The sequence below is a fragment of the Hoplias malabaricus genome, chromosome 5 (assembly GCF_029633855.1).
Source record: "Hoplias malabaricus isolate fHopMal1 chromosome 5, fHopMal1.hap1, whole genome shotgun sequence".
Classification (NCBI taxonomy): Eukaryota; Metazoa; Chordata; class Actinopteri; order Characiformes; family Erythrinidae; genus Hoplias; species Hoplias malabaricus.
Window position 1 is genome coordinate 50,010,975 of NC_089804.1, and position 139,976 is coordinate 50,150,950.

The 139,976-nt window shown below is 39.4% G+C and overlaps 9 protein-coding genes across 16 annotated transcripts; 2 read left to right on the forward strand and 7 right to left on the reverse strand.

Moving 5' to 3' along the window:
* Positions 1 to 12,449: 12,449 nt before the first annotated feature.
* Positions 12,450 to 26,442, forward strand: tmco4 (transmembrane and coiled-coil domains 4). 3 transcript variants are annotated; one of them, XM_066671340.1, is made up of 14 exons: positions 12,450 to 12,580; positions 13,921 to 14,071; positions 15,441 to 15,615; positions 15,708 to 15,735; positions 17,260 to 17,389; positions 18,502 to 18,599; positions 19,374 to 19,517; positions 19,714 to 19,833; positions 20,812 to 20,976; positions 21,429 to 21,565; positions 22,632 to 22,716; positions 22,930 to 23,047; positions 23,116 to 23,233; positions 25,099 to 26,442. In XM_066671340.1, the coding sequence occupies exons 1-14, from the start codon at positions 12,532 to 12,534 to the stop codon at positions 25,735 to 25,737; spliced, it is 2,157 nt and encodes a 718-aa protein (XP_066527437.1). In that variant the 5' UTR covers positions 12,450 to 12,531; the 3' UTR covers positions 25,738 to 26,442. The 3 variants fall into 3 exon arrangements, with proteins under 3 accessions (XP_066527437.1, XP_066527438.1, XP_066527439.1); XM_066671341.1 differs by having other exon boundaries at positions 15,445 to 15,615; positions 25,099 to 26,439; XM_066671342.1 differs by lacking the exon at positions 23,116 to 23,233 and having other exon boundaries at positions 25,106 to 25,424.
* A 472-nt stretch (positions 26,443 to 26,914) lies between these two features.
* On the reverse strand, positions 26,915 to 29,646 carry htr6 (5-hydroxytryptamine (serotonin) receptor 6). Its single transcript, XM_066673143.1, has 3 exons — positions 28,592 to 29,646; positions 27,887 to 28,021; positions 26,915 to 27,271 (listed from the first exon to the last, which is right to left on the reverse strand). The coding sequence occupies exons 1-3, from the start codon at positions 29,513 to 29,515 to the stop codon at positions 26,915 to 26,917; spliced, it is 1,416 nt and encodes a 471-aa protein (XP_066529240.1). The 5' UTR covers positions 29,516 to 29,646.
* A 1,939-nt stretch (positions 29,647 to 31,585) lies between these two features.
* Positions 31,586 to 34,667, reverse strand: micos10 (mitochondrial contact site and cristae organizing system subunit 10). Of its 2 annotated transcripts, none has more exons than XM_066672748.1 (4): positions 34,483 to 34,667; positions 32,500 to 32,547; positions 32,300 to 32,409; positions 31,586 to 31,812 (listed from the first exon to the last, which is right to left on the reverse strand). In XM_066672748.1, exons 1-4 carry the CDS (start codon positions 34,544 to 34,546, stop codon positions 31,810 to 31,812), a joined length of 225 nt encoding a protein of 74 aa, XP_066528845.1. In that variant the 5' UTR covers positions 34,547 to 34,667; the 3' UTR covers positions 31,586 to 31,809. The 2 variants fall into 2 exon arrangements, with proteins under 2 accessions (XP_066528845.1, XP_066528844.1); XM_066672747.1 differs by having other exon boundaries at positions 31,588 to 31,818; positions 34,483 to 34,665.
* A 928-nt stretch (positions 34,668 to 35,595) lies between these two features.
* On the reverse strand, positions 35,596 to 39,198 carry sike1 (suppressor of IKBKE 1). Its single transcript, XM_066672051.1, has 5 exons — positions 38,774 to 39,198; positions 37,777 to 37,882; positions 37,540 to 37,682; positions 37,344 to 37,457; positions 35,596 to 36,956 (listed from the first exon to the last, which is right to left on the reverse strand). The coding sequence occupies exons 1-5, from the start codon at positions 38,930 to 38,932 to the stop codon at positions 36,837 to 36,839; spliced, it is 642 nt and encodes a 213-aa protein (XP_066528148.1). The 5' UTR covers positions 38,933 to 39,198; the 3' UTR covers positions 35,596 to 36,836.
* A 1,314-nt stretch (positions 39,199 to 40,512) lies between these two features.
* Positions 40,513 to 59,480, reverse strand: si:ch211-197l9.2 (microtubule cross-linking factor 2). 2 transcript variants are annotated; one of them, XM_066670148.1, is made up of 13 exons: positions 59,384 to 59,456; positions 58,717 to 58,911; positions 56,885 to 57,109; positions 53,847 to 54,005; positions 48,691 to 48,759; positions 46,883 to 48,007; positions 46,574 to 46,684; positions 44,861 to 45,022; positions 44,352 to 44,588; positions 43,060 to 43,103; positions 42,392 to 42,753; positions 41,334 to 42,199; positions 40,513 to 41,046 (listed from the first exon to the last, which is right to left on the reverse strand). In XM_066670148.1, exons 1-13 carry the CDS (start codon positions 59,384 to 59,386, stop codon positions 40,894 to 40,896), a joined length of 3,711 nt encoding a protein of 1,236 aa, XP_066526245.1. In that variant the 5' UTR covers positions 59,387 to 59,456; the 3' UTR covers positions 40,513 to 40,893. The 2 variants fall into 2 exon arrangements, with proteins under 2 accessions (XP_066526245.1, XP_066526244.1); XM_066670147.1 differs by having other exon boundaries at positions 41,334 to 42,753; positions 59,384 to 59,480.
* Positions 59,481 to 62,537: 3,057 nt separating this feature from the next.
* osbpl2a (oxysterol binding protein-like 2a) lies at positions 62,538 to 75,809 on the forward strand. 4 transcript variants are annotated; one of them, XR_010802560.1, is made up of 15 exons: positions 62,538 to 62,653; positions 67,243 to 67,349; positions 67,458 to 67,569; positions 67,715 to 67,790; positions 67,991 to 68,125; positions 68,211 to 68,308; positions 68,689 to 68,871; positions 69,040 to 69,147; positions 69,336 to 69,425; positions 69,624 to 69,747; positions 71,064 to 71,189; positions 71,386 to 71,509; positions 71,931 to 72,021; positions 72,104 to 73,370; positions 75,703 to 75,809. XR_010802560.1 is itself a non-coding variant. In XM_066670150.1 (14 exons), the coding sequence occupies exons 2-14, from the start codon at positions 67,313 to 67,315 to the stop codon at positions 72,204 to 72,206; spliced, it is 1,407 nt and encodes a 468-aa protein (XP_066526247.1). In that variant the 5' UTR covers positions 62,538 to 62,653; positions 67,243 to 67,312; the 3' UTR covers positions 72,207 to 75,533. The 4 variants fall into 4 exon arrangements, 3 of the variants coding, with proteins under 3 accessions (XP_066526247.1, XP_066526248.1, XP_066526249.1); XM_066670150.1 differs by lacking the exon at positions 75,703 to 75,809 and having other exon boundaries at positions 72,104 to 75,533; XM_066670151.1 differs by lacking the exon at positions 75,703 to 75,809 and having other exon boundaries at positions 62,547 to 62,666; positions 72,104 to 75,533.
* On the reverse strand, positions 75,631 to 89,772 carry cables2a (Cdk5 and Abl enzyme substrate 2a). The gene is made up of 9 exons (XM_066670149.1): positions 89,207 to 89,772; positions 87,446 to 87,535; positions 85,021 to 85,098; positions 84,238 to 84,340; positions 83,476 to 83,644; positions 81,892 to 81,989; positions 81,473 to 81,579; positions 80,829 to 81,033; positions 75,631 to 78,809 (listed from the first exon to the last, which is right to left on the reverse strand). Exons 1-9 carry the CDS (start codon positions 89,770 to 89,772, stop codon positions 78,669 to 78,671), a joined length of 1,557 nt encoding a protein of 518 aa, XP_066526246.1. The 3' UTR covers positions 75,631 to 78,668.
* A 7,212-nt stretch (positions 89,773 to 96,984) lies between these two features.
* xkr7a (XK related 7a) lies at positions 96,985 to 118,674 on the reverse strand. Its single transcript, XM_066672209.1, has 3 exons — positions 118,187 to 118,674; positions 102,976 to 103,163; positions 96,985 to 97,960 (listed from the first exon to the last, which is right to left on the reverse strand). The coding sequence occupies exons 1-3, from the start codon at positions 118,672 to 118,674 to the stop codon at positions 96,993 to 96,995; spliced, it is 1,644 nt and encodes a 547-aa protein (XP_066528306.1). The 3' UTR covers positions 96,985 to 96,992.
* Positions 118,675 to 130,521: 11,847 nt separating this feature from the next.
* On the reverse strand, positions 130,522 to 136,391 carry LOC136696746 (nociceptin receptor). The gene is made up of 3 exons (XM_066671401.1): positions 136,199 to 136,391; positions 131,337 to 131,692; positions 130,522 to 131,102 (listed from the first exon to the last, which is right to left on the reverse strand). The coding sequence occupies exons 1-3, from the start codon at positions 136,213 to 136,215 to the stop codon at positions 130,522 to 130,524; spliced, it is 954 nt and encodes a 317-aa protein (XP_066527498.1). The 5' UTR covers positions 136,216 to 136,391.
* Between the last annotated feature and the right edge of the window lie 3,585 nt (positions 136,392 to 139,976).

Genomic DNA, 139,976 nt, shown 5'->3' on the forward strand with positions numbered 1-139,976 from the left:
GGAGGCAGCCAAACCCAGCTCAGTTTTCTTGGTGTGTATGAATGGAAGTACACCGTAATCGTCAGAGAATGGATAAACCCAAAAGCTCTTTCAGAAGTTCGGACAGTTGTAGAGCGTTTTCAGAAGTATTGCATTGCTTTTAGAAAGATTTGCTCTAAATCCAAAGCACAGGCAATCAGTAAACACTGATAAATATATGTTTATTAATGACTGAATATTGTTTTAGTGCCAAATGAATAAAGGAGGGAGAGAACACGGGGATGACATTCTGTGTGTCCACAGCATCACTGTCCACAACTAAAATAACACTAAAATGTAGACTTTCCTCCATTCATCAGTCGGACTGGTCAGGCCCTTCTGCAATGTCAGAATGAAATATTACATCATATCGCAATGGGTCAGCATCACTAATTTAGAGGGCTGGAGCCTGTTTTCACTGCTGTTAATCCTTGAATTTCTATTTGTAAATCATTTTTTAAACACCCGAAAAGTCTAGAGTGGAATTTAAAAATGCTCTTCTCTGGCTTCAGGGGCTTTCCTTGACCAGTGTGATAATGAGTGGGAGACAGAATCCATAAATAATTGCCTTCAACCTAAAACCAAAAATACTCTGGCATCTCAAACCAAATTTCCATCCTTCCATCCTGTATTTGTTGTGAATCGTACAAGTGCCCTCTACCTTCCTGGCCTTGAGTATGACTCTTTAGCACCTGCGTCACTGTAACTTCCCTCTCACAGTCTTTTTCTCTGTCCTGACTTCCACTCCTCTATGTGCTCAAGGTTTGTTGTGAGCACTCTTTCTGACAGCTATATTTTATGAATTCCCATCTGGGCCCCATATGCTGGTATGCAGGTTGCAAAATAAAGAGGCTGTTTATGGGGTTTTACTTATCATTTAATGTGCACTTGGTTAGATATATATTTTTACACTTCTTAGTGCCATTCTAGACTCCCAAGGATGTTTTACAATCAACACTGCTCAGAATGGCATTACATTCACGCACCTTGGTGAGAAGCAGAGGCCAAATGACCAGGAATGACCGTCAACATACAGGACTGCATCGGGCACTAGGGGGTTCACCCAACATGTGTGTCAATCCATACATGGGCATACACACCTATTTATTCACATACACACTTGCGTACAGTCATGTGAAAAAGTTAGGCCACCCCATGAAAGCCTTTGTCTTTTTGGGTACAATAACACAAGTCTGGCGCAAACCAAAAGAGCATTTGAGCACAAGAACTCCATATCAGCAGTCAAGCACAACGATGGAAATGTCATGGTTTGGGGCTGCATCGCTTCACCAGGGCCTGGCAAGCTCTCCATCAAATAATCTGCTATGAAGTCTTCACTGTATCAGAGGGTGCTTGAGGAAAATGTGAGAGCATCTGTCCAAAAATTGAAGCTGAAGTGGACATGGACAATGCAACATGACAATGGCCCAAATCATTCTAGTAAATTCACAAGTAATGGCTCAAAAGTGAGAAATGGAGAGTTCTGGAACGGCCAAATCAGAGCCTGGATCTTAATCCTACTCAGATGCTGTGGGGTGATCTGTGCATTCAAGAAACCCCTCAAATATCACACAGCTGAAAGAATGAAGAATGAAGTGAAGAATGTGTGTGGAGGAATGGGAAAATCTCTCCCCCAGTCAATGCTGGAGACTGGTAGATGGTTACAGGAAACATCTAATTGAGGTTTTTATGGGGTGTCCTAATTTTTTCACATGACTATACTCACATCAGGACAGTATTTTAGAGTAGCCACATCAACTAACCTCCACGTTTTTGGACTGTTAAATAACTGGAGACCCTAGTGGAAACCCACACAGACACTGAGAGCACATGGAAAATCTATAATGGTGGAAATCAGTTCTAAAAGGTTAATATGAAAACCAACAAGCCACCATGCCACCCCAGATACATACAGTGGATTTCACTAAATCTGTAGTATAATGCTCATTTACATGTACTTGAGAATTAACCCTGAAATTCTTAAGGCCTATGTGTGGACCTACACTTCAGTTTCTCATAATGTAGTAGTTGTTTTAAAGTATGGTTTGATTAGTGAGTAATATTTTTAAGATCAACAAATGAATAGTAAATATAGACCTCAATGGGGTTAAAATGTGTGTTAAAAGCTAAACATCAGGATATCCTAGTTGTGATATGTGGAAGGCAAAGGTCATCACACAGATTACACACTGGAAGCAATCAGTCATTAAGTCTCTAGAAGAGCACGTTCTACAGTAATGGCATCTGTTAAGTTTATTTTTTAGAGAATCATTATTTATATCCTAGCTCTATGTGGTCATTAAAAACAACATGCGATGAGTGTTAAAACATAGAAAAATCTATAGTGTTATTTACCTCTTAATAGTTCTATTGTGTTTGTTATCTCCATATTAGTTGTAGTCGAATTTTAAGTCAAAGTAAAAATTTTAATACAGAATCTGTTGTTTATTAATGTTACACTTCTAATGTAATGCTTTTGTTTTTTTGTTTTTTTTGCTGGCTTGGTAATGTAGATTTCATAATGTAGAGTTCTAATAGCAGCATAATAATGCTGTAAAACATTTCATTGGTTTGAATTTCATAGTCTCACCCTTAAATACAGCCATTGAAAATTTACAACAGGCATTAAAGTGACAATATTTTATTTAATTTGTTATATTTATTATACTTAAGATGTTGAATTGTGTAAAGGTTTAAACGTGTGGCTGTAAAATGTCTCTGAAAGTCTTTGGGCTGAGTTATATCAAATGCATGTGTATATCAAACTGCAGCTGTGATAGTAACATTATAACGTCTGCTGGAGTGAGTGTGGTTATCTGCATGGAGCAGGATGTTTGGTTGATCAAGCTGCCGTTTATAGAATCACTCTCTTTAGAAGTAAAATGCACTGAGATGTTAGAAAGATGGCAGATTTGTTGATGTGAAACAGGTAACATTTGTGTGATCTGGTAAGGAAATTGCTACTTTGTTTGTAAAATGTCCACTTTAACTTTTTATTTCTGTATAATTTACTGTACTGCTTCACATCCAAACTAAGGACTTTATGTAGTGGTCTTACAACCTGAATCATTTCAGTGGTCTTGTCTGTCATCAGCTGAAGAGAGAGTACAGCTGTTTCATTATTGTAGTGTTGATAGTTTTCCAGTTCTGAGAGACCAGAACTCACTTTATAGATTTTCCAGAGATTTCTGGCAACTGAAATGAAGCTTCACAGAGTTTTCCACCAAACATTCCTTCCAAAAGTCAGCATCGTGATTATACTGTTTTGGACCTTTGTGTGTATTTTACTTTGTGAATGAACATCTGAAGTTTTTATGGCATTCCAAAGACAAGGGGTGGATTTCACATGTGAACGGAATTCCTAAGCAGATTTTATGGCTGAGCAAAATGACAACTGGGACAAAGAAGTTTGTTTTGGGGTGATCAGTGCATGATCCTGATGATCTGCATGGAAACAGTAAACTAGGCCTATTTCTTTATTTACTTTTACATTCAATTATCACCTCTCAACCTCATGAAGAGGGAGCGGTGTGTTAAAGTTAGAAACTCTGTTTAGTTTGTGAGTAAAGCATTCTGAATGTCACGGTTGGGTCCGTGTGTAACAGGCTGTTATTCCCCTCTGGAGAATCCAGAGAAATGCTCCCATGGTAAATCAAACCCACTGAAACAAGAAAGCAAGTTCCCCTTCGTACTAGCTCTTTAAATGCTGTTTATATGTGTTTTGGCATCGCAAGAATTCTTCAAAGGCCTCCCTTTCCTTTTAATCATCTGCCCTTTCTTATATATCTTTTTGAAATGTATCTTTCATTTTATGACTTTTATCATGGGTGCACTTTTAGCATCTTATTTTATTGCCTCACAGTCTTAAATATAAAATGTCTTTAATGTTTTTAAAATATATGAAGGTACTTTAAAATTTAAAAGCTTTTTCACAACCTCACTTCTCATTTGAAGCACTGATGAGTCAAGTAAGCTACCTGCCAGTTCTAGGAGATGCTTTGCAAAATGTTTTATTATATTATTACAGTGTTTTTGTCACAACACCTAAAAGTATCAAATACAATGTTACAGGTGCTGTGTAAAACAATTCTCTTTCTTGTGTGGGACCAACACTCTCCATATTCCCATGCCTGTTTCTCCTCTACCACACATCTTCATTCTGTTCTTCACATACTTAGCACTTGACCTTCTTTCTTTTAATCTCTCTTTCATTCATCATCATGTCCTTGGATTCCTGTTGTGTTATTTTTTGTTGCCTGCTTGACTTGGCTACAGTCTAATACAGCTGCACTCTCCTTTGGTTTCGCCCCCAGTCAAATCATGACCTATCCACATAGCCACCCACCCGCTCCATTCCCTCAAGTTTACAGCTGACTTTGACCCATGGTAACTTACATACACATGCAGTACACACTCAAGAACAGCTCCCAGCACATGCACAGTAAATCCACAGGAATAAGCAGATAAGTCCGTTTTATTAAGTTAGTTTTTATTGAGTCAGTTTCCTCTATCATTTTTAAATCTAAATCATAGACCTTGCAAAGCCAGTTTAACTTTAAATTTGTAACCCAGGCTTTTTAAATTGCAATATATAAAATATTATCAAGGTGTATAGAATAAATACCAGCAAAATGCATCCAGATGTAACATAAAACCTGCAGATAACGTTTATTAACTCCATTTCTGTATCTGCTTCATCTTATTCAGCATCACTGATTGTTTGGAGCCTACACAGTTCCTTCACAGGACAGCACACACTCACCCAGTCACTCACACACTCACACCACCTACAGTGCCACCTAACATGTAGATGACGTAATAAATTAAATATTTAAAGGAACACTAAGTAAGATTTAGGTATTTGGCTCATGGGGCTCCCCCTAATGTAATTTGTTTGTACAGCACTGTACTGAAATCAATGAGGAGGCAGAGGGAGGTGGAACTGTTTCTTACCCTGCTCCAAAAGCTACATAATGTCCACAGTGCTGAGTCTGGAGTAGCAACCACAAAAGTGCTGTTCTCCCTGAATCATCGCAATGATTTTGAAGCTGTAATTTTAAGGTAAAAATATTACATAGAGTTCCTTTAAGATAACTGGATAATATCATATGGTATGAAATAGAAAACAAACAATAAACCTCCACTGTAAATTCTGTAAATGAATATGTTACTAAATAAAAAGTATCCAAATGAGGAATTGATTTGATAATACTTCAAGTTAAAAGCCTTATTGACTGGACACAGAAGTATTTTGAAAAAAGAGTAGGTGGGGGAATATTGTTTTTACCACTTAGGGGAATCCACATTAGATCTTGTGGCTAAATTTGTACAAGAGTGTGTTTGCAGGGAATTAGCTTCTTGAGTGTTTACTTTAACTGAATTGGCGGATGTGAGAAGGGTGTGTTTGTTTTACACTGCCTTTGATAGGGTGCCAAAAGATTTCAGAGAATGCCCCCTTCGTTCAGACCTGTCTCAACATATTCGGGTGCGGATGCACTTGGGAAAACACACTTCTCGGTTTCAGCTGACTTACATTCAGAACAATAGCTGAGGTGGTTATTAGTGTGAGTCACCTTTTATGTGTGTGTGGGTTTGTTCACATGCTTTGGTAAAGCAGGGAGGCAGGCCTACTCCTCACCTCTCACCCGGTCTTGTGATGACAAGCTGATGACAGTGTCTCATTGCACCTTTGATGTTTGCAGACACACTTGTTACTCATTTGCTTCCCTCTTTCTCCTGGCTTTCCCTTCTCCTCTCCCTCATCTTCAGTGCCCCAGGCTCGCTTTTTGGAGAGTCTGTCTGGTCTGTTTGATAAGCCTCTTGTCAGAATGACAGAAGAGAGATGGAAACGGGTGAGAGGAGTCATTGTCTGTCAGTGATCCCTACCCTCGAGGAACAGTTCAGCCACTCAGCCCAAGCGGTTCTATCTATAAATCTGAGCATTGTGAGGAACTATCGTTCCAGCTAAACACACAATATTGCAGCATTCCCCAAAAGGTCAAACACAGAATGAGACAGTGATGGAGCATGGCTGCTGACATGAAGAGGATGGGAGAACTCCTTTCAACAGTCCAGCTGTTCTCACTATGACATTATGTAACGTAATGGACCCGGTGTACTGCTGCAGAAAAAAAGATGGGTTGCACAAACTACCTGTAGCTCATATGTCACAGTATCAGTCGTGGAAAACATGGCAGCTATTATTTCCATTAAATATCTGAAAGGTGATCAGAGTGCATTTTTATTGTGCATCAGTCCGTATCAGATAAAGTCAAGCCCAGGAGGGCTAGCAGATGTTCTGGACGTTGTTGATACATGGAGTCCATGCTGCATATGTGTAATATATCCATACAGTCTTAAACTGCAATTTTGGATGCGGCTGCAAACATTGTTTTTTGACAACTATTTATGAACGAATTCTTGAGCCCATGTGTTATTGCCTTTTTAGGTAGGATCAAAGGTATGCACTGCCCTTTTGTATTTTTTAATGCGTTTCAAATTCTGTTCCAATTTTTGGAACTGAGGTTATGGAATATGTTGACAATAAATAACATTCTAGAGAAGAAATCTGAGAAAGTACTGTGAGTTCTGTACAAATCTGTTCCACACAGACAATAGAGCTGTAGTATTCAACAAGAGCTGTAGTATCTTCTGGTATGCTGACCTTCTCCATGAATTCTATGGCAAGACTTCAACATGTCTGCCTATCACAATTTCCCAACCAATTCATCACCACTCTTTATGAAGGAATGGGCAAATATTGCTTCATCACAATGTACAGTGTTTATACGCTTATCCAGAAAGCCTACAGATGTCATAGCTACTAGAACAATGTATACTGACAAAGGGGAATAAATACCTTGGGGCTGAATCACACACATGCCTCCATAATATATAAGTATTGTCAGTTTTCTTGATTTAAAATGTTTATTTAAAATTTCTATGACTGAATATTAAAGGGCGCTTTATACAATTCTTTTATATTTTTCCACATCCATACATTATGACACAATATTGACTTAAGACATGAAACGTCATAGGGTGGTTTTATGCAGCAATAACTATTACATTTTACACGACCATTCTTCAAACTCTATCCTAGTGGTTCTCAATCCAGGTCCTGTTGGGACTGTACATTTTAGAGTCCTCTGCTCCCAGCACATTTCCAAAGTTGTAGAGCGTGTGATGGAGTCAGGAGAAAACTACAACTTGTAAAGCAGTGCTCCACCAGGACCAGGACTGAGAACCTCTGTTCTCTAGTATTTAACAGGCTGTTTTTATTACTGATTCTTTAAAAAATGTCTGTTTTGATTGGTTGCCCTGTACAAAAGAGTAGATATTGAATAGTTTGTCTTTGTAGCTTAGTTTCCATATACTGATTTTATGGAAAAAGAATGAGTGAAACACTGAAGTATTTTATTAAAAATAAAGTAAAATAAAAAAATAAAAAACAGAACAAAAAGGAAATTTCAGTGATATATGTGCCTCTGATACTGTATTTTCACTGTTCAGTGTTCTAAATGTTTTGTAACAACTAAAACATTGTTATTTACATGTCATTACTATTATTATTGTTATTATTATTTTTTTATTATTAGTTGTATATTAATATATATTTTTAAACTCAAGCTATGAGTGTGGGGTTATTACATTCATTGACATCTTCATCTTATTAGCTGTTATCTTCATATTTTTTATATATATATATATTCATTTATTCATTCATTATCTGTAAGCGCTTATCCAGTTCAGGGTCACGGTGGGTCTGGAGCCTACCTGGAATCATTGGGCGCAAGGCAGGAATACACCCTGGAGGGGGCGCCAGTCCTTCACAGGGCAACACACACATTCACTCACACCTACGGACACTTTTGAGTCGCCAATCCACCTACCAACGTGTGTTTTTGGACTGTGGGAGGAAACCGGAGCACCTGGAGGAAACCCACGTGGACATGGAGAACACACAAACTCCTCACAGTCACCCATATATATATATATATATATATATATATATATGTTTTTTTTTCAAACTATGTATAAGGTATATGTTTTCAAACTGCTGCTAACAGTGCTATTGGACAATTTATTATGTTTGTATGAGAACACTAAAATGCCAGATGTGTTGTTAGCTAACAGAAACATACATTGTCTAGCACTGTGTAAATAATCAGGGAAGAGTTAGGTCCATCCAACCCACCCCGAGAAAGTGATGTCAGTAGTGTTTTCTTCGACTTGTGACTTCAGATGTCTGAGTCATCACTAAGGATCAGCCCCACTCTCCTAATAATAGGACTAATGCTTAGACAGTTGTGTCATTAACTAGCCCTGTTTCATTACCTAAAATATACTTCTAAAAATCTGTGTGCTTGATAAGTAATGGTTGACTTACCACTATTTTGCCATTATGAATACTGCACAGTGAAATCTCAGAAGATGCATACAGGTCATGGGTTAGTTTACTGAGTAAATACAGTGACTATATTTGTTAGTTCCTGTGGTTAGCAAAAAAGACCTGTTTAATATCAAACTTGTATACAAACATGTATACATTTCAGTTATGTAAAAAGAACAATACACTAGGACTTTTGGTGCACCATGACTTCACAGAGATAGCAAGAAATTCAGCCGATTTTCTTGTAGTAGTTTAATGGTATAATTTTCAAAAACGAGACAAGGCATTTAGCATCAACTTGTTGAAAATAGCAATGTCTATTTTAGCTTATGATGACTCAATATCATTCTGTATTCCTGTTTGAACGAGAACATATCCATGTAAGCACATTATTTGACGTGGGAGGATAGTATCTCTCTCTCTAAAAAATACCAAGATGTTAACTGTGGATATATGCTTCTATTACTAATTAGCAATGTTATTTACACAGCCTCAGAGCAAAACTAAAGAAGCAGAACCAAATGTGAAGTTTGCCTAAAAGATGGTATTTTGTACATTACATTTTTGGCTTATCTAGCTGTGGTAAGATAGAAGAGCTTGATATTAACATAGTAACAAATATTTGCAAATAAAATGACTTTTTATATCACCATTAGATCAGCTTGTAACTTGTCAACATGATTTCTTGTAGCTTTGAAAACAGATTGAGTCTACAGGACTCATCTTGGTGCTGGTCTTGTTTTCATTTCTGTGTTGTAAAGTGTCACCACATAAATGTGCTACAACTTAAATTTAAAATTAAAATTCTGTGGGTGAGTTAGAAAAGACACGAGAGAAACAGGAACTATTAAGAGAGAAAGGATTTACAACATAGAAGTGAATTTTAAATATTTTGTAAGAAGGGGATTATTTTATGGCCTTCATTTCCTTTTTTCTGCATTAAATTACCAGCTGTACACAGGGTGCATGCAAGCTCCAAGCAATCTAAGTAAGTTACACTTCCCCAGTGGCTCATGTTTCATCACTCATGATGAGTTTTAAACAGAATGACACACTGCATATCTGTACCCTGTGTATCTGCACCATTCAGTTCAGTCTGGTACAGCTTCATGTCTCGAGGTGTTAAAGACAGAAAAATATTCCATTTAACTGCGTAAATAAACAAAATAAATGAGTTGAAGCTACCATGCAAGTTTTGAGCTCTTATTATAATCAAACACAAGATAAGATGTAAAATTTTCTATGCCAATCAATTACAGCTTCACATAGGGCCCACATCACTCTTTTCCTACTGGCAGCCAAACAATTTCTATTGTTCCAATCCTACAGCTACACCCTAAGTTTGCTGTGGCCGTTTATGATCCGATCAGCAACAAGCTACCCTTAACTTCTATGGTTACTCATTAAGCCCAGCCCATGAGTACCTTCTTCACAGGGGTCATCAGGTGGGCACCTACCCTCATCAGTGTTTTGCTAAATTAAGCCCACAACACCTCCAGAAGGCGCAACAGTAAAGTCTGGCGTCCCAGACCCACCCCCTCCAAGCCAGCTTTCCAGTCCTACCTTACCCTTAAGCATCAACAACCGAAATCCACACAGGCATCCCTAGTGACTAGGGCTTACCTAGCCCCACTGGCATGGTTAATATATGCTCAGTGCCACCAGTTCCATGTGATCTTTGCGTGCTACATCACCAACCACCACAGTTTGCTATCCAACAAAAATGCTAAAACCCTTAGCTCCTGATTATGTCTCCATGTATACCTCCCCTGTGACAAACTAAACTTACAAGCTGATAGAATATGTTTCAGCGTGCTAACCCCTATATAATATACTAGAGTCTTCACCTACCCACTGTCCAGGGTTTTGTGGAGTTGGAAGGGCATCATAAGTTGCTTCAAGCAAAAACTTAATATGACTTACCTGCATCGGCCACAATTCTTGCCAAATGATCTTCCACATCTCTAGATTCTCCCAGCGAAGCCACTGGCCTTGTTTTGCCTATGACCCTGCTGTTACTCTCGTGGGTTCCACTTGCTTCCTGCTTTTCTGACGGGTGCTGCTGCTTTAACCACTGCATCCTTCAATACTGACAAAATCATCTCGCGACTCACCTTTGCGCATTTAAATTCCTCAACTAAACTTGTGAGTGGTAGCCACTTCCTTATAGCCTTGTTCATAACCCATTCCGTCCTCTCTACTTATGTGATCGAAATATCATAAACTGTCAGTGGCCATCTAATACAAAACAGTAAACCGAACTACAGACAACACAGTTTCAACTTCCCTGGCAGACATGATCTATCAATGCTATTAATAGCCTTTACCAATTCAGACTTTATTCCCACAACTTGCTCAGCATCATTTAGCGCTGCACTACACCATCTACCTAAACTCTTCTTGGGACTCTCCATTACTGTAGGAATCATTTCTCCTTTCATCCATAAATTTTCCTATTCAAGTTTTCCTTTGACAATCAACAGACTTCTAGACTTGCTTGGTTTAACTTTCTGCTTAGCCAACCTTAGATTATCATTTACCTTCTCCAGCAACGGCTGTGTGCAAAGGCACAGTAGTCATCATGTCATCCATATAAGCCCCGATTGGCGAAACCAAGTACCATCATGCAACCTCTCCCAGCCTACGACCCACTTAGAGGCCCTGGTTACTACCTCCATTGCCATTGTAAATGCTAATGGTGAAATTGTACATCCAGGCATTATACCTATTTCTAACCGCTGCCATGATGTAACAAATTCCCCTGTACAAAAGCAAAACTGAATGTCCTCGAAATATGCTTTAACAAGCCTAGAAACCTTATCTGGCACCTGGAAAAATTCAAAAGCTTTCCACATAAGTTTATGTGGCACTGAGCCAAAAGCATTCACTAAAACTAGGAAAACAACATATAGATATCTACCGTCCTTCAGTGCTGTCTGAATCTGATGTCAGATCATGTTGCTATGTTCCAAACATCCTGCAAAGCCAGAAAACCCTGTCTTTTTACTGACATATCAATTAATTTTCTAAAATAGCTAGAATAAAATGTTACGCTCAAACCGTTGATCAAACAGATAGATTAAATGTCTTACTGAATACTGATGACTGTGATTTTTATACTTTATAAAAAAAGTCTAGGGTGGCATGGTGGTGCAGCAGGTAGTGTCGCAGTCACACAGCTCCAGGGACCTCGGGGTTGTGGGTTCAATTCCCGCTCCGGGTGACTGTCTGTGAGGAGTTTGATGTGTTCTCCCCGTGGGTGTGCTTCGGTTTCTTACCACAGTCCAAAAAACACACGTTGGTAGGTGGATTGGCGACTCAAAAGTGTGCGTGTGTGTGTGTGTTGCCCTGTGAAGGACTGGCGCCCCCTCCAGGGTGTATTCCCGCATTGCGCCCAATGATTCCAGGTAGGCTCTGGACCCACCGTGACCCTGAAATGGATAAATGATTACAGAGAATGAATGAAAGAAAAATCTACTTTTAAAAAAGGCTAAATGGCAGATAGCTTCACACGAATGAGGTTATCTATAACCAACTAAGGAAACGATGCATGACCTAAATTTTCAAGTAGAGTAGTAAACCAGTGTCTTTGACTAAATGCATCATACTTAATTCCATCATGCGAATAGACTAGAGAGCAAGCAAATAGTGAGAAAAATATCCCTGAATTTGATAAAAGGTGTGTGTGTGTGTGTGTGTTATGTGTGTGTGTGTTTAAACACAACCGTGAACTACTCTTTTAATTGTGTAAAACACATTTCGTTATTGTTTCTTTACAGGGAAGCAGCGGGCGAGTCGTTACTGCCCTCTTCTGATCATTGACGGTAAACGCAGTTTGTTTTGTTTGTGGGGATTTCCTTGACGTCTGAGGCTATTTGTAACTTAATGTGAGAACTGTTTACAACAACAGAAGGAATGTAAAAAATATTTTAGTACTGTAAATATAATAATAATAAAGCTCATTCTTCAGAGAAGTTTAAATTATTAAGTGGGCTTTAATGGCGTCATTCCCCAGAGGGGGGTGGACACGTAGAGGGAGGAGAAAACACAAAGCTGAACTTTCATCTGACTGAGCGATAACTTTGCTCCAACGTAGAGCGAAAGAGAACGAATTATTATTAATGTTATGGAGTAAAACAGCCTGTGGGAGCATGGACTCTACAGGAGGAGGTAATTAGTTGAGAGTTCACTAAAGGCTACGTGGTAGAAACTTTTAACGTCTGAATTTTCCGGTCCACCTTAACTGGGTCAGCGGTTCCAATGCAGCTGCTTCCCCGCTTAAGGTGGAATCGAGGTCAAGTCTTATACTAACACTGATATATAAATGTAAGCTTCATCAGTGTATCGTTACCAGCTGTTTTTAAGATCCAGTTGTTTATAATATTTTATATTGTCTCGGTATAGGTTACAGATGTGTTACAATATTACTAACTAAATACTGCTACGTGTACCGTCCTTCATTCTACGAATGCTTATAGATGTGTCCCAATAATGGGTCTTTTTGAAATGATGCGTTATTTCTATAAGGGGTTTATACCAGTCTCCCAAAATATCCACTGAGTGTAATATAAAAAATATGTCCCTAAGTTCTAATTGCAACATGGTGCCGAAAGTGTCCATATGTTGAAGGCATTCATATATTGAGTGAACCCAGGCATATTGAGGCAACCACTGTGGGCACAGATGTTCCAGTTTGCAAACACAACATGTATAATCCCCACAGAAACACACAAAATGGAATCTTGCTCTAAATCATCTGCACACAAGCCTAAGGTCACCAAGCCCCAATTCCAAGCATGGGCCGACACTGGTGGTGTTTGTGATCCAGAACTGTTTCAACATCCAACATGACCTCATCTAATGTCACTAAAGTTTGTGTCTGTTTACCTTCAAATTTTCCCAGTATTTGTCTACGTTTTCCAGATGAGTAGCTGGTGTAAAGAAGCTGTTATTCTTCATGATGAATATTGGGATGTTTTATAGGCTACGTGAAAATGCCTTTATATTTTGTGATATAACATTTTGGACATCCCTAACTTAAAAGTAGTTTTCAGATGCACCAAGTATTGTATCCTGGCTCCAGATTGTTCAGTACATTTATTACAGGAGTAATTGATTATATATTAATACATACATGATTATATATTAGTGTATATTGCACAGATCAAACAGTATAATGCATACGTATTCTTGTGTAGGGAGCCTTTATAAACCTTACTAGAATGTACATCTGCTTTCTCTAGATGTGCATTACACAGCCTGCCCTTGACATTAAAAGATGGCTAAATTGAAAACATTCCAAGATTAAGCATAAGGAAGTGACGTAGCCAAGGCTGTATTATCAGCTTATCTACTGTTTCAGACTTTCTGGACCCTAACTAAGCCTGTGTTGCCAAAATGAGAAAGTTGTGGGCTTGTCTTTACTATTTTGTCTAAACATCACTTAACCTCAATGTTCTTTGTTAGTTGTAGTACATCACCTTTTATTAATTCATTCATTTATGTTTAAGACCCAGGTCCGAAAGAACCCAAACAGAAATGTCAAGTTAAGTCTGCACCAGAGGCAGCTGTTGGACGACACCTAAGTGAACCAGGAAGATTTGCTTATGCTGGCTTGGGTGCTGTGTCTCTTGGGCAGTTGTTTCCAGGACCTGAACAAAGGTAGATGGTTAAAATAAATTAAAGCATCCTTTAATTTAATGTCTTTTGTTTTGTGTAGTGTAATGAATAACCCTACTGCATTCAACATGGGAGACAGAATTTCCTGTATGAGCAGGACCATGCTTTTCCAATAAGTGTCTAAATCAGTGGTCCCCAAACCAGTTGATCGTGATTGACAGATCGATCTCCAAGACCATGAAAATCAATGGTTTGATGTTAAACAGGTCTTTGCCCACTTTTTCACTGTGCAGTATTCATAATGGTAAAATAGTGTTACCCCGTACCAATCAAGCACACAGATTTTCAGAAGTATCAACGATATATCATGGCTGCTTAAGTCATCATGTTTAAGATACTATAGCTGATTCATTCTGTATCCTCTGTGGTTCGCTGGCTTATAAAGCAGACTTATAAAAGCATGGTCACACAGGGTTTGTGTCTGCAAATTATGACACACGAATTCACGTCTCTGACAAATAGTGCTCCTTCTCTGTACTGTCTACTGTCTTTGCTCTGTCTGAGTCAGCATGGCTGCGGCGCCGGTGTTTCAAAACGGGAGATATTATACAAATATTTAATTCAGATTACAATTTATAACACAAGCGAGAGTCACAGTATTACCCTGGTGTTTTGTCAAGTTATGCTGCTTTGTCAAAATGTGTTACCATAGTGTATTTTTATAATTACAGGTGCCTACATAAAACTGTAAGAAACATATCAGAAAACCAACAGAAGTATACAAATGCACAATGTAAATCCCTGCAAAATTATGTAATTAATGGTAATTACAGTTATAATAAATTGTTTATAAATGTTTCATTTATCTTTTTTTTTGATTCAGCATGTACACTTCAGGAACGCTGAAGCAAATAACAGTAATCTTGAGCTTGTATAATGAATAATGTATGTATAATGTATAATGCAAAGAAAAAGATTGTGTAAAAATACATTCACCATGAGAAACATAATGCACTGTTATTATGCCCCCAGATTGATGGCATTATTATTGTTATTATTATTATACTGTAGCATTATGACACTTAACTTGTGATAATTAAAATTTCTATCAGTAGTTTGATCAGAGGAGGATGGATCCCCTTTCTGAGTCTTGGTTCCTCCCAAGGTTTCTTCCTCCAGCCTCGAGGGAGTTTTTCCTTGCATCTGTTGCCTTCAGCTTGCTCGCATTGGGCCTTGATTCAGATGATCTGTTCTGATACTAATTATGGAAAGCTGCTTTGTGACAATGTCAGTTGTAAAAAGCGCTATATAAATAAATTTGATTTAATTTGATTTGAGATGAAGTCTAGGATGAAACACACTAAAGTATTCCCTTAATGCAAACTAATTTTACCTAATGAACTCTTACCAGAAAGTTTCGAGAGCAGTACCTGGAAGGTTTGGTGCAGTGGCTGGACCTTGATGAGTCCGTCATGCCAGTCATGCAGGCATTTCTTGCCGGACTCGGATGTGAAGGCAGTGACACTTTCCTGTCCATCCTACAAGCAGAGCCGCTACTCAGTGCTGGGGCCTTACCTATTACACAGGTGCATAAAAGAGCACGTTTTATCAGTGCAATACTGCAATGCTTGTGTTATTATGGATTGATGTAACTTTTTCTGTTCTTTTTCTCTCTCAGGACCTTGTGTCATTCTCTGTGAAAGATGGTGAGGGTATTTCTTAAACCTTTTTATGATTTTCAAGTCGACCTGCATGTAATTGGAAGTGTACTGGCCTTGTGATTGTGTATCTACATATAATTGTGATTATATAAATTACAATATAATTATAAATTACAATATAATTATAACAAATAGGTAAACCCACAAGGATATGATGTTTATGCTTGACGTGTGCTATTTGAACCAAAATAAAGTACATATATATTGGATTAGACCTATATCTTCATAAATACACTTTACTATATAATATTCAGTCAAACTCAGTCAAGATGCACAAAGCACTCAGACAGAGAACAACTTATATTTCAAGGTCACGACTCATACAAACTTAAATTTACACAAGTAGAAACAGAATGGATGTAGGTGTAGTTGGCTTTGTGGACATGTCAAATCTTTTCTAATAAGGGTCGAGTCACTTTCATATGTGGCCCTAGATTGGATAGGTATCCCATTTGTGGGCATGCAACATGAACCTGAAGATCAGCTCAGATTTCATGTTTCTTTTTAGCGCTATTGTCGTCAGCCAGTAATAGCAACAACATGCAAGCTATATTCCAAAATGCTCAGTGATTCCTACACAGCAAAACTATGGCTTCTGCACCAAAATAATGCACTGTATGTTAGAAAAAGTACCATACAGGTGTTAGCTAAATATAAATGGATTTGGTTTAGACGTATTGTGCAGTACTGGGGTGTAAAAGCTTTTTGGATGTTTAAGGACCTACATCATGCACAACACAGGTCTTAGGGACCCATTTGGGATGGAGGTACATAAATGAATCAGTGTGTGCATTCATGCCTTTTCTGGGACAGATTGTTTCACATTATAGATAGATACAGGTCACTTACGTTTTTGAATGTGAACTGCCATGATATTATTCATTCATTCATTCATTATCTGTAAGCGCTTATCCAGTTCAGGGTCACGGTGGGTCCAGAGCCTACCTGGAATCATTGGGTGCAAGGCAGGAATACACCCTGGAGGGGGCGCCAGTCCTTCACAAGGCAACACAGACACACACACCAATGGACACTTTTGAGTCGCCAATCTACCTACCAACGTGTGTTTTTGGACTGTGGGAGGAAACCGGAGCACCCGGAGGAAACCCACACAGACACTGGGAGAACACATCAACTCCTCACAGACAGTCACCCGGAGCGGGAATCAAACCCACAACCTCCAGGCCCCTGGAGCTGTGTGACTGCGACACTACCTGCTGCACCACCGTGCTGCCCCATGATATTATTATATTATGAAATAGGCATCATCAATATCCCTTATGTTAATGCTAAGACTGCTTTAAACTGGGTTGAGCAATGAATTTGAAAATTGACAAAATTAATTTATTACTTATTTTTTTTATTTAGCAGTATTTTTATGTGATTATAGGACAGTTTAGCTTTATTCCAGATATTGTGCAAACATACTTGCTCTGAAAACAAACATGTACTCCTGAAAGCTTAAGTTTTTTTTAGTGCTGTGATCACACTCCTGATCTTGTGCTGTAGGTCAGTATGATGCACGAGCCCGTGTCCTGATCAGACATGTGACCTGCCTGCTGCGTGTGTGTCCTCAGCAGTTGGAGGACTTTGAGGAGACACTTGGAGAACAGCTGAGAGAAGGAGGAGAGGAGAGCGAGTAAGAGTGAAATTTTCCAAGTACTCCTCACTGCAGAAACAGAAATCCCCTGGGTGGAGTCGGGTCACATCCAGCTCCTTCTTCATGGGAGGTTAGCGTTAGAGTTAGGTTGTATTAGTCTACTCCAATGAAAACTGGATCACATCCAACTCCTCCCTATGGATTTCTGGTTCTGCAGAACACAAATTAAAACACAAATACATTTTTTTCACTTGTTTCACTGAGCTATCAGCTAATGCAGCATTTGTTTGGTACCACTTTAATATATACTACACTTACAAATGTTTCGAAAATCTGCTATTATGTTGTTATTAATTAGGTTGTAAACACCTGAAGGGTAATTATTAATCATTTTTTAACACAGAGAAAGGACAAAGTTTTTATTATTATTATTATTTTTTACGAATGTGGATTTATTCATTTCATATGTTAGGGCACACCACACTACCACCAATGTAGTAAAACATACCACAAATATGTTCTGTGGTGATTAATTGATTAAACTTGATGGTTAAATGGTTAAACGTATTAACAAATACATGTTGAAGCTGATGGGCTTAATGTCGACTGATGGAGAAGACAAAGTAAAGCCAGGATTCAGATTCAGATCTGAGGTGTAGATGGATGTTGATTTACTATTTGGCAAACAACAGGTCACTTTTTACTTACGTTTATTAATTACTTTTAATGTATGTACAACCTAATTAATAACATTAATAAATGGATAGTAAACCATATATAACTGTTTATAGTAGTGGTACTGAAGGGGTTACCAGCATAAGTAAAGTCATGTTTTTCTAATCAGCGTGAAAGGTACCGAATACATTTCTGTTTAAAAAGCACAGTTGTAGAATGTGAGCTTGTTATGAGGGTAAAATGTAACGCCATAGTTTGTGTCTCCTTTTTTTCCGTGCCTCATTTGCGTTCAGTTAGGATTCTTTACAACAGTAAGTATAAAATTACACACATAATATTTGAAAAATCTCTTTAAACAATTTTGCATTTCAAAGACCCCGTTATTTGCAGATGAAGAGTTAGTATTCTGGATTTAAAATACCTGGATGTCCATTAAATTTCCTCCAGCCTTGACTCATAAGTTGTTTTGCCTGCAGAGAAGAATCATCAAGAAGACGAAAGAAAGAAAGGGGTCGCAAGCTACGCCGTTACTTGCTTATAGGTCTTGCGACAGTTGGTGGAGGCACAGTAATTGGTAGGTTTGAACTGTTTTTATTTCTGTGTGTGCAGGCGGTGTTGTGTTATGTTTATTCATTTGATTTAATTGATTTTATGGTGGTGGTACCTTTTGCTGTCTCTGTGGTGGTACCCTCAAAGGATACGTATTCAGTACCTTTAGTTAAAGTACTTTTTATACCTTAATCCATTATAATTGTAGTTTTTACAGTTGTGTAGATCTCATACACCCCACTTCAACTGCAGGTCTTATGGGTTTGTTTTGTTTACACAGTTCTATAATGAAATCTCAGAAATAACACTGCTAGAATGTAATGTACCTTTTGGGAACACAGGAACACAACTGGACTTTGAATCTAATGCTGTACCTGTTTTGAAACATTTTTGAAACATCTTTGTACATTTAGTGACCAATAATATACCTCTAACACCCTTTTTTCTGAGCATGTGCAGTAAATAGATTTGTTATTAAATGGCAGCAAAATATAAATAACAGGTCAAATAATAATAATAATAATAATAATAAAAAAAACCCTGGCAAAAATAGAATAGATTCTGTTCATTATATTCCATAGGTTACATATAACTTACATGTGTATTTCTATATCAACCAAGTATTTGACAATATTTTAACTGGTTTCACAAATATGCATTAGCATGGGGCAGCTGTATGAGTCAATTGGGTCTTTAGCAAAAAAGAGACTGGGTGTTAAAATACCCTTTGTTGGTTTTTATTTAAATTGTAATAAATAGGAATAAATGTCTCCGCTCTTGCCCATGCTTTGTTTTCTAGGTGTGACAGGGGGTCTGGCTGCTCCTCTGGTGGCTGCCGGTGCAGGGGCAGTTTTGGGAGCAGGAGGGGCAGCTGCTCTGGGGTCAGCTACTGGCATTGCCATTATGGCTTCTCTGTTTGGTGCTGCTGGAGCAGGTTTAACTGGTGAGCTGACAGTGACCATCATTATCTGCAGTGTATGTAATTACTTCTCATTCATTCTGGTGGCACCACAAGTATGCCTTAACACAAGGCGCTCATTTAGATTTTGTTTGATTTATTTATTTTTCCTTTTTAAACTTTCACATTGCCGTTTAGTATCAGCCATTCTTATGTCCTTTTTACCTTTTTACCTTATCAGGCTATAAGATGAACAAACGAGTAGGTGCTATTGAAGAGTTTGAGTTCCTTCCTATGAGCACAGGAAAACACCTTCACCTCACTGTGGCTGTGACAGGATGGCTCTGCAGTGGCAAATACAGTCAGTGTTTAAATAACTTTATTAACTGATAATCATATTTCTATCAGTCATTTCTGACAAATATTTAAATTATGCACATTGTTTTAATAAGATAGTAATTGGGTCTGTGTGTGAACTCTGTATGTAACCAAAAATGTGTGTAGCTTTTAACATTTTCAGATGTCAACTATGAAATAATTCAGTTTATTTATACAAAATAAGACAAATTAAACCCTTAAAGGCATAGTTCAAGATTGTAATCAAAAAACACTTTTTATAAAACTCAAAAGATATTTCCTCAACATTTGCTAGGTCTCCAGTCTGTCTGTGTACTGGAAACCGGTCTAATGAGTTTACGAAGCCCCAGTGTCAGTAAATTAGTAAAAAAATCTAATTGTTTAGTATGCTAGTCTCTCTCTCTCTCACTCTCTCTCTGCTCATGACAGAGGCATGTTATTATGACTTACTTTTACTGCTTCAGATCACTTAATGTGGAAATGTCTCCAAATAATAAAAAAAGCACAGAAAGTGCTACAAAACTAAACTAGAGTTACAAATGAGGCCCTGTGGTAATTCAAACAATGAATAAAAACATACAGCACAAGAACACACCATTCCACCTTAAAGGACGTTTAGCTTCGGAATGAAAAAAAAAACAGAGTACTGATTGCTCAGTATTGCAGAAGAATACAGGACAAGATGCTATTATTAAAACGGTGTACTACCTATACTTATAGTAACAATGTCTACAAACCTACTAATATTAACTTTGAAATAAAAAGTTGTTCCATTTCACACAAACAATATGTGTGAAACAGAGCTTATGTATTGTTTTACAGTTGTGTGAGTCAATTACATTGAAGTTTGCTGTAGAATGCAGTAGTACCTGTTCTTGTAGACTTAGTAGGACACCCTTTTGGACATCTAATGTTTGTGCCAATTAGAATGTGCAGAAATGAAGGTAGAGATTTATTTTCTCCAATTCTGTGGTTCAACTAGGCTCTTTCCAGGCACCATGGTGCAGTCTGGGTGCCTGTGGAGAACAGTACTGTCTAAAGTGGGAGTCCCGCTACTTGTTGGATCTAGGATGCGTACTGGACTCCCTTTGGGATGGACTTGTCAGTATTGTGGCCCAAGAGGCACTGAAATACACTGTTCTTTCAGGTGGGTCTTCTTTCAGCTTCTTTCAGAGTTTGGCACAGATTTACATTTTTGTTAAATACTTAAATACATTAAACTAAGTACATTGAACTGAAATCAACAGCTGTTTTAGTTATTGGATGTTGTGGCACATCTCATTTACTGCAAGATGTTTTGGGGGTTATTTAAAAAATCGCCACATCACTGCAATAGACTGTGCCCTCAGTATCTGACCTGACATGTTTTTCTACTAGGATCATAGAGCCTTAATGCAACATGATTTATTTGCTGCTCTCCTTCAAAGTAACTCCAACTTGGCCTTGAAAGTGTGAATTCATTTCCTCCCTACACTTCATAACAGTTCCATTTTTAATACTTCACCTTAGGTCTCCAAATGCTTCCCAGGAGCCCAACATTGATGTTGGGAGTTTAGATATTAATTTGTGTTTTTTTATTCCTGTGTCACTCATGCACAGGCATTGTTACGGCTCTGACCTGGCCTGCATCGCTGTTGGCAGTGGCAAGTGTGATTGACAACCCGTGGGGAGTGTGCCTGAGTCGTTCAGCGGAGGTGGGAAAGCACCTAGCCCAAGTGCTCCGGAGCCGGCAACAGGTCAGTGAGGTGTTAGATTGAAAAGTTAGGTGGAAAAAGTTTCTTTCCTCCACTCGTAATAGACTACTGAATTCATGGTATAGTCATGCCCATATTAGGATTCTGTTCCTCAGCTGAATTTCTTTGCATTGGTTTGAAATCACCATCATGTCCTGATGTTAAAAAAATGTTCTTCCTCTGAATGTCACCGGATTCTCTGAATTACAACGTTGTTAAGGAGTTGAAATACACACTCCTGTGTACTGGAGTGATATTAGAAAACTGGGCATCTCACTAAAATCCTCCACACAAACCTGCAGTCTTTGCCAGGTCAGATTATGATGTTGCTTTGTTCGTATACAAAACAGTAGCGCAGCAGGTAATGTCGCAGTCTAGGGACCTGGAGGTTGTGGGATCGATTCTGCTCCAGGTGACTGTCTTTGAGGAGTTTGGTGTGTTCTCCCTGTGTCCGCGTGGGTTTCCTCCGGAAGCTTCGGTTTCCTCCCACAGTCCAAAAACACACGTTGGTAGGTGGATTGGCGACTCAGAAGTGTCCGTAGGTGTGAGTGTTGCCCTGTGAAGGACTGGCGCCCCCTCCAGGGTGTATTCCCGCCTTGCGCCCAATGATTCCAGGTAGGCTCTGGACCCACCGTGACCCTGAATTGGATAAGCGCTTACAGATAATGGATGGATTTACTTTTGTACACTGTCAATAAAGTGTGTGGAGAAGTTGCTTATCTGTAGCATTTGTGTTGAATTTTCAATTCCTAAAAGACTTTATTATTCAGAGGACCAAGCATCACAGAAAACTGTGGATACACCAATCTTTTTAACCTTTGTTGAACAGGTAATATAAGGGAGGCTTTTTTAAATATCGAATTGAAAAATTCAGGTTAGACTAGTATTCCAAATATGGGTGTTACACCAAATAGAAACATTACATAAGTACTCTATAACTATCCAATTTGGCTGATATAAATGGAGTTGGCCTTTGTTTGTTGACAGTGTTTTACTGACAAAGCAATGAATACATTAATGTCCTCAACTGCCTATGTTCTTTTCTTGTTTTGTCTTTCTCTGAATGAAGGGGAAGCGACCTGTCAATCTTATTGGCTTTAGCCTTGGAGCTCGAGTTATCTATTTCTGTTTAGAGGAGCTTTCCAATGACCAAGGTGCATTTTTTCTTACTTTATGACACTGATCATTGTGCACGCAAGCACATCTACAAAGTAAATTATAGAGGCTTATGTAGCATGCAGTGCTTCTCTTTGTCTCTGCTGAATGATGGAAAGGTGAAGACATTAATTTGCAGTGTGTGGGCCGCAGTAGCGAGCCTTAGCTGCTTCATCTCGTTAAAAGATGTGTCATGTCTCATTACTGGCTAGGTAGTGAAGGTATAGTGGAAGATGTCGTTCTTTTGGGAGCCCCTGTGGATGGATCTGAGAAAACGTGGGATCGACTCTCCAGAGTTGTCGCAGGGAAGATTGTAAATGGCTATTGCAGGTAAGACAAGAGACATATTGCATATGAGTAACATACTGTAAGAAATTTATGTTTGTATTTCCTCTTAGAGGCGATTGGCTGCTTGGATTTCTGTATAGAAGTTCTTCTGTTCAGCTGTCTGTGGCTGGGCTGCAGCCAATCAACTCCAGTACTCGCCGCATAATTAATGTGGACCTGTCATCTGTGGTGAGTACATGGCAGTGCCCACATACAAAACACTTCCCAGGACGACAGGATGAAAGCATAATATTATTAATACACGTTCTACCAAAAATAGACTTGGATCTAGATGAATGCCCTTATTGCAGAAAAAAAAATCATTTTATTGTTTAAATACAAGGCTTTGATGTTTAATTTCTAAATACATAGAGTACACAAAATAAGGTTTAAAATAGAAACTGTAAAAACAGTGAAGGGTGTGAAATGCTGATTTTTTTCAACTGATTACCATTAAAACATTTAATGTGTTTTTTTTTTAAATAATTTAATTAAATATTATGTATTATAATGTATATACATTTTTCTGTCCATATATACAACTGAGCTGCAGTAAAAGTTTGTTATGAAAACATTGTTTTTGTGATGTCACAAAAACAAACACATTTACATATATACATTTATTCAACCTTGTGCACTTTGAGCCTGTCCATTCACATTGAAATTTGGAGTGTTTCAGCCCACACTTATTATATTATTCAAAAGGAGAATGTGATGTTGAAGCATGTTCATGTAAAAATGTGCTGTTTTTGGTGCATATACCAATAAAATATCAGGAAAATGTAAATAAGGATTACATATTGCATGTGGCCCCTTAAACCTCAGACACACAGAGAATATTATTACAATACTAATACAGTGGAACCTCTACTAACGAACGCCTATACTAACGAACTTTCCAAGATACGAACCGGGCATTTGAATATTTTTTGCCTCCACTAACGAACCATGACTCTAGAAAAGAACCCGAGCCTCTGCCGAGCTGGCGGCTGGAAATAGCCACTGACCCCAAGACTTGAGTGAGCTTTTAAGATTAGCAAATTGTAGTTTTAGCAATTTAGCATTAGTGTAAATAGCAGACATCGAAATTCGTGCTAAGTTAAGCCGTATCTACGCTTTGTCTCCCCACATTCACCCACCCCCACCTCCCGTCATACAGCCAGTGCCTGTGTTACTCCTCCAGCCAGTCGTCACGTCTTCAAGGTAGCGATATGTAACCACTGAAAACTTTTTTTTTTCTTTTTTATTACTGTTACCACTGTATTTCTCTTTTTATTAGTAGTAATGCTACATGTATTTTTTTACTAATTTGAGAGAGTTGTAAACATATATCAGTGCAAAAAGGGTGACATTTGGGGTGGGGGCTGGAAGGCATTAATTGCTTTCCATTATTTTAAATGGGGAAAATTGACTCGAGATACGAACTTTTCCACTTACGAACCAGGTCACGGAACGGATCAAGTTCGTAGGTAGAGGTTCCACTGTATATAAAATAGCATTGTTGCAATCTATGTGAAAGTGCTCTTTGAAAACTGAGCAAATTAATTAATAGAATACTACACTGAATTGAATCGTTTGTTTACAGTTCCTTTTGGTTTATACAAAATTGTACATATTGAACCTATTCACTTAACTTCACATTCTGTGCTTTCATACTTGAATTCAGCCAAACTGTGTGCGACGAGACTTTGTGACAGAGTTAATAAAGAAAGTGGTGATAAGCAGTGCAAATTCATTTGACACAGAGCTCAAGCTGAAGCATAAAAACCTTGAACAGAGACAAATCAGCCAACTCTTATGAAGCAGTTTAAACCACTTACAGATATTTCTGTTTGGATATTGTAATGATATAATTTGTTCCCAGGAGCATGGGCATTAAACAGAGATGAATCTAAAAAACAAACATGGACATAGGAGTAAAGTTTAATTTTTACTTGAAATGCAGGAAAAACTGTAATAAAGCAGGAATCAAACTCGATAGGAATGCTTGAGAGAGAACACTATCTAGCATGTATGGAGGGCACCCTAAAATATGACTTTAATCATCTTCTCAGGTCAAAGGTCATTTGGACTACATGCGTCAGATGGACACAATCCTTGTAGCAGTTGGTGTTCCTACCAAAGAAGGTGTTGGAGTCATGGCTGTCCAGCCTCAGACAGTGACGGTAGCTCAGGGGAAACTGGACAGTGCGGAGGTCCAGTCAGCCGAGGAGAATGGACAACAAGTGGATGAACCTGTAATATCACCAAACAATGCTGTAGAAGCTAACACAAAAGAATCGACAAAGACACACACTGCTAAGAGAGAGACAGAAGATGGCTGGGATATTCCAGACATTTCAGACTTACTGGACTCTCTCAGTGCTGCTGAGCCTGAACAAAATCACAGCAGTGTTTGTCGTACCACTGAGGGCAGCAAAGGCTCAGACTTTCAGGGCAGAGGGAAGGCAGAATGTGAAAGTGACACAAACACTGAACACATGTCCTGGGACTGGGACACCACCCACTGGACTATGGAGCACACAGACACAAACCACTCAGGACAGTCTAAAAGGATCACACAGGACAAGCTAGCCAATGGCAAACCACCATTATCTCTGCCAACTGCAAAACCACCTACACACTTGCTTCAGACTCCAGTCCCAGAACACTCAGGAAAAACAAATGTCGACTCAAATGGTAATTTAGCCTAAATCAGTGTTTCTCAGGTCTTGTCCCGCAGGGTCCGTGCACTGAAGAGTTCAGTGCAAATAAAAAATCTGACTCAGATCTTCAGCAAATTATAAAACCGTGCATAAGATGGACCTTGAATAAAACATACACTGTGCAAAAAAAAAGTAATACAGTGGCAAGTGAAAGCAGCTTAAATGCAAGCAGTAAAGCTAACATTTGTCATTATGATATTGTAGGAGTATAGCATTACTTTTAAATAATTTCACCATATAAAATGACTGGCACATCATTTTGCTTCCAGAAATGTTATGAAGAATTATATGTAGAGTTACAACATCTAAATGAAGATTCAAATACTCAATACTCTAGACAACAGTTGGATTGTAATGATCTGTTTAAGAGGTGTATATAGGAAGTCATTGAAGTGTGTCTGCTTTTGGCTTTATGTGTTTAAGGTGCTTTCACTTACCAAGTGAGCTGCCAGGACTGGAATTAAAATGAATCTTTTGTTGATTTGTTTATACTTATGTTAAATTATTTTTCAAGTATTAACTCTTTAGTCGTCATAACAGTTGACAGTGTGAACTAAGAAGTGGCTGTTTTGTAGCAGACACTGTACTCTGCTTTGCTCACCACTTGAAAAACAAATGTAGATTCGTAATTAAAAGCCTCGTTACAGCTTAACGGACAGCCACTTGACATTGTGGTGGGTATTAGTGAGATTCCTTTCACTCTCATCTTGCCTTCCATCTGTTGTGGTTGTTATGGTAATGCTTGAAGTGGGAGATGTGATGCCAGCTCTGTGTCTACGTTTTATGCATCCCAGGCAACCTTCATGCTCATCTTTGTAGTGTGGTGCTGTCTCGGTTTGGTTTGTCTTAACACCAAACACTCCCACACAAGTTGGCACGAGTGATATGGATACACAGCCTCCTCTACGGATCTCAACACTTTCCTTTGGACCCTGTCTTAACACCTTTTATATGTAATCTATGATTCACAAGGCCTATATTATCCGTCCTGTTTGGTAGACTTGTTTAGAAGCAAATTACCTCTGGGACCTGGCTCGTAACTCAGTCATTTACTCATTGATGTTTAGTGGGCTAAAGATTCCCCACAAGGGGGCACCATTAGCATGCGTCATAAGAGCAGTACTTTGTGTATCCCATTTGTCTCCTCAGTCTACCAGCATGACCCTCAGTCTAGTGTGTCAACCTGGTTGGGCAGGAGTAAAGGGAGGTCAATCTCGGCATGCTCTGCATCCAGCAGGTTTACAGCGTCGGTTGCTGTGGCTGGTGGCTGCGGAGGGTCAGAGATAAGCGAGGGCGGTTCTGTGGGTAACTGAGGCTCTCCTGAGTTGCGCAGGGAGAGGGAGAGTGGAGGGGAAGGGCGTCTAGGGATGTGTGAGGAGGAGCAGCAGGACCACAGCCGCGAGAGCGCTCTTTTAAAGTCCCGCATGAAGAGTGGATAGATGATGGGGTTCATGGTGCTGTTGCAGTAGCCGAGCCAAGTGATCGCATCGAAGAGCGAGGGAGGAATGCACTCACAAACGGCCTAAACAAAGGGAAAACAAAAAGGTCTCGGATCACGGAGGAGGTCAATACTCTGAGAGGAAAAGGTCATGGATGTCTAGTTTCAATGGAGGCAAGGAAAGAGGATGCTTGAGGGAAAATGAAAAGGGTAGGAGAGAGAGAGTAAGAGAGAGAGAGCTATTCACACACCATATTGAGTGTGAAGGAGGGAAGCAGACAGGCGCGCCCAGAAGCTCTCAGTGTCTGTGCTGCTTTCCGTGGGAGAAGAGCGAGGGACACAGATGGGGGGTGAGATGACTGGATTACAGAAAGCAGGATGGGTATCATTTGAGAGCTGGATGGGTATAGTTACAGAATTAAAGAGAGGTACTTTATATTGCTCAATCTTCTAAAATGTCAGGGTCTCATATGGATTCTGAAGTAGATGCTTCATGCCCACCCTGATCAGAATGAAACGGTTACAGAAGACGAATGAAGGAATGAATGATTGAATGTTTGTCAGCTGTCTTTGGAGAACACAGTGGAAATCCACGTATTGAAAACAGTGTATTAATAGTATGCAGCAGATTAAGCGTTAAATGTTACTTTTTACCAATGATTGATATTCCTCAAAGGGTACAAATTTAGGGACGCACACCTGTGCCAAGTTGGCGATGAAGAACGGCAACCAGGCACTGAAGAACAGCCCCAGAAGAACTCCCAATGTCAGGCTAGCCTTCAATGCCCTCTTCCCCTGCCTGTGAGCCAGACGTCGTTCACTGTTCACCGACAACTGGGAGGAAGAGGACAGACATGTTCAGAAAGACTTTGCTGAGGTTCCTTTTGCTTAAACAGGTCATAATAAACTATCCCTCACATGGAAGAAATTACTTTTGTTACACACTCCCTCTATGACTCTTGAATACAGCATGACCTTTCTGCTAAATTGCTCTGACCCCTACACTTCTCTAAGGGCTCTACCTTTCATCTTGGTTTCTTTAGGTCATAGTAGTTTCCATATTCAAACATTTTAATACTAAAACTCTTTCACCTCTCTCCTGCCTTGATTTTTCTTTTTGCTTTTCTCATATGAAGGACATTGGCATATTCACTGTCAACTCCAGCACCTCTTGAGGTTTTTATATGGACTATAGAATACAGATGAAGAAAGCAGATAGGCAAGGCTATCTTCAGCTACGTTCTCTCTAGCTCACTCAGTCTGTCTCTCTCTCTTTCTCTCTCTCACACACACACACACAATCCCTAACTCACGCAAATGCGTGCCCTCATGCTGAGGACTGATCCCATAAGTACTTATGCTTTCTCCTTTTAACTCTTGCTTTAACTGTCTGCTAGTCCTCACCGGAGCATGACGTGACACTGCAGGCTCCTGGTGGCTGAAGTCATCTCCATCCTGAAGAACGTGTCCAAGAGAAGGAGGATGGGATGGTTCTCCTGGAGAGTGATGAGGATACGGAGGATGTGTGAGCGCTTCTACTTGGCGTGCTTGTCTCCTGGCGGCCAGCAGGATGCGACAGTAGGTGAAGCAGATGGCCGTAGAGGGCAGGAAGAAGGTGAGAAAAGTGGCCACCAAGGCAAAGGGCAAGGTGACACTCAGACGACACTGCAAAGATGGGGTGCCAGAGTTGGACAGCTGGAAGTACGAAGGTGGGTAACTGGAGCTCAACTCTGGCACTGTGGCGTTGGCTGGGCTGTGGACCGTGTGGTCTTGAGGACGTCCCAGGCTGTGCCAGTCCATCTTTATTGGCAAAAAGGAAGTTAGGGCTGCCAAACCCCAAGCTCCACCTACAAGCAACAAAGCACGGGGCGGGGTCATACGCTGTTTGTAGCGCAAGGGAGAAATAATGAGGAGGTAGCGGTCCAAGCTGATCACGCACAAGTTAAGGATGGAGGCGCTGCAGCACATCACGTCGAAGCAGAGCCAAACGGGGCAAAAGCCTGGAGAAAGAACCCAGGTTCCAGACAGAACATTCAGCATGGCAGGTGGCATCACCACCAGAGCCACCATCAGGTCTGAAAAGAAGAGGGACACCAGAAAACAATTGGAGGTGCACCTCAATGACCGATGAGCGAAGACCAAAGCTATCAACAGGATGTTCCCACAAGCTGTCATCAGAATAATGAGGGACAGCATGACTGCTAGAAGCCACGGACCACTGCCACTGATGCTCCAAACATCACCGCCATAGAAACCGTCACTGAGGGTTCTGCTGAGGTTACGATCCACACCTGATGTTTCTGCCCAGGGCAGAATGGTACCACTCATTGTAGGAGCTGCCACTTGTTTCTGGACTTCTGGGCTTAATGATCCATGATTTCACAAGCACAAGAATTTCAAAGGTGCTATTGGAGTCCAGGTCTCCTGGCTAGGACTTAAGCCAAAGGATCTTCAGGAATTTTCACGTCACAGGTTGAAAACTAGCTCAGGTGAGGAACAGCGCAGTCCCTTTGTAATATTCCCCCTTCACTGGTGTTCTGAGAAGGTTAGTCCTTTTTTTTTTTTTATCAGTTCACCATATTTCACCCTGTGCTCTTGTAATCAGAAGCTGCAAGTCCATTCAGCTCAGGAAGGAGCAAAGTGGCAAAAATATTTCCCATGTCTGCCTTCTTCCAAGCTTAGCACCAGTATGAGCAATTCTGTTTCTGTCAGCGTGTTTCAAAGCTGCGTGTCATGATGACACTCAATTGGGGGAGGGCAAGAGAGGTGGGCTTTATTGTATGTGTGTGAGTGTGAGTGTGTGTGTGAGCGAGAAGGATACTGTGAGAAAAAAAGATTGGGATCGTTGTAGTTACAGCACCTGAAAAATGATTAAAAGTGCAGAAATTTAGCAGTCAATTGTTTCTTTTGTGTTTCCTTTAAAAGATTAATTTTCTTGTTCTGTCTTTCTCTATTGTGTTTTTGATGGTGTCACCATTTTCACAAGTGCTCTACAGGTACCACAGTTTGCGTGCTTTTCCTCTCAACTCCTCAGTCCTCATAATCCCTCTGCTTTCCACTCCAGTGTGCCTTCCAGCTCGGCTCACTGCTGCCGAGAACAGAACGTGTCTGAGTATCACACTCTTAATGCATGCTTATGCACATTCACAGGCAATGCTAATTGGGATTTAGTGGAGAAGTGCCATCAAAAAATAAATTATATATATATTATACACACACACACACACACATTTAGTTGCATTCACTTCTTTAGGCAAAGCAGTGTTTATGTCACTTAAGTAAAAATGTGTATTTTTCATTTGCATATTCATTTGGTTATTATTAGTTTTCCTTTGAACTTAATTCTTTCATATACTTGTTCACATTATCCTATTCAGCATCCAGGCACAAGGCAGGAATACAGCCTTGGGTAGGATGTGAGTCCATCACAGCATCACACAGTCACTCTTTCTCTCACATACACCCATATGGACATAATAAGAACAACCTATCAGCATGATTTTGGATTGGGGGGTGGAAGAAACCCATTCAGCCATAGGAGAGTATACCATCCATCCATTATCTGTAAGCGCTTATCCAATTCAAGGTCACGGTGGGTCCAGAGCCTATCTGGAATCATTGGGCGCAAGGCGGGAATACATCCTGGAGGGGGCGCCAGTCCTTCACAGGGCAACACACTCACACCTACGGTCACTTTTTTGAGTTGCCAATCTACCAACGTGTGTTTTTGGACTGTGGGAGGAAACCCACACGGACACGGGGAGAACACACCAACTCCTTACAGACAGTCACCCGGAGCGGGAATCAAACCCACAACCTCCAGGTCCCTGGAGCTGTGTGACTGCGCCGTGCCGCCCGGAGACCAATCTGTTAAAACTTACCTAAGGTCAGGTGTAAACCCACAAACCCAGGATCCTAGAATTGTATCTAGAAATATATAACTTATGAAAAATTGTGCTTAGGAATAAATACCTGAATAAACACTACATGGGTTGAAAAGCATTAAAACGCCATGATGAATTGGCATCTGTACAATACTTTCACCAAAGAAAACACTGCATCTACACGAGTAAAATAATTTTGGCATGATTTAATCACAAAGCTGCCCCATTGTTACTTTTAACTGAATGTCTATCCATGAAAATAGATTAAATTATGGGTAAAAACAGCCTGTTAGAACGAAGTGGTGCTTCATATGTTTGCACTCCAGCGTAGAGACCAGCTGTAACTCATGAACTGTCACACTGCCAAAAACTGCTCATTACGGAGCAAGGTTCAACAGTTTTCAAAAATAACAAAAAGCTTTGACTAACACGGTTGTTTGGTTCACTGTTCGAAGTGCTAATAGTTAGGTCTAATTGTAATAAATTACAACCAAAAAAGAAACAAAGATGGTTTATTGATGTCATAAAATATCATTTAATAACAGCATTTGTTCCACATCATATTCTCAAGTCTACATTAGCCAGCACATTTTTTTTCTTTTAAACATTTAGATTAAATAGAGAATGTCTGCTTCAGGCACACAGATAATGGAGGGTGAGGACGAGTCCAGAGAATGCGATTAGTCTGTCAGCTTGAGAGAAACAAAAGACGGACACAAAGTTCTTCATGGTATGGGGCTACTGCTCCTGAAACAGATTAAATTTTACATGACATATTGATTTGAACTGCTACATATCTGAAATAAAACTGCACACATCTCGTGTACCTCCATGCTCATGATCTGGTTTTTCCCTTATCTGTATATCCTTAATGATGCATTTTAGCATTTGGTTTTAATAGATCAAACAGCCCTAATCTTATAAAAATGTAGATCCTATCTAAGACCTTTCTGATTTAATGCCATTGTTGACCCATAATAGGCTATATTTTCTCCTACTCTCCACAAGTATATTTTGTCCTTATTTAGTCCTATACGAACAAACTCTAGAATACATGCGCTTCAGCACTGTGAAAAAATAATGTAATTAAACTACAAGGTGTTTTAAAAAATAAAGAAATTAACAAACTTTCATCAGCACAAATTGGACCTTTGGAAAATGCTGTAAATGTATTTGACATCAGAATTTCATTAACATGAAAAGCATGGCCTACATTTAATGTACTAACCTTAGTGGTATTTCTCTGTAGAAGATACGGTGACCTCAAATCATTCTGGCAGTTTGAGTAAGCCATGCCCAGCCCTGCTCCTGTGCCAAATGCAATTGGCAATGTCCTGCCTGTATGTCCACAACAAACACAGTGAAGTGTTCATCATAATAATAAAGGGATAACACTTATAAAAAGGCATTGAAATTAAACATACTCACGTTTAAAGAATACAACTGAGAAGACAATTCCTAAACCGAGACCAGCCCCTAGATTAAAAATAAAATGCAATATAAGGAATGGAGAAAAAGACATGACAGGCAGTGTGCTGCTGTACAGTATTACATCCGTAATGAGCTAGGTACTAATGGGGATTAGGCAGGCTCAGGGACAAAAGGAAATCTGAAATTTCCAAAGTGTACATTATTATGTTACAATTTCTGGCTCAGATTTAACAAGTTATGTGACAATAATTTGCAGAGATTTTGGGGGCTTTATGTAAATAGTTTGTACTGTTGTTTTTTTTCCTAATTACTATTTAACTGAAAATTGTCATTTTTAATATTTCATTGATGTTACGGTACACCATAAATTAAATAAATAGGTCATCACCACTCATCAAAATCAGTGGGCAGGCCATGCTCTGATTAGACGTCTGCTTTATGCTCTCATAAGGTGCTGTGGAAGATTGTGTACACATTCAACACTGAATAGATCAGAGACAGGCACAGGCACTGATTATGATGAGTGATGCTGAGAGATTGAATTATTTCTCAGTGCATAGAACCGCAGCAAAAAAAAAAAAAAAATTATATATATATATATATAAACAATTTTCAATTATTAAAAGGGCAGAATATTATCCGGGGATGTGATACCATGCTACAATATCTGCATTTTGCTTGTTGATCTACAATTATGACCCTGTAGAGGACCAAGCATAACATGCATTTCTCTTTCATGCAAATCAAAGCAAACCTTATCCTTATAAAGCATCTGTAGATCTATGCACAAAGAATACTGAATATTGGCATTTTATACATTATTATATTGTAGACTATATTTTCAGACTATTTAGATATTTAAACTATTTGCACTTGGCTCACCCCCAAACTTGCCTTTGGCTCCTCAGCATAAAGAAATGTGGAGCCCTTGGGTTAGGTGTTAAACTATATTAAGTCATGCTGATTTTTTTTGTTGTTGTTGTTGTTGTTTCAGGTAGGTTTTTTCCTGCCACTGTCAGTGTATATCTGATTAATATACTTCTGTGGTCACTTATACCCAACCGCTCAAGCATTTAATTTTATTTTAATGCAGCGGTTGTCAATCCTGTTCCTTGTGGCCTGCCCTGCATATTTTAGCAATTCCTCCACTCCACACCTGATAAGCTATTAACAAGCCTTTCCAAAGCTGAAGTAGGTGTGATGGAGTGAGGAGAAAACTAAATGAAGAACAGTGGAAAACAGAATAAATCCACCGATCAACTGCTTAAACTAGATTAGGTAATGCATAGTAGAAGCATTTATTAAAATTTTTAATATCCTAAAAAACAATAAATCATGATTGTTTCCAACAAATTACATGATTTATAACCTATCTGCCTGTATACTTACCTCAGGATCTGTTCACATTAATTACTCAAGTAAGAAAGAAAAGAAAATTAGAAAACAATGCGTTACACTCCTCTCTCGTGGACTCCTCCAGCTGTAGTCAGGCAGTGCAGGTGTGGATTTTCTTAATTTTTTTGGGTTGGTTTTTATTTTCATAAACTAGTTTACTCCTGGTCTCCACAAACTTTGACCTACTTCTTTTGCTTTAAGTGATATCAAATTTTACAGGTAAATGTAACCTATATTCAGAAACTAACACTTGGGATGTAAACATAAATGTATTTCGAGACTCGTTTTATACTTAAACATGCCCCTTAAGATGTGCTACACAGATTTACACTTATTTATGCTAAGTATTTATTCATTGACCACTGAAATGGTACTCACAAATTAAAGTCCTTAAATAGTCATAAATAAAGAGAATGAAGCGTGGAAATGTACGGTTAAAACCGTTAGTTCATAATCTAACGTTAACCTTGTACTAGCTAGCTACAGTAACGCTAAACCCTACTGGAGATAAATAGCATTGGCTTTTACATGCTAGCCATGTCTGTCGTTTTCTGGTTATTTTCTCTTATTTCTTGGAAAACCTACCGGCTTTAATGGCGCAATCTGCGAGGCAGCGGTCCCATTTCTGTCCAATCTCCTTCTCAGACATGATTTACACTTTTTCTATGTACGTATTACAACGGGGACTCCAGTTGACTTTGTATCCTAAGCTAAGCTGTCATTTTACTCCTGAAAGAGGTGAGGTCAGTCTCAGAGAAGCTTTAGCGCCTTCCCGTGGACAGGAGCGTCTTTAACGTGTAATTGGGGCCGACACTCCAAAAGCGCCCTACTCCCTACTAAGTGCACTACATGTATGAGTCTCGAGACCTTTAGTTCACACCAATACACACCTCACACATAAATCAACAAGAAATGCCTCTAGTCTCAAAAACTAATATCTCAGTTTTGTTGCTCCAATTATTAACCTACTATACAGGGAACAATTCTCTGCATATACGAAAGTAGTTTTTGTTTGTTTGTGATTAGGTGGGTGATGGACACCTGCTAAACTTATTGCACCTTAAATATGTGCAAAATTGTTAACTTAGGAAATCAATAACACATGGAAAGTCAGGTTCTCCCTGTGCCTGCAATTTGTGTGAGTTTCCACCAACAATCCAAAATCAATGCATTATTTTATTTGTCAGTACACTGTTTACCCAGTGCTTTTTTCCCTTCTTTTTAAGTAAAGCACTTTGAGCAGCATTAACCTATGAAAGGTTCTATAAAAATAAAGATTATGATTTTTATTATTGTTGTAATTAACCTGCCTTGCACCCAATGATTCTGGGTAGGCTACAGACCCACTGTAACCCTGAAGAGGGTGAAGTGATTACAGAAGATGAATGAATGAATGGAAGGATGGATGGATAGATATATACAAGGTTAGACAATGAAACCGAAACATCTGTCATTGTAGTGTGGGAGGTTTCATGGCTAAATTGGAGCAGCCTGGTGGCCAGTCTTCATTAATTGCAAATTGCACCAGTAAGACCACGTGCATCCAATGGTTCAAACATTGTGTTCTGAAGGCGGTGCCGTGTATCAGGACGACAATGCACCAATACACACAGCAAGACTGGTGAAAGATTGGTTTGATGAACATGAAAGTGAAGTTGAACATCTCCCATGGCCTGCACAGTCACCAGATCTATTAATATTTATTAAGTCATCATTTAAGTACATCTAACATTTCAAAATCACACATTTCATATAATTTATTCGATAAAAAAAATAACAATTGTGACAAAGTTTCCTGAGGTGATAACGGAACTGTATAATAATAATATAAGCACCTGTGTTACACTACAATGTGACATAAGCATAGTCTTGGACTAAATTACAACATCAGTGGATATTCTCCATCTTAAATGACCTAGAGCTGTCACTAATAATTTCTGGAAAACCAGCATCATGTGCCTTACCTTATGAGTTTGTTTATATTATACTAACCTACTGAAAAATGGGTCATGCTCATGTAGCCCATTCCGAGAGAGACCAGGACAGAATTTATGAAGGAAATACTAAATCTGAAGCACATAAGATAAACATAATACATTATTTAAAAAGCTAACAGCCTAAAAGTCAAGGCTACATTTATTATCTTAAAAGCTGTAAGGTCAGATACTTCAGGAAATTCATCTTTCAATATATTCAGCCTTTCAGAAACACTTCAAAATTTGCAGTGTCCAAAAAAAAATTTAATTATCAAACATCTCCATGGAAATACACAAGGTCAGGCTCTACGAAACCCAAGTTATATTGTCAGGTTATGTTTCTATGAACTGAAAAAAAAAACACTGGTGAAAAAACAATAGCGCATTTAAAATGTAAACCTTTTAGGGTAGATCTTAAACTCTGGTTCATTTCCTGACACCCTACTGTAGAGAGTAATATTAGGAGTGCTTTAAGACATCAATCTTCATTGCAGTGTCTTACAGTCAATTAAAATCTTTATTCAACTTGGTGTTATCTGGAATTATGAGATTGCACTCTTTTTAAAGAAATAGCCATTATTTTTTACTCACTATTAGAGTGATGTTCTGTGAAAGTATGTGTCAATTCTGCAAAATTTGAAGAATTCCCAGACTGAATATATTATAAAGAACTGTAAATCTAAAACTATTTTAAAGAATAATAAATGACATATTTAAATTTAAGGTTATCTAATTACTAATGAGGAGAACCTGTGTGCATTTCCTGAGTACAACAGAAAACAACTCTCTGTTGCAGAAATGTGCCCCATTGGACAGCAGGTCAGGTTACACATGGGTCAGTAATACTAATAAACCACAACACAGATGTAAATTAAAAAGGCGTCCTGAGAGTGAGATGGTACAATGGAAAATTGCACTGAACCGTCGGCACAAATCAGAGCAACTCTTGGTCTTTGGATGTCATCATTCTTTGTCAAAAACATTTGGCTTAGGCTCTGTGTTGGTTTGGCTGACAGCTTCTCTGTGTGGTTTAATGGTGTTCTTACTGATTGCCAAGAGATCACGCAGCTCCTTGTTTTCAATCTGAGTTAAGAACAAGATTCATTAAGTTTTACAAGGACAAACATATAATGGCCAGACAAAACACTTATGACAAAAAAAAATTAACATTGTGAAGACTGCTTTTCATTTTGGAATGGCAATAGGAACATGGGACAGGGTAACTGTCTCATTCAGGAGCTGAGTAGCTCAGTTTGGACAGATAAAGCAGTTTGAGCTACGTCTGGAGATGCTAGTACCACATGTAGAAAACAAACTAATTTATTTTATATTTGTCTAAAAATAAAAAAATTCCAGCCCTGAACATTTAGTAACATGTTTGCAATTTGTAAAATCATGAATGTGCCAGACATAATGAATTTACTAGCATTCAGAAATATTAATTTCATATACAATTCACTGAAGAATTACCTCCAGCTGAGCTAGTCTCTCTTTCACAGAGCAGTAGTGCTGGTCATCCACCTGTACTGCTTTACGCATGACCTGGCCCATCTCACATATTCGTTCCAGCTGGCTTTGCACTTCCTGTTCCAAGGAAAAAGTGCTTTGTCAGAATTGTACTAGCAACAAAACCCAAGAAAGCTAGTTGTATAAAACATCCATTAACCTTGGCATGATCCTCATGAAGGTTGAGCATGGGCTTGGTGTCCAGCTCCTTCTTTCCCATCATTAGCTGAAGCATTTGCTTGCGGTAGCGTCCCATGATCAACTCCAGAGCGTACTGGTGCTCTTCCAAAGAAAGCCAAAGCTCTGGGGAACAAGGGAAAGAAAAGGTGCTCAGCAAGCTTTAAACAAATATTCCTTTATTTATTTATTTGCATTATCTTTAAATTAAGAAACATACCTCGGTTCTCCTGCTGGAGTTCTTTGATTTGAGTGTTCTCCTGGGTCAGCAGAACATGGGGTTTGTATTTGGAAAGCTCTTGATACCCTGCACTTTCATCCATGTACTGAGTAATTGGGGGAAAAAAATAGTGTCAAGAACATTTTAAATGGAACTTAAATAAATCCCTCTTTCCCTTGACATGAGTAGGGCCTAAATTAAACATGGCAAACATAGGCTAGAAAAGAGGCATTCGTGCACATTTCCCTACAAGACAGAGTGTACAATTTGAGTGCTAGAAGACAAAATTTCATATCTTCTGCAGTACATTAGATAAGGGGTTAAGGGCCATTTCTGATAAGATAAACTCTAAGACCTATGAAGCTAGTGCATTACACAGGCTAGAGTCTAAATCTCAAATAACTTTCCTACATCCTACGTAAAAGTAAATAATAATAAAAACGACAACAAAATTACAGGATATCTCTTATTATGAGGCTCAGCAGGTAGTGTCGCAGTCACACAGCTCCAGTGGCCTGGAGGTCGTGGGTTCGATTCCCACTCCGGGCAACTGTCTGTTAGGAGTTGGTGTGTTCTCCCTGTGTCTGCGTGGGTTTCCTCCCACAGTCCAAAAACACACGTTGGTAGGTGTATTGGTGACTCAAAAGTGTCCGTAGGTGTGAGTGTGTGAGTGAATGTGTGTTGCCCCCTCCAGGGTGTATTCCTGCCTTGCGCCCAATGACTCCAGGTAGGCTCTGGACCCACCGCGGTTGCAGATAATGGATGGATGGATCTTATTATGAGTCATTTGGGATTCATCCAGATGTGCTTCAATCCACAGAGAACAACGTTTATTCACATAGTTCACTAGCTAGCCATGTAGGGAACAGGGAAGTGGTGAGCCATTTGGGATTCAGCCTTGGACTGAAAACCTTGAATGAATGGGAATAATTTTGTTATCTTAAACAGTGTGTTTCTGTGAGATTAAAGGCTGCATAGGTCTCAACGTTAACGTTACCTTTTCTGGGAGAGAGTTCTCCACCTCCCTCATGCTGTGGACCCTGTGGCTGAGGGCGCTGGACTGATCTATCAGACTCTCCGCCGCAGTGTCGTGCTCCTTCAGCCTCTCCAGCAAAGTCCGAGCATCCGACAAAACCTTCTCCAGAGTACAAGCCATCACCGCGGTCCTCAGCACTGAAACTCAGCCGATAGACGATACTGTACTCACTCTCTCGGTTTGGCTGCGCTGATGTTGCTCCAAAACCTTACTGTAAACAATAACACAATCTTCTGACCAACTACATGTGATCGATGTACAGTTAAACACCTGGAGGTATGTCTACACTCGTAAGCTACATGTTTACTGCAGTCTGCCCTAATTTACTTCTTTAAACGCTTATAGATAGGATACCCAAAACAAACAAACTCAACCTGTAGCAAAGCTAAAACACGACTGCGCATGCGCTTTACGTATTTCCGTCTTAAGCAGCGGTGATTGAAGCTGGTCTGGGATCAGTCAACTTCAATTTAAAAAATACCTGCAGTGACAATCAACTTTTACAAATGAATGTGGTGTGTGTGTGTGTGTGTGTGTGTGTGTTAGAAGACCCATCACCCTATCACGAGGAAAAAAAAAGATTTATTTTTGGAAATAAACCTTAATGTGTAATTCTGATGAGCCAACATGACTTTAGTAAATAAAAGTCTTGTCCAAAATGTATAAACAGTATTTTGAAATAAATATTTTTATATATTCACATATTATTCTGTCTTTTCTTTTAAACTTTTGTTTGTTTGCTTGTTTTGTTTTTGTGTTCAGAGACTTCTTTGGTGGTAATAGGGTGACATTAAAATATGTACATAGAGCCGCACGGTGGCGCAACTCCAGGGACCTGGAGGTTGTGGGTTCAAGTCCTGCTCCGGGTGACTGTCCGTGAGGAGTTTGGTGTGTTCTCCCCGTGTCCGCGTGGGTTTCCTCCGGGTGACTGACAGTCTGTTCCTCCCACAGTCCAAAAACACATATCCGTAGGTGGATTGGCGACTGAAAGGTGTGTGTCGCTCAGGGTGTTTTCTTGCCTTGCGCCCAGTGATTCCGGAACCACCGCGACCCTGAACTGGACAAGCGGTTACAGACAATGAATGAATGAATGAATGAATGACAGTTCATAAGGATCTTCAGTCGTACTCGTTGTAGTACATTGCAATGCTCAGTAGGTGGAGCGATTGTATAATTATTTCAGTGGCCAGTCTAGATTTGAAGGGCCATATTCATCAAAAATGTTCTTATATTTTATGTTTCATTTAAAATATTGTTGTATTGTTTTATTAAATGTAATGTAAATGTTTATTAAATTATAATTATTCTTTAGATAGCTAATACATAGCTAATTTTGATTCTCCGTCTTGTGCCTCATTGAAAAAGCATCATTAACTTCATTGTGATGGTTAAAGTTGTTTTAGATTGGATTAACAGATAAATGTGAAACGTTTCTGTGATTTACGCCCCTTTTTATTTAATTTAACTACATTTGTTTAAGCATTACTAATCTAAACTGGTATTTAGAAAGCAGTTGTGAGTTAACATGGCTTGTGCCAAATTGGATTCCAGTTTTTATTAACAACAACAAACCTATCAACAGCAATACTGCTACTTCTAGAATTTGAATACAGAGCTAGGTAGTTAATCACCCCCTAATAATGACCTTGCAGTAGGCAAAAACAAACCACTGTGGTATATGACATTTATTTACAGCACATTATATCATTTCTATTTAAGGCATCAAACAGTCTATGTCAGTAGATCATAAGTATTAACCAGTATAAAAATCCTAGAGACAAACATTAAATGTGGTATACATTAGATTACAAATCATATTTTAAAATGTCTCAGCTTAAAGCACTAAACCTAAATACATATTAAATCTATAAGCAAAGGAGTCCAATCCACTTCATGTTAAACCAGAGTGTGTTGAAAAAAGCCAGAGGGTGTCAGTCGAGTAAACTGTGTCATGTATCTGCCGTTCGTCTCATTTAGACCATCACCAAGTCTCTCTTCCGAGCCCATCTCCACCTCTTGAAAGAATCCAGTCAGCTGGGCAGCAGAATCAGTGGTATAAGTTTACAGGGTGACTCCGCCCCTCACCGAGGAAGTGGATCCTCTTTCCTACAAGCTGTTGGCGGATATTCATTTGAACGGAGTTTACAGTGGCTGTGGACATGTCGGACATTGGTGCGTGATGCTCGAGCAAAGCAGGAGGCCAGAGTCCTAGAGCTACAGTCACAGGAGCCATCCTACAAAAGGAAATATAGGTATTAAGGTCAAGTTAAGAAAAAACCTTCATATTGCAAGAGAAATGTCTCCTGTATGAGAATTCTTTGTTTTATTTTCCGAACAAAATGCAAAAATGACTACTGACAGGAACAGTAATATCTAGAATTAGAAAACAAACACAAATTTTAATCTTACACTTTTTTTCTCTGTAATTTTAAACAATTTTAATAGGCCACTATTATCAAACCACCTAACCAAACTAACCCCACTGGGGGAAATATAGAGCTGAGAAAGTGACCTAACTCACCTCCAGAGTAACAGGACCAAGGCTCTTGTCTTTACTATGGGGGGTCTTGATGGCCTGACTTTGGCTATGACCCTGGGCTTGTGTCTGACCAGACCCTGGTTCATCTTTCAGACTCTGTTTCATAAACCTGCGATTAACAATTTTTGACACGCTGTCACTTCGGACCAGCGGCACAGCAGGAATCCGAGATGGAGGCGCTTCTGTCTTCTTTGCTCTGGCTGAAGTGGGGTGATCCCTGCGCACTACAGGTGTTTTCTCTCCTCCTGGATTGGGTTTCTCTCCGCGGCCGCACACATTCCGGAAAAACTCTTGAACTAACCCATATTTGTGGATCCCTGCAGACTTGCGGCCAGTGGGCTTTTCGTTGCCACCTCCAGACACTGAGCTGGGTCTGGTGGTGCTGGAGCGACCCCAGGCAGAAGAACTGGAACTGCATTGTGATAGGTTCCACAAACCACGCTCTTTAGATGTCTCTAGCCTGGAGGAAATGGTCAAAGACGAGGAAGAAGACAAGGTGGATGAGGTAACTGAAGATGAGGAATTTGAGGAGTTGGAAGAAGAAAAGGTAGAGGAAAACGGGGAGGAGGCCGAGTGTCTTCTCTGGAGTTTGGGTGAGGTAGAACAAGGGGGAAGCCTCTCTGTTGCCCCAGGCATTCTCTCGAGGGAGGCTGAGATTGGCTGGGAGCGCCCAGATACAAACGAGGTGACCCTTGGCGACCAGTGTTTTCCTGAATACACGTTTCGAGGGCTGTCAGTTTGGAGGGCCACACTGTTCACCTGCAACTGGGTGTGTGTTTGGGTTCCTGTGCTGATCATTGCCAAAGTATGGTTCCCTGAGTCCCTCCCTCTCCTACTTTCTGGAGTGCCTGGGAGGGATGATTGAAGCACACTAGCAGTTATTTCCTTCATATCATCACTCATATTCGCTGAAACCTCTAAAGCGAAAGGCAAGCAAGATGAAGATGAAATACAGCTGTGGAAAACAGAAGAAGAACTGGATCTAATGGAAGCAATGGGATGCCGCTCTATTGCACTATAGCATTCAAGAGGTACAGTACCATGCCAGCTTTGATAGACAGTGGGTGAATCTCCATTGATAGGAGATGAAGATAAGTGGCACTTGTGTTCTTGTCTCTCCAGAAGCTCCTCACACTCATCCTGACCTTTTGCCACAGTGCTTATGTGAATCCTGCGTGCTGATGGAGGGCTGTAATATATCCTCAGCTTGGTTCTCTCTGGAGCAGTGTGGCTTTTCTGAGCATCTTTCTGTTTTAGGTTCATTCCAGGGAAGTTAGGGGGCATAATGGGACAGTCCCAAGTCTTACATGTGTCTTCTCTGTCCATAAGAGCTGCCTCTCGACTGAGGTATAACCAGTTCTTGCTGGACACCCGTACTGATTGTTCCATTTTAGCACTCATCCTGGGAAAAACAACATATTCTGTTAGTTCTTAGAATATAATGTTTGCTTTATTAAGATGAATATATGATACTGGTAGAGTTTATAAGACTACAACATCCACTGAACAAAATACAGGACACAGTGTCCCAGCGAGAGAGTGTGCATTTGTGAGTTATAAGTCAATTTCCAGAGGTGATTCACATCTGGAAAAGTATGATTTCAGCAGGTTGTAAAGATCATCATATACACTTTGCACAGTGAAGCCATGTGACCATGACTGATGGTATGAAGTAAAAATGACTTGGGAATATGAAGGTGGAACTGACCTCTTGGTTTCTCCTCCTTTTTGTGAGGTTTTGAATCCTTTGGACTGAAAACAAAAAGATATATTTTTTCAAGATTTTTCGGGACCGTGTATTAAAAAACCAAGAACTGTTCAAATTCCAGAGAAACAGTTATTAAATATTGTGGGCATATTGACAGCCTACAATATTAGTTACTGTTAAGCTGTGGAGGCATAGCAATTGGAGGGAAATGTCTGTCTTATTTGGGAAAAGTATGTCAGAGTGCGAGGGATTATAGTCTGTAAAGTATGCAGGAGTGGGACCAGAAACATTTTGAGATCAACTACTTGGGCAAATTCCAATGTGGAAGGCCAAATGCCAACAGAATGGTGCATGTAACTCTATTTTACTTCAGCCACAACAGACAAGCTGTATTTTGTATGTGAATGTCTTTATAAAATCTTGTCATGTTTTCCATCATCAGTGCCATTTTGTCACTTTCTTATTTATCTATTTAGTGCTGCCTGTGGTCACTGGACTCTGACTATGCCCTCTCTTAATCCAAAGTCGTGATTGTAGCTGATGTTAGCGCTTGCCCTACTGTACTGCAGTCCCAACAGAGGATTAGCCTAAATTCCAACCTCATATATACTTGCCTAACCCCTGTTTCCTGAGTGGCAGTTTGAAACATGGCCAATCGCAGAGTATTATGATGTTTTCATATATAATATTCATTGGTATTAAGTATATAAGTCGCACTGAAAGAACAACTACAAATTCAGTAAAGTAAGACCTTTTGCAGGCAAATGGGAGGTAGCCCTCAATGTCAATGTGCAGATAGTCAGTTTAAATGACTAAAGCTACATTTCAGCAAACGATACATGATATTAAAAGTAAGTTTGCCAGTTAATAAACAACAAGCTCTTATTTGCAGCCTTCCATCATATTGTTTTATAGAGTTTTATCTTGAACACACTCAACTTCCAAGGGATCTCTCACCTTTTACATCTCTGGCATTTTAACTCTGTCTTGTAAAGTCAGAATTTATTTGCACTGTCATCCTCTCTGCAGATTTACTCAGTTTTTGCTCAGAGAATTTTTCTGTTACTTGACAGAGGAAGTGCTTAAAGTTGTTACTGCCTGAGAGACCTGTACAATCATGCTTATGGGCTATGCCTATATTATAATATTGAAATTTGTCACCACCCTAAAAAAACAAATAAACAAAACAAAAAAAGTATGGCAGAGCCTTGATTATAATATGGTAAAATTGTTGTTAGGCACAATAGGCAGATAGCTCAATGCTTCATTATGAATATGGTACAAGGGTGTACCTGGATGGTCTTGTTTTGATAATCCCAGTCCAGATGAGCTGTGTTTAGATGTTTCAGAAGCTCCTGCTTCTCAATATTCCAGTTACGTTCACACACCTTTAGCTGTCGTGTCAAATCCATGACCGTGACATAAGATTCAGCTAAAAGATGCTGAAGCTTTTCGACATGATCTTTCTGCAGTTCTGTGTTCAGGTCAGAGGACGTCTTTGCCACAACTCTTCCAGATGCACCCTCCAGCTGTGTGCACAAACAAAAATCTAATAAAAATTATTTGCTCAAAGTTACACTGAAAAATATTTTTTATAATTTTCCTGCAAAGTTACAATATGAAGATACAAGGTTTGTTAGGACAGCAATAATAAGTATATCCTGTCATGTTGCCGCATTAAATTAATGTTCAGTGAGATTTCAGGCTGACAGTGCTTGACTTTCTTTTGACAGTGCTATTTTTCTAAAATGCAAGTATTTTAAGATACATATGTGGAGATACATATTTTTGGGTTCCTCACCCTTTCTATGAGGCTCTTGAGCTCTGTACACTCCACTATCCACAGTGCTTTGGCTTGTGCAAATTGCTGTGCAATGTGCTGGCCAGCTCGGTACTCTTCCTGAAGCTCAAAGCCTAGATCCTTCAGCACTGCCTTGAGATCTGAGAGAAGAGCACTGCTCACCTGCAGAGAGGAGACCATTGTGCATTAAAAGAACTGACTGCAATAGTGATTTCATGAAAATGTATATTTAACAATATTATTATATTAATAATATAATAATTTCAGTTATAGTACAATAATACAGTATAGAATAGTATTATTATATTAGGTTTCAGTTATAGTACAATAGTACATTATAATATAGTGTTATTATATTAAATTTCAGTTATAGTACAATAGTACATTATAGTATAGTGTTATTGTATTAAGTTTTAGTTATACTACAATAGTACGTTATAGTATAGTGTTATTATATTATGTTTCCGTTATAGTACAATAGTACATTATAGTACAGTGTTATTATATTAAGTTTCAGTTATAGTACAACAATACATTATAGTACAATGTTATTATATTAAGTTTCCGTTATAGTACAATAGTACATTATAATATAGTGTTATTATATTAAATTTCAGTTATAGTACATTATAGTATAGTGTTATTGTATTAAGTTTCAGTTATAGTACAATAGTACATTATAGTACAGTGTTATTATATTAAGTTTCAGTTATAGTACAACAGTACATTATAGTACAATGTTATTATATTAAGTTTCCGTTATAGTACAATAGTACATTATAATAGAGTGTTATTATATTAAATTTCAGTTACAGTACAATATTACATTATAGTATAGTGTTATTGTATTAAGTTTCAGTTATAGTACAATAGTACGTTATAGTATAGTGTTATTATATTAGGTTTCCGTTATAGTACAATAGTACATTATAATATAGTGTTATTATATTACATTTCAGTTATAGTACAATAGTACATTATAGTATAGTGTTATTGTATTAAGTTTCAGTTATACTACAATAGTACGTTATAGTATAGTGCTATTATATTAGTTTTCCGTTATAGTACAATAGTAAATTATAGTACAGTGTTATTATATTAAGTTTCAGTTATAGTGCAACAGTACATTATAGTACAATGTTATTATATTAAGTTTCCGTTATAGTACAATAGTATATTATAGTATAGTGTTATTATATTAAGTTTCAGTTATAGTACAATAGTACAGTATAGTATAGGGTTATTATATTAAGTTTCAGTTATAGTACAATAATACATTATAGTATAGTGTTGTTATATTAGGTTTCCGTTATAGTACAATAGTACATTATAGTATAGTATTATTATATTAAGCTTCATGTATAGTACAATAGTACATTATAGTATAGTGTTATTATATTAGGTTTCAGTTATAGTACAAAAATTCATGGAATCACACCACAACCTTTATTCATATGGTGTGGGAATATATGAGATTTTTTTCCAGTGTGTATTTATTATCCTATGTGTTTATTGTCTAGTATTCATAGTATATTCTTGTTAAACACTAAACAGGCACTTGTTAAACATTAAACAGGACAACAGAGTATCAGAACCTTTTATTGTATTGTGCTGCACTATGGGCCTGAAGAACATTATACTGAGAAATGACAATAAAAATCATTTGACTTCACTCAAAAGGTGGTCACATTCATGCCCCATACTTTTTCATACCTGTATGAAGCATGGTTTATGGGTTTCATTTTCTGCAGATGAGGTGCAGAGCTTCCTGGAACCGTTTGCATCTGCCTCCATTTGAAGACCATGATCTTTCTGAAAGTCCATCTAAAATGGACAGTGAGACGATAAATCAGAGCTCTTAAAAACTCACCATGGAGCATTATGAAAAAAAGGAGTGCAAATGCAGGATAATTGAGCATAAAGGAAAAGGAGGATAGTAAGTGAAGAGACGTGTTTTTGTCTGTAATATCATATTTTTACAACTATTAAAGACCCCCAGTTTGACACTTTGACTGACTTTACCTCAAATATACTCTTGATCTCTCCAGTGGGTCTCTCCCCTTGTCGCCATTGTTGGAGGAACCAGCGTAGTTGTACTGTCAGTAATTCAAGACTGTCCAGGTGTCCTGTGTCTTCACTGGTACTTGACTGATAAGTTGTTTCTTCAGTAGGACACTGTTGTTTGTCTGTCTCCAGTGCATTTTCTGTATTTGTGTCTTCACCAATGTCTGAAATAATGCTTTTTGTTTCATGTTCAGATTGTACTGAATTTTCAATAACTTCTACTTTTTCAACTAGAGTGCGTAACTGGGACTCTAACACTTCCAGCCCACTGGTCAGAGGGCTCAACATGGGGTCCAGAAGCCATGGATGGGCCCTGCACTGCAAATCAACTTCTGACTTGCTGAGGTAAGGAGTGTCCGAAATTAAGTAATGGTTAGAGGTTGGTGAGAGACCATTTTTTGCTTGGCCGATCAACAACTGGATGGTCGACGAAACAAGCATGGCTTGATCACGAATTGCTAACAGTGTCTCGAGGTCCTTCAGACTAAGACTGCAGTGTGTCTCACACTGGGCTTCTTTAGCACACTCCATACTTTCAGCAGACTTTTCTTGGTCTTCGAGTGGGTCCGTTTCCCCACCCACCGGCCCCTCTCTGTGAATCTGGCTTAGTGAACAGTCCTCTGAGCCACTGGTTTCTTCAGAATTTGGCTGTCCATTACACAGCACTCCATTAGTATCCACTTCCATTCCCACACTGACAGACACAGCCAGATGCTCCCCTCCCCCCTGCATCAATTCATCTTCATCCTCTTTGCCTCCTCCAACTCTTTCTTGCATTTCACTCATCTCTGCTTTCAATCCCCGGTTCTCCACCTCCAGTTCCACAATCCGCCGGCTCAGGAGCGTTGCTTCTTCTTCCACGAGACGCAGATGAACTTTGACCTCTGCTTCCCGGGTGTGTGCTGAGTTGGTGGTGCCTGCTGCAGCTTGAGATGAATCCACATCACCATAAAGCAGCCTGTACTTGGCCAGCTCCTCTCGCATGCTCTCGCACTCCACAGCCATCTTCGTCAGCTTCTTGCACATGAGTGCTGACTCTTCTTTAGCGAAATGGAGTTGACATTTCAGATCTGCACTATCTTCCTATTAAATACAGAAATGTTTATATATTTTAGCAGCTTTCAAGCAAGCAGATTGTACTAAATACTGTTATGAAACAAAATTCATTCATTCATTCATTATCTGTAACTGCTTATCCAGTTCAGGGTCGCAGTGGGTCCTGAGCCTACCTGGAATCATTGGGCGCAAGGCAGGAATACACCCTGGAGGGGGCACCAGTCCTTCACAGGGCAATGCACACTCACACCTACGGACACTTTTGAGTCTCCAATCCACCTACCAACGTGTGTTTTTGGACTGTGGGAGGAAACCGGAGCACCCGGAGGAAACCCACGCAGACACAGGGAGAACATCAACTCCTCACAGACAGTCACCCGGAGCGGGAATCGAACCCACAACCTCCAGGTCCCTGGAGCTGTGTGACTGTGACACTACCAGCTGCACCACTGTGCCGCCCCCGAAACAAAAGTCAAATAAAATAAAAGTAAAATAAAATGCTTTTTCATGTAAGTTAGTCAGATTAATTAAGACATTGTTGGATGTATGTGGTTTGACCCTCTAATGAGCTTTTTATTATGAGGAAATTGATGGACTAAAACTGGGGAAACTCATCAGGCAGAAATCACACTGTATATTATAATGTCTGTGAAAAGCAGTTATGGGTATAATAATTATAGCTGTTCAACAAAATCATTATTTGTATTCACCGGTGGAGAGAGCTTCCTTTCATTCTTTCCAGCTGTGGACTTCAGACTTGATCTCCTCCTGAGAGAATTCTGTGGAAACACCAATAGTATTGATGCATAGTTAGGGTGCATTGCGTAATTATTTATTTTATTACTTAAGATTTTGCAATTGCATTGTAACCAGAAACTCACCAATGATCTAAAACGACAACAATAGGCAATTTATTTAAATACTCAAGAAGTTTTACATAAACTGAGGTAAGCAGGGGATCAACAAAATCCACAGAGGCAGGTAGGCCTTAAACAACTTTTACAAAACTGGGCCAACTTACAGCGAGGTCCACAGCGGTGGGGGGGTTTACTAAAAAGCCTGCAAAGCCAGGCAGGCCTGCAGCAATGTCTGTGAAGCCAGGTGGACCCGCATTGACAATCTGTAGGGTTGTGTGGGCCTGCAGCGTCATCTATGGAGAAAGGCACTGAATTCCACAGGAACATGCAGCAAAGCCCCGGAACAAGGGGACTCCAAGCCTACCGCATTGCAGTCAGCCAACCAATAGGTGGGCAGTGGTTGAATAGAAATACAGAAATCTGAGCATGACAGCATACCACCAACCCTGCTGCCTCTCAAAGAATGTGTCTTTTAATGACAGAAGTGATAATAACAGAGTCTTTAACTGCCTATCTAGCTTGTCCTCAGAGCAACGCCCTTCATGAGCGTCTCTGAATCATGCCATCATGCCATCCTGCTAATCTCTGCTGATCAAGGAGAAACCTTGAAGGCCAAGAGTCTACACAGTGTAATTTTTAATAACTGCTATGGCAAACGCCTTCTCAGTTTTTAGAACTTGGGATGATTAAGTTTAGCTATAATGTATTTCTTGCTATTCTTTACTGCTGTACATTGTGTACTCTGGTCCTGGGGGAACGTAACTTTGTTTCACTGTGTACTTGTATATAGTTGCAAAGACAGTTAAACACCTTGCTGCAAATTCATATAAGCTTGACATGTAAACCCAGGCAAGTAGGTAAGAAGCAGATGAAAGGGTTTTATGACAGTCCAAAGAAAACAACAAAAGCTAGAAAACCAATTATGCGACCAATGCCTTAGAAGATCCACTTTTGGATCCATAGAGAACCAAAATGGTTTTTAAACCTTTAAAAGGTTCTTGACACTCACATATCAGTTAAACAAACATGGCTGTTCATGGAACCAAAAGTATATAAAAATAACACTGAGTACATGTTCACACACACAGACACACAAAATGTCAGGCTCTGGACAGGGCTACAACAAAGCTTAAATACACTGAGATGGAGAGACCACCTGTGCCACCTGAAAGCAATCACCAACTACAGTGACGGACAGCTCCCAAGTAAAACAGAAGACCAGGAGGACAGGGACAGATAAACATATGGACAGGAAACACAGCACAACAGAGTGCGACACTCGTTAACCAATTTTATAAGGTTGAAACAAAATCAATACATTGTGCAAGGAGCACACAGTCATAAAGTCCAGACCCAATTCCTGAAGCTATTACTACAAGCAAAGCATGCATGCTGCTCTGAGTATGAGAGGAATGTTGACTCATGTCAGTCGCTGTGTCTGCTGCTCTGTCTGACAGCCAGCCCCTAAGAAACACTAACAGCCTCGGACATGACATCCCCATTGTATATGCATTATAAAAAAGATCACTGACTCAAACTCTAATTATGACTGGTAAATGTACTAAGCTTCATCTGACATATGATTATGTACTGAAAACTTCATTTAAAGACCCATATTATTTTTTCTTTCAATGTACATTTACTCTGAGGTTCTAATCTGAACTGTGTAGACCTTCGGGATAATAGGAATATTTTTATGTTATGCTCATTTAAACTCACCTTAATTTGCTTAAAGTTAATGGCCCAATCAACAGTTAGTTAATGATTCCAAAAGTTTTATGGTGCTAAACATTTTGGTAATATTACCTCACATGATTTTAAATGGTAAAAAGGTCTAGTTATGATGTCTGCAATTTTATAGAATTCCTTTTTGCATGACCCTATACCGTGTCCACGTGGGTTTCCTCCGGGTGCTCCGGTTTCCTCCCACAGTCCAAAATCACATGTTTGTAGGTGGATTGGCGACTCAAAAGTGTTCGTAGGTGTGAGTGAATGTGTGAGTGTGTGTTGCCCTGTGAAGGACTGGCGCCCCCTCCAGGGTGTATTCCCGCCTTGTGCCCAATGATTCCAGGTAGGCTCTGGACCCACCGCGACCCTGAACTGGATAAGCGCTTACAGATAATGAATGAATGAATGAATGGCCCTTTACCAAAACATGTGAGCTTCATAAATAAATATGTAAATAAGCATTGTTCTATAGTGTGATATGAAACACTCATTATAACACCAATATGTAAAGTAAGATACTGAAGCAGAAATACAAATATGTGATATCACAAAGGCCATAAACTAATAACCAGGTTTTTTAGGCTAGTTTGAGTTTAAAGGGGACATATTTCACCCCTTTTCAACAAGCTCTGGCCTTTACTCATTTTTGCTTGGTTCTCTTTCTTTTGTTTCTTTTCCTTTCACTATATTTAATGAGTAAACGTATTTCTCCACATTTGTAGTGTTAGATTTGTTCTATTTAATCCTGCCTTTGCTCTCTTAGTAGAAGCTCCAGATCCCCAAATGAATTTGTCAATAGACTGAAAAGATTTTCCCTATAATATATCCCCTTTACTATAAGGACTTTGTGGAACGTGGAGCAAATAATGTATGTGACAATATTTATATTAACCCCTAAAAAAAGGGAGGAAAATTCAATTCATATGGGCCCTCACAGAAAAATCAATTCAGTAAAAGTTTACGGCTGATGATAACATTCCCTTTCTTAATACAAACAGTTAAACAAAACCGCAATCAAAGTTCATTTGCAGCTGAATCTGAAGATACAGCATTAAGTTTAAGTCAACTATGGCCCTGTCTTCATCTCACGGTGGTGTTATTGATTATGTCTGTGAGTTTAGTGTAGAGCTGGATAATCTTGCTGGGGTGATTTGCTCTGTTCATGGGGATCAGCAGGGCAGCAGCTGTTGGAGTTTAGCAGGCTGAGCTGAGCTGTGGCTATCTGCCTCTAAGTAGTGAATCCTGGATTAAACTGACTGCATACAGTCAGTCACAGCGAGTCAGTGCTGGGACTTGAGTATAGCCTAGGCCTCTGGTTTCTGCATTAGCAAAGTTGCACTCTATCTAAAAGTTTATGGAAACCTTAAATAAATTAACCAGGTCAACCCAATGTTTACAGACACAGATGTTCAATTTGTATGATCTGCACAGGAAACCATGAAATTAAAAAGCAAGCTGTAGAGCAGCCACAAATAAGCCTAAAGTCACCATGTTTAATACCAAATATGGGCTATAAAGGGCCATAAAGACCCCCAGCATTGGCCTGTGAAGCTGTGGAACTGTGTTCTGTGGATTGATGAAGCTAAATCCGGTGTCATTTGCCTTCTGTAATCGAAAACATCTCCTGCAACTGTACCTGACCACAGTAATGTTTTTGGGGCAGAATGCCATGAAATCCTCACAGAAATGTCTTAACATATATGTCTTGATGAGAATAGCTGTATCTGCAGCAACATGGTACAGATTTATTATGAAGTAACATGTACACAAATTAGGTAACTACAAAGCAAGACCACATTTAACCACATGTTAGCTACCATACAAGAGGTGGAGAGTTGAGAACCTTCACTGTAAATTTATTTATAGCCCGTTGCACAGCCACAGTCACCATATTTTGCTCTCTTTCCCCCCCTTTTATCTCTCCTTCCTCCTCTTTCTATCATCTCTCTTTCCTTCCCTGCACCCACAGGCAAAAGGCGCAGCTGTGCCTGAATTCTAGCCCTTACATCTCACACTGCACTGCTTTGCCCAAGCAGTCAGCTGTTGGTCACACCCATCATACCCATAGCGGGGTCAAGGTCAGGCTGAAACTCTAACCTACAGCAAAGAGAAGAGGAGGATGGGTCACAGAAGGACAGAAAACTTTGGGGTAACTTTAAAAATACTGCTCCAAATGGGAGCTGGTGACCGTCAAATTAGCAGTCCATAAAAAAATGATCTAAGCAAATAGGCCATTAAAATTCTCAGTTACAAGCAACTACCTTTTCATTACGTTTGAGTGTTCATTGTAATATAAAGCAAAAAACTTTAAAACGATTTCAGTTCTTTGCTGGTAGGAAATTGGAGCTAAAAATAAATCTGGAAAACCACAACATCTGATTTGTTGCCTTGTGGAGTCGTTGGAGACGTTACTGAGAATAAACTAGACTGAGTCATTGTGCACTTATGAGGAGAAAGTTGGGTTTATAATAAGATATTCATATACAGATGTTAACAGGTCACTCTTTCTTCACACTCTCCCACAGTAGGAGCAAACACTGATTATAGAGAGTGTTATCATTCTCAACTCTCCCAAGCTTCAAGGCTGTGTTGATAAACAGGCATGAGCAAGGGACAGAAAATGCTTAGATATCTCAGTAGAATTTGGCCCTTTGAGAGAATTTAACACATAATATCAATAAAAGTATACAATTAAGCACTTTCCAACAAACACCCGTGTGATCTTGCAATGAAAGTTAATCATCAGTAATTGCCAGACATAGGTCATAGAGTAAATTCCACTGTATGGCTTGAAATTACACTTAATTTTGACTATTGCAAAAAAAGTGTGGCATTAGAACATCAACAGACAAAGTAACACCGTATAAACACTGAACTGTGAAGGTGTTAATGAAAGAATAGAATGCACATTATAGACATTGTTTGATCAATGAAAGGCTGTCAGCGCTGGGTGTGCTGAGATTACATTAGCCTGTTCAAGTACTAATGAAATTAGTTACTATCTAATTACTGATAAATGCTGAATGTGTTTATCTAAGCAGATGTAGTTTATCAGGTCCATTTTTGATTAAAAGAAGGCCTTGTCCGTGGGCTAAAACTTTAGCTTTTACTTGTCAGTGTTAATTCAGTCAGTGTTAATAAACTCTGTGGTTTAAAGTGTGTTTTGGATTATTTTTCTGACTAGACTTTTCCTATTTTAAGTTGCAGCTCAATAATAGTAAGTAGAAACACCTTTCATCAATATGTTAATTTAGAAAATCAGTTAAACCCTCTGTCTGCACCTCTCTGGGTTTGTCCAGTTCTGTCTGCAGGACTTGCTTGGCCACCTCCATGTCCTGCAGTCTCTCTCTCAGCTCCTCGTTCTCCCACTCTAGCCGAGAGCTCTTCGTCTGCATGGCCTCCAGCTCACTATGCAGTCGAAGGGACACACTTTTTGCTACCTGAAAGCATATTGTTGGAGAGACTTGTATCAGTATTCAGCATCAGAACAACAACAACTAAATGTTCCTCTCCTCTGGGTGCTGAGAAATGCAAGTTCATTCCTTTAAGATAAATAAGACTTGAGGGTTGTTTTTCAAAAGAGTGTTCAAATACATGTTTTTGTGACAGTATAATATTGTAACAAGGGTGGTTAAAAATATATCCAGGGGATCAAGGGGCATGTGACTGCACTGTGATATTAATCACAGGATTGTGTTTGGTATTTTTCCTGGTGTAAGTTCAGACTTTTAAAGAGGAATTCCCCTAATATTTCAAATTTTCAGTCAACATCTTAATCTAGTGAATCAGAATCAGGCTTTTTTGGCCATGTATGCTCACACATACCAGGAAGTTCGATATGTATAACTCACATACAACCATTTACTTTACTTCTTAAAACTGACTTACCAACCAACACATTTTTAAAAGAAATAATATTATATAACATGCTAATATACTAATATCATATATTATATAACTCTTTTATACTTGGCTATTAAGGATTAAGATGAGTGCTAAGTGTTCCTCATCTTTACTACATTTACTAACGCTACGAACTTCCTTTCCTTTCCACTGAAGAGAATGATTAGCACATGTGGAATGACAGAGTAAGCGATACATTTAAATGGTCACACTGCAGATATCACCTTGGTAGTGGTTGGGAACAGAAGACTTGAGCTGCATATTCTCTCCTTACACACACACACACACACACTGTCCCAGTTTGCAAAAAAAAAGCCTGATGGTATCTATTTCCTCCACATGCCTCGAAAATAGACTGGTCATGGGTATTCCTGCAGTGAACACAGACAGCTGTCGCGAGACTCCCCTCACTGATGCTGCTGGACATAGTCCTTGACATACATACAATATATGTCCAAAAATGTGTAGACACCTCTTAAACTAAGGGATTTCTTCTAGTTTAAGTGCACCCACTGTTGAGAGAGATGTTCAGCTGTGCTTTCACCTCTTGCATAATCTCCATAGAAAAGTGTAAAATGAAATGGGATGCTCTGGAACAGTTGCTCAAAGCCATTTGTCTGCTAGAGGCTGTGGAGCTGTTCTCTGGAGGAATGGGGCTCCATTCAGTACCTTTGGAATGGGCTGGAGTCATGATCCAAAACACATGATTTAAAATCAATGCAAGACTTCCGTAACGCTCTTGTGGCTGTATACCATCAAATCCTCAAAGAAATGTTCCTAAATCTAGTGCAATGCCCTCTTAGAGAAGAGGCTGTTGTTGCAGTATAGGGGGACAAACTTCCTATAAGCTGAACACCTGTATCAGCAATGGCTACACCTTAAAATAGTGGAAATCACCCATTTGAAGAAATAGGTGTCTACCATCATTTGCAGTGTAACTTAAACCTAATCATGAATCATTTTCAGAACAAAACAGACCAAAGTGTCTGGGGAATATGCTTACAGAGGATAAACAAGAGAACAGTGAATTGTGGTATGAGGCAATGTTGAAGGGAAGCATACATTGATGTGGGTTACCCATGCTGAGCTGATTGGCTTTTAATAGCTGCAACGTTCCTGCACAGTTCTCTGCCCCTGATTGGCTGATGAGTTTAAACCAAAAAATGCTTGTGTTGTGAGTGGTCTGCCACAAAACAGCAGCTGGCAGGCACAGCACTAGGGATTTTTTCCCTCCATCTTACCGTAAAAGTTAATTGGACCACCTCCAGAACAGAAAGCTTCTCACTATACACACAGTCGTGAAATCTCAAGCAAGTTTGAATAAACCCAAATGCCCTCTCTGAATAAACACTTTGACTAACATCTCTGCAATATCACCACCGCCATGGTCTTTAGTAAGTTTTTTTTTCAGTAATGTGGTCTGGACCTACAAGAGGCACCAAGAAGAGAATTTCACAACACAACGTGAGAGCACGCTGAATCAGAAAATGTTGATTCAGATGTTGTGGCTCAAAGTAACACTTAGTTGCTCCCGTGTTGCGTAATCGTAGCACACATCCTGAGTTAATGAGGGTCAACATCCTTCAGAGATACTCTTTACTCACAGCACTATGAGAACAGTCAGCCATTTAATTGCTAGTTCATGTAAGTGGAAGAGCTATAAGGGGAGTGACTTAATTGCATAGTGAAAGTAAATGAAAAATTCGCATGATACAATGGAAAGGAATGCTTGATCTTTCCCATAAATTACATTAAACATCATGACGCATATAGTCTTAAAAATAACTGTTCCAATATGGGACATGGCTTAAATGAAGGTTTCTTAAGAAACAACATATATTTAAGGATGGACAGATACTATTATACATGCATAGTCTATGACGCTTTCATGAAAATATTTTAAAATAATTTTTATGGCATTAAATGTGTTTTATAAATAAATAAAGGTATTTCAGCAAATATTTTCTTAAAACAATAACACTGACATTGGTTAGATTTTTGGAAATGAATGATGTTTCAGCTTCCTGTTTGATGACATACTGAATGTACACTGGAAAGTGGAATATTTAGGCATTTTCTGCTACTGTAATAAAATGACTGCCTTTTTTTAATCATTTTTTTTGTCTTACAAATAAGTATAACTTTAAAGCCAGCCCAGTTAGATCTGTTCCTAATGTATAAATGTTTTTTCTGTCAGTACCATTCACACATGGACATATCCCTGCGGATTCTTTACATGCATTTCTCACTGACAAAAATCAGTAAGTCTTTAAAGGAACATTCACTACAGCCATATATGCCCCAGTTATCAAGGGAATCAAACGTGATTCCAGTATGGCATCGCGCCAAATAACCCTGGCTATAAGAATCATAATGCTAAGCCTGATAAAACAGTATGTTGTACGTAGTCACTAACCCGAACATCGTGCTCCAGGGTGCGGATGAGCTCTCCGTCCACATGTCCAGTCTGGGCGACTCTCAGGCTGCGTCTCTCTGCTTTACGGAGCCGGTACTGCAGGATGCGGCAGGTCTTGTTGGCTGCGTCCAGCTGTTGCTTAAGCTCCTGTAGCTGGTACACATCCTCCTCCATGTAAATGTCTCTCATCTCTAGCATCTCAGAGCGTAGCTCCTCCACCTCGTTCTGTATTAAAAGCATTCATTCATTGATATTCTGCAACCATGTTATCCCGGTCAGGTTTGAAGTGCACACAGAATAACTGGGCACAAGTCAGGAACACATGCTGTACAGGGTGCCAGTCCATCACAGGGCATCGCACACTCACTCAGTCAATCACACACTCACACATTCATACCCATGCACAGTTGTACACAGCCAAGCCACCTCCTGGCTTTCGAATATGACTTCAGAACACCCAGAGAAAACACATGCAGTCACAGGGTGATCATACCTCACAGACAGTGGACAGACGTTGGGCTTTGAGCCCACAACTGAACCTGGAACTGTGTGAGAGCAACATTTCCTGCTGCAGAAATATTACATTTCTTTTCTATCTGTTTGTGAAAGATCCTCTATAAAACAATTTAGAGAAAGCCAACATTTTCTGACAGATTTGTCATCCATTCATGTGCAAAATAGCGAGAGTTTGATTTGAAATGAGTAAACACAGATGAGTTATGATTCATTTCATCTAGAGACAGAATAAATGCCAACAAATAATTATGCTCCAAAGAAAGATGGCAGTAAGTCCAAGACTTGGCTACAGGCTTGCTAAGTATTTGCAAGTGGAAGCAGATATCTGTGCCAACTCTACCATTGAAAGCCTCCAGACTCAGCATTGTTTTCTTGGCCTCCTTCTTGACCTAAGCCTTCTGTTGCGTCAGTGACAACAAGGAACGACACCAGGTAATTAGCGAAAGTATTAAAGGTGCTTTAAGGAGAGACTAAATCCTAAATCCGTTAGTAAAATGTCACATTTACTTCTGCTCTCTGGCTCTTTAGGATGGGTCGCTTGGTCTGATATTAACATTTACAAAATTCATTATTCATCCATTATCTGTAAGCGCTTATCCAATTCAGAGTCGCGGTGGGTCCAGAGCCTACCTGGAATCATCGGGCGCAAGGCGGGAATACACCCTGGAGGGGGCGCCAGTCCTTCACAGGGCAACACACACACTCACACATTCACTCACACCTACGGTCACTTTTGAGTCACCAATCCACCTACCAATGTGTGTTTTTGGACTGTGGGAGGAAACCGGAGCACCCGGAGGAAACCCACGCGGACACAGGGAGAACACAACAACTCCTCACAGACAGTCACCCGGAGCGGGAATCGAACCCACAACCTCCAGGCCCCTCGAGCTGTGTGACTGCGACACTACCTGCTGCGCCACCGTGACGCCCTATTTACAAAATATTCTATTTAAAAAATCTAACTATATAGAGACCACAATTTTAAATAATTATTGAAACTAATTTATAGCTAAGATAACTACTGTTAACTAGTGGTGTGAGACCATTATAAACAGTTACTCATGTTTACACTGGAAGGTTGATATGCATCACTGTATACTGGCTCCAGTTTATGGGAAGTGACACACTTGATTTAGCTCTGGCATCAGACCTAATGCCTTATGCGGTCAGTCAATGTGTTTGTGTCATCCACATTAACACCTGGGTGGTATAAAAATATATGTTGAATCACTTTCTTTGGAAAAAAGTCATTACTTACTAATAATGCTAGCATTCCAATATTAAAAGGTACTCCAAAACGTAGACTGTTTTACCTTTAAATATTCATTTTCTGATCTTAAGTCGTCAATCTCTCTCAGAAGCTCTTCGTGAAGCCCCTGTGTAAACTCTCCGGTGATGTCAGAGAATGCCAGAGATGGGCAAAAGTTTAAGTGGCTGTCCAGTGAGGCGAAGGACTGCTGGTCTCCGGGAGAGATGCTCCTCTGTGGGCTGTTAAGACGGTCTATGTACTATCAGAAAAAAAACAATACAGAAGTCATGTAGCCTGTATGTGCACATGAGATAAATTTTATACTAACATCCTTAACCATAGTGTAAGAGCATGGAGAGATAAGCCCTGGTGTGAGTTTGAGCCCTGGTGATGTCTCAGTGTTATGAGACTGAGGATTCCAGGAGCCTTGCTCTCTCTGGATCAGTCAGACGACCTTCCTTTTCTTCTTGTCATTCCTCACTATAGCATACGAACCAACGTAAACATCTACAAGCTAATATTACATTGTTACAGTGTTGGTGTGACTGGTTTTAAATGTCTCAGAGTGGTATTCTCTGTGGTTCGAAGAGTCCTATGTAAATATATTTGGAAGGAAGCTGTGTAAAGAATATGTTTTGTGTCGAGGACATTAACCACTTAATGTACTTAGTAGGTGAAAGCACTAGACATTTAAAGTAGGCCTAAATAAAACGTGTGACATTGTCCTGTACCATTTTCTGAGAGAGTGTGGGTGAAGCCAGATGTCCTCGTTCCCCGGAGTCATGGGGTCCTGTCTCTCTCGTGTCTGTCCTCTCCCCGTCGCTGTTTACCGAGGTCTTGCTCTCCTCCGATGTGCTGTCGGAGACCTCGGAGCCGCCGCTGTCGTTGGAGCGCGGTTTACCGCGGGCAGCTCCCGGCTCTTTCACGGGTTCCCGACTCCTGTCTCCGGCCCCGTTAGCTCTGCTCCTCGCGGAGATTTTCCCCCGAGGTTTCTGAGCCCCGGCGGCAGCGACGGCTCGGGGGCTCTTCTCGCCCCGTTTGCGCTTTTCTTCCCCCGAGCCCGGTTTCGTGTGACATTCGCGCGCTCCGGAGCGCCGCTCGTGCGTGTCCCCGCCGCTCATGACCCGCGCGCTCCGCGGGATCTTACACACGAGCGACAAAAACGGAGGAGCCTCCACTTTAGATTTAGTCATACACCACGCTGGAGTTTAAAAGAGTGAGTAAAAAGAAAGAAACAAATTCTTCTAAATGCTGAAGAAATTAAGCAAGTGAAAAGTGAAGGAAAACATTTTGAAAGAAAATAAGGATCTTTATCAAAAACGTGAAATTTCTGCGTAATTAGCGATGTATTTCTGCGCGGATTTAAAACATTTAGTTCTGCTGCCTGAAGCTTTGGCATTCTCATCCAACTCTGAACTCCTCAACTCCTCCGGGGTGAGTCTCAGTGAGTAAAACAGAGACCCGCCCTCCTCTCTCTCTCTCTCTCACACTCTCTCTCTCTCACCCTTGATCTAATTTAAAAGAGAAACTGTGCCACACGCCTTTATGCTACGCCACCTGTTCGAATGTTTTAATGAATATTTGTAATTAATATTTGAGGAGGTGTGGTGCTGTGGTGCTGGGACCTGGAGGTTGTGGGTTCAAGTCCCGCTTCGGGTGATTCTCTGTGAGGAGTTTGGTGTGTCCTCCCATGGAAACAGCACACGTTGGTAGGTGGATTGGAGTGTGTGGAGAGAATATCCAGCGGATTGGTCGCCCTGTGAAGGACTGGTGCCTTTAGGGTGTGTTCACTGTGCCCAGTGATTCCGGGAGCACCGGGACCCGCCGTCACTCTGAACTGGATAAGCGGTTACAGACAATGAATGAATGGTGCTGTGTGAGGCAGTGTGCTCATTGTGTGATGTTGAGCTCCGCTTCGTCCTTAATGAGTCTAAAAGTTGTGTGCACTTGTACATTAAAGGCTAAGCACCAGCGACATGAAAGTGTGAAACAAATAAATACAGTGGAATGTGAGTTCCTAACCTGTGTTTATTGATAGTCAGAAAACATGTTATTTCTTACTAATTCAAGGAATAAGGTTTAAAAGACTGTTGGATGGTGGACAACACTCTAGAAGTTGCACTTAATTTAATGCAAAATGACGAAAAGATGTGTTGTTTTTGGCTGCAATCATTCAATGTACAGTGGGACATCTGTGAACAAATGGCCCAAAGATCCCAAAATATCAAGAAAATGGACTAAACTTGTCAACTTTAAAGGGTCACTTTGGAAAGGACCATCCGCTCACTCCGTTAACTGTAGCTCATTTCACTGGCACTTTTCCAACAATATGGGCATGTAAGGACACCAACGAAAGGTGTTCAAGAGCCTCTGTAACATGGAGGTAAACAGGGTAAGGACACTCACTTCGCCTGTTTTAGTTGGTGTTAGTTAACGTTAGCTTGACTCGCTAAACTCGGCGGCTCAGATTATACTCGGCTACGTAGCTGCATTACGGAGGTTTATAGTGTCGGATGAATTCGAGTTCGACTTCGATCACATTTACAAGAATAACGGTACCTCTACATTTGAGTTTAGCTTATTGCTAGGCTACTGTCATGAATAATGTTGGTTATTTAGCTAGATACTGTCATAACAGTCAGTCATAGCGGTGTTTTACCGCGGCGTTTTTCAGCCGTTGTCCACCAGTGACGTCACGGTCGCGTTCAAGAATTTCCGTAGTGAGCTCGGGTTTTTCCGTCAATTTAATAAAATTGTCAGTTTTAAAGCAAATTAAGCTGCTATTTTCATTTTAATTCATACTTATATATGTCAGTAACTACAATAATGTAAAATATTCACGGAGGTCCATTAAGTGGTGCTTAGCCTTTAATATCAGCAATGAGGGCATTTTAAATAAGCTGAATTCACTAATTAGAATGGGTCCTACCAGGATGGATAATATCGTCATTAGCTCTTACTATAACCCGTTAGCCTGCTCTGCCACCTGGTGGTGCTCAGTGAAATTACAACAACAAGCGGAAAGTGATAAAACAATACATTTTAAACGTCTGTTCATGATATATTCAATGCAGTAAGAACGTATTTTCGCATTTAGGTATAGGAATATGAATATATTTTTAAAATATGCTTGAAAATGTCATAAACAGGGTAAAAACATTTTCTTCTGTTATGAGCTGACAAACGCAATCGTGTAACATCGCCAGCTTCTATATCTGCATTTGATCTCCAGTTTGATAGGCTGTTATCAGACTTCATTTCCTGAACGCTGAATGTTCAGTTCTTTAAGTCACCATATACACACTTATAACAACCCTTTCAAAAATCCCTTGTCAAGCTGATTTCCTGCTAAAGGCAGTGCATAAGTACTCTTTATCTGTTGAGTTTAACACCTTAGGATGACGATAAAATGGGCCCCAATGCTTGCACATGCCACATTCTATATTCATCTCTCAATGTTATGAATTATAATATGCAGTGCCTTTTCAGTGTATAATGTGTTAGTACGTTCCCTTAACACAGCAGATGTGCATAAGACTGTTTAATTTGACTTTTTTCTCTTGAACATTTCTAAAGTAACTTTTCCTTACATGAGCCATTACTTAACCAAATTCATAATACGTCTACACATTGTAGGTGTGGGTTCGGGCCGCTGCTCTCCGGTCAAAGAGCGCAGCTGACAAGGTAGATATTTATTGCAGCGCTTATAAATAACACCCATCCATGCCTTTTTAGTACCTTCCTCTTTATATAACGTAACAAACCCACCTATATGTTAAGAACGCTTATCCACTTACTATTGGTCAAAAGCCATGTCAATCATCACTAGAACCACCTCTGAGAAGCCAAGGCCAGCTATTCTGTAATTCTATTGGTTCCCTGTCCTGTCAATCGTCTGGCGCGTTGCGAAATAAGAACGCCTTCGTGTCAGTCTTCCAAACTGGGCGCTTGTTATCTGCTCAGCCGTGAGAAAAATAATAAGAAGCGGAACATTAAGCGATGTAAGACGTTGGTGTACGTATTTGCCATGTTATTTCTAAACCTAAATGTGAAATATATCTTGTCAGGGTATGATTTTCGTGTCAAGGACTAGAGCTGTCTGCACGTAGTAGATAAAATAGTGTTAGCTAAGCGGCTAATCTTGACAATATCGTCGTCAGATAACGTTACTCTGGAAAACATTAACAACTAAATTATAAACCGTTATTCAAGGCTCAACAAAGAGATAAAGTACACATATTTAGCTGTTGCCAGGCAAAAGCTCATTCATGAAACTAAAGCTTCTTTTTCGAATTATCCGTTCCACCTTAAACTGTGCAGCAGTGACATTTTACATACAAGCCACCAGAATGGATTTGCTGCAACTTTTAAGGTGGAATGAATATTTCGAACAACGACAGGACCGCTCCAGGATTTTAAATAACTTTGTCTCAGTGTGTGAAACTTTCCAACTGTATCTGCGTCATATTTAATGTCTCTACACCAGTGTTATTGGTTTTATAGTTGTGTTTTTTTAGAGGGGGGTTGGGTCAGATATTCTGGCGTTGTTTACAAGAAAGGTCAGACCGACTGGGACTGGCGCTATAGTGATAAGTGATTGTCTTTTTTTGATCCGATACCTGGCTCAGTATCTCGATACTAAACACGTAGTCTTGTGCAAATAAGAGTTCCTCTTTAAAGTCCTTCTCCTCAGAAACTAATTTCTGTTGAAGTGGCTTCCAATCCTGTAAGCCTGATGGTTTACTGATGTGTGTGTGCTGATCTAAGAAAAAGCAGTTACTCTTGTCTCTTGAGTTTACCTGAAAAGCCCCACTCTGCAAAGTGATGGGATTGGCGCTGTGGGTTTATGACATATGAAACCCTGGCTGTCTAAATCTGCCTTTTTAAGCCTGTCCTTGAATGGACATATTAACTAGACACACTTTTTTTTTTTAATTTAGGGCGTGTTGTCCAATTTATTAATCTAATCAATATTAGACTTTTGATGAAAGACAATTATCAGCATGTTTTAAGGTTGACGAGTAGGTAGCAAACGTTTATGCAGTTTAGCAGGTGGGCCTGCATTAACCTGGATTAGTATTACTGAGATTTTAATCTCAGATCTAAGCCCCTCTCAAATATCTGCCTCTGCCAATAGCAGTGTAATTCAGATAATATTGTACATCCCCTCTAAAACATCTGTGTCATTCATCTTAATGCAGCTATGACCCTTTGTGAATAAATGCAACATTTCCTTTTAATTAATCAAGTGATTATACTCTCAACATTTTTAAACATTTAAGATGTTTACATATCTGCATCATCAAATATTTACATAGAAAACATTGGATGTTAGTATATGTCCTGAGTTCATGTGATAAAACAAAACATTCTGAGAACACAGTGTAGAGAAATAAGTGTACTTATTAAACGGTGAAAAGTAGAACTGAGAAGAAAGAGAACAAAGTGAAAGGGAATAAACCTGCGTTTCAGCTCCTCAAATATCATTACTTTAGTTTACACACTCGTTTTTTAAGATAGTTTTTTTTTTTAAATAATTAAATATGAACATCCATAATATGAGCATAATTTTATCCTTACTCAACAGTAAGTGGGGTTATGTATATTGGATTGTTCTGTGAGTGGATTGCTATCTTGAAGACCTCAGCATAGCTAACTGTTGTCATAGGCACCATATATAGCACTGCAGCTATCAACTTTCAATGTGCACAGAGATCTTTTCTCGCTTTGCATTGTTACTATATTAGTATAACTAATTATGTTGCCAACGGATTGTGGTTGTAATAAGTACATTGCCATTTTTTTAAGGGTTTATTTTGTTGTCCTTCTGTTTCTCATTTATATTTGATCATCTATGTTTACTCAAATCTCTAAGTACTAAATAATATGTTAAGGTTTTATGTCACTTGTGAAAATGATATGAAAGTCTATTTAGCTGGATTATAGACTGTCTGAAATATAAATCCATTCACACTGTTTTATGTTTAACCAAACAATAATGTATATATTATAATGTAGTTATGAAGCACCGATTTAGGATTTGAGGGATGATGCTGATATGCAGTATTTTCCTGAACATATTCAATGTTAATACAACAAGTGATTATAAAAGATGCAAACTGAAATTAAATCTACCTGTATTCTAGTAGCATCCCTGAGGTTTTACACAGCTATAGGATCAGCTGACGTGTCTCTGAAGTGTTTCCACCCTCTGATGCCTTGCTTGTGTGGTGGATATGTTTGTATTTTTTGTAACTGCATTGGTCTCTTCTTTTGGGCATTTCTGTCATTATGGAAACAAAACAAAACAAATACCGCACAGCAGCCCATTGCTGATTAAAAATTATGCTTATCTTCATCAAACATCTACCCAATCTGTTAAATGCATATGTTTTAAAATTGAATATCAGCTGATAATATTGAGTATTGTGTAGTTTGTCACTTCAAGATTTGCCACATCTTGTAAAAAACAGTGATCAGCAGTCTGTCTGAGAAATAGATCACAGACTCCTGCACATCCTTCCGATAGCTGAGTCTGACTCAGGCGCCTTGCACCCTTGTGCTTCTTCCCACACACTTCCCACTAAGGGTTTGAGTTCCCATTGTTCTGGGAAAGCACAAAGAACACAAGGCTGTTTTTGTGTAATCAAGTCCTGTTATTTATGAAGAGTGGTGAATATGTGAGTAGGGTTTGGCAATTTGTTGATATTTTAATAAAATACAATACTGTTTACCAAGTATGCCTTCAATACAAAACAACAGCATTTATCAGATTTTGTGGAATTGTAGAGCTTACACCAAGAACCAATTTATAACCACAGAAAGGCTATACTAACACATTTCTGATTGGATACCAGCTAATTAATCCATAGTGTTATTTTACTTATTTATTTTTACCTATTAAATAAAAACATCCACTTAATTTTCTTCTCAAATGATTACATTTTGAAAATGTTAATTTTGTTTATTCCATCTTGTTTCTAAAGCCCAGATAAGCTGAATATCATTGTGCATATTTTGTAAAGAAAATGTCTTAAAGTAGCTTAACGTTATATTGTGCAGAGCTGTTAATGTCATATGTGTGTACATAAAAATGATCTGATCTAATTTTGTGAATATCGTTGTCAAAAATATGTAGCTTAATTTGGTGATGCACCTTTTTGTACAACTGGTTCTTGCAGTAGCCACATTAATTATAGATGGCTGATTTGTTGACTGTCTTGCCTGTCCTTTTCATAGTTATCAGTCAGTTTCATGCTGTTTTGACTATTGCAAATGCATGAAGTATATTAAGTCATTTGCTTGTTTTGAATAGCTATAAAACCTCACCTTGCATTGTTAATATTGCAAGTCTGTAGCAGGTTATAACTACCCCTGGAATTATGCTTAAGGCAGACCGACAGAATCTCGAAGGATGAGCTCTGTCCCCTGATCTTGATCACGTGTATATTTTCAAATGTGAAAAATATCAGTTGGTTAAATGGCAGATGGCTCATTGTTTGAGTTTGTGGTCAGGATTAGACAGCTAAATTTTAGTCCTTCTCCTGAGGCTGCTTGAGACCTGCAGTTAGAGTAAGTGTTTAGAGCGTTTTTGTTTTATTTTATATTTATATTATTCAGCTTCTGTAATTTCTGTTTGTAAGCTCACTACAAATGCGTCATTTATACATTCACCTGAAATGCCATTTAATGTGACTTTAGTATTTGTTCCTATATGGTTAACTTTTATATTATATATATATATATATATATATATATATATACTCTGTCCTCTTAACACTGATAATGTGCAGCTTCTTGTACTGAGTAATAAAACATGTAAATTAACCCCAAACAAATGCACAGAAGCACACACACACACACACATATATATATATATGTGTGTGTGTGTGTGTGCTTCTGTGCATTTGTTTGGGGTTAATTTACATGTTTTATTACTCAGTAAAAGAAGCTGCACATTATCTGTGTTAAGAGGACAGAGTACTTATACGCTGTAGAGCCAGAGGTCTATGAAGCAACAGTTCCAGCTCAGCAGTGTCACTTGGGTTTTACACAGCTTTGGGTCAGTTGATGTTTTTAACTGGAAGTAGAATTAGCTGAAGGTAGGGGGTGTAGTTGTTCTTTAAGTTTAATTAAATATAATCCCTTCTGTCTGATAATGAAGGACTGCTGTTTACATCACCATAGCAGCTTGTGCTGCATATCACCACTGTCCAATAAAATCTTGTATCTTTTACAGGAGAAGAAAAACCTTCTTATATTTCACTCGAAGCCAATGAAAAATATTTTGGAGCATTTCTATTGCTCCTTTCATTATGAAGTTTTTACAATGTGTGAAGGACAGCTGCTGTGTTCAAATTTGGTAGTAAACTAAGAAGTTGTTTATTGGATTATTTATATTATAAATATAAATAATTTACAGTAACATTTAAATTCTGCTGGCTATAAGTACTTTAATGTATTCATTAAATTTAAATTTTTCTTTCACTTGTTATTTTTGAATCAGAAACAAAATTAGATTTTATGGAAATCCTGCTTCTGTGACCCTCCTTATTTCCTTGTGTGCTTGTGTTTTTCTCTGTCTATTTAGGAATAAGACAGACTCCTGCTTTGGAGTGACAATGCCCTCTGATTGACATTATCATTAGTAACTCTCCATCATGAACAGCGAAGAAGAGTTTTATGATGCTGAGACAGGTAGGAACAGTGCAGTCGATTGATAATACTCCTGAACAGAGTTTAATGACTATACTAATGTGTTTGTTTTCCTACCTTCTAATCATTTGTTCTCTGTTTCCTTCTGAGGTTTGGAGTCAGATGACTCCTGTGAGGTTAGCTTCAAAGATGCCCCTGTCTATGAGGGAAAACAAACATCAAATGGCCGTGTGCCATCAGAAAATGGCGTGTGGGAGCGAAGGTATGCAGCAAGTGTTATAGCATATGTGTGTGTATTTAAAATAAATAAATAAATAAATAATATATCTTCAAGAAATACTCTTGTGAAAAAAATACAAGAGTCTGATATGTATTTATATGTATCTTATGTGTTTATTTATGTGCAGAAAAACACTTCCTGCTCCTATGTTCTCAAGAAACGATTTCAGTATTTGGGGTTTCCTGAAGAAATGCATTGGCATGGTAAGGAGAAAACATTTAAATCAACTATAGCTGAACGACATGGATAATGAAGTAGTCTTAGTCAAAATCACTGTAGCCTAAAATGTTCAATTCAGGCTAAAATCATGAACAATTCATTAATAAGTTTATATTTCTGCTGACATGTTTATTTTTCATTTTGTTGTTTACATTTCCTTTACTACCACCTTTGAATCAACCAGGAGCTGTCCAAGATAACAATGCCTATTGTTTTTAATGAGCCACTAAGCTTCCTTCAGAGGATTACAGAGTACATGGAACACGCATACCTCATCCACAAAGCTTGCACATTGTCTGATTCAATAGAACGAATGCAGGTAAACACCCAGTGCTTTTCATTAATTTTACATTTGAAATCTAGATATCTTGTTGGTGCTGAACCTTTTGGGTTTCGGTATTTAGCTTGTTGCTGCATTTGCTGTGTCTGCTGTGGCATCACAGTGGGACAGAACTGGAAAACCTTTCAACCCTTTACTAGGAGAGACTTATGAGCTCACAAGGTAAGCCAGTACATTATAGAGAATTAGATATTATACCACAGGCATTCAGCCAAGCTCATAGTTGCAGTGTAGCCAATCCCCTGTTTAAAAAATATATAAACAAGCAGGCTGTTGATTTGTAACATTTAATATAATAAATTTATGTAGAGGCATTACAGCTTTGAGCATCTCATTCTCCACCTTGAAATATGCAGACCTGATAAACTTTTAAAAAGCCTGTACTATTGTACAGTGTAATTTTCTTTTTAAATGTGCATGGTGTAAATATATATTGTCTGTCATATGGCAGTCATTAGTAGCTGTGTGTGTTATTGCACCTAGTCTGTATTGTATTGCTTTGTGTTTCATACTATGCTGCTGTGGTGATTTCCTTTGTTTAGGGAAGATGAGGGTTACCGACTGATCTCTGAGCAGGTTAGCCACCATCCACCAATCAGTGCTTTTTACTCTGAATCGCTAAGCCAGGACTTTGTGTTCCATGGCTCCATTTATCCCAAACTGAAGTTCTGGGGCAAAAGTGTAGAGGCTGAACCCAAAGGCACTATGACACTAGAACTGTCCAAGTGAGTGTTTATGTTAAGTAAGCAAAACAAAAAAAAAAAAAAACTGGCATAATACAGTATATCTGCTCATAATACAATATGAAATGCAGCTATTTTGAGTAAGAATATGTTCGTATGATATACATTGTACACAAAATCAACATGACTGAATTGAGTTATACATTGCAGGCACAAGGAGGCATACACTTGGACGAACCCTATGTGTTGTGTGCACAATGTCATCCTGGGAAAACTGTGGATTGAGCAGTATGGAACAGTGGAGATAGTCAACCACAGGTATTGCCCTCTGACATTCCCACAGTATCAGGCATAGGAGCTTATGTCTTTGTTACAAAGATATAATTATATATTTAAGTGAATATGCAAATGCTTTATATATACCTTTAGCTTTATATTTACTAAAAAAATTATTTAACTGTACTTTATTTCTTCCTTTTTGCTGAAAACAAATCTGTATGTGTCAGCACTGGGGACAAATGTGTGCTGTATTTTAAGCCATGTGGCATGTTTGGCAAAGAGCTACATCGAGTAGAAGGATATATCCAGGACAGGAGGTGAGCTGTCACTAACATTCAACAGTCAAGCCAAATAGTTTACAGCTTAAACTGCTAATAAGTCTGCCAGTTATATGTGTATATATGTAAAAATATTATATGTATTTTTTCAGCATGTAAGCCAGCTGGTATTTGCCATTGTGTTTCTGTGCATTATGTTTGATGTTAATTTACATTTTTTTTAATGACATTTATTAGTAAAAAGAAAAGACGTGTTATCTATGGGAAGTGGACAGAGTGCTTATACACTATAGAACCAAAGGTCTATGAAGCAAACAAGAAAGCAGAAAAGAAAAGTGGAGACTCCAAGAAACACAAACTGGTGAGGATGGACGTTCTAATATAATAATAATAATAATAATAATAATAATAATGACTGTGCAGGATTGTGCACAGGTGATCAATTTTATTTACCAATATTAAAAAACCTAAAACACTACTCATTTGTTAAATTATATCAGTGACAGTGTAGAATAGTGCTTTTAAAAATAGGGGAATTCTACCCATTAAGGCCCTGCGGTGGCAGCAGGAAGTGTCGCAGTCACACAGCTCCAGGGACCTGGAGGTTGTGGGTTCGATTCACGCTCCGGGTGACTGTCTGTGAGGAGTTGGTATGTTCTCCCTGTGTCTGTGTGGGTTTCCTCCGGGTGCTCCGGTTTCCTCCCACAGTCCAAAAACGCACATTGGTAGGTTGATTGGCGACTCAAAAAAAAAACAAAAAAAAAACGTGTGTGTGTGTTGCCCTGTGAAGGACTGGCGCCCCCTCCAGGGTGTATTCCCGCCTTGCGCCCAATGATTCCAGGTAGGCTCTGGACCCACCGCGACCCTGAACTGGATAAGGGTTACAGATAATGAATGAATGAATAAATAATAACAGATTAATGTGAAAAGATGAGTTTTATGAGGTAGTGAACAAAGTTAATCTGAAGGTTAAAATATCTAGCTTTATTTAGAGATACACTGCTAAATAAATAAGCTTGTCAAGTATGTACACTGAAGGTTTTCTGATTCAGTTTACATTAGTCTACAAATAAATGCATTATAAATGGTGCTGGACAGTTGAACCTAAACACTAAAAAAAGGTACCATGCTACAAAATGCAGCTAACCCAAGCTAATTTTGTGTAAGAGTAATGTAATATTGCTGAATGTGGGCAAAATAATAATCAAAATGATGCTTAGTCCATATTATAAGCTGTCAGTCTTCTTGCCTAATTTTGAAAATAAATATTTTATTTAAAGAGGATCACATTAGTCACTATGGAAACATTTAAGCCCAGTACGCTCCATTTACTCCCACCACTGATTTTCAGTGAGGAGTTCCTCTAGTTATGGGCTTGGATTGTTAGTGTTTTTAAAATAATTAAATAATTTTAAATAATAAATAATATATATTAATTACGACCCCTTTGTTGTTTTTGAAGTGCCTATTTATTCTTATTTTGCCTTGTTTTTACATTTGTTGTACGCATATTTACTTACTACTTACACGTTTTTCCAGATTTAAAGACTGTAAAAACGTATTTAAAACATTGAAGTTAAATTTGAAAGACTTACATTTACTTACTTATCCATCCTACCGTCATAGATTTCTGTAGTTAATGGGCAGGTTATTGACTGTGGTTTTGTTTTTCCTAAGGAACACAATACTGGTGGCAGTGATGGTGATGCTGATGAAATGCCAGATTTCCAGGAGACAGTCACTATGATCCCAGGCAGTACCTTACTGTGGAGGATAGCCCCAAGACCTGCACAATCTGCACAAGTAATGAAACCTGCAGTTCTCCCTCCTCCTCAATATTTTTGTCCTAATTTAAAGCACAGAAGTGACCAGAAACAACTAAAAAAAAACTTGAATATACAATCTCAAACATCTGATCTAAAAGTGGGAATGGCTTTTAATAGAAATGTTAATTGTGTTGTATACCTAATTGTTATTGTCCTCTCTGTTCCTAAACCAGATGTATAATTTCACCAGTTTTGCCATGACTCTAAATGAGCTGGAACCTGGCAAGGTGGGACTCTTAGCACCTACAGATTGTCGTTTGCGGCCAGATATAAGAGCTATGGAAAATGGAGACATAGGTAAAAAGGCCTACATTTATTTCACTAGCAAAATAAGGTCGTATGGCTTATAATTTATTCCATTAGAAATGCCTGGATTGTGAAGGAGGAACATGTGCATTGGTCAGAATGAAGATTTAAATGTTATGAATCATGACTCATTAGCAGAAAATATTTTGTTGAACAAATACTTGTTTTCAGGCTTGAGCTTTTCAGCATGTGAGTGAATTACAATAATTATAGGAAGACATACAAACTAGTGATCACTAGTGAACATAAATGAAGTCCCATTTGTGAATGCTCTGCTGTAGTAAGGTCAGCTGGTGGCGCTGCTGTTCAACCGTGTGCTCATGCCTTCACCTACTCAAATGTCACACACAGCCTGTCTAAATGAAACAAGCCAAAGACCAGAAACAACATTTTTTGTTTGTTTATTTTTTAGACACTGCAAGTCAAGAAAAGGAAAGGCTGGAAGAAAAGCAGAGAGCTGCACGTAGGGAGCGGGCTAAAGATGAAGAGGAATGGTCCATCAGGTGAAGCTTAACATTTCCGTAATATTCAGTTTCTTAAACATAATGCACTCCATTAACATTTTGTCGCCCCACTTTGTTCCAGATGGTTCCAGCAGGGCACTAATCCTTACACAGGAACCTCAGACTGGATCTACATGGGTGGATACTTTGACAGGAAATACTCTAACCTCCCTGACATCTACTGACTGGCTGGAATAAGGGCAAGAGTTTTTGATATACCTCTGGTCTCCAGCCCATATCACCGTCTGGCAACAATAAGCTTATTTTTGTTGTTTTTACTCTCCATTAAAATGTGACATATAGAATGAATGGTTTACCGGACTGAATAACAGAGCCTTTGCTCCCCTGCAGTCAGATCTTTATACCGGAATCAGAAAGCCTCATTTTGGCACTTACTTTGACTGAATTTATTTATTTTTGCAAGGTAGGAAATGCCTTAAACGCCTTTATATTTTTAAATTGTTTTCCATGTAATGAAGATTTATGATAAATCATGTAGTGTAGACCTCAGTACCTGTATAGTGATTATGATAGATATGGCCCTCCCCATCATATATCGTGCTAGTTATTCTCAGGTGTTTTATGGGTACAAGTTGTTAGAGATGGCATTAACAAGGACGGAGCATTTTTGTGAACCTTTTGTGAACCTTATAGCATGTTATGAGAGGCTCTTTTGATATTTATGCTCAGACTAATGCAACTACTTTATAATTTCTATGGGATTATGTACCTTTCCAGAAATGTGACTTCTACAACGGTAGACAAAACGCTGGGACATCCAGTGAATAATTTTTGCATTAACTTAGTAGATGAGGCCATTTTGTCTCAGCCATGTCACAATAATGAGTCCCAGTTGGCTCTATCATGCCAGCTTTATTTGTCTTTACTAATGTTACCGGACTTCACAAAAGTCTGCATGCTCAGAAATGTTGCAGGCGGTTGATTTTTAAAATGATAAAATCTCAATAACACCGCTTAACAGCAAAGAACTGTAACTTTACATTAATATTTTGAGTTGATTTAGTTGCCAAAGTTTTTTTTTTATTTTTATTTTTTTTTCCCTAGTAGAAACTAAAGCCATAGAACTCATCAGGACTGTGGGTGACAGGCTTCATTTAAAGGAAATGGGTGCTAATGTTTTCTGCTTTCCAGCACTTGTGGCTAATGAATGTTTCACCTTAACACACATACAACATAATGCACATGAAAGACTCTACTGTTCCCTGGCAAAACGTAAACAAAACATGTTTGTTTAGTAAAATGTTTTTGTCATGCTGTATGATTCATATAACAGGTAAATGGAGATGGTGTACTACAAAGAGGACTATCGTTGAACGTTAACACTATCGGTAACTTGAAAAATCACATACTGTGTTTCTCACCTACTCACTCATATACTCCATATATACTCTATATGGCCAAAAGTTTATAAACACCTGCTCTTCTAATATATCTTTTCTTGAACCCAGGGTATTCATAAGGATCTTATCACCCACTTCCTGTCTGTTGTAAATACTATTACAGCCCATCCCAAAGGTAATTGGGATGTAACTACAGTGAATGCAGTTCCACTGCTATGCAGTCTGGTGCTGGGAGACTTTAAACCAGTGCCCATACTTGGAATTAGGCACAGTGACCTTGGAGTGCATCTCTTTCTGTTGCCATTACTTTTATATGGAGAATAAGCACAAGCTGTGTGTGCACAATTTAGAACTGTCAGCAAAGGATGCACCTTAAAGTAGCTGAATTCATTAAATTAGATCAGGTGTCTGAATACTTTTGGACATACAGTGTACAAAATAATAAATAACTAATATCTATGCAAACACCCATGCAAATGTTAGTGAACTGTATTTGGGAGATTTGTGTCAAAGAATGTTCTTTCTCGTGTACAATACTTTCTTTGGCCTTATTCGTCTGTGAAGAACATTGGACTATTCCAGTGAGTTCAGCCTTGTCTATGAAGGACTGGTGGTGGTGTTTTTTGTGGCAATGTTCCACTCAGCCAGCATCAAACCATGTAGTTAACTGGCCTTGGAAAAAAGATCAATCACAAAGACGGACTGTATATTTCCTTTTCTTTTTTTTTTGGATATAGACAAGTTATCCCTTTGAGTTCAGTCAAGTTATTTCAGTTCTTATTTACAAATATGGTCATATAAAAATGAAAATGACTAATAGTAAATAAAACATCGTAACAGGACCTCATAGAAAAGTAAAACACAAGAAATGCTGAAATTTAGGAACTTGTCATTTAAAGCACTGATTGACGTCTTTTGCACTCGTCCTTTGTACAGAAGAATGAACCTCACTGTGCTGTTTAAGGTTTTGAAGGATTTCAGATGCTTTTGCACAGCACTTTGTGCCCTATATTTTGACCTGAACTCTTGGCTGATGTATGACTTGCTTGAGTTCAACTGTTTGTCTACAACAGTGACATGGTTAATGCTTATGAAATCTAAGAGAGCACACACCTAGAACAAGTAGCATACACATCAATTAATTTGTTCCATGCAACAGCAATAGTGTATTTAAATCATAAAGACGCCCCATAACCTGCTTAATACGAGTTTCGAAGTATATTCTGGCATGTTTAAACATTTTATTCTCTACAAATTGGCAACTCAATGGAAGTCATAATTGCCTCTATGTGAAATTCCCTTGTCACAAAATGTCTGCACCTGTTCTAATGCTGTAACTCTCACAAGTTAATATTTAGGTAAATCTGTGACAGGTCCCCCAAAGTGAAGCTGTGTATAGCAAACATTGTGTATGTGGCACGTGGAGAAGTTGGGAACCTGTTTATACCTGTAATCATTTAAGTTTGTGGGTGTGGATGTTGGACGGAATTTTGAAATTTGTCAGTGGTCACTGTTCGTGACTGCAGTGAAATAGAACTTGTAGAACATGCCATGTAGATTGCGTAGGCTCTGTGTTTCACTTATGTTTACTTATCATAGTTAACATTTTCCTATTTTTGTATAGGTCACATGAAAGTCTGTCATGATGCACTTAAACAGTCTAACCTGATGTAAATCTGGTCATTCATGAATTAGCAATATTAAATGTAAAATAGCTACATATAACTAAAATTAAACTTAATTCCAGTGTGTACACCTGCTTCATTAATGTGAGTTTAATATGAAAAATATGTGGAAACACAACAGGGAAATTTAACAGTGAAAAGGTTTCTATATTACCAAGTGGACAGACCTAAATACTTCTACTGTTATCCCCCTTAACTTGTGTTCTTCAAAGGTGCGCAAACCCCATGAATACACAAGTATATATTTCTATTATTGGTCTGTATAACAAATGTAAAATTAAATACAACCTCATTATGAAATATAAAATGTAACTTATGTACACAATATATATATAAAAAATAATAATTCTCACTGGGTGAGGAATGTCTTGTGGCCAATATGTGGAGTTAATTTAGGTTGATTTTACACACAATTAATTCAGCCTGCACAATTCCAACAGTTAAAAAATATATTTATGAAGACTCTATCAGAAACAAAAATTACAAGATTTCACATCCACACAGCACCAAAAAAAGTACATTGTGTCATTGTAAAGAGATTAAACTACCACTTAAAACTGTACCAATTGGAAATGCTTTCATACACAAAATAGATATATGTAAAAAAAAAAAAAAATTTATGCTGCATCTTACAGAAACCCTTCACAGTGTTTGGACAATCTCAGACCCACCCCCAGCGTGCCATGTAGCAGCCAGCTCTTGTGATGGATGATGGAGCTGTCATAGATGTCTGAACATTTCCAAAGCTGGTGACATGATGACGGGCAGAGCCTGTGTACACTGAGGTGAAGAGTCATGGCATGGCAGCAGAATGATCAACGTAATAAACAAGGCACTTTATGCTGCAGTACTCACAGTGTGTACTCTGAGGTTTTGTGCTGAAAATAAATAGCTATTTCTTAATGACTACAAATGGAGTTTTTTAAAAAAAACATTGTTCAGCTGAAATATACAAAGATTCACAAAGAGTGCTAGCCATGTCAGTCTCGTTCCCTGAGGGGTGAAAAATAGGAGAGGGCAAAATAATCACAGTCAATTCCTGCCAACATAACCCACTAGAAGTTCGCTGTGTACTTGACAATAATAAAAGACAATGTCAGGTCATGTATTATTGACCACAGAATGACTGTGGGTTCTTAGCAGAATGTCTATACATTATAGACCAGTCATTCAGAGCACTGTGCTACACACTTAGCTACCACTGGGCTGGTTAAAGGAAATTCCACCAATTTTTCAAATCCCAAGTAATTAATTACATAATCTAACCAAAGTGATTCAGAGGGGTACGATGTGAAATGCTCTGTTCTAGAGAGCTGCTCACCAAAGGTCAGAAGGGTTTAAAAGCACACTCAAAACAATATATGAAATGTAAGGAAGACATTGATGGAGGTCTGCAACTATTCTACCATTATAAACATTACATATACAATTTTGGAATTAAAATTAATTCACCACAGAGGGAGGCATTAAGGGCACTGCAGAAAAAAAGCAGTCCCCAACAAAAACTTATTTTTATATTTGCACTATTTCACCCTCATCGACATTCCACGTAACACTCAGAAGACGACAGGTGTCAGTGCACTGGTCGTTCTGGATAAAAATAAACTGGCTATGATAATATAACCACCTTCCTTTGTCCACCATTGTAAAGCATGGTTCTGTAAAATTAACCCCACTGACACCAGTTTGGGTGGCATCGCTTACACCTCCACAAATGAATTATGAAGACATTTTGAAAAATCAGTGGAATTACATTCTAAGCTGCAATATCAGGCCCTGTGTATGGCTCACAGTAGCCTACAGTAAACAGACAACATGTATAGTCATACTCCGTACACCACAATACAACAATAACTGAAGGAAAGACTCCCACTGTTACTAAAAACACCACAGTATAGTAAATATAGGTCTATTTTTTTAACCATCCAGTGTTTGGACTAACTACTCAGCCCATATTATTAATTAGTGCGTATACACACACACACACACACACACACAGGACACAGCAGCGTTTGCAAACCTTTTCTTCATGCAATTCTCACAGCATCTGAGAAATAAATACTGAAAGATTCCATTGTGCAATAGTCACATAAAAATGATCTCATCACAATACAAACAGCTGCTATTGTAAATCTGTCTCTCAAAATGTGAGCTACACTCTTTGAAGGGGAACACCACTGAACCTCCATCAATGAAAGTAAAGGTAGAATGTAAACATTTCATTCAGAACTGTGATGTGAAAAGCTTCATTCAAAAGAAACTTGCAGACTCAGAAATGTATGTCGTGGTAGTGATGGGAACCAGATATGATCCTGATGCCTGAAATTTTGTTTTATGACAGTTTAGTGCAGCACATCCCCTTTCGTATATAAGAATATTTTTCGAGCCCCACCGTCTCTGACACAGCGGTAGCAGTGATCGCACATGCCATGGCGCACCCCATATTTACTACCATTATCCTAATTAATATTACAAGTAAAACATGTAGGTTCGCGGCACGGTGGCGCCCCCTCCAGGGTGTATTCCCGCCTTGCGCCCAATGATTCCAGGTAGGCTCTGGACCCACCGCAACCCTGAATTGGATAAGCGCTTACAGATAATGAACGAACGAACGAACGAACGAACATGTAGGTTCACAGGTCACTTTGAACAGTAAATAGAATGGCTTTATGTCATTGTGGACATTGTGATACCTGGTTCCTATCACTACCAATGTAAAGAGGTTAGAGTGTTTTACAATGCACCATTTCACATCAGATCTCTCTGAACAACATTTACATCTGATCGACGGAATATTGGAGACTTCAGTTCTGCCAAAAGGGTCATTTGGATCAATTGCAATAGATGAAGCACTTCTGGTTCCTTACACAATCTTATAATGGAGTTTTCTTTTTTAAATAATGTTCACTGAAAGATTCTATAAGGAGTGCTCCATTAAACCCCATCCGTGGAGCTTTTAAGAGTGTATGAAACATTTCTACAAAATTAAGCACACTGGTCTGGATCCTCAACATTTCACTACACAATCACAATCTACAGTCTGCTGAAGTGAAGAGGTAAAAACAGGACTATAGGAAATGAAAAAAGAAAAGGCACAAACAACGTGCCTGGGAATGTCATCTCTAACATAGAGTGATAGATTCGTAGGATAGGTTTTAGAATGCTGTGCATTCCCCACAGCAAAGGACCTGAACTGAAAAAAGTGTTACCCCACCTCCAGATATGAAAGACATACAATCAGTCTTCATACACAATGCCTGCAGCAAGAAGTTTGATGAAAAATAAATATACAATAGTGATAAATAATATGGCACATTTGACAAAAATGAATTGCTTTAAAAATACAAAATGTGATCAATTGTACTATTAATAACTGATTAAAAACAATGTGTTTTACCACAGTAGGTCAGCCTCCACAATAATCAACATTTGTTATGAGCGTTGAAGTACCTTGGAAGACTGAAAGTGCTTTAGGACTCATGACTGATGAGGTTGCTGGACACAGGTGAAAGCCCTCAGTTCTGTGAAGTCCTCCAACATGCGTTATTAACCACAGTTTATTTGCATTCAGAAGAAATCTGTCTGGAGCCTTTCTTTGGACCTAGACCTGCTGCACCAGCCTCCGATAGTGTGGCATGACCTTGCTGTCTGGGAGATAGAGTGCCATCTCCAAGGCAACCAGGACGGGAAACTCAAGAGGAATCAGCTCCCGCCGACTTATTCGAAAACGCTCCTCAAGCTTCTGCTCGGAGCAGACACATGCACAGTGGGAAGAGAAAGAGAAACATAAATAATGTAATTAGTAAGTACATTAATGGCAATGTCTACAATTGTAGGGAAGTGCAGTTGTCTTGTATGTTTACATTCTTTAAATGCTAAGCACCAGCTCTATGAAAGTGTCAAACAAATAAATACAGTGGAATTTGTGTTCCTAACTTGTGTTTATTGATAGTCAAAAAACATGTTATTTCTTACTAATTCAAGGAATAAGGTTTAAAAGACCGTTGCCCCCCCCCCCCCCAAACGGTGTTCGGAAACTCTAATAGGCGTCTTGCCTGTGACGTAGATGGTGGACAACAACTCTAGAAGCTGCACTTAATTTAATGCAAAATGACGAAAAGGTGTGTTGTTTTTGGCTGCAATCATTCAATGTACAGTGGGACATCTGTGAACAAATGGCCCAAAGATCCCAAAATATCCAGAAAATGGACTAAATTTGTCAACTTTAAAGGGTCACTTTGGAAAGGACCATCCGCTCACTCCGTTAACTGTAGCTCATTTCACTGGCACTTTTCCAACAATATGGGCATGTAAGGACACTAACGAAAGGTGTTCAAGAGCCTCTGTAACATGGAGGTAAACAGGGTAAGGACACTCACTTCGCCTGTTTTAGTTGGTGTTAGTTAACGTTAGCTTGACTTGCTAAACTCGGTGGCTCAGATTATACTCGGCTACGTAGCTGCATTACGGAGGTTTATAGTGTCGGATGAATTCGAGTTCGACTTCGATCACATTTACAAGAATAACGGTACCTCTAAATTTGAGTTTAGCTTATTGCTAGGCTATTGTCATGAATAATGTTGGTTATTTAGCTAGATACTGTCATAACAGTCAGTCATAACGGTGTTTTACCACGGCGTTGTTCAGCTGTTGTCCACCAGTGACGTCACACGGTTGCGTTCAACAATTTCCGTAGCGAGCTCAAGTTTTCCGTCAATTTAATAAAATTGTCAGTTTTAAAGCAAATTAAGCTGCTATTTTCATTTTAATTCATACTTATATATGTCAGTAACTAAAATAATGTGAAATATTCATGGAGGTCCATTAAGTAGTGCTTAGCCTTTAAGTCTGTGTATACTTTCATGCAGTTAGTGCTCTCAAATTTAGAATCTACAGCAAGTAGATAAGGCAATATTACCCATCTCTGGAGCAGAAATAGAGCAATATCCTCATCCTGGTTCATGCTTTTCAATGTTTGGGGGTCTACATATTGACTAAAAGAATCCAGATGCTGTTTCTCTCCCATGAATAGAGAGAGAAATCCAAGCATACCATACTGAGAGTTTGGGTGTCTTTTTACCCATTTACAGACAGTGAGGTTTGTAAACACCTTAGGTTGATTTTGAGCTTGTAAACACATTGGAGAGCTAGCAAGTGGTGAGGAAACACTCAGAATTTTAGTCTCTTTAAAAAGGCAGAACAACCTAACAAAGGGAATTAGTGTACCATATTTACCCTTTATCAGTTAAATTAAAATCAAGAATTTAATGAAATGTTAGTTACCCTTTTTATAACCACACCATCAGCTGTAGGTCACAAGACAAGGAAGCAAGTACTAGAGGCACATTATACACCCCCCTGCCTTGACCCAATACACTGCAATAATAACCTCACATTCAAATTAGTGTCATATGATGATTGACATTATTGTTAGATATGAACAAGTGCTGTCAGTGTTAACTTCATTGTGTTATTCCCTTCCAAAAATAACAAGGACGTACTAACATTTTAGTTGTTTAATCACAGAGTTAATTCAATTCAAACGTTTAATTGAATATATATATGATGAAAATGGTCTGATACTGAACACTTCCCTAATTCTATTAAGACACTACTATGGTGAAGGCAGTCCAGTAATATGTAAATAAATGTCTAGAGCATTTTGTATACCATGCAAAACAAGTAAATAGCTAAGAACCACCAATGCAATAGACCCAGTGAGAAGGAGCTGTCTTACTATTTCAACTTGGACGAGACTTACATCTATCAGCTGCTTGACCTCCAGCTTCTTCAGGTCACTGCTGATCTTGGCAGCAAGCAGCACACAGACAGCAGCCACCAGCTTTCTGTTGTGCTTGTTCAGTCGACCCTGCAGAACCAGCTTCTCAAAGTACACATAGGCCATTGCTATGGTAACTGGCTGTAGATTGCACTCCTCACTCACGGCACGCATCTCCCTTTTCAAACTGAATGACAGGCAAAAGTTGACCACATTGAATTTCAAAATGTAATACATGTAGCACCAAAACAGAATATAGTCGAACATCTTTTTTGGTTTTTCAGTGCCTATTATAGTATTTTTTATCTACATCCGACAAGAATGTGCAAGAGTAAGATGTACAAGATATGCTCCGTGGAAGAATAAAGGTAGTCATTCACCTTAGATTGTGAGGAAGCAAGATAAAATATATAAGAAAACAAACAACATCTTTTAGAATATAAAATATTTTTCCAAGTAATTTTACTGATACATTCATCATGAAATGTTCATAGTATAAAAGGCCCCTGACATTAAAAAATATAACTTTTACTGGTTAGGAAATTAATTGATGTTGTTTGCCCTGTAGTGTATAAACAAACAGATTTCCTGTCAGTGTACAATGCTGTCTATCAAAATAATAATACCTTCTGATCTTGCTGAGGGTCAGTTTTATATGGGGAAACTTTTCTTTGAATGTTTCATTCATGTCCTTCTTCAGATCAGATGGTTTCACATATTCAATAACTGTTGTCTGGAAGAAACAAGGGAGCATTTAAGAAACACCCATCTTTACTTTTATGACCAGTGAGAGAGAAAAATAAAGACAGTTTAATTTGACAGATGACAGTCAAATCTTCACAGTATCAGTGAGAGCAATACTGCACAATACTGAGCCACAGCAAAATAGTTTATAACAGTGTGTCTCTAGCCTCTTGGCCACATTTTCCTTTTGATTAACAGTGGATAATTTTCATAAACTAAGCAAACACTTTGTAAAGGACTTGAAGCAAGCATGACAAAGTGATATTTTCTGTTTAAATATGTATTGAGTTAGAATACTCACCACATAAGAAGCAAAGATCAAGACCCTCTTGTGCTTTCCACAAGGCCACTGTGGGTCACTCAGTAAATAGGGGTCATATTCTGACAGTTCGTCCACACCTGTAAGATTTAGGTGCATAAAATTAAGCTCTGCATATATGTTTACTAAAAATACACGGCAGTGCTAGTGCACTTTGCTCACTTCTATCATTTTGTTCTGATTTACAGAGGCCCTCCAGGAGCAAGATCACCCCTGTCCTAAAATCTACACTGTACTAGACTTGGTATCTGCCTGCAGAATTGAACACATTTAACCAGCTCAACTCAGTAACTGGGTTTACAGGACAAACTCATTTATATTAGGTACAACAATGGTAATATTAATGATGGATATCAAACCACGCAAAGGTTTTTAAAGCTGTTATTTTAAGATTAGACTTGGTTGATGTGAACAAAAATGGTGATATCCCAATACAATTTTAAATAACGATTGATATCGTCACAGTATAGTGTTGTTGCATTGTTTTTTGAATTGTACCATTTCTCCTTTAACATTTGGACTGTTTTAGAGATCACATGGTCTGGCTTTAACACCTCTGATAAGAACGGCTGTTAACTTTACGACAGTGCACCAGGAACTCAGATGATGTTTATGGTCTAGGTTGTTTATGGCTTGTTTACGACAGTGATGTGTTACGACAGTTCCTGGTGCTTTCAGATCCTGTTTAGGTAATAATCAATCCATGTATAAGGTTGTAAAACGGGTATAAAGATGTGTGCCTCTTACAAACCATTAGATCAGTCTGAGATTCAGCCTGTGACCGGATCATTCTGAGATCATTCTGAGGTTCAACCAGAGCGCTCATTAAACAGCATTATTATCCAGACTGGTCTCTGCTCTTTACTTTGAAACCACCAGAAGACAAGTGTACAACACTGTCAAAGCTGTTCATTCATCCATTGTCTGTAATCACTCATCCAGTTCGGGGGTTTTTGTCAAGAGCCTACCCAGAATCTCTGGGCGGGAGGATTTTTAGAGTGAATATACCAAATGTTTTTAATATTAATACTTTTATGATACTAGCACTCCTACATTATTAAAATGTAAAACATCTCCACAGTTCAGAGGAGGTGCTGCGATGGAGACTAAGAATCTACATTTAACTGAGCAGTTCTTCCCTACTAGTTGTTATTTCTCACTCCACACTGTACAAAAAGTGAACAGAATCCTACAGGTGACTGGCTGTTTGCAGGTTCCTTATGACATGGTCCATTATCAGGGATCTGAAAGGCTTTTAAAGAACCAGGGTGGGAGCACAATTGGTGTGTGGTCATATAGCCAAATGCTGTATACTTGTTGTGTGCTTTGCTGATGATTTACATTTAATATATTAAATTCACAGCAACACATAACACACTGTTATGGTTTGCAAAAAATATCCAAAATATCAATAAATAAATAAATATATATATATTCATTCTAGTGGTAAATGTGTTTTTACCACGGTGTGTTATATTGCACACTGCATTAAAACTTGTTTTCAGAGTGCATATGAATATTGTAATATGCTGGTCAAAGTACAGTATTTAGCACTAAGTAGCTCACCAGTCTCTTGCCCAGTGGCAGTGCTGAGACGAGACGGAGTGAAGTTCTTCTGGCCATTGATCCGGTTTCGGGGCATTGGCATCTGCACTGTGCTTGTATCAGGCGGGCCATGGCTTTTCTGTCTGACCAAGGCATTGGTAGGAAGCAGGAACCGGGCATATGATACAGTCTACAGATGACACATACATCATAAGTATGAATGCAGCACCTTTTGATAGCATGAACGAAGTAATGTTATTAAAGAAAAAAGATGTACATTATATGTAAATTTGATTTAAGTTGAACTAGTCTTATATTCAACATAATAATAATTATCATGTCACAGATACATGTGTAATGTATTCTATTGGGTTCAAATTCTAAAACTAAAAGTAATCTTAAGAAATAGCATTAAAAAAGTATGACTACATTGGGTTGATTAAAAAAGCTTTTCCAAGTAACTATATTAACATAAATATATTATGGAATGTCATAATAACTAATTCAGGAGATTACTAGAATTAGTTATTGCTGTTGATTATTTAATAACAACAGCTGTTTTCTAAATTATTCCAAAAATGGGAATAACCATGGATTTATGTTTTTTGGTACTGCCTTGAATATGTTATTACTGTGCAATTATAGTTTTTATACAAATCGTGAATGCAAGATGAGTACAGAGCAGTTACAGTAAATGTGCTGACCAATAAGATTTACTAGGCTTATAAAATACTGTGAATATAAATACATCCACATGATCACCATCACTAGCCTCCCTCCTACCTTTCCAAAAAGGCCCAGTTCCACACCCTCCAGCACAGGAGTCATATCCACCACTGCTCCACCAGATGGCTGCCTCTGTCTCTGGGCCTCCAGTTTAGCGTCACTGTGAGGAATAGATATCTATTCAGTCATCTCTATTTAATAATACACTCCGTGGTCAACTGCTGCTTCCTACTGCAGTTCAGACGCAGAGATTGGGAGGGTTACTAAATCAGTCACTGCTGCTGTTTATCTGAAATAAGAGTCACTTGTGCAGCCTGTTGGTGCACCAGCTGTCCAAGCTGAGCTCTTGCTGATGACCCACTCAGGCTGCATGTTTATCGAAATGTTTCTTGGGCTGTTATTTGTAAATACTCTGTTCTAGAAAGAAGCTGGATGTTAAAAAATATCCTAAGAGATAAAAGACACATTTTGTACACAAATAACATGGTTCATCACTTGTATGGCTGTATGTATGGACGATGCGTTGGGTGTGGACAAATCAACAGCTGTTTTGAAAACAAAAAAAAAATGTATTTCAAAAAAAATAATTAATAATATTTAATCCAATATTTATCTGGGTCATTTTAAAGTTAATCATAAAGAACAGAATGTATTACAGGACCAAAATCAAACGAAGCTATTCAAGGAGGATGAGCCCCCACCATAAAAACAGCTTTGAAAAAAATGTGACAGAATTGTTGGGATTAAAAGCAGCCTGGGGTCTATTGATTTGTCCATCCCTGATGGGTGTTTTGATGGTATGCAATGAAAGATGTGTGGCTGTCTGCAGGAGCTCAGTACCTGGTGTGAATGCTCTCTCCATAGGGCAGTACAGAGAAAGCAGCACAAAGAGACCGCTTAGCACAGATCAGAACAATCCTGCAGGACACAAACACACAGCATGTACACAGAAGTGACAATATCAGTCCTATAACACAGCACTGAAGAACCAATGAGTGAACACACACACAGACATACATACATTTTATGCACACATATATATGCATAAAACATTTCTTAGTGTCCCAAAGTCAGCATAACCAAATACCTATACCTATATACAACTGTGCTCAAGCAGCCAAGACGTCATCTAATCGTCTCACACTTGCCTCAAAGCCATATTCTCTGATTAATGATGCCCATGATTAATAATGCCCAGGACTGTTTTCACATTAACAAAAGGTTCTGTGCCAACTTGTCACTAATGTGCTATTTGTTTATCTTTATCATTTGTATTATTCACAAGTTTAGTGATTTTGTAAAATTCTCTGATATTTTAATACAGGCTTATTGTCTATTGACCATTTTTTGTTAAGATCCATATAAATAAACAAAGATCTACGCTAAAATAAATCCAGGCATTTAAGTGACATTGCAAACTTATTTTGGATGATGCATTTACTGTATTCCACAAAGGCAGAACGTTACGGTGCACTGGATTGGAACCATTTTTACGTTTGTACACTACCTTTCACTGACAAGTTCAAAATGAAGGAATCCAACATGTCTGGCTGATTAACCAAAATGTGTAAACATGCCCAAATAAACCTAATCACAAACTGTCCTCAAAGACCAAAACATAATGAGTTTACAATTTAAACAATAAAAGTATGGTGATAATTTGAAATCAATACATTAAATGACATCATCATATCCCTTTGAAGCCATGTACCGTTTATGAACACAAAGGATATGCATGCACACAAGAACAGAGTGTGCACACAAACATTTGCACAACACCCGTCAATACACCATCTCACAACAGCCTAAGGCCACACTGAAACCCAGTTTGAGCCCATCAGACACAAACATGTTGGTGACATCCATTTTACTGGTACAGAGTTCAGAATATCAATCACTGAGCCAAACACTGCATATCAATTTCCTTACTGTGATATGTTATGTCATTGAGAGAAATCTGCCTGATGCAGGCTCAGTCAAGGAATGATTTCTCATCTAAAAATGTTCAACTCACAAGAGGCACAAAAAGAATGCTTGAATGGGAGCACTGGATGTTTAAGCAAATATTGTCACCGAGAAACAGTAGCCTACTTTCTGTATAGGCTTTCTAGATCACAATGTTAAATGTGACCAGTTGACTGAATACATATAAAGTGCTTGAAAACAGCGGTGACAAAATGTTAAGTAACATTGACACAAAATAGGCCAAATAGCTTTGGCCCCGTATAAACATTTCTAGGTCCAACGACTTTGTTGGGTACATGCTTCTCTGTCAGGTTGCTAGGAGGTATGAACAATGTCAGATCCAGCAGGCCAGCAGTTAGTGACAGACTGCACTTGATGAGGATGAAGAACACAAATTAAACTCTATGTATGTCATGAAGCTATGGGTATAAATGAGAAACAAAGCAGTTCATGTTTGACAATGTGTCCAGTGTTAGCAGCGTTGGGGTTTTAAACAGTATTATGCCATTTCCCAGCTTCTTTTCAATAATCTCTAGACCAAAGTGTCACACTTGCTTAGACTAAAACATTACAGAAAAAATTGATATGTGCACAACAAACAAAATGTTAAGTGTTACAGTACAGAAAGTGACAAAATGAAAGATGCAGGATTTCCACAATGATTAAAATGTGATTACTAAGATTTCTTCTTCTTAGAACTACCTCAGTTGGCAGATACTAAAGATTCTGAATATTTTTTTTCAAAGCTGTGGTTTCTATTTTAAGAAGATGCCACTACTTTATGAATTCCTTTCTTTGAGTTCACTAAGCAGCCAGAGCTCTAAGTGAGATAACCAATGTTAGACTGTTACTTATGTCAAAGTTATTAAGTGAGAAAAGGATCCACAGAGTCTGTTTGATCCTGCACTACATCCCATTAACAGAGAGTTGATAAAGGCTATATTAAAAACAATTGTATATAATAGGGAAGCACAAATATATAACCAAAATAATCAATTGTATTATTTCTTCCCATATATTTGATTATAACTTCTTATTCCCTCACATTTCTCATTGTTTGGAAGAACTGTTGTTGTTTTGTGACTAGCTAGGTGATTTCCCTACAACCAAAACAAGTTCATGCTTGTCAGTACTGTAATAATGTGCAGCGAATGCTTTCATGTATTCATCATCTACTCATCATGAAAACACAGCTTCCATACAGGGTAAAGACAGCAATAAAAAGCTGCAATAACAATATAAGTCATTAGAAAACTCCTGCTGCTCTTTAATCAACTACTACTCACACTTGCTGACTCACCTACTGCCTCTGGTGTCATACTGCCTCATGTTCTTGATGAAATGCACCTTCTTGGCCCGGGGCCCTGGTGACCCTGACTGGTTACGTGTTCTACAACAGTAGAGTAAAGACAAATCAGAGGAAATGAATGGACCTGTAACTTAATGAATCATGAAAAAGTGAAAATTACCAGCTGTATCCTGATTTCAAAGAAAGCCATGTTAGGGTACAAGAAGCATGTAAGTCTGAACTTTCAGATAATACATAAAGTAGCTAGCAAGCTGGCTATAAGCAAACAATTATTAGCTCAGGTCTACATTGGAGGCCTGTGATAAACATATCTCAAGGCCAAAACTTGCTGCTTAAGTTTCATTGCTGCTCATAATCTTAGTTCAACAATCTTGCGATGGTCTTATGACTCTCCCTTTTCCTTGGCCAGCCATAATCTAGGACTCTGCACTTACTGCAAAAGCAATTCATTCTGTTGAATTGACATTACATTTACATCATGATTGACTAAAGCTCTGCTGGACCATCAAGCCCTGCTCCATGACCTGGCAGGTCCAAGATTTCTTAAAGCTAGTATAAATTCTTATCAATTAAATTCCTTTGCTTTATTTCCCAAACAGTTCTTTCTTCTATTAGCAGACCCATCTTTAAAAAAGTAACATTAAGCAATCATTCAGAATATAGTGAAATTGAAGTTGATTTCTTTTTATGATGGTGTTAATATGATCCTATATTATATCAGATTGTTGATAAAGAATTAGTGGGTGCCACGGTGGTGATAAGATGTTCCTAAGTTTTTGATATATTAAATCATAATGTTGCTAGCTTGATTTCTATGATATTTCAAGTGCTTGATAATGTGTTGCCTCAGTGTTTGACATGGTGTTGTTAATTGGGTGCTATGGAGTTCCTAGGATATTTATTAATGGTTACTATGGTATCTAAGTTGGTTGTTAGGGCAGTAGCAGGCGTTATTGTTATTTTAGGTGGATGTTAATATGTCCCAGGTGGTTGCTAGAGTGTAGACAAGTGGCTTCTGTAGGTAACCCTTGTGGTTATTAATAACTTTTTGTATCACTGTGACATAAGAAGGTTGCGACAATTTACTTTCTACAGGGAATAATTCTGAACTATGTGTGAATTAGACAACTATGAAGGACTTAATTGTACATAAAGTCAGCTTAAATGCCTTAAACGTTTTCTGGGATTAATTAAAAAGTGCATTTAATCAGGTGTAATAAAGCAGTCATGCAGTACATTTAAATCACTATTTAATAATTTTAGACATTGACAACAACACAATAATAAAGAATTAACCGTAATAGGTTTATTTACACCTAAGCACTTCTAGACGAAAATGAAAGCTATAACGTTACAGACCCGGAAGTTTCACTGCTATACGTTTGTTATTTTAATGAAAGGTAAAAAGATTTTATAGAGTTGGGATTGTCTTAAGTGGGAATTAAAGAAAAAAAGTCTTCTCAGACAACTTCTTAACGTTACTGGCGCAAACGCTAGAGAATGGGTGACAGGAAAAAATGAAATTTTAAACAGTGTTCAAAAATCCTTCACCGTGGAACTGAGACATTAAACCCCGCTTTTTAAAACACAAAGGGGCTTTAAAAATTAAAAAATGCTCCGCTTTTCTGCTGTCAGTTGAGTGACTAGAGGGTTTTAAGCCTTACCAGCTCAACCAGACCATTCAGACACAACGCTATTTGCGTCTACGCGACCTTAAGAGCTTGAAATCCGGCTTGAACAAAAGAAACTCACCGCTGACGGAGGTCAAATGTTGGGGGGTTATAACCGGTGGACACCATGGGGGATTTACTGGACTGTGAGCTCGGATTCTGTGCTCCGGAGGGCGGAGAAAACGGGAATCCCTGAGACGACGACAAAGGATCCACCTTAACGTTAGCCGCTTCGGAAAACACGTCGCTGCTCCCGGGACTAAACCCGCCTAATGTAGTGGGGAGCAGTGCTGGGGGAAAGGTATTGGTCCTTGGTAAATGAGTAGCATTAGAGCCGCCGCTGACCGGAGCTGACAGCGGGCTGAAAGCTCCGCAGCTGCCCGCAGTGGAGAGTGTAAACAGCGGGGGAGCCGCCGCCGGGACACCGGCCTCAGCGCTCTGGGACCCGGTTGCTGCTGCTCCTTCCCTAAGGACGGCGGTTCCATTGCTTAGAGCGCACACCGGCCGTCCGTCCAAAGAGATATTGTTCAGAAATAAAAGAGCCGCTTGTCTCCGCCGGGAATCTTTACTTTTACGCCCTTCTTTATGAACGGTTTTCGCTGTGTTGCTGCCGGCGCCTGAGTAAGCACCGCAAGCAGCGGCCGCCATTCTACTACTGAGTTCCGAACCGTGCTTCCCTCTGTCAACGTATGGAGAGAGAGAGAGCGAGCGAGAGAGAGAGAGTACAGGAACACCCAGGAGGCTGCTTATTGGCAGACATTTTTTAAATATTTATGAGAATCCAGGCTGCTCGAAACCGGATTGGATGAGATATGTTCGATTCTTTAGATTGGAAGAGTTTTATTCTAAACCGTTACAACTTTTCGTTTGTGACAATCTGCTGAAAAATATCATATCGGACTTATACATATAGATGTATATATTCCTCTAATAACATCACAATACAGCATTAATACACTTTGTATATGTAAAGCCCTCACACTCAACAATTTATATTCTTAAAAAAGTAAATTTTTGAGAGTGGGATTTGAAACGTTTTTAGAATTAAATTCTTTGTTTACACCATTAGTATAAATATTGAAAATAATAGGAGGGAATTTTTTTTTTTAGGAAGGGGTGGGGTGTGTGAGTGTGTGAGGTGTGTGTTTGTGTGTGTGTATATGTCCTCAAATTAGTGCCAAAGTGGGATGTTGTTGAAAAGAAATATGGACGCAAGGACACGTCAAATATATTCAGGCTGTGTTTAGTGTCTATAGGAGCTGCTCCCATGACTGTAGTGTAGAGAATAGTATTTGAGGTTTGTGTGTTTGTTTGTTGCCTTGCACTAAAACAGCTGTGTTGTCCTCATCTTATTTGACAAATTTGCTACAATAATTTGTGAAAGACATAGAGGCCTGTTTTGATATTTTACAAATTAAATCTGATATAAATAAAGCAATTCCCAGTGAGAAAAAAAAGGGTCTTCATTTTAAAACAGGCAGTGGATTTTCATCTGCTTTCATGAGTAATAAGATCAAATTTGTTTCAGAATAGGTCAGACCGCCACAATAAATCTGACTATCGTGACTTTTGATCTGGCTGCTGTTGCAATCCAAATTCATTCAGTGAACAAAGCAGAAAATTACTTTTGCCATACTGTTTTATAATAGTACTGTTTGCCTCAATGTCTCATTGAATTATAAAGCACACTCCATTCGGCAGATGGGAGTGACAATACGTGTGAAATTTTATAGTTTTTAGAAAAACATAAGCTCATTTTTTATTTGATGCCAGTAACATGTTCCAAAAAATTGGAACAAAAGTGCGTATTGTTGTAAAATGCTACAAAAAACTAATTAGGTTAATTGTCAACAGGTCAGTGACATGATTGGGTTTAACATGAACATCTCAAAGAGATTATGTCTTTAAAAAATAAAGATGGGGAAGGGTTCACCATTCTGTGAAAAACTGCAATGTTAAACAGCAAAAACCCTGTGGGATTCTTCTTCATTTAAAAAATAATTTACTCAACTTAAAGTAGTGGAGAACTTGGGCATTTCATAAGTTTCTGTGTAAGATGTCATTAAACGATTCAGAGGTGAGATCTCTATATGCAGGGGACAAGGTCCAAGAACTAAATTGTTTTGCCCTCAGGTGTCAGTGCATTAAAAACAGGTATGTTTCTGTAGTCAACATCACTGCATTGGTTCAGCAACATTTCATTACTGTATCCACAAATTTAATTTAAAACTTCATGAAGATGATGCGTACGAGGCAAAATTCAAACCATATACACATAGGGTCCAAAAACCCTATGTGTTGTGTCTGAGATCATAAAAGAAGGTCTGAGGCAACGTAAAAATTTGTCCAGTGGTTTGACACATCAAAACAGTTGAAATTCTTTTTTGGAAATCATAGATGCTTCGTCTTCCAGGCTAAAGAGTGGGGGAATACATCGGTGATGGTATGGGGGTGCATTTGTGCACATGGAATGGGCGACTTGCACATCTGTGGAGGAACCATTGATAATGAATGATATATACAGAGTTTAGAGGAACATGCTGATGTCTAGACAACACGTATTCCTTGTTTATTTTAGCAAGACATTACGAATCCACATTCTGCATGGATTACAACTCCATTGTCCCATGGTAAACAAGAGGTGCTACACTAGTAACACCACTGAAAATATTTGCATATTAGGAAAAGAAAAATACTGTAATCGAGACCTTATGTGTTGCACAGCTGAAATGCTATATCAAGCAAAAATTGAAAAACATTTCTCCTTCAGAGCTACAGCAATTGGACTTACACTGTTTGGTTAATAGAAATGTTGCTTAACACGTTGCTGGCATCAAATTCAAAATGGGCATTTACGTTACAAAAAAACACACTTTTTGACTTTTTAATATTGAATAATTTTCAAATAAATATAGGTTTTAAATTATTTGCACATCATTGCAATTTCTTTTAATTTACAGTTAACACAGAAGGCCCAGCTTTTCTGGAAATAGGTTTTTGTACATCATTTTTATATTCAAGTTGCAAAACATTAAAACTGAAGGTGGAGAATTAGGCACCAAAACAGTTCTATTGTAACAAACTTGACGTCGTAACAAAAGATGCCATATAGATATCTTCTCTAAAAGGTGGTATATAGAAATATCTATAGCACATTCTCCATCAATCTACAGAAACCCTTCATTGATGCCAAAGAAACCTTTAATCATGCAAAATGTTCCTTGATTGTTCAGAGTTCTACATAGAACCATTTTGTTTAATAATGAACTCTTGAAGAACCATTATTTTAGAGTGTATGAGGAGCCCCAGGAGGGAAAATACTTAAAATCATCACTTGTTCTTAACATAGATTTGATGGTTAAAACCTCTGACATGAGGCAGAAACTTCTGGTGCCAAAAATACCAAATACTACTGTTTTCCTTTAAGTTTAATACACACTAAATTTATTGTAGTATATTAGGATGGTAACAAACCAGTTCCTTACACCTGTGCAGATACTTACTGTGGCTGATATACACCAATCAGCCATAATACTGACACCACCTCCTTGTTTCTCCACTTGTTGTCCATTCACTCAGCCCCACTGACCATACAGGAGCACACAGTAGTTTTACAATTACAGACTGTAGTACCTCTATTACTCTTCATACCCTGTAATCCTGTTTGGCAATGGTCAGGACCACTACAGAACAACCACAGAACAGGTATGATTTGGCTCATGGAAATTTCTCAGTGCTGCAGTGACACAGGCGTGGTGGTGTGTTAGTATTTGTTGGACTGGTAAGAGAGGATCAGACACAGCAGTAATGCTGTAGTTTTTTGTCCGCTCACCGTCCTGTCTGTCAGACACACCTACCTTGTTGGTGCACCTTGTAGAAATAAAGTCAGAGACAGTAGATCTGCACAATTTGTGTCGGCTAGGCCTTCATCAGTGGAAACTGGACACTGCCCACCGGGCGCTGTTGGCTGGATATTTTTGATAGTTGAACTATTCTAAGTCCAGCAGTGACACTGAATGGTTTAAAAACTCCAAGCAGTGTTGCTGTGTTTGATCCAATTGCATGAATAGCTACAAACAGATTAATCCATATCCTTCAATTGCATTTGTAATGTTTTCTCCGAGGTCCTTATATCTGCTCTAAATTTCATTTTAATGTGACATTTTCAAATTGTTCTTTATGCTGTTATGTTATGTTAAATTTAAGATTGATTTATGTATATAAGCTCTATCCTGGCTGCCCTGTATTCGGCCTCATTCAAAACACTTATTTGAAACAGTCTTTATGAATTCATGGTGAATGAACAGAACTAAGCTGTTATGGCATTAATAAAGGGACATATGTGAATTATTATATGTCCATTTTCTATCAGCTAAGTAAAATTCATAAAATAAATATGCAGAAACCTATATGTATAACGTGTACGTATTTACCTCAGGAAAATATGCAAAACTGTGTAAAATGAATGTAATCTCTCTAAAATGCAGCAACAGCTACTTGGGCCTGTCTGATATATGAGGTGTTATTCGGTTCATTTCCACATGAGTGCAGTGTAAGCTTAAAACCCATTTGCCAGCAGAATCAAATATTGTTGTTCATACAGCTGTATTGCACGTCTCTGATTAATTTCCAATTCATTTTTCAGAATGTTTTTTTCACCAATATACAGAAGACTCTCTCATGAGTGCTGCTTTTTTCAGGCCAGTAAACACACCTTTTTATTGTCCAAATATCACTCACACACGCACGCACACACACACACACACACACACACATGGCTGATGTCCATATTTTTTTTTTTACAGTTGTCACAGTCTGACATGAGCAGTGTAAGGCTTTACATCTAGCTAATGTGTCTGAAGTTAAGTCCAGCATAAAACAGTGTACCAGTATGGCCTTGACTGATATAGTACAGCAGACAGTAGGCTGTGCTGAGGTGTTACAGCTAGCACCAACATGGTAACACAGTACTGAGACAGTGTGTAGACAGATAATCCTGAAGAGAAACACTGAGTTTCTGTATTTATAGATGCACTATTTGACATTCCAGCGCCACAGAAACCATAATATTACAATTTGCTGCAATATATAAACAACAGGACATTCTTAATGGAATAGTTCACAGAAAAATCCTCACCTCAAATGTAATGATCAGCCAAGACATATTTGTATTTTTCTTGAATTTAGCATCTTTAATTTTGCCCCATAACTATTAGTAACTAAAAATAATAATAATAATGAGAATCTACAGACTTAAATTGTTAAATTCATCAGGGAAAGCTCAGGGCCTTTTGGCCTTTAAATAAATTTTGTAAAGTATAAAAAGATAAAAAAGACAGTTATATGTAAACAGCACTTTACATTTTTGGGGGGACAATCACCTCGGTTTATTATGTTTCATTGTTTCATTCCTTTGGATGTAAGCAAATTGTAAATTTGTCAGGTTAGGACTTAGGAACACATGTTAACAGGTCTGATAAAAACAGAACAAATGTCAAACATCTGTGTGTTTTATATAAAACACCATTAGCTCATGTTAACATACTGCTGGAATTACACACGTGAACCAGCAGAAATGAGCATCATTTTTGACAGTTTTGACATTAATGACCCTAAAATTTTGATTTATCTCTTTACTTTAGTGCAAAACTAAAGAATCAAATTCCAGATATTCAGCATGTTTTGGTTAAGTGATTAACTTTGTTTTAAGGTGGAAAACAGTATAAATTTAATTTTCTGTGAATTATTTTTTAAGTTCCATAGAGTCATGAGTGGCCTTTTCAGCCAGCAGCTCATCAGCCCTGCTGTGAACTAATCCACTATATATATCCACTGCCTGAATTATGCATTAACGATTATTAATATCTCTTTTTATTTTTGTTTTCCTCATACCTTTCATTTCCATCTGTACAAAAAGAAACTTTGATACTTTACTTATGTATCCAGAAAAACATGAATTAATTTCAGATATACAGTTTGGTGGATTGTGTGAATTTGTGTCACAGAGAGGTGTGAGGCAGCGGGATGTAAAGGACAATGATATGCACCACATACGTGGAAGAAAAGCACAGTCCATTGCAGAATAAAACTAATGAGTGAAATGTTACAGAACTCTATTCACACAGTACTGTACAAAAGTCTTCTGTTCAAAATGATGTATCTGAGCAGTATGATTGTTTATGTCTGCAAAGGCTGTCCACTGTGAGGTTTTAAAGCATGTGCAGGTGTCAAGCCACCGCTACTGAGAAAAGAATGAGAGAAACTGCTGCCACTAAAGTCAGTCTCTGAAATACAATAATATCACAAATAATTTCTAATGTATTTGTGTTAATTCTGATGTTTTTAATGCAAAATAAAAACACATTTAATGCCCAACAAATATTTGTCCAGACGTCCTAAGACTTTTGCACAGTACTTCAGGTTTGTGAACAAAAACCTTTCAAACTGGAGATTTACAATCCAAGCCTTTCTGTGTTTTTATTGCAAAGATTCATCCAATGGTCATGACCATGAAACAACAATGCTAATGTTCTTTTTTTATTATTCATCATAAAAAGAGGATTACTTATAAACATGTAAACATACACTGAAGTATCATCGCAGATGCACTATAGACCAGCTAAGAACGTAAAACATCTGAGCCCTGTTAGCTTTTAGACATCATCTATGAAATACTGCAGAAATATCGCTGTGATCACTTTCAGATTAAAGGAATGTCTCAGGTCACTCTGATAAGGATTGTCTATCCTTGAGATACGAATTCAGTTGTTTTTGGGTATTTTGTTTTGGACTGGTCTTTTTTTTTTCTAAATACTGAATGATTTTTCTACATGGGCTGATTAAGGCCTTGAATGAAACTATTCATACACTGTATCTTACCTAAAAGCTATGACATCTCAGACTCCATTAATAACTACCCACTTGCGCTCAGCATCAGGCAAATTAACTGCTGTCTGGAACAGCTGCCATAAGGGCTTTTTAACATCCAAGTAAGGTTTTTTTAAAATCTTTATGAAGACATTGTAAAGCACCATCATTGCAAACATAATATACCGCATATATACTGTTTCCCAAGTAGTATCCACTTATTCCTGTGTCTCTACCTATCTTTGACGTCTTTCAATAACCTGTGTAGTGTGTGTCACCACTAAAAAGCTGTCTAAAATCTGAATCTCTGGTCGACTTAATGGTCGGAAGTTTGAATTTAACACAGAGAAAACTCTACAGAGAACTAATATGAAAAATGCTTTTGTTTGTTTGTTTGTTTTGTTTTTTTACAAATGTTAGAGCACAACTATTTACTCATTTTTAACATAAAAACATTGTGCTAAAACTTTTGCTTCAGCCACATTCTGTTTTGCTTTATTAACTTCAGCAAACAATAACTGCATTAAAAATGCTCCGTTCTCTGTAGAGGATTTGTATGTATTCTTACTTTTTTAATTTGACAAGGGATGTCCAAACTTTTGCATACAACTGTTTCACTTTTATACTTAATACTGTGGCCACATATCATTGTTCCTTCATGCCTCACCAATTTCAGGAACAAGTTAGAAATGACCTGCAATCTGACTTTTGACCTCCACCTCCGTAGATTTTGTATCCTACAACAATGCAGCTGTGGGTTTTGCCACCGCACAGCCCTCTGAACCCTTCAACATATCCTGTTACCTATTAGATGGATCAAAGAAAGAGGTCGGGCCATTTTGGCTAGCCCTGCTCCTCCCTCGTTCCTCTTTATTTCCTTCTCCTTGCATTAACTTCAAATAAATTAAGCCAGGAGGCCATCGCTTGGCAGGTTTATGCGACTGCACTGTGCGAGTATTTTGAAGTGTAACAGTTTGCAGCCAACCATGTGCCCAGCGTGTTCACACTGTTGTCTCATACTCCATCACCTCCTTAGGTGTTCCTAGGCATCGGTACTGGATCCTGGGTGTAACTGGAGCTGCGCTTTCAAGAACCAAGATGGTCTTGCGCAACCTACGGTCGATGAAGTGTGCATCCCATGCAGGGTACTGCTTCCTTGGCAGGTCAATGCGAATGACCGGCCCCTCTGTTTTTGGTGTGAGTCGGGGTGCGGGGGTCCTTAAACCAGCAGGTGGGCGCACCTGAAAGATATCGGCACTTTCCCCTCCTGCCTCTTGCTCTGCTCCTCCTTTAGTTCTAGGCAACGTCCTTGGGGGGCTGCTGACTACGTCCGGAGGAGGAGCAGAGGTTGTTGTTGAAAGACAAGGCTCTGAAACCGCCCCCACCTCAACCATGCCACAGCCCAAATTGGCGGCATTTACGGGGCCGTCTGGGTGAAGCAAGCAGTAATACACAAACATAAAGAAGGTACCCAGAGCATAGCTGCAAGCCACTACGCATACCACCACTACAGCATAAAAGTCAGAGATGCGAGAACCCCGGTAAATGTACCAGGCAGCAGTGAGGGCCACATTCTCAGCAAGCACGATAAGGCTATACAGCAGCAGCCGGCACCGCGTGGGACCCTCACGCACGCTGAACCAGCAGAACACGTACACAATGCCCACCATCATGTTGTAAATGATCTCCTCCCACTTGGACATGCAGAAGTCTGTCTCGCCTTGGATAATCCAGAAGGTCATGGCACACCAGTGGGCCACGATGAAGATGCCAAAGTACAGCTGGAAGATGGAGGCAAACAGCGCAAAGGCCATAGCTCTTGCCCCCACAGTGAACAGGTGCCACAACATCTGCACCACCACTGCTTTGTAAGACATGGGCAGCTTGTCGTCACGAGAGTCCCGCAGAGCCTTCTGGTAGGACGCCATCATCCAGGCCAGGGACACCAAGGAGGCAGAGGCAGAAAGGCCTGGAAGACAGAGAGACAGGGAATAAGGAGTTTTGAGATGTTAGAATAAAGAATATTTATAGCATTTTTCAGCCTAATTTCTGTCTCCATATCTGTCCTGAAATGAAAAACCCTTGTTAAAGAGAAGGGGATCGCTTTATTGAAATAAATGACTGTACTGTAAAGTTGAAATTGTTTTTTTTTCATTTTTACCAAATAAAAGGTTTTGAAAAAGCTGAGAGGTTGTAGGCTAGCACATTTTTTGTCCGTGTCATATGAAACACCATTCATCTTTATCAGTGTCGCTTTGGGTGGTTATCGCTCCCCACTCCACCATGCAGGTAAAATACTCCCACAAGTAAAATTATATTCCCAAAATTGGAAAACATTGTGTGTAAATGTTTACTGATGGGATTCGACAACTTACTTTTTCATTTAACATTTAATTTAATGAGGCAAGTCATTAAAAAACAACAGCTCAGGAAGCAGCAGATGCCACTTGAGGGAAAGGGAAATATAAAAGAAATAAGAAAAAAAAACCACAGAGCATAAAACGGAAAACACCAAAAATGAACAGTACTGTCAGTTAATGGATAAACAAGTACATGTATCAGTAAAAAACGCCCAATTTCTTCTTTTATGAATGTAATTTGGATCACAGAAGAAGTAATCCATAATCATTGTTTGTAGTAATAGTGTAAAATTGCTGAAAGGTTCCTTTAAGCTTGTCCAATACTAAGGTAGCATGAAGTGTCTACATCAGCGATAACTGATAACCATTCATACTATCAGAAAAAACTGATTTTAGTAGCATCACACATTAGTACAGGGCAATAAAAGTCAGAAATGAAAATTAGAGTCTATGGGACAGCAGAAAATGGATTTGCTCTTGTGACTACTGGTTAGTGTCAGTAATGATCTACGCTTAATCGAGTGAGGGGAAACAATCAATATTAAGCATAAAACACATGTGCCCATAGAAAAATAAGAGCGGCTGTGTTTGAGTGCTGTGCAGAGCTGTCATAAATATTTGATCACTATCTGGCAGCTCATCAGCTCACCCATTTGGTGAAGGGAAACAGAACTAAGGGACTTTGCTAATGAATGCCCCAGACATGAGCATCAGTCAACTCTACAGCTCCCTTTGACTGCTTTTGAGTTTGTGAATTAGCCAAGAGTGCAGCCTAACTCTCAATGCATTCTCAGGACCACACATGTCACTGAGTAATCTTAACAGAACATGAAATATCACCGGAGATGCTCTGCTAACTAAAAATGTAATATGTATGGTATCATTTTAAGGCGACAGCTGTGAGTATTTATTATATTATTTTAGCTCATTAACAGGCGTGTTTATGGATATCATGTCTTAACGCCTGCCTCAGTTAATTTAACATCATGTATTCCAAATGAAAACATGAATTCTCCAAGTTCCTTGTCAAATTACATCAAGAAAAGAGCAACATCAAATTGCATGGTGAATTGCCACTTCTCTGTATTCTTTGCCAATTTTCTAATGGACTGTTTCTCATTGCCACTTTGGACTGGAGAGATATAAATATACTCACCTAAGGAGAAGTGAATGTATTTACAGTAATGGAGCTCCATTCAATACATTTAGTATAATGTAGTGATCCAACATTGGTACCTGATTTAACAAGGGTACTTTTGGGTGATTCACAAACAGCTACTCTACTACCACTCAAACTACCACTCTTCACTGAAGAGTGGTAGTTTGAGAGAAAACTACTATGTTGGATGAGCAGGGGCTTTGGCCCTATGCAGTTTCAATCCAAATTATTCAACCTCAATTAGTCTTAGTAGCAAAAGTGACAAATTCTAGCAATTGGCAAAAAAACCCCCAAAAAAACAAAAAAAACAAAACAAAAAACAAACAGGAACAATTTAAATAGCTCAACACAAATATTATATAAAACAAGTGATTTCTCCAAATTCAACATTATTCAACCCCTTCATGCCAAGCATTTTTGGTAACCTTTTGCTGCTATGACCTGCTGCAAACATGATGCACACCAGCTCTGGGCAGCATTCCTTTCAATTTTAGCCCAATTCTCATGAGCAATGGCTTCCAGTCCATTGATATTCTTGGGTTTGTCAGCTGCAACTAACTTCTTAATATTGCATCAAAGGTTTTCTATGTGGTTGAAGTGTGTGTTTCCAGAAATTATCCAGAAACATAGGGCAGGAATTCACCCTGGATGGAGCGCCAGTCCATCACAGGGCACCACATATTCAAAAATAAGGACACTTTTTAAAAATAGCCATTCCACCTAACACCCCCCCCCCCCCATCCATCAGCTTACTGTGACTGTGATTCCCCCTCTGGAATCTTTCTTGTGAAACCAAGCCTTGGTGGACTTAAATGTATGCTTGGAATCATTGTCCCATTTGGGCGGCCAATAACACCCAAAAATCAGCTTCTTCAGAGAAGGAGGAATTCTTCAAGTATTTCCAAACCTGACTGAATCCATCTTGCCCTCCACATGCTGCAGGTTTCCAGTGTCACACAGCCACCCCCATGTTCCTCTGTAGGCAGGGTGTTCTTTTTAGCATGCACATCATTTTTCTTTCTCAGACACACTGCTGATCCATAGGCCCAAAGAATAGGCACAGAATAGAAATAGAAACCCAAAATTTCTGGTTTGGGCACATTGAAAACAAATTCTCTTTTCATTTTAGTCAGTAGAGGTGTATGTCTTGGAGTTTCAGCATTTAATATGCACTGTACTGTGTAGACTGAATCCTCAGTGTCCTCTGCCATCAAATCTTTGGTTTTTGACCATCTGCCTCTTCAGTGTTCAGCCAGTGTTCCTTTAACTTTGAACTTAAAATCCATGTTTCCAACTCTCATTACTCAGTCATATTTCTAACACGCAGTCAAGCATTACATTCACCAAACCCCCAGCCAGTCCAGGTATTTGTTGTGCTTTATCTTAAGCACATTTGATGCAGCTAATGAAGCCCCAGATTAGCTGCAACAGATGTGCTTAAGAAAACTCAATTTGCAATTGTGTGCTCTTATGAGGGATTATATTCAGGGGGTTGAATCATTTTTAGACGGCAGTAGTCATTAACGTTTTTTTATATGTGTCTAACAAACCTCATTTACAATGGGGGTTGAATTTTGAATTTTCATAGGAATTGTAGTGTGTCTTATTTTCCACAAATAGTGCATTGTCAATAAATGAATCAATGTACTGCTGTACAGTATTGTTTATGAGCATGAGAATTGGAGCAAAATATTTATCAGAAAAGAGTATTTTCCTTTAAAAATGTATTAAAGCATTATAGTGGGACTTGGCAAGATCACTGCGAATATCACTGGACAGCTGTCTGGACTTTGATGACAGTAAAAAAGGTCAATGTAAAGGAGGCTGAACATGGTTACGGCCACATAACCCACATGTAGAGTGCTCTATAATCAGCTGCTGATTTCTCACTCCGGTTAATTTGCAGTTGGACTGAAAATGAACTGCTGCATAGTGGCATGCTGTGGAACTCATGGAGGATCTGTTCATTAATGAATGCTAAGTGAGGCTAAGTTTCTAAATGAGTCCCACTGTGGCAATGAATACTAACCAGATATAATCTAGCAATCACACCAAAGAGCAGGCAGCCAGACAGACTGAGCAATCTGTGACCTGCAGCGCTGAGCAGAAATGTAGACGAACATTTCACACCCTAAATTGCACTCACTGGCACATCAGGAAATATTTCATATATATTTCACAGATATTGATTAGATAAACTAGATTTTTTTACATTCACTTCAAGCCTGCTTACAGCATTCATTATCATGCATTTTGTTGTTGTTGTTGTTTGTTTGTTTTTTGATCAGGTATCATTCAGGCTTCAATGGACCACATGAAAAGCCAGGTGCACAAACCTCTCAGGATGTATTGTGATTAAACTGCAATTTTAGACATTCTCACAGTCCTCGACCACATAAAAACAAGTTTATACACATATATATGTTTTTTTTTGGATATTTGCCAATAATTATATAATTCTCTGTCTGTGAAAGTGTCACAGTCACACAGCTCCAGGGACTTGGAGGTTGTGGGTTCAAGTCCCGCTCCGGGTGACTGTCTGTAAGTATTTTGCTGTGTTTTCCCTGTGTCCGCGTGGGTTTCCTCCGGGTGCTCCGGTTTCCTCCCACAGTCTAAAAACACGTTGATTGGTGTATTGGTGACTCAAAAGTGTGCGTAGGTGTGAATGTGTGAGTGTGTGTCGCCCTGTGAAGGACTAGCGCTCACTCCAGTGTGTGCTCCTGCCTTGCACTCAGTGATTCTGGGTAGGCTCTTGAACCACTGAGACCCTGAATTGGATAAGCGGTTACTGACAATAAAAGAATGAATGAATGGCTATAATATAATGCACAGTATATAATAAACTGATAACAACATCCATCCATCCATCCATTATCCACCGCTTATCTGGGTCCGGGTTGCGGGGGAAGCAGTGGGAGCAAAGAAACCCAGACCTCCCTCTCCCCAGCCACCACCTCCAGCTCCTCCGCTGGTAAAACCAAGGCGTTCCCAGGCCAGTCGAGACATGTAGTCTTTCCAGCGTGTTCTTGGTCTCCTCCCCGTTGGATACGCCCGGAACACCTCACCAGGAAGGCGTCCAGGAGGCATCCGGACCAGATGCCCGAACCACCTCAACTGGCTCCTCTCGACGTGAAGGAGCAGCGGCTCCACTCCGAGTTTCTCCTGGATGTCCGAGCTCCTAACCCTATCAATTTAATTGTCAATTTAAAATCATCTGGTCAAACTTGGGAATCCTGTAGCAAAACATGACCAGATTTTTACCAGACATGACCTGGACATGCAGTTCCACAGTTCAGGTTTGGATATCTGTACTTTCATTATGCCAGACATTTTGTGACAGTGAAATCATGTTGGGGGCGTTCATCACTGACCTGAAAATAACTTTATTATTTTGGAAGCAATTCATTCAATACTTATGTATGTATACACTGCTCCCAACGAAAATGTAGGGATGAAGGACCTGACCTTGTAAAGGGAGCACTTGGCTGGTCTGGACCATGATGCTGAGCTGCAGGACGAGTTGAGGAGCACTCTTCAGAAAGGTTTCCAGGAGTCGTAGCATGCTGATGTCTGCACTCTCAAACATCATGCGCCAGTAGGAGTGATCTCCTCTCCATCGACTCTGGACCCCCAGATACAGGGCATGGACATACCTAAAGACCACCCAAAGAGGTGGATGAGTGTAGAGAAAGAGTGGATGAGAAGAGAAGAGACAGATGCTTTAGATTCAGACAGTTGTCAGTAAATCAGTCAAGGCTGTCACAATACTTTAAATAATACATAAGCTTTTCAACTATTCTACAGTTATTTGGGGCAAGTTGAATAATGATAATACATATCTGAAATATATATTTACACACACATCACAAACCAGCTATTATGAACTGTACATGCACACACCTAAGTTCATTTATTCATTCATTTTCTGAAAATGCTCTATCCTGTTCAAGGTTGAGGTGCGTCCGGAGACTACCGGCACGAGGCTCAAACTCACAACCCCCGGCCCCTGAAGCTGTGTGGCAGTGACATTACCTGTTGCGCCACCATGTCATGGGTTATGGGTTTCCTCTGCCAGCTTTGACCATGCGACAGCACTTATATGTCCCCCAGAACACACCTAAATTTGCAGATTCTTGCTCATTTCTTACGGAGCCTTCTTGACTCATTCTCACACCACAAACCTATTGATGAGACTAGGCTTTAAATAGAACTGCTCATTGTTCACCTGCCTTTCACTGTACAAAGCTCTTATCACACTAAAGACCTGGTGTTATATACTACTGTGCACTCATTAACTGCACTCTGTAATTATTGATTCATACTGTTCTTTGTTTGTACACTGCTCTTTGTTTGTTTTGCTCTGGTGTCAACCAGAGGAGGATGGCTCCCCATTTTAAGTCTTCATTCCTCTTAAAGATTTTGTTCTTATGCTCAGAGGGAGTTTTTCCTTGCCACTGTTGCACCAGCTGCCTTGCTTAGGGCTAAGACCCGTTTTCTCTAACGCTGCTGTGTGAAGGATTGCACCCAATTTTCTTTGTACATGTTACAATGACAGTAAAGAAATGATATACTCCATAAATAAAAATGAACTGAAACTGAATGGAATAGTTGTGGAATACATTTGACTTTTAAAATTGAATTACATGTTCCATCTTTATTCCTGGCTTAAAATCTGTCAGGGAAATTGGCATTGTATCTCCAGCTTTACAGGACAATAAAAACTATTCTGAACACCAGTATCCAAACACCAATCAAACACAGCTCAACATTCATTCATTCATTCATTCATTGACTGTAACTGCTTCTCCAGTTCAGGGTCGTGGTTGCTGTAGTTTATTCCATTACTAATATAGTTGACAAGGACAGCCGTATTCATTACTGCATATATTTTAGCCATATTTATAATACTAAAATACATATTCTCTAGAGATTTACATCAGGGAAACCCTACAGCAAAAACCCTATAGCCTTTGAAATCTTGGGAAAGTATAATTTTGGAGATTACTGAGCTGCTACAGACTGCAGGCCTTTTTACTGCTCAGGAATCTCTTCTGGGACAGCAACCACCTGGAATTAATTACCATTTTTAGGAAGAATGCCAGTGAGCTCCAGTGTGCTCTGACCTATCGTGTATATTTTGTCCTCAGTGCCCCATTGGAGCATTGGTCACATTTTATGATGCCCACTAATGTCTTTTCACATTAAACTATATGGATACCAGATCACATGGGATGAAGGGAGGACAGGACGCCCCAGTTTCAGCTCTTTCTGTGTTGCTCCACTCTCTTCTTAGTGATCTGTTTAATACTGGGCTTCATGGGCTGTACTGCACGAAGCCTCAGATTCAGTAAAACAATACAAACCATTGTCAGACACCTGGAATCCCTGCAGACGGTCCAAAAATGAAAAAATAAATGTTCATGACTTGGAGAATGAAGTTATGATTTCGTTTAGAGAAATACATCCTCCAGAATTCGGAAGTATCTAAGTATCTTAAAAGGAATGGAAGCTGTAACAAAGGCAAAAAGTTTATTCATTCATTGTCCAGACAGTTCAGGGTTGCGGTGGGTCAGGAGCCTACCCAATATCATTGGGCGCAAGGGAGGAACACACCCTGGAGGAGGAGCCAATTCCTTCACAGGGCGACACACATTCTTTCATTCATTATCTGTAACCGCTTTTCCAGTTCAGGGGCGCGGTGGGTCCAGAGCCTACCTGGAATCATTGGGCGCAAGGCAGGAATACACCCTGGAGGTCCTTCACAGGGTTACACACACACACTCACACCTACGGACACTTTTGAGTCGCCAATCCACCTACCAACGTGTGTTTTTGGACCGTGGGAGGAAACAGGAGCACCCGGAGGAAACCCACGTAGACACAGGGAGAACACACCAAACACCAGACTCAAACCCACAACCTCCAGGCCCCTGGAGCTGTGTGACTGCAACACTCCCTGCTGCGCCACCATGCCGCCCTTGTCAAAATATCAAATTCAGTAATTCCAAGTTTTAGTATTACTCCAAACGGTAGTGATTTGTATTCAGTGTTTAGGAAGATAAGCAAAAAAAATCACTATAGTCTAAACCAGGGTAAATTTTACCTAAATATAGTGCCATTTTCAAAATCTGCTGCACTTGAGTTCAATTCTTCTCTCTCTTGGCAGGCACTTGCCATGATGTGTCAGCTTCTCTGACAGAAAATAAGTGTAATAAGAGAGCCGGCTGGAAGCCAGGAGATTGGCACGATGATTCACCTCCGCTTGATGATTTCCATAAAATTGCTGGGCGTCCTCCTCTTGGCTTCCTGTGTGATGAACATGAGTGAAAAGGCAGCTCCTCAAAAGACAATCAAGCAGCGCTCTGCCAGTGTGCCAGAGCTGACAGCATGAATACCTCATGTTTGACAAGTGACGCTAATTTCTCCTTTGTGTTTGGAGCTGAAGAATTTTTTTTGTGAAGCAAAAGAGCTCCTTAAAGTCCTCGGCCCCTCCCCCTGGGGGCATGATTGCTTTTTGTTTTCCTTAAGGTTGTTTCCAGATAAAACCTAGCATTACCAAGCATTAGCCTTGCCAATTTCAGGTTATTCGAAAAATATTTTAGATGAGTATACCACTCAAACCGGGACATGAAAACCAACAGAGGGGAGGACAGCTCCTTGATGAAGAGTATAGATCCAATCATTACATACACATCCTCTGACAGCGGACAAAAACAACAGTCTCCATGGAGACGACTGACAAGCATTATGGCCGACGTGCCTGGCCCATTATTGCTTTACTTAACAAAAAAGCATTTGGAAACAATAATGTGACAGGCCTCTATTTGGCACAGAGCTTTGCACACGTTTCCCATGGAGAGGATTTTTCCACTCAGCCTCTCACAACAAGGGCAGTTCCTCTGTTTGTCAGAAGATTATTGATTTCTGTCCGCGGTGTTGTTGAGCAGTCAGAGCAGGTTCACTAACCCCATCGCTCTACAGTTCATCTCCAGCTCGCAACTGCCATTTGGGCACCACCTCATTCTGACAATCATCAGAGACAGCAATTAGACTTCCCCATTACTCAGACAACACTGCCGGACAATCGGCCCTCTGCTATCGACTGTCTCTGCTCCTTCAGCAACAAACATGCAGTCGATATTAGATCAAGCCTTTTTCACCCCTCAAATTACACCTCAACAATCACAATGATAGCAGATCACCTGCAAAGGGAGCACATGGGACCTGTAGGCCTAGACAAAGAGAAGACTACTGAGGGAGGAATGTACGTTCTTTATGGGAAAGGATAAAAATCCAAGAGATGAAGCTATAAGAACAGAGAAAAGTAGAAAAGACCAAAAATATAAATAATAAAAAGATGTGAACAGATAAGAGAATGGGAGGAAGCAAGCAGAGAAAATAGAGAAGGGGAAGGAGAGAAGAGATACAAATGTAATAGAAAAGGTGAAAACAGAGAAGAAAAGAAAAGCACGAAAAGAGTGGAGAACAGCACAAGTAAACCAAATAATGACTTATGAAGTTTACAAGTTAAATATCTTCATTCAGCAAATCTACTGAGGTGTGTTGACCCCTGGTAATGGTGTGTGTGTGTGTGTGGACAGCAGGTGAGCTTGGGATGTTGAGGAAGGTTTCTGAGAGACTGTCAATGCCTTTTACTTTCTGTCTGTCTGTCTTACTCATATATCTCTCTTTCACCTCTTTGCTCATCTCATGCTGTGTGCAAGGTCTGTGAACTCATTTTTTTCAGATGTGAAGCACGAATGCAATGTCCTGAATACACATATATATATATATATCAGAGGCGATTGCTCTAAGACTGCAAGGGAATCTCAGCTTCCCCTAAAATGTCAAAAACTAAGTGATCAAATATATACTGTTGAGTGTACATGTCATTGAATAAATATGCACTACAACGCGCTCAACTTTTGTTTAGAATCAGCTTCTTATCACTGGTAAAGACGCGGCTTTCCTCTCAATCATTCCCGCAGCTTCACAGTGCTTTAAACAGTGAGGACGCTGAGTGTCCACAGAGTTCAATAGCGAAGCAGCGACGTGCAGCGAAACGAGACGAGTCATTGGATAAATGCTGGGCTTTATCCCGCCCATCGGACGCTCAGCATCTCTGGGGGTCTATGGGGCAGTGGGCTGGCCTCGGCTGGCCTGGACGCTCAGCTTCTGCATGATGATTGGATGATCTGTCTGAGGCTGAATCCCTTTTTGATTGACAACGAGATGAGCGAATCAGCGATCCTTTGGTGTAAAGCTCTGTGGGAGCATTACATTTTCATTCTGTTCTGAGTTGAACCAGAGACTTTCTTAATCCTCTTAGCGGGATTTTCTTTGTTAAAAACGACTAGCGACAAATCGAGCTTCTATTTCTGGTGGGTTTTTTGTAGCTGCTTTAGTTTGGAGACTGACTTCTATCACACTTTCTGACTTCTATTGCAGTTTCTGTCCAGCGGGTTCTGCTGAGCCCCTCCACCGTCACAAAGCACTCACAGGCGGACACACCTCACATGGGCCGAGGCCGTTTAAGCAGCCTAGCTCTGCTGGCCATTGAGAGGACACTAGTCAAGTCCCTGGAAAAGACGCCTTGTTGGTACGACAGGGTCAAAGATCATTTTCATTCAGAGGGTAGAATTTACGTATAAATAAACCGACACATTTTATGATGTAGGCCGAAATTGAGCTTCCCCTCCTTGAAAGACCAGCATCCGCCACTGATATATATAAATATATATATATATATATATATATATATATATATAGCTCTATTATATATATATATATATAGCTCTATTTCTATTGCCAAAATAAATAAATAATTTCAAATTACAGTATCTATATACATGCGCTGAAATCAAAATATTTATTTTGCTGTTCATGTCCAATTTCATGTTCACATTCTACACCATGGTTCCCTAATCGTGGGCCTTAGAATATTTGCACGTAAAATTCCTCATTTTTTGCCTCTACTGCTAGAATAACAGCACTCTTCAGATGTGAAACTGCTGAGACAAAATGCAGGAGGGTTTACATGATGCACTGAGTGCTAGCCTCACACTCAGCCACACCCATTTCACCAGGCTAAAGCTGTTTCTCAGTATGAGTTCTTGTGAGATCCTGTTCTGTTTAAAAGTCCACATCTAGCCAAGTACAGTCCAAATACCTGGATGTGTTCTTGCGCCGGCCGTATTATTGAGGATGCACTGGGACGAGACTTCTGTAGAATTGAGAGAGTCAAATATCCCAACCTGAGCTTTTTTCTCACCACTGAGATAGTGACTCATCAAGTAGGTTGGCGTTCCAGTTACAGAACAACCACAGCATCCTCCCGTCCTCAGGTGTTTGTACTTATCCATTACAACTGCGAAAACTGTACAACCAAGTACAGCAGTTTGGACTTGAAGTACTTTGCAATCAGAAACAGCCACTTCTGTTACTGAATGGTGTAGTTAGACCTACCTATTTACGTAGACTTAATAACAATCAGAATCATCGCACTAATAATATGATTAGCGCAATAAAAACTCTTGTTCCGTACTGTATGAAAAAGTATGAGAATTACACACAGGCCCTTGGTTGGATGTGGCCCTTGAGGAAAAGAAATTGGGGACCACTGTACAACACCATTCATTCATTCATTCTTTGAAGCAGCTTCATCTCGTTCAATGTCTTGGCAGATCTGGAGCCTACTGGGAGTCACTGGGCGCAAAACCGAAATACACCCTGAAAAAAGAGTGGCAGATCAATATAAGGCATCACACAGTGACTCATACACTCAAACCTGTATAAAATGTCACACAGCCTATCTACACCCCAACATGTGATTTCTGGACTGTGAGAGGACATCAGAGCACCTTGAGGAAATCCCTGCAGACATAGGACAAACACACCAATCTCTCCACAGACAATTAAAAGAGATGAAAACTTAAACCAACAAAACAGAAGAAACTATGATAAATATTACCTAAAAAACATTTCTGTTCAAGGCTCCAGTAAAACACTGAGCTGCACCGCGGTGGATGGTGGACCTACAGCGCTGAAGCAGCGCGACCGTGTCCCAATTCAACTCTCAACTCTCTGACCCTTTGAACATTCATTATTTAAGCCCCTAAAAGAGTACGTGTCCAGGGAAAAGAGGACCTCTGCTCACCGCCGAACAGTTCCAAATTTAGTTCACTAACTGGAATGTGAAATATGGCTGAACTAACAACAGAGGGTGTAGTGGCGCCACATTAATATATCTCTGTGAAATACGGCTGAATTAACGCATACGCCTCTTGGCAGCAGTTCCCAGCTTCTTTCTTTCACAAACTTCACTTATGAATAAATGGCAACAGTTGTTAAACAAATGAACTAATTGAAATACAGTTGGTCCTTTTTTATTTGCTCCCTTGTTCCTCTTTTGTACACTATAATGTATAATGTCTGGATCAGGGCCATTACTAAGCTTAAAACAACAATCTGGCTTCGGCTGGAGTCCTGTGTTCCATGGGGTTTCGATGTGGTCCACTGTGTTCATCTGTATAGCCCACTGAGGTATTGCTTCAGTTACTGGGCTGCCACTGACCGACAAAGAGAGAATGCTCTGATGGTAAACATGACGGAGAGGCAGGTGTGAAATTCTGTGGATTATTTATTGTACCTCTGTTCAGAATATAGCACAATCATATCAAAATTAATCCAGACATCAGCCTGACAGTTAGGATCAAAAAAATTTGAAAAACTTAAAAACGTATGACGGCAACATAGTCAAGACTTGACAGAGCATTAGTGAGTCCTCCACAGACTGTATGCTCATCTTCAAATCAAAAGATATAAGAAAGAAAACTATGTTATAGCTCTTTAATATATGGTGTGTTCCATATGGGGGCAACCGTGGCCTTGAGATTAGAGAAGCGAGCTTTAATTCATGGCTGAATTGCCCTTGAGCAAGGGACCTAACCCCCAAAGTGCTTCCCGGGCGCCGAGGTAGTTGGCAGCCCCCTGCGCCAGTTGTGTGTGTGTTCACTGCCCCTGGTGAATTGCTCACTAGTGTGTGTTTGTGTGTTCACTACCAAGGATGGGTCAAATGCAGAGAAGTAATTTCCCTATGGGGATCAATAAAGGTGTTTCTTCTTCATATTATATTACATTATTCATCACATCATTCATAAATGAATCCTTTAAGGTGCACACATTGTGGACACAGGAATTTGCTTGAGCTCACTCATTATCCACAATACCAAATCCAACCGATTAGAAGGGTATAAAGCCCACCTGATTTGGAATGTGAAGAAGGATACCTGTATCTGTATGCTATCTTTGGATTCAATACCTTTGGTATGAGTAGCTTTTGTGATCCAAACCTAAACATCCAAAACCAGTATCTGACCTCACTAACGTCTGTGTGACTGAATTCCTTCAAATCATAGATTTATGTCCCAACATCTAGTGTAAAACCTTTCCAGAAGAACGTGAGCATTTACTACAGCAAGGGGAGACAAACTACGATTTTATGGATGCATCTAGATAGAGGATGCAATTTAATGCCGTGTGTAAACAAGGCCTATGTTACTCCATCGGTATGTAGATGTAAAAGGTAGAACACCAGCAAAATATGCGGCCACATACGGGTACTTTATGTTAATGGTGCAATGAAACATTGATATTCTATGCAAAATAGAGGCTATCAGTTGATGGAGGCCTGCATACGTTTCCTCAGATGACATTTTAACCCTTCGGCTCTTACTTCATGCTCAATGATATTGTTTCAGCAGCCATCAGTGACTGTCATTTAAGCCTATAACTTCATTTATCTATGCAAACACTCCCATATCAAACAAAAGCCCAGCGACACCCACACTGCCGGCAGCCCGCCTCTGTCTACCTCACACACATTAACCGCAGCTCGGAATCTTATTAGGTTCATTCTCCTGTCACAGCTAATCCTTGGGTCTGTGAATTAAAGCAGTTTATTTTGCCTGCATCCTTCTCTGGAATGTGTCTCGAACGGGATTTAAGCTTCTGGCCCAGCTGCGGCACACTTCGCCCACGGCCGAGTTTAACTTTGATATCCACAGGGGTGAATCAATCTTTCCTGGACTCCAAATTATCGCACCGTAACAGATGAGAAGTTTTTTTGTGCATTTCATCCTCCCTCTCAACACTCCCACATTAATACTCCACACACACACACACACACACACACACATGCACCGTCCGTTTGAATTGGAAATGAGCATGATGCATCTATTTATATCTTTACTGCAGGAGATATTTGGATCTAAACCCTCTTACACAGCAAATCATACATTTCTTTAAAAGCTCTTTTTATTTAAAATGAGCAGGGCTAAATATTCAGCATGATATAACACCAATTACCCACGCAATATAGCTGATATACGCACTCCACTTACCTCAGGGACCTCAGTTATCAATTCCCACGGAGCGCAAGGACACCAAAGCCATAAAATAGATGCACTGTATATGCATAAACTCCCAAACACCCCTAATTTTGTTCTCTTTTCTTTTTTTTTTTTAGCTCTAACCTACCACTTGAGAGCGTATATTGGCTATAAAAAATAACTCCTCAGATTGTTCCTTATGTCTTCCCTCATCTTGTCAGTTATTATGACAGGTACTTCACTCCTTAGTGATTGCCAGAGGACACATAGTCATTATTTCTCTCTCCTCAGCCAAACTCCAGGCTTGTTTTTCCTCTTCCACTGCTTGTGAAAGGAGCCTAAATTGTCTTCAGTCAATGCTGGAGGAAAAGATGCTATTGAAAACCATCCATCAAAACATCTAGAGGACTTGGATAAAGTTTGTTTAACCTTACCCACTTTTGATGGCTAACACTGAGGCTATTCTGTAGAGAAGACACACACATTACATGGTTAGATACATTACATCATGTCTGAAAGTTTGTAGACACCTATTTTAATGAATAAATCAACTTTAAAGTGCAAATTATGTGGATAAAGACCCACTTTTCGTCCCACAGGGATGAAACGTGATAACTGCAATTTTCAAAATGTATTACTTTTGATCAGGAGGCAACTCCTTTTCTATGCCACTTTAAAAAAAAGACCTGTATACACTTGAAATTACTCCAATCATAGGCTCAGCTGAACAAATATTACAAAAGAAAATGATTGGCAAATGACAATTACTTTACTCACTAATTGATGCCCATTCATGTGGATCCTACTGCTGTTTATTTGTCTGTTCCAACTTATGAAGCCTAAGAAAAACTACGCATTCTGTTGTGCGCCACTAAGGAAATGTTCCGCCATATCACCATTCACTATGAGTTCAGGAATTGATGTTTCCCTCTGTAGTGGTGACACTGGAGTTATAAAAATACCTTTGTGACAATGCACCACCATTCTAACACAAACATATCCTCATTGCTTGTTTATTGATCTCAATTCACCTATGATTTTAGTAGCTGCTCATATCCATCACCCTCTTCAGGGTTACTGCCTCAGATAAAAACCTACAGGAGTAATCCCTCTAATGCAGACTTCTGATGAGCCCAGTGCCGGTGTCAGCTTTAATGGCATTAGCAGTAATTCCAGTCAAACAAAGCCGGAGTGCTGCGAGAGCTGTGTGTGCCAGCTTTAGAACAAAGTCTCGTTCGAAGCACCAGAGCAGAGGGCAGCCACAACAGCAGAGAGAAGATGCTTTATCACACACAGGACACAAAAAGGGAAACTGGGACTGGGGTGATCACTGCAGAACAGAGATGTACAGCTTTTATGAGAGAGAGAGAGAGAGAGAGAGAGAGAGAGAGAGAGAGAGAGAGAGAGAGAGAGAGAGAGAGACAGAGAGATAAAGAGAGATAGAGAGAGAGAGAGAAATAGAGAAAGAGAGAGTGAGAGAGAGACCGAGAGAGACCTGAAGTGCAATCTTTAAGTAATTTTTAAATGCCACTATTGCAATTATTCAACAAATAGACATTCATTACAGAAAAATAATTACATGGTCAAATTAAGCATGGCTAAGTTACAATTAAAACAACCCAATAAACCTCCTTAAATATTCCCATTGTCCCACCCACATGATCCAGTCACCACCTCTTATTTCAAACAGCTGATAAAGTAACACTGCTGGGCAGTTTAAACCACTGGAGGAGAATGCCAACTGCCCAGATCCATCAAATAACCTCATCTGTGCTGGCTGTCACTGGCCACACTCTGATGACGGGAAAAGGGGCCCATACTATCCACCCAAAGTGCAAGACCAACTGTTCCCATTCAGACTACCAGCATCAAATAGCTAGGGAAACACTGGAGATCTCTTGATAAAAGTGACACAGATTAGACCATTGCTCCACTCAATAGTCAGGATGTGTACAGTGTCACAAATGCAATTAAATAAATAAAATGCAAACAGTTTGGCACCATCTAGATGTCAGTTTTACACAATGTCATCATATCAGCTTTATCTAGCCATCTGTTAATTTTTAAAAATGATCAGCAAAACAGTACTCCAAAGATACTTCCAAATTTAAATATTCCTTTGCTATTGAATGTACCTCAGCACTCTGGATTGTAATGTTATAAAATGGGATAAAAATATCACTTGTGGAATATCTGAGGTTGCTTGTAATGAACAAAGGTAGCGATTGGTTACAGAGCTCATTTACATTAGCTTTCTGCAATGTCAGCGCTACGAGGCCAATATTGTGATGCAGATTAGGATATTATACCTTGTGCTGCCTTAGCTATGACTCTGAGGACAGAAGGGTGATTGAATGTGACTGACATGCCCTGCAGGCCTGTAGCAGGCTATAACCAGTGGTAAACATCATTAACCCTTTTCCAGCCTGCAGGGCAGCCAACAACAGCTTTCAAACACATAGCAGCCTGAGCCCATCACAAACAGTCAGACCCCTCACAGGTTGACAAGGCCAATGCTGTGCCTTTCAGCCAAACTCGTCATTCACCATTACTTCACATCTCTCCTACCCATAATGCAAGTGCTCTGCAAGATATACTCTGTGAATTATATGACAGAAAATAAGTGTTGTTATCGCGTTTTTTCTGTGCCACAAAAATAGCTTCAGGTATGCACAGTTAAATATGAATGTGCCATAAAGGGTCCTCTGGAATGATGCCATGTTTTGAGAGAAGAACATCTTTAAGTTCCCAAAAGAACCTTTCAATTATAGATGCAGCACTAGGCATTGTGTGCCAGTGTTTTACCTGTACCTCATACATCGTATCATCATGTCGTATACAAAGTTAAAATATAACAGTATTACACAGAAATACAGCAAGCGGGATGATACAATTCAAAAGTAAAAAAACTGAGGTATGAAAAAGATTATGTCTGGGTGAAGAATCACAACTAAAACTCCTTCTCCTACACATTCCACGTCCTATAAATCCTTCTCTTTCTCCCTTCAGCTTCCTGTGACAATGATGCTGCCGCCCACTGCCACCCTGTCACCTCCCTCTCCTGCATGACTGCTCTCTCCTGCTGGGGGAGAACAGGTAGGGGTTTGGCTTCCATGCCCACAGCAAAGCTGCCCAGAAACCCCCCAAACTTCTCAGAGTTCACTTGTTCATTGTCTCAAGCTCAATTTTGGGCGTGGTCGGTGCATGCCAATATGCTGGTGTTTTTTCACAGTAATCTGCTGCCTATTTTATTTTATCCCTAATTTTTCACTGCGGATTACGTTGAAATATTACTTAGGTTTCCCTCAGTAACACAATGTCACATAGTGCACTTTAAGCAAAACACTCACTGCCCAATTCTGTTACATCAGATATCAGACACATGCACTTGAAGGCTTCACACTGAGTGATGGAGGAGGAAGGCCATCCTACCCAAACAGCAAGAGCAAGAGCTGTTATGCTATCTTAGATTCCAGGCCACTGATGGCCATAGCATCACCGATTTACCTTCCAAACGGTTTCACAAATGCTTGAGGTGTCAACACCATTCTGATGCTGATATATTTTTCTAAGCAAATATCTGCCTCATATGGATGGTTTAAAAACCCTCTTCTTTAGGAAACCAAATTCTTCTGTGGCATTGTCCAAAAGAAACCCTGGTTTTTAAAGTGAAGGGTTGGTGGATCTGAAAAGCAAGAGTTCCTACAACGAAAGTGAATGTGATGTAAACAAAAGAGGGTGGAGGGACATTTGGGTTTTTTTTGGATCCCCAAAAACATGGAGACATTCCACAGAGTTATATCCATTATAGGTCTGGGGTCTGCGCTCTGGGGTGAGGAACAAGTGCATCACATTAAAATGTGATGAAATCTAGAAATAGATACAAAGTTTGGTTTTGGTTACAAACATTTTCCAAGCACATGCATGAAACACTCAGTGGGTTCATCTGTGTGCCATTATATCTGAGGGTGTTGTTAAAAAAAAAACTCTGAGGCTCAGTTAAGACAAAACAAAACACCGACCAACCTTTAAGCCATTTGAAGGACTTTGTCACAACTTGAGCACACCTGAGAGGCACAATCTCTTCTTGAGTACATGAGTGGGTGTGAGGTAGTGCGCTCCTGTTGCATGCTGGAGTTTCAGTATTCCATTTGCCTTGTATAAAAAGTCCTGCAGTCATTTATAGAAGTGGGGTAAGGCTTCTCTCTCTCACTCTGAGCCAGAGTCTTTCACGCTGTTCAAAAGACAAAGGGATTTTAGAGTGTGCTTAAGGCGATTCCTGGCTGACAGCCTGAATGAGTGGATGAGTAGACGATTCTCACTGGGAGATTATTGACCTAGAAGCTGGTGAGAGGAGAAAGAGGAGGAGGAGGAGGAGGCGGTTTAGGAGGGGCCCGGAAGCTCCACGGCTGTCGGATGATGAACTGGCACGAGACGGCAGGAAATGTTGGACGATGCTAATGGATGGGAAGACTCTTCACTGCAATTTCCAGAACTCACCCACTGACTTTTGATTACAGTATTAATGATGCAGGACAACATTTTACGTTGCACATACTAGACACCGTGTTTGGTTGATCTCCCTTTGTCTGAATGAACTCATAAAATAAAGGCAACAGACACAGCCAGAGAGATTAACCAAACCCAATCCAGTGTCAGCACCAGCAGCACTATCACTATCTAAGCAGTTCTGAGCATCATTTGCTCATTATGATTGCTGGTATGTGCCTTCAAGCGGGTGTTTCTCCATCTTGCCAAAGAGAGAAAGCTGTCAGAAGAGCATGCAGGAGGAAGGCAGCCAAATTGTGGAGTGAATTATCTTGCTCTTTTGACAAATCTGTTCCAGATCCGGAGCCTAATATCCCTTTGATTGAGCACACACACACACACACGGCTACTCAATCAAGATAACACAATATTAGACCATTGCTGGAGCATAATATAACATAGTTACAGCACAGTTGTCATTAAAATAGCATAAAATCATTGCTATATTGTATAGGAAATACATAAAGAACTTAATAACCCTCAAACTGAGCAATTTCCAACTCACTGCCATTCAAGGTAATGCCATATCAAGCCACACAGATTATATGTATATCATATGTTATGGCATACATATTCAGCTTTAAGGGCATGTCTCAAGCAACATTAGGCCTTCGTTTAACACTCCACTTGGAGAACAAGATCGGATGCGAATTAAACAGCTATCCGTATACAGTTCTTTATTATTCTTCACACCGAGCAACTCCCTTCCATTCAGAGAAAAGCCTCATCAAGTTATCCCTGAATTCATGCACGTTACACTGGCAGCAGATCATACACCTACACGTTAATACCTCTCACACTGAGCCACCCATTCCCTCTCAAGGTAGTGCAACCTTAAGGCACCATGAATGTTCCTTTCAGGATCTAGGTGCCTAAGAACATAAATATATAAACATATAGATGCTTAATACACTTCGGAATTAGTGATTTCACAACTAAAGTGCTATTAAGCCTCAACTGAACACTGCTTTATACTAGTAGGTCATACAGAGGTTTTCAGTGCCTCCCAGATGAAGCTCCTCATTTCCATACAAGGTAATGGAACACCAAAGCATCACTAAACTCTCCTCTGGAGCATATGTATATATATATGTGTGTGTATATATCACTAAGGTAGCCAATTATAGTTACTTCAAGTTAAAGAAGCATCAGTGACGATATACTCCTTGTTGGAGCCAAAGGTCATGATAGAGTTCCTTAATTCTGAGCCATCAGTTAAAGCCACTACAAGACATCACTGAACACACCTTTATGAAGAAATTATTCGGGTATTATACAGGCACACATCAGGTGTTATACAGGGGTTATACAGGGTATTATACAGGCACACATCAGGTGTTATACAGGGGTTATACAGGGTATTATACAGGCACACATCTTTAATACTTCTCAGACGGAGACACTAATTTGCTTAGACAATAAAAATCACTAAGTGCATCTTTCTGAAGCAGGGTTACATACATGTGTGTAACTAATAATATACATAATCCATCACTTCCTTTTTATGTGAAGCAACACCCAGACATCACTGAATTTGTGAATATTATGTAGAAGATCAAAGTTGCAATATATTTGTGTTCAAACTAAAGCTGCAGTCACTAAGGACTATAGCATCACACAGATGTTCGTAACAGATGTAATACAGCTCGTTAATTCCTAAGCCCTCATTTCCAGGTAAAGTAACATCCTTGAATGGCTGATTGGAACATATCACTGAATACAAGCCTGTCCTTTCTTACCTCCAGACTTGTGCCAGCTGTAGGATGTGAACTAAGCTCTGGAAGAGCCACACACAAGCTCTGCAGCACGCCCTCCGCCCTCCTCCACTGCTGCTCCGGGCTCCGGCTCCAGCCCCGCGCTGCTCGCCGCTCTTGACGCCCGGGAGGTGGCTCTCCGCGCCCGCCGCAGCCACCACCGCCGCCGCTGCTCCGCCGCCGTCCTCCTCCTCCTCCGCGAAATCGTAGGCGAACCAGCGGAAGCTGAGTGCCTGCACCACAACCGAGGGCACGACGATGAAGACGAGCGTCAGCGCGAAGCACCAGTAGTCCCGCCGGAGGTAGTAGTCCGCGGCCAGCCACAGGTCCGAGGCTCCGTCCGAGAAGAAGACGAGCAACGCGGCGAGGGTCCAGCAGCAGTCCGGCAGAGAGAAGCGCCGCGCCGAGGGGCTCGGGCACGGACTCGCTGCCAGCACCGACACGGCGCCGACGCCGTCCGATTTCGCGGCCATGTTTGTTGTAGTGGGGCAGGGGGAGAGAGAGAAAAAGGAGAGTAGAGAGGCAAGAGGGATGGGAGGGGATGTAGTAGAGGGATGGAGGGATGGGATGGAGGCAGGGGGGAGGGGGTGTTCTCTGTGTGTACGGAGATACAAGAGGGAGGAGGTCAAAAAATGAGAATAGAAAGGAGGGATGGGAGAAAGGGAGGGATGGGTAGAGGGAGGGGATACTGGAAGGATGGAGAGGGGTGTGGGGAGAGGGTGCTCTGTCTGTGTGTATACGGAGATGGAGACGAGGTATAGGGGGTTGGGGAGGGGGAGGGGGGGTCATTATTCCTGGATAAGCATCCTGACTCTGGTCAGTGAGATCTAGCAGTGTACAAGCTTCGTCTGAATCATGTTACATCCACATTATCCTCAAGGTTAAGGTTCTCAGATGCCTGTAGGTTTGTTATATGCATCTTCCTATGGACTGAGCTAAAGGGCAATGTATGCTAGCAGGCTAGCAAGGCTGACAACTGCTCTCTGATACAAACTGAAATACCAAAAATACCGTTTTTTTTAATCCAATAAAAAAAGGCTGGGTTCCAGATACTGATACCTGTGTTTTTGAGCTTGTAAAAATGAAATTCAGTGTGATTAGAATCAGGAATGCCAATTTGTCTTCTGGCTGAAGTGTCTAAGCATTGATCCTTTCTTGTGCTCTGTGATACCTCAGCCATGTAGTAGTCCAACTGAGCACAACTGGCCTTTCACTGTCTGTGGCAGGAAGCTGGTGGTGGCCTTCCATTTTCCTCCACCACTCAGCTTGACGCTAGTAAATTTGGGTTTGTTATAAAGCTAACAGTACAGATGTGGGCATTTAGCATTCTCCTGCTCTCGAGTATGTATTTGTCTTCAGGAGAGTTAGTTCCTGTCCATTGTTTACAGTCGTATGAATAATTTTGAACGCCTTTGGTCAATTGAGTTTTTGATGATTTGAATGGTCATTTAGTTTCTGATCAAATCCACTTAAACTCAAACCAAGTCATACATGCAGGGCTTGGGGGAAGCACTTGGGTGTTTGATTTTATTACATATTTTTACATACCTATTTACATATACATACAGCCTTTTCATTTTTCAGGCATAATATTCATTAATTAATTCTTGCACTGTCTGTAACTGCTTATTCAGTTTAGGGGCGTGGTGGGTCCGGAGCCTAACTGGATTCACTGTGCACAAGGCAGGAACACACCCTGGAGCCTTTCGCAGAACAACATTCACTCACACACTCACACCTCTGGACACATTTGAGTAGCCAATCCACCTACCAGTGTGTGTTTTTGTTGTCTGACAAGGGGAAAACACACCAAACTCCTCACTGACAGTCACCTGGAGCAGGGTTCGTACCCACAACCCTGGGACCCTGGAGCTGTGTGACAGCAACACTATCTGCTGCACCACCGTTCATCAGGTTTGTTAAAAAACAGATTTTCAGCCTGGGTAAAGAAAACAAAGATTATTTAACATAAGTAGTATAATGATATCAGCACTGTTCCAGTAGTGTAGCTCTCCTGAGTCTGTAGCAATGTTTGATTGGTTTGGCACATTAGTGTCTAGTTTAACTCATGTCTGATGGACTAAAAAAATAGCTCTGAAATATTGCAGACTTTAGAACAGCATGGTGACACCGAAGTTAGTGTCACTGCCATACAGTCACTACAGGATCTTGGGGTCCTGGGTTTGATGGGGTCCATTTTTGCGAGGAGTGTCTGTGTCCCAGTATCTGCATGTGTTTTTCTCTGGGTGCCCTCGTTTCTTCCCACAATTCAAAAACACTTGGTGGCATGTCGGCTGCACAGTTATCCAATCGTCATTTGTCCATGGACAAAGAATCAAAAAGAAAAGAAAGTAGAGTGAGTCTGTGAATGATGTTTCTGTCAGAATACAAACGTTCAGCTCTTTTAATCTTTGTCACATCATATTACTTTTTGAGGAATGACACCCCCTGGTTATTGAAGGTAATCAGTGGCATAAAACACATTTTACTACTGATTAAAAAGAGTGCTGTATTATTGAGATTCACTGAACTCATTAGAGGGGGTGGTGAGGACAAATGCATGTGTGTTTGTGTGTGTTTTCAGGGGGGAGGAGAGGCAATGCTCTTTTACCATGTAAACTGTAGATGGCTTTACACGATTAAGTGCTATCACATAAGGCCATTAATCCAAAGGGGATAGAAAAGGGAGCCCTTTTATAAAGGGGGGATGGGGTTTTGCCCTTCCATATGCACCTCCCCACATGCACACACTTACACACAAAACTGTATCTTTCCTCTCTCACACTCCTGCAAATAATATTTCATAAAGAGTTCTTGCCTTAAACTCCCTATTGACACTCTGCTGAATAAACAATTGTTCAAGGACATTTAACAATACTGTTTCTAAATATATAAATGCAATAAAATTCTTACCCAAAAATAAAATAAATAAATAAATGACCCATATTCTCATTTAAGTTTTTGGGGGGTATTGGTTGAATATGTTAATTCCTTAGACGTGGCTTTTGTATGGCATCCTTTCACAGAAGCCTTTGTTACTCTGTTACTTGGAAGAGTGTACTTAAGTATACAAAGAAATATGAAACATATATTCCATATATGTGTGTGTGTGTGTGTGTGTGTGTGTGTGTGAGAGAGAGAGAGTAAACAGCTTGAAGATACATATGAAGACAGCTTGTTGTAGGCTTTCAATAACACAGTATTAAAGTTAGCAGGCAATAAAGTGTACTAGTGCTGACATCTATTGGCAAAAACCAGGAACATCATATTACAGTTAGAAGCAATAAACATCTTTTAAACGGCAATCTGCTGCTTTTTAAACAATGTTTTTAATCCAAAAATGTCCAGACACCATTCTAATACGTGACTTTAATGCACACACAATTTGTATAAACGCTACAGGGAAACGTTGTCAATGGGAAGGTCTGAAGCAGCTGCACGTGCCTAAGGGCACAATGCGCCTAACCAATAGAAAGAGGAGGTTTAAAACCCCCAATGTTAGTCTCATTCTCTAACATGATGGATCACATCCCATATCTTCTGAATGTGTGGGTGTTGAATTTGTGATCCTGAAGTAACTGTCCAGTGTCAGTACCTGACTAATGCTAATGCTACACTAATGCTAGTTTTGTGTCAGTTATTCATAGCAATGTTTTGTTATGCAAAAGCCTTCTCAGAAATTTAGAAACTGTGACTGCAGCACATGATGTGAACAAATTCAATAAATGATATTAAATAAAAGCCCCAGGATTTATTGATGCTTATCATATTGTGTAGCCGACCACATAGCTTCACTGCTTGTTTTATTTACCTTTTAATTCTAAAATAATATGCATTAGTCTTAAACCACCACAGAGGGGCAGCACTGCAACATCAACATTTCCCAGATCTTCAGCCCTACATCAGTACATCATTCGTTTCTACCAGTGATTCTCCTTTATGACGTCAATGGACGTCCAAAATCCATCTTAATAAGTTAGTTAAGTGGTGACCAATCGATAACGTCAGTGGACGTCCAAAATGCGTTTTATACAAGTAATTTATTTCGGGACCAATTAATAACATCAGTGGACGTCCAAAATACGCCTAATAGTCGTCTTTTCAATGTCTGTGTTTAGACGTCTTTTCAACTTTCATTTTCAACCTTAAGAGAACGTTGATTAGACGGCAGTCATTACGTTATTTCAACGTTGAATCAACGGCTAAATGTTTACTGGGGTAGGTAACAAAGTTTAATCTAAACACGGCCATCACTTTCATTGAAACCTACTCTATGAAGCACACACTGTGTCAGTCAGGAGATCTCATTTTATATTAGTTGAACTTTTAATTAAAAAAGCAATTAAGAACAATAAACAAATGATTATTGGCTGCCCTCTCCCTTCCCTGGAGGACTTGTGTAGTTCTCGTTGCCTCAGGAAGGCACATAATATTCTCAGTCACTTTTCAGCTGCTACCCCTTGGCAGATGTTACAGGGCATTTAGGGCCAGAACAGCAGACTGAAAAACATGCTACAGCCATAATTGCACTTAACAATGCACAACTGCTGAATGTGGATGAGCACTGTACTGATTTATAAGATTTATTTCAGTTCAGTTCAAAGGCACATTGGTGCAGCAGGTAGTGTCACAGTCACACAGCTCCATGGACCTGGAGGTTGTGGGTTCAAGTCCCGCTCCGGGTGACTGTCTGTGAGGAGGTTGGTGTGTTCTCCCAGTGTCTGTGTGGGTTTCCTCCAGGTGACTGTCTGTGAGGAGTTTGGTGTGTTCTCCCAGTGTCTGCGTGGGTTTCCTCCAGGTGACTGTCTGTGAGGAGTTTGGTGTGTTCTCCCAGTGTCTGCGTGGGTTTCCTCCGGGTGCTCCGGTTTCCTCCCACAGTCCAAAAACACAGGTTCGTAGGTGGATTGGCGACTCAAAAGTGTCTGTAGGTGTGAATGTGTGTGTGTGTGTCAGCAGTTACAGACAATGAATGAATTGAAGAGAGGTCACCAGTGAAAAGCACTCATGTGCTACTGACCCTTCAAGAAAGATATTCTGTTATTTCAGAAGAAAACGGTTGACAGACACACAGCTTAGAGAATGTTTCAAAATGATTGTAAAAGGGGAAACTGAAGCCTGCTATTTCTAAGCAGATGTGTATTAAATTAAATCCTGATGCCTCAGTGTCCTTCAGGTGGTCATTAACTCTGATTCAGCCTCTTATGCACTTCTGTTCCTTTCCTCCAGTCACTCCTACTCTTTTTTTTACAGAAAAAAAGAACAGAACACTCATTATTCCTTTAGGGTAGTGAATGTTAGCTGATGATAGTGATCGTACTTTCTAAAGCAGAAACGAGTCTATAATGTTCCATAACCCCTGCATTTAGCCCATGTTCTGGGTTCTGAGAAGCTGCAGTTCCACCCATTTTTCTGATAAATAGACAGGTAAGCCGTTAAAAAATAAGAATAAGAGTGTCCTTCGATTTCTGTAGCACAATTTTAATTAAATTTTAAAGTTGCTCTGGATATCATATCTCACAGTACATACTGTGCCTGTGTTAAGGTTGTGAATGACTTGTTGATATCCACAGATGCTGGATTTCTTAATATCCTGACCCTACTTGACCGATCGGTACATTGTTACTTGAGCTGAGCCATGAACGTCTTATTTCTAGATTACTCTCTGCTGGCATTACTGGCCTATCCCTCCACTGACTGAGGTCATACCTTGCTGATAGATGTCAATACATAAATATTGGCTATAATAATTCTTTTATTGCTCCTGCAGATAGCGATAGTGGTGCAGATAGTGGTGCAGATAGGGATCTGTTCTCAGATCTCTCCTCTTTATCATATATATATTCTACCATCTCATTCGAAATCATGGCTTTTTATTTCACTGCTATGCTGATGATACTCAGATCTATGTCAACACTCCTTCTGCATCTGTTTCTGCCCAGGCTCTGAGTTCATGCATCTCAGATCTTCAAGTGTGGCTGCATAGTAATTATCCAAAGCTAAGATAAATACATATGATCAATTTTAGATAATAGATAAGATGTGGTCAGGGACATATACTCAGCTAATTTTCAGCCACTGTTAGCTATGGGGCGGCGGCACGGTGACGCAGCAGGTTAGTGTCGCAGTCACAAAGCTCCAGGGACCTGGAGGTTGTGGGTTCGATTCCCGCTCCGGGTGACTGTCTGTGAGGTGTTCTCCCCGTGTCCGCGTGGGTTTCCTCCTGGTGCTCTGGTTTTCTCCCACAGTCCAAAAACACATGTTGGTAGATGGACTGGCGACTCCAAAGTGTCCGTAGGAGTGAATGTGTGTTCCCACCTTGCGCCCACTGATTCCAGGTAGGCTCTGGACCCACCGCGACCCTTAATTGGATAAGCGCTTACAGATAATGAATGAATAAGATAAATGAGAATTGTTATTTGGAGCAAAATATGCCCTCCTATGAGTAATGAATGTCTCTATTAACATTGATGGTGTTGCTATGAAGCCAGCCCAAGAACCTTAGGTGCCTTCTTGACTCAACACTTTCTTTCAAGTCACACATTAAGTTAATGAGTAAAACTCATTTTATCATATGTGTAATATTGTAAGATTATGCCCTATGCTTAGTGATAGTGATGCTAAAATGTTGATTAACCTTCTCCTCATTGACTACCTACAGTCAGGGTTCTTACTTTCACAAAGCATAGAGCTTCTTGTTGCGTCTAGGAATAAATACAACATTCTTCTTCTAATCTTTAAGGTTCTACATGGTCTGGCTCCTACATATCTCTCCAATCTTTTATTTTCTTCATTCATTCATTGTCTGTAGCCACTTATCCAGTTTGGTCCGGAGAACTACCTGGAATCACTGGGCGCAAGGCAGGAACACACCCTGGGTGGGGGCGCCAGCCCATCACAGGCAACACACACCTATGGATAATGTTTGTGTCGCCAATCCATCTACCAGCATGTGTTTTTGGACTGTGGGAAGATACAGGAGCACCCAGAGGAAACCCATGCAGACACAAGGAGAAACTCCTCTGTGCTGCCCTCTCTCCAAATCGTTTCTACATATTATCCCTCTCATTGTCTTAGATCTTCTAATTCTTGACATCCTACTGTACCATCTTTTAGACTTTCTACAATGGGTGGTAGATCTTTCAGAGTTGCTGCCCCCAAACTTTGGAACTCTTCCTCTTGTTCTTCATACCTGTTCAACCCTGTCTTACTTCAAATCTCTGCTCAAAACGTTTCTCATTTCTCCTTTGTGTCTTTAGAATTTCTCCCTCTATGACTGTAAAGCATCCTGAAGTTTGTGAACGGTGCAATATAAGTTGAACTAACTAACTACTACTACTACTACTACTACTACTATTATTATTATTACTTTTATTATTATAGGGTGGCTCAGCATGTAGTGTCGCAGTCACACAGCTCCAGGGACCTGGAGGTTGTGGGTTCGATTCCCGGGTTTGGTGTGTTCTCCCTGTGTCCGCGTGGGTTTCCTCCGGGTGCTCCGGTTTCCTCCCACAGTCCAAAAACACACGTTGGTAGGTGGATTGGCAACTCAAAAGTGTCTGTGAGTGTGTGTGTGTTTGTGTTGCCCTCTGAAGGATTGGCGCGCCCTCCAGGGTGTATTCCTGCCTTGCACCCAATAATTCCAGGTAGGCTCTGGACCTAACGCCACCCTGAACTGGATAAGCGCTTACAGATAATGAATGAAAGAATATTATTACTATGAAGAGAGTGTGGTGGGCCCTATGTGAAGCTCTAATGGATTGGCATAAGATATTTTACATCATATCTTGTATATGATTATAATTAATTACTCAGCCAAGTGCTGTTTTTTCCAGCCACTTCACCCCTTTCACCCAGAGATTATTAAGCTTTTCATCCTGGATATTTTTTTTTAGATGAAGTGTATTACGGGTCAATAGGTCAGAACAGAAATCATTCTCATTAGTCTTAAGACTAATCTTGTATCTTTATAAGTACATTTTCAAAGTTACATCTTCTTTGATGCTGAAACTTGTTTTTGCCCCATTGATGGTAAATTAATTTAAATTAAATGAATCTGGGGATAGTGGTGTCTCTTCCAAACCATGTGGTAATGTAGCCCACATATAACCACACTGTGTCTCTTTGAAATACACATTTATTTGATCATTAATTTCCTGATGTAATTATAGTAGCAGATGAACCTGATACAGTGTACATGGTGATGAATGACTAGCTGTAAGCCTATGGTGAATGACCCATCTTATCAAGTCATGATTGTCACATGTGGCAATAATTAAAAGCTAAATGACATGGTGCTGAGACAATATGAACACATTATCACACCGAAGGTCAGGGGTCAGCTCCCAAAACTTACTCAGCTCCCAGTTAGTCACACAGTCTGCAAGATAATATAGCAATAATAAATGTACAGAGCAAATGTGGGTTTTTTTTTAATTTTATTGAGAAGAATACATATCACTGGACAAAGGACCTTTTAAAAAAATTTTCCCCAGTTGCATAAGTCTGTGAATAATATGTGATTAGTACATTAATTTGCTATTCTCTCAGATATTATACAGAGGCAGATGTCTATGGCAGTATTGTCTGAATACAGATGTCCTTGCTTTGATAACTGTATATTTCCTACAGTTATTCATGAGCTACAAACATTGAAAGGGTGCAGCTGTTCTTAAATTTAGTTTAGTTTTAAATTAGAGTTTAGTCACAGGAATGAAAGAGGTATATATCCACACATTTGAGTCTGACTTGTTAGAAGTATCAATAATACTTTAATTGTATTTTAATTATTATCTATTTTGTACTTTAAATGTGCAGTTCTGGGGTGGCACAGTGGCGCAGCATGGAGTGTTGCAGTAACACAGCTCCAGGGACCTGGAGGCTGTGGGTTCAAGTCCCGCTCCAGGTGTCAGGAGTTTGGTGTGTTCTCCCTGTGTCCGTGTAGGTTTCCTCCGGGTGCTCCGGTTTCCTCCCACAGTCCAAAAACAAACGTTGGTAGCTGGATTGGCGACTCAAAAGTGTCCGTAGGTTTGAGTGTGTGTGTTGCCCTGTGAAGGACTGGCGCCCCCTCCAGGGTGTATTCCTGCCTTGCGCCCAATGATTCCAGGTAGGCTCTGGACCCACCGTGACCCTGAACTGGCTAAGCGGTTACAGATAATGAATGGATGTGCAGTTCTGTTATTGTTGCTAAAAGGTACATTGGGTAGCATAATACTTTAATTGTATTTTAATTATTCTCTCTTGCCTTTTTTCAGTTTTATTGTCTCTTCAGACCTTTTCTTCACTTCAGGCTTTTTCTCTTGGGTAATGAAGTGGTATAAACATGTACCTTTCCCCTGGAACTGTAATTGCAATGTAAACTTTAAGGTACATATTTGAAACTTAAGACTAATCTTGTAACTTTAAAGTTTTCCTGACAGTGTAATATTATATGCAAAACTAGCTTAAAACTACATTCAAAATGTTAGCTCTGTGAAAACAGCACACCATCTGTTTGGCAACTAGCTGCTTTCTCAAAGCTTTCTTATGATGTTTTTGGATAGCAAAGAGAGAAGAGTTCTCCTCATCCTCACCACGGACCAAGACAGATAAAATTAGAAAACCAAGGTGTTTTGTTTGTTTACCTCTCCTCCTACCCACTCATATTTTGATGGTGTCAGCGATCAAGATAAAAAGGCCTCAAAGGGAAACCATCTTGTCACCCAAACCTGTGAAGAGCTTTGAATACCACACAGCACACCAACATAAACAGTACATGTAATTTGCAGATATTTAATGATCTTAAGCCTCTACACAAATATGCAGTATCACTGCTGGTGACACAAAGCTTGTATGTACAAAACTTGGATGTTAATAAAAAGATAATTTATTCAAAGACAATTTATTCATTGGAGCTATTCATGTTTTTACTGTTCATCATGACATCATCACAACTATCACACACTTCAAAATATAGCTTATGTTTTTTAAAGGAACACTAGGTAGGATTTGTTTTTTACTCCTAGGCTCCTCCTACAGTTGCAGGGTGTAATTGACTTTTAGGCTACATTCACTGAGCAGAGTGGCCCAAATCTGATTCTGTGATCAAATCTGTTTGTTTTTGCTGTTCACATTATATAATGTGACCTACATCTGGCGTCAAAGGCTCGCTGGGAAAAGGAAATGTCCATCTGTTCCATCAAAAACACTTTTTTAAAATAGTTTTTTAATAGAATGGAACAGGATGGTGTTTTACTGTTCAGTGCTGTGTCACAGAATCACCCTTAACTTTTATTCCAAATAAGTGTGAAAACCTGAACAATATAAATTAATAAAGAAAGTATTTGTCTATAAAATTACTGAGTACCAATTTCCACAAATGTTGTTTTCTTAAATGTTAGAGATAGGAACCTGCATTAAGGATTTTTAAACATTTTCATTTCTCAAGAAGGGTGGCACGGTGCTGCAGCAGGTTAGTGTCGCAGTCACACAGCTCCAGGGACCTAGAGGTTGTGGGTTCGATTCCCGCTCCTGTGACGAGTTGCTGTGTTCTTCCTGTGTTCGCGTGGGTTTCCTCCCACAGTCCAAAAACACAAATTGGTAGGTGGATTGGCGACTCAAATATGTGTGTGTGTGGGTGGCCCTGTGAAGGACTGGCGCCCCCTCCAGGGTGTATTCCTGCCTTGCACCCAATGATTCCAGGTAGGCTCTGGACCCACTGTGACCCTGAACTGGATAAGCAGTTACAGATAATGAATTTATGAATTTCCCAATATTGTTTTTAGAAAAGTGAAAATGCTTCGAGCAGTCTGTTTCTGAACACTTCAAATTGAAACAAAAATGCTTTGGACCGGAGTCCACAGATCATTTTCAGTGGCCAAAGTGGCATGAATTCCAATCTGATTGTTCAGACTCACATTGCCGCAAATCAGATATGGATCAGATTTCATTACCACATATGAAAGTGGACCAAATCTGATTTAAAAACATCAAATTCAATGCGGTTTTTACTGTTCACACACTGTTCTTCAAATATGAAGAAGCAGATTTGGACCTGCTTTGTGAACGTAGCCTTACAGCACTGTGCTGGGAGGCGTAGTTTCCTACCTTTCTCTAAAAGTTACATAGTGCTGTTTCTGCAGTGCTGAGCTTGGAATAGAAATAGCAGAGGCTCTATTCTCCCTACAAAAGGTCAGAGAAGCATCACAATGATTTTGAATCTGTAATTATAATGTAAAAAAAAAACTACCTAGTGTTACTTTAAAACAACAAAAACAAATATACAATGTTTTGTTCCAAAAGCGATGCTAAGTTTTTAGACAAGGCATCAATACCACATAGCAATGTATTTTAGACAGTGGTCTATTACAATTATTTTAATGAGCAGCATTCAATTAACACTGTTCAGTGCATACTGAAGATAGAGTAAACGCAGACATCATGCTCTGCTCCAAAACCAAACAAATTTACCATTACAACATGAAATACCTACTGATGATGTGTAATGAGCCTGTATTATTCCACAGTAGAAAAAAAGAAAAGCCTATTAACAAAGTAAGCCCTTTTGTCCCAAAGTCGCAAGGCAGCTTATTGGACTTTTTCTCTCGCTGCTTCAAACTCAAGCACACTAATTAGCCTGGAGTTCCCAGGAGTGATTCTGTACAGAGCAATATCTATGAACAGATGTGCTTGAGGCTGTGAACATTCACTTAATGGTGTTTGGCGACAATTCAAATGTGCACAGTTTCCTCTTTGCCCCAAATATTGTCCATCAGCCAAGATACACTCTTTGGCTGAAGGTCTGTTTAAATGCTCATCCAAAATTTCTTATGAAATTATGAATAGTTTCTGCACTTTACTGTAGTAAGTACCTCCTGGAAGGCCTAAGATTAGATGTTGGAACATTCCTTTGAGAACTTGACTACATTCAGCCACCAAAATATTAATGAAATCAGATACAGGTGTTGGATGACTAGCTCTGCATCCCAAATGGTACTATAACTCACTCCTGTGCTATTAAATTGTGTCCCATGACTTTAAAAGGACACAGTTCTCTTGTAGTTGAGGCTTGGCAAGTTATACAATGTCAGAAACCCCATAAACAGTGTATTATTAGGTTATTAAAAATTACAGTGCGAAACAGATTGCTACAAAATCCATTTGTTTTTATCTACAGCTAATAGCTACATTAGCCTTGTAGCTCCAGTTTACAACAAAAGGAACAAATATTGGACAATTTTGTCTTCACTAATAAATTACAACTGGGGAGCAAATAAAAGTGTGTTTTTGGGTCTTACCCATACCCTTTAAAACCCTTTTAGCAGGCAAATATCTGCCAGAACATTCTACTCCTCACATCGTGGTATGGCAGCAGCTTTAATGGCCTCTCCATTTTCTTGTATGACCTCCTGCTCCACATGACCATCCACTCTACCTCCATCTCCATCCTCCTTTTTCACTGATTTCTTCCGTGTTGCTTCCAGCTCCACTACAGAGTTGCCTGGCAGGCAGAACTCTCTGAAGCAGCGTTTGAAGTTCTCATCCAGGAAGGCGTAAAGGACTGGGTTGAGGCTGCTGTTGGTGTAGCCTAGAGCGATACAGAAGTGCATGGCTGCAACAGCGACCTCGCTGCCACCGAGGTCCACCTTCCCCAGAGACTGGACCAGAGCCAGTACCTGCACAGGCATCCAACAGAGCACAAAGGCCGCCACCACTGCCAGAACCATCTGCGAGATCCTCCTCAGGTTCCTGTCCTTCTCCCTGGAGCCTGACAGTAGCCTCACGCTACGCAACCGCCGGATCATCAGGCCATAACACACACTAATGATGGCCACTGGGATCATAAAGGAGAAGAGGAACACACAGGCCCCAAACACTGGCTCTGAGTACGTCCGTGGGTCTGGCAACACCACCATGCACTCAATACCTGCACAGAAGTAAAATAAGACATCACAGAAATAAACACATCAACATACTTTTATGGTGGTGGGTATATTTGATAACATCAGCACATGGGTTTAATTCCCAGGTTAGGCAGGAACTCAGTGCTGTGCACATTCCCCATGTAAAAAGGAACACAGGTTTAGAGTATAAGGTGTTGAATAAATAAAATAACTAATTAAATATTGAGAATTAAATTTAAATAAGAAATCCGAATTACCATTGGACTCTACTTCCATTTGCCCCATAATCATTACAGGAACTCCTATGGCAGAAGCCAATGCCCACACTGCCACATTGACCAGTTTGGCCCTCTGTGGTGTCCTCACAGCCAGGGAACGTACAGGGTGGCACACTGCAATGTAGCGGTCAACACTCATGATAGTCAGAGTGAAGATGCTGGTGAACATGTTGTAGTAGTCGATGGCCACCACTGTCTTACATAAAGTTAGACCAAAGGGCCAGAATCCCAGCAGGACATCAGTACCTTGGAACGGCAAAGTGGCCAAAACTAGGGCATCTGCCAGTGCCAGGTTAAAAATGTAGATGTTGGTGGCCGTTTTCATTTTCGTGTACCTGGAACAGAAACATAAAATCACAACTTCAAAGCAGTGAACAACCACCTGATAGGTTTGAGTGAGTAATGTAACTTGTCTTGCCAGCATTATGACTAATAATACCTTTATAGCTTAAACACTTGCTTGCTTAAAGTACTGCATTTAAATACATAATTTGGCTCTTATGAATAAGGCAATTGAGTTCTCAGGAGTGGTGCCATAGAAAAACACTTTTTATTATGTAATATCTTTTCAGCAGCTGATTTTGATTGATTTTAAAGTAGCTACCCATTAAAACTTACATTTTTAAAGGAGACATTATAATACACATGTACACACACATGTATAATACACATGTGCACATGTATACAAATAATGGGATAAAATGTGATGTTCTGATTTTGCTCCTTTAATTACGTGGTAAGAGGAATTATTAAACATGTCCTCATCTGACAGAATTAAGAGAACTGAATAAAAAATGGGAAAAAATGGGAGCTTTGTTTCTCAGCTGTTTGTTTGGAGCTATGCTGAGCTGGGTGTGGCTCATTATCATTTAAAATAACAGGTGTTAAACCTGACATTCTGAACAGAGCTGTTTAGACAGGGTAAATGTGGTGCTGTGGTGTTTGGTTCTTGTGGTATTTTGGCACAGTCACAGACTTTTCATTAAGAATGTGGGTTAAAAATGGAAAAGAGGTAAGATATGTCACCATTAGAAAGATCCTGCCAAATCATATATATTCAACTTTAAAGTTCATTTAAAACGTAAAATAATTTATTTATTTATAATAAATAAATAAATAAATAGGGCGGCACAGTGTCGCAGTCACACAGTTCCAGGGACCTGGAGGTTGTGGGTTCGATTCCCGCTCCGGGTGACTGTCTGAGAGGAGTTGGTGTGTTCTCCCCGTGTCCGTGTGGGTTTCCTCCGGGTGCTCCGGTTTCCTCCCACAGTCCAAAAACACACGTTGGTAGGTGGATTGGTGACTCCAAAAGTGACTGTAGATGTGAGTGAATCTGTGAGTGTGTGAGTGAATGTGTGAGTGTGTGTGTTGCCCTGTAAAGGACTAGCGTCCCCTGCAGGGTGTGTTCCCGCCTTGCGCCCAATGATTCCAGGTAGGCTCTGGACCCACCGCGACCCTGAACTGGATAAGCGCTTACAGATAATGGACGGATGAAATAAATAAATAAATAAATAAACAGTTGACACTGTGTAAAAAGGGGATAATTATTTGAATGAAAGCAAAGTTCAGTTTAATAATGAAAAGTAAAAATTTACACATCTCCATCTTAAAAATCACAGAACAAACCATTTCTATGAGATGGATTTTAAAATGCTGACTCACTATAAATCAATCAGTCAGTACATAAAGAAACTAGTTTGTGTGGGGTAGGGCCAGTGATGAGAAACACCCTATGATCAACTCTTATCCTGGTCATTTTGAGGCATTATATAAATGTCTTCCAATTTAAAACCAATTTAAATTCAATCCAGCAAAATCTCTCAGGTGAAATGATCAATATTCTTCTCTATTTATTAAGCAGGCAATTCATACAAAAGTCTTTAGCTAAAAGCAAGAGATTAACAACATAATCTCACATCTTTAATGTGATGGTTTCAGTTAAAGGACATTTGATCTGTACTTGGTTGTTAACTGCCAGCAAGTGCTCTACATAAGTCTTCCCATAAAGCACTCTTAACTAAATACAGTCTCTTGTTTAACTCTGAACTGTCAAAGTAATAAATCTCGATATACAAATGATGGTGGTGGCTGTAATACGACTTTGAAATTCCATCTCTCTGACATAAAGAATGCAGAAGATGGTCAATTAGCAGTGAGGGACTTTTAGAGAGAGCTGCTTGGTAACCAGCCTAGCAACAAGGAGTTTAAAATAAGCCTACAGTGGCTATATTACTACTGTGGTATCTGTCAGCCTTGGTCACCTGTACAGATGTGTGACCGCGCACCTATTGTCACACAGTTTATAACATATTGCACAAAAAAGACACACTTATCCACATTTCCTTCGCATTTCACACATTCCAATACTTTCTTCCCTCAGAGCTGCACTGTTGAGAGCTGGCTGTGTTGCAGTATTTCTATTTTCTGAAATGCAATTACCAAGTAATTATATGAGTGCATTAGGCAAGGCTGAGATTCTTTCTTAATTACATGCTTAATCAGACTGGAGCAAGGGAACTAAGGGAATATCACTGGTTGTTCATGTCACACTAAGTTGAAGAAAACTTGGTCGAAAGTGGTCTCTCACAGAACAGTTGCCCTCCCTCTCGTCCATATGATTTCTCTATGTTCCTCTATGGCAACATAAGTATTTACTTGGGCGCCGACATTGGGTCTGAACTCTATAGCGTAGGTCTAATGATTTCTGGGACACATTAGCAGTAATGCTCTTATTAGAAGTTAAGCACCATTCACATTAATCACGTGGAGCCAAAAGAACTCACCCATTTATAGCACCTGGAAAGAGGGCTTTAGAAGCAGATATTCTGGTTTTGAAATAGAGCTTTGCACTACATGGTTTTCAACTGAAGGTTTGAAAAAAGGAATTGGTACAGAACTTTTACAATGTCATGCTCACAGTCATGATCAAACATTCCTTAAAGTAATGTCCATTGAGAAGCTCCTTCGGGAATTCATTAGGACATTCTTCAGAACAAAGAATCCTTTGTTCTATTGTTTTAATTATGGAGTAATAATCAATTTCAGTAAACTCAGTTGCATTGGCCTAATGAGGCTGTCATTTGTAGCTGTATCCGTCTACGTAGGCTTTGCAGAATAAATACATCAATGTGTGCTTACTCAAGCTTAATAAACATGCAAGCTAGCATTCTGGGAAAAACAATCTTTAACACCGGGAGCAAGAAAATTGCAAATACCGAGGACGTCAGGATGAGAGATGGTAGTGCTCTCTCTCTCTCTCTCTCTCTCTCTCTCTCACACACACACACGTAATGTATTACAACATGCCAATATGTCAGCATCCTCAGTCAATAAATGAAACGTATTGATTGCTGTAAGGACCTTGTGGTAGAAACTTGTTCTCTCACCCTTTTCTGAGAGAGGGCTGTTTTGAATGATATTTCCTGCGGTCCTCTACTTCTCAAACAGTCAAGTTCAATTTAGAACAACACTGTTGATGTAAAGAGTGGGGTTCTTAACAGCGCTGCCTACATTTTACACCTATCACAGAGTGAAGACATCTGCTGCATTATGAAATAATAAAAAAATGACAAAGGACGCCCAGAAATGTTGAGCAGCTAATTAATAATTATAAATTATAAATATATTATTAATGGACATACGTTTTTCAAAGTCATTAAAACTTCTTAATATGAATATTTGATATGGGGCCTTTATATTATTTATATTTTCCATTAATTATAGGGTTTAAATGAATTGCACAGAGTTACATTGCATTTCTATTCACATTTTGCAAAGTGTCCCAGCTTTTTCATGAGGATGTTGCTCCAGCATTAGATATACGACAGTATAGTTGCCTAGGGAAAACGTAATCACAGGAAAGCAAGTGAAAATTGGTTTAAATATTATTAAATCACAGAAAAAATATGTTTCTAACAACCGTACAAGACCTGAGGAAATGCTCAGCTAGTGCGCTCACCACTTATTTCACTCATGACACATCTTCTAGCATATGAACATACCACATGGACATGTTAACAAGGTAAGATCTTGATCTTCATCGGAGGGGAGTATTTTCACAATGCTTCCTAAAGTGTTAGAGATTTGGGAACGGAATCTCTTTATATACAAACTATATAGATATGGATAAAAGATTTGTGGGCACCTGCTTATCTGGTTAGAGTTTATATTAGATGTTAGAACATTGCTGAGAGCATTTGATGGCTACCATGGGAACATAAATGAGATCAGGTAATGATGCTGGATGATGAGTTCTGGATCACAGACAGTGCTCAATTGCTCAGAATACAACTCCACTGCTCCACAGCCCTATCTATCTATCTATCTATCTATCTATCTATCTATCTATCTATCTATCTACCTATCTATCTATCTATCTATCTATCTATCTATCTATCTACCTATCTATCTATCTATCTATCTATCTATCTATCTATCTATCTATCTACCTATCTATCTATCTATCTATCTATCTATCTATCTATCTATCTATCTATCTATCTATCTTCCTATCTACCTATCTATCTATCTATCTATCTATCTATCTATCTATCTATCTATCTATCTATCTATCTACCTATCTATCTATCTATCTATCTATCTATCTACCTATCTATCTATCTATCTATCTACCTATCTATCTATCTATCTATCTATCTATCTATCTATCTATCTATCTATCTATCTATCTATCTTCCTATCTACCTATCTATCTATCTATCTATCTATCTATCTATCTATCTATCTATCTATCTATCTATCTATCTATCTACCTATCTATCTATCTATCTATCTATCTATCTATCTATCTATCTATCTATCTATCTATCTATCTATCTTACCTGATGATGACATACATGACCAGACAGTTGCCCACCAGTCCCACGACACACACGATCAGATACAGCGCCACCACAGTGATCTTGAGGTTGAAGGGAAGGAGTGGGTCCGCGTCCAGAGCGCTGAGATTACCGCGGAACAGAGAGTCGTTCAGGAGTGTTATATCATCCGTATTCACCCTCAGATCCTCCAGTAACTCCATCATCTACTGCCCTAACCCGGTTAGAAGCATAGGGAGAAAGGAACCGGCAGAGCAGCGTTAACGCAGGGCTGCTGTCTCAGCATAACCCCGGAACATAACGCCCCTCTCCCTCTGAGCGCGCGGGAACACACCGCGAGGACCCAGCGCTTCTCCTCCTCCTTCTCCTCTTCCTCAGTGATGAAGAGTGAGCGCCACTCTCTCAGTGAACTGGGTGGTGTGCAGCAGAAAGTACGCGCGCACAAATTGCGCCCTGGCATCCGGTTCAAGGGATTGCTTTGCTGTGAGTTTTATTGAAGATTCCTGGAACAGAAAGTGTCCTCCGCTCCTGTAGCTCAGTCACTGAAACCAGTACATGCACAAAGTGTGTGGGTGCGTGCGTGTGTGTGTGTGTGTGTGTGTATGTGGTCTAGGGAAGGTTGTGGGAAAACTAAACTGTGTATACACTCATATTTTGGGGACTTCTCCTCCTAATTGGACAATAATCATTTCCAGAAAACCTAAATATTTATATTTTTAAATTAGGGTTATGTTTCTGTAAAATTGTGTGTGGATTTTACAGCGAATAACTGTATAACCATGAGAGTAAAAGACTGTACAATCTAAAACGTTTGAATACCTCTTCTGTAACAGTGAAATTCCTCATATTTTAGACACTAAACACTAAATTTACAACTATTCTCTAAAAAAATTAATATTATTATGTTTATAATGGGGCGGCACGGTGGTGCAGCAGGTAGTGTTGCAGTCACACAGCTCCAGGGGCCTGGGGGTTGTGGGTTCGATTTCCGCTCCGGGTGACTGTCTGTGAGGAGTTGATGTGTTCTCCCTGTGTCCGCGTGGGTTTCCTCCGGGTGCTCCAGTTTCCTCCCACAATCCAAAAACACACGTTGGTAGGTGGATTGGTGACTCAAAAGTGTCCGTGTGTGTGAGTGGGTGTGTGTGTTGCCCTGTGAAGGACTGGCCCAATGATTCCAGGTAGGCTCTGGACCCACCGCGACCCTGAATTGGATAAGGGTTACAGATAATGAATGAATGAATGAATGTTTATAATGGAAATATTGAGGAATATTCATAAAACAGACAACACTGTCATTTTTGCTTTTATTTTTGTGAAACATACATTTTGTCACTGTTAAATACACAAGCCATTGCTGTGAGGTACAATTGCTCGCAACATGGCTAGCAAGTCCCCAGGTGTTGTGTGTGTGTGTGTTTGTGTTCATGTTTGGTGTTGGTATGTGACAAGATGTGTATTGGTGTGTGGAGTTCACCGTAAACCCATGTTGAAGCATCTCTTCACACACCAAAATCTGTCCAAAATCTGTCCATTTCTTTGCTCCTTTGGTGAATAAAGATTGCTTATTCATAGTATGGCTATGAAACACATTCTTTGTATTTGTTAGAGTATTTTCATCTTAATTATACGGCAGAACTATGCTCCATATGGTGTTAAAAAGTTGTATTTATACATTAAAGTTTGTAGTAAAGTAAGTGATGTACTGTAAACATGAGATTCTGAATATACGCAATTTACAGTAAAAAGACAGTTATACATTATACATTGGAACCATATATTTTACAGTGAAAATGCAGCAACAACAGCTGCCAGTACTTTACCATACATTTAGCAGATTATTATTTATTTATATATTTGATATTGTTTATTTATTTATTTATTTATTTGTAGGGTAAACTGATTAGGGCCTTGCGCCCAGTGATTCTGGGTAGGCTCCGGACCCACCACGACCCTGAACTGGACAAGTGGTTACAGACAATGAATGAATGAATGAAACTGATAAGGGGTCTCTCTCTCTCTCTCTCTCTCTCTCTCTCTCTCTCTCTCTCTCTCTCTCTCTCTCTCTGTGTGTGTGTGTGTGTGTGTGTGTGTGTGTGTGTGTGTGATTGTACAATTCTGAGACAAGTGTGGAAATATAAATATTAAAGGAAACCAAGTAAAACATGTTTTTGGAAGAACATGTGATTTAGAATTTTTAAAGTTTTAATTTAATTGTTAATACAGACAAAGCACGTGTGTATAATTAATTTACACTAAACAGTACTGAGCATTATTCAGAGACTACTCTGCATTTATTTAATTACAATCAGTATAGACTTAAGAAACCTACCAGTCAGACATCATTTCAATATCACAGCCCATGAGTTAGCAATGTTTTCATTTATGACCACAAAATACCCAGTGTCGAAGAAGTACTACCACTTAGCTTTTAATAAAAAATATCTTCTCAAATTGATTCCAAGAAAATGACAATGAGTTCAGAGCATTTCCATGGCTCCTCTAGACACCACAATCTGAAAAAAAAAACTATTGCACATCTGGGATGTTTTACAAAGAAGACATTAGTGGTGCAATTATGTCGACATGGACCAGAATCTTTCCTCTATTTTTCCAGCACCTTGTTGAATCTATACATTGAATAGTACAATGGTGCTGTACCTGAAAAACCTCCAGTGGGAGGCATCCATGGGAAAATCTCAGCTGGTTCCTCTCAACGTGAAAGAACAGACTGCAGAGCTCCTCATCCAGTCATGGAGAGTGTGCCTCAAACCTGCTGCTTGTATCTGCGGTCTCATATTTAATAAGTTCCCAAAACTCATGACCGTAGCTAAGGCTGGGGACACAATCAACTGGTAAATACAGATATTTTTTAAGGTTCAGCTCCAGTGGTGGACAGCAACAAAGTAAATGTAATTTGTTACTGTACTTAAGTATCTGTACTTAAATATTTCCATTTTGAAAATGGATGAAAAACATTCATCAAAATGCCCTCAGCAGCAAACACTCCCACCCTCTCCCAGTAGGGGTCAAGTGTCCAGGAGGGTACTTTTTGGTGCATGCCTCCATGCACTTGTCCACTTGTGGAGGACAGGATAAAGAACAGTGACTCACCAGACAATACAACACTTTTCCCCAAGTCCCTAGATCAGGGTTTATGGTTGTAGAGCATTTTTATTTGTATTGAAGGGTTTATAAACTGCATAAATCCCAGATACTCTCCGTGTAGCTGTGGACAGACTGTTCTTGCCGACACACTCTGACCATGCCCTGCTGTTGCCTAGGAGCAGTTCTGTTCAACTTCAAATAACACACTAATGCACAAGCATCATAAGCTTTCAATATACATTTTAGACACAAACGCTGTCTACATTGTGTTAAAATTTCATGATGATTGGACTAATTGAAATGCTAGATAGTCTATAAATATGTGAATATACTGATGAAAAAATATGAATAGATAAGAAGTGTGTACTCTACAAGGCATACTTTCTCTCTCTCTCTCTCTCTCTCTCTCTCTCTCTAAATTTATTAGACAAACGCATTTCAATATATTTCACTTGGATTTTTTTATGGGGAAGAGACAAAATAAGCAATGAACCTGGAGCCACAGAACCACAGAGCCCTTCCAAATCACATATAAACCCAACTTCACCAGCACTAACCCAAAGGAACAATTTATAGAAAAAAAACAATCTCTCTTGCTGAAGCTGTCCTGTCTGTGTTGCAAATCTTCACATAAACACATTGTGTATTGCTCCATTACAAATCTGATAGAGTGTGT

Bases quoted from the DNA above. Each gene is read 5' to 3' on its own strand.
- micos10 (XM_066672747.1), bottom strand. From the start codon at position 34,546: ATGTCTGAGAAGGAGATTGGACAGAAATGGGACCGCTGCCTCGCAGAT. The intron at 32,548-34,482 runs GTAGGTTTTCCA...TTTTTAATCTAG, and splicing joins AGATTGCGCCATTAAAGCCG to GGGCTGGTCTCGGTTTAGGA. The intron at 32,410-32,499 runs GTGAGTATGTTT...GTGGACATACAG, and splicing joins CTCAGTTGTATTCTTTAAAC to GCAGGACATTGCCAATTGCA.
- osbpl2a (XM_066670150.1), top strand. From the start codon at position 67,313: ATGAACAGCGAAGAAGAGTTTTATGATGCTGAGACAG. The intron at 67,350-67,457 runs GTAGGAACAGTG...TTTCCTTCTGAG, and splicing joins GTTTTATGATGCTGAGACAG to GTTTGGAGTCAGATGACTCC. The intron at 67,791-67,990 runs GTAAGGAGAAAA...TGAATCAACCAG, and splicing joins TGAAGAAATGCATTGGCATG to GAGCTGTCCAAGATAACAAT.
- si:ch211-197l9.2 (XM_066670147.1), bottom strand. The intron at 48,008-48,690 runs GTGAATACAAAT...TGTATTTAATAG, and splicing joins AAAGGAAGCTCTCTCCACCG to GAAGATAGTGCAGATCTGAA. The intron at 44,589-44,860 runs GTGAGGAACCCA...TTGTGCACACAG, and splicing joins TCAAGAGCCTCATAGAAAGG to CTGGAGGGTGCATCTGGAAG.
- xkr7a (XM_066672209.1), bottom strand. From the start codon at position 118,674: ATGGCCGCGAAATCGGACGGCGTCGGCGCCGTGTCGGTGCTGGCAGCG. The intron at 103,164-118,186 runs GTAAGAAAGGAC...GGTGGTCTTTAG, and splicing joins CAGCTGGCACAAGTCTGGAG to GTATGTCCATGCCCTGTATC. The intron at 97,961-102,975 runs GTCAGGTCCTTC...TCTGTCTTCCAG, and splicing joins CCAAGTGCTCCCTTTACAAG to GCCTTTCTGCCTCTGCCTCC.
- cables2a (XM_066670149.1), bottom strand. From the start codon at position 89,772: ATGGCGGCCGCTGCTTGCGGTGCTTACTCAGGCGCCGGCAGCAACACA. The intron at 87,536-89,206 runs GTGAGTTTCTTT...CTACTGTTGTAG, and splicing joins ACATTTGACCTCCGTCAGCG to AACACGTAACCAGTCAGGGT. The intron at 78,810-80,828 runs GTAAGTCTCGTC...TGCTCCGAGCAG, and splicing joins AGGTCAAGCAGCTGATAGAT to AAGCTTGAGGAGCGTTTTCG.
- sike1 (XM_066672051.1), bottom strand. From the start codon at position 38,932: ATGGCTTGTACTCTGGAGAAGGTTTTGTCGGATGCTCGGACTTTGCTG. The intron at 37,883-38,773 runs GTAACGTTAACG...CCAATTACTCAG, and splicing joins AGAACTCTCTCCCAGAAAAG to TACATGGATGAAAGTGCAGG. The intron at 36,957-37,343 runs GTAATTCTTCAG...TTCTTAACTCAG, and splicing joins AGAGACTAGCTCAGCTGGAG to ATTGAAAACAAGGAGCTGCG.
- tmco4 (XM_066671340.1), top strand. From the start codon at position 12,532: ATGTTATGGAGTAAAACAGCCTGTGGGAGCATGGACTCTACAGGAGGA. The intron at 21,566-22,631 runs GTCAGTGAGGTG...CTCTGAATGAAG, and splicing joins TGCTCCGGAGCCGGCAACAG to GGGAAGCGACCTGTCAATCT. The intron at 23,234-25,098 runs GTGAGTACATGG...TCATCTTCTCAG, and splicing joins ATGTGGACCTGTCATCTGTG to GTCAAAGGTCATTTGGACTA.
- htr6 (XM_066673143.1), bottom strand. From the start codon at position 29,515: ATGAGTGGTACCATTCTGCCCTGGGCAGAAACATCAGGTGTGGATCGT. The intron at 28,022-28,591 runs GTGAGGACTAGC...TCTTCCTCCCAG, and splicing joins CAGTGTCACGTCATGCTCCG to TTGTCGGTGAACAGTGAACG. The intron at 27,272-27,886 runs GTGTGCGTCCCT...CCCTTTGTTTAG, and splicing joins TCATCGCCAACTTGGCACAG to GCCGTTTGTGAGTGCATTCC.
- LOC136696746 (XM_066671401.1), bottom strand. The intron at 131,103-131,336 runs GTAATTCGGATT...ACTTCTGTGCAG, and splicing joins AATGGAAGTAGAGTCCAATG to GTATTGAGTGCATGGTGGTG.